The sequence below is a fragment of the Ischnura elegans genome, chromosome 5 (genome assembly GCF_921293095.1).
Source record: "Ischnura elegans chromosome 5, ioIscEleg1.1, whole genome shotgun sequence".
NCBI classification, from domain to species: Eukaryota; Metazoa; Arthropoda; class Insecta; order Odonata; family Coenagrionidae; genus Ischnura; species Ischnura elegans.
The window spans coordinates 8,270,252-8,414,430 of record NC_060250.1 but is presented as its reverse complement, the minus strand read 5'-3'; the positions used below and the strand labels follow the sequence as shown (position 1 = coordinate 8,414,430).

At 39.6% G+C, this 144,179-nt stretch overlaps 2 protein-coding genes across 2 annotated transcripts; both read right to left on the bottom strand.

The window, feature by feature from the left end:
* Positions 1-11,938: 11,938 nt before the first annotated feature.
* Positions 11,939-35,919, bottom strand: LOC124159610 (alkaline phosphatase-like). Its single transcript, XM_046535534.1, has 10 exons — positions 35,605-35,919; positions 32,664-32,738; positions 29,336-29,556; positions 27,547-27,720; positions 25,125-25,316; positions 20,848-21,049; positions 17,292-17,426; positions 16,325-16,516; positions 15,785-15,907; positions 11,939-12,292 (listed from the first exon to the last, which is right to left on the bottom strand). Exons 1-10 carry the CDS (start codon positions 35,762-35,764, stop codon positions 12,108-12,110), a joined length of 1,659 nt encoding a protein of 552 aa, XP_046391490.1. The 5' UTR covers positions 35,765-35,919; the 3' UTR covers positions 11,939-12,107.
* Positions 35,920-58,112: 22,193 nt separating this feature from the next.
* Positions 58,113-130,428, bottom strand: LOC124158481 (alkaline phosphatase-like). Its single transcript, XM_046533605.1, has 10 exons — positions 130,197-130,428; positions 107,051-107,125; positions 92,915-93,135; positions 90,280-90,453; positions 89,117-89,308; positions 78,583-78,784; positions 77,538-77,672; positions 76,486-76,677; positions 74,440-74,562; positions 58,113-60,165 (listed from the first exon to the last, which is right to left on the bottom strand). The coding sequence occupies exons 1-10, from the start codon at positions 130,312-130,314 to the stop codon at positions 59,930-59,932; spliced, it is 1,668 nt and encodes a 555-aa protein (XP_046389561.1). The 5' UTR covers positions 130,315-130,428; the 3' UTR covers positions 58,113-59,929.
* Positions 130,429-144,179: the final 13,751 nt, after the last annotated feature.

Below are 144,179 nucleotides of genomic sequence, written 5' to 3'. Positions count from 1 at the left end.
GCAAAATGCTGACTAAGAATGAGTTAAGAATACATATGTATAATGACATACAATAACTCTTGAATTTTTCAATTAGATAGTATAGTTTTTAATCAATTGTAACTTTGATAACTGCTCCTGAGTTAAGGGTGGGCCACATGAGGGAACAAGGGGGAAATGACATGAAGGACCTCTAGTGGGGAGATCCCCACTTGTACAATGGGCAAGATCTGAGAATGGCTCAATCTAATCATGTTCTCGGTTCCATAAAGAAATGAATTCGGAGCACTGTTGAATCTATTCAAAGGGACTGTTTTTTTAATGAAAATAAAGCCAATAGCTCTGGTGGTTCACCCTCCTAACACCCACTTAGAGTGTACTTGATCCCATTTCACAAGAAATACCACCATCATTAGTCAAAAATCCTATAAGATTGGTTTGACGCAGCTCTCCATTCCTCTCTCCTATCTGCTAATATTTTCATAGCGACGTATTTCTTCTCTTTTACTTCCTTTATAATCTGTCCTATGTAATTCACTCAGGGCTCTCCCTTGCCCCTCTACGATTGTTTTCATCAGGCCATCATGTCTCATTATGTGGCCAACTCACTAAGTTGTCCCATCTTTAGCTTGAAGTTTTTAGAAGACTTCTCCTTTCTCCCACTCTTCTAAGCATTTCATCATTACTTACACGGTCAATCTATTTTACCTTCATCATTCTTCAGTAGTACCACATTTTGAATGCTTCCACTCTTGACTTCTCTGCTGCTGCCAACGTCCAAGCCTCGCTTCCAGAGAGGAACATGCTCCATAAGTAGCATTTAATGAATTGGTTCCTCACTTCTATGCTTGTATTTTCAGCTGTGAGTAGGTTCTTCTTTTTATAGAAAGCTCTCTTCACCCCTGCCATTCTACCTCTCTACCACTAAGGGTATTTACTACTAAATAAAATAAAATGTAACAGCTTCAAAAAATATTTTTGTAACAATACATATATTAATATGCTCTTTTTCATATTATTCTTCTAATTTTAACCGTTAAATTTATCATTAAAGTCGTTTTCATTCACAAGTTTTTCTGCACCATAATTGTAAATTTTTGTAGTGGTCTCTAATAAGCTAATATATTTACCTATGGCACTAACAGAGTCAAGTAACTTAAATATACCCTGTAAATACTTTGGGTAAAGAGATGGCAAGTGAAATGGTCACTATAATTGGCACTTTGACTGGTCTAAGTTTTGACAGAGAATTATAGAGATTACATATTGGGGCACTTTGTATGGAAGTGTCTTTTACTCTTGAGTTTTGGCTATCAGTGCTCGAGCCATGATTCCATCACTTTCAAACGGATTTCAATTTCATGGATTCGGGTGATGCAATAGCTTATATATAAGTTACGCATTACAAAGACCCAGATTAAAACAGGGCCAGATTTCAGATGTGTTGTGCCCTTTGTAGTGGGAGGCGCACTGTTTCAAAGTGTTGCAATTGGTAAAGTAACAACAGGAAAGGCGTGCCACTGTTTATATTCAGAGCTACATTAACAACGCCAGCAGATAGTGTTTGTATCAGCAGTGTTAACCATTTACTAGCATCAATTTTGACGACTACATGTTAACCAAAAAACAACAGAGCTTCACATAAATCGAATCTCCTCCTCCAAAGTTTTTCCAATTCTGTGAGATCTATCTCCCAAAGGAGAAAATTTACATGTTCATGCTTGGTGGATGGCCCCACTTATCTGGCCCTGGATTCAAACACCAATGGATCCCTAATTGGATTCTGAGTTCAGGGAATTTCCAGTGCAACACCATATCCAATGAATAAACTCGGTACATTTTGTTCAGAGCACACTAAACAAACAAATCAAATCACACTAATTGCAACATCAGATATACCTCTACCCTACCTTCAAAAGCCATTCCAAAGAATTCCAACCTCATAAAACTTATTACGTAGCTTGAAGTTGACATTACTATACATATCACAAATTTTAGCGCACTGATTAATAAATCATTTAATTTTCTATTTAAAATAAAGTTGATACCGCAGAACTTTCTTCATTATCAGGAGATCAGTAAGAGAATATTGACTGAGTTACCATAAATGAACACTCACAGTTACAGTTTTCCAGATATTTAATTGGGTGTATAAATATCTAGATAAAAAAGTTTTAACTATGTACCTATAATTCCCTTTCTCAATGACATTTTAGGGAGATGTAAGCAAGGGTGGATCCAGGATTTCTTTCTGGAGGGGCACAAGCAAGGCCGTATCCATGATTTATTTCTGGGGGGGACAAGGATACCTCGTAATACAAAACAGACGCAATAATAATGGTAAATCTTGCTTGTTTTTAAGGGTCTGTTGGGGGGTCACGCATCCCCTAGATCTGCCTATGGATGTAAGAGTTGTAATTACCCCAGAGCCAAAACAGTTTTTCCTAAATACATATTTTAATAAACTGTGGCTCAATAAAATACATTAGATGCAATCAATGCCTTAAAAATACTTCCATGAATAAGAGTTAGAATAACAGAAATATTCAAGCAAACCTCTCAGGAGGCCAGTTTGTATTGAAGAAGAAAAGAGGCACAATGCTAAGGCTTAAGTTATTGGCAATAACTGAGCCTACGTTGGGAGCACTATTATCTGAGATGGAAGAAGCGCAGCAGAGACCAAGCATTCTACAGTAGCGGATACAGAAAAAACTCAAGGGGGCCACAAAAGATACCTTGAGTTACCTTTACTTTTATCGTAATAAAATATAGTCAAATCAAATGCAAAGTTTAACAAGTTTTTAATTAAAGCAATTACCTACGTAAAATACAAGACAATGCCATTTATGATATAAAAATCAATTTCTGCACCACATTATCAATATCTGCTATTTTGCCAATCAGCATACAGCAGGGGTGGCCTCAGTCACTTGCTCTCACAATCAGACCTTTGTCGAGTTAATATCATAAATCTGCTCATGGAGCAGTATTGCCAAACCTCACGCATTTGTATCTTAGATGCCTTTCACCAACTGTGCCTCATTCATCATGATAGCTGACACTGTCATGGGCTTCCGTGAAAGGATTATCCACAATGCTCCCAAATGAGTAGGTATCTTGTTAGTGGCCACCCATGACTCACACGTTTTCAGTGACAAACTAGGGTGGCCATGCACATTTGGCAATTTTAAGTTCACTCCTCCACTATCTATCTCTCAGTACTACCCCCACTACAACAGCAAAGCCTTCAAAGAGTGTCTGGGCTCTCACGAAAGCTCATTCGAAAACATAAAGTGAATAGATCGTAGCTCAAGTAGAGGAGAATCAGAGGGCTGAAGAATATCAGTGCAATGTGATGAATTAAAATAAACATGAGGTTTTCATCAAAAGTTACAATAAAATTAATAACTCTTAATAAACTGAAATTTGAGCAGTAGCAGTAATATTACCCACTCTAATATAATACCTGCTGAAGGAATACCTAGTTTTCAAAGGAGCAAGATACATAATTATGGAATTGTAAATATTTAAACACAGCCCTCCCTGCAATCAGCATGCATTCCAAGCCCGTTGAATTTTCCAAATTGAAATTTGCTGTTTTGCCCAGTGACAAGCCCTTCCAAGAAAATTGCCATTTAAACAAATAAGCAATATCTATTTTCAGGGTGGGCAGCTGCCTAAAATTGGATTTTACTATAGCAATACCTTCACACGGTGCATAACATTTTCTGTAAATTGACCATTATTACATACAAACTCTTGGCACAGAAATGTGTCGCGCTTTCCTCAAGATAGCCAATCTATTCATGGAGGTCTTGGATTAAAATTGAACGAAGATATTGCAACAAAAAAATGAAAATTTGTCTATAGATATATTGGATGGCACTTACTGTTTAGCAAGTTGTATTGCCCAATGGAAAAGAAGAATACTTATATAAAATAACCAGCCACACTTAAAATCCATCAAGTTTGCAATAAAAAAATAAAATTATTAGAAAAGAAAAGATCAATGATACATTAGGAAACCATAGACTTGAAGGAGTGAAGAAGGTCCACCACTCACTAGTGTTTAGCGCTACAATCAGCGATGGATGAAGCAAAAAGAAATAGTGCTGGTCTGCAAAAAAAATAGTTCAAAAAATACCGGGCTACAATTTAGGGTGTTTATGGCTAATTTTGGGTCGCTGAATCCGAAAATGACCTCCATTTTTTTCTACCACCCTCCATTTTCATGCAACCCCTAAATTGGGGTAAACAACCCCTTATCTTAACTTATCGCTTTTCAAGGAATTTTTACTCATGTTATCTGCTCCTGATTGAAAAAAAACTTACGTTTTAAGGCTATCAGGGTCAAGAGAGAGACAAACTTCACTGGGGTTGAAAAGATTTTGGGGTTCAAAATTGAAAAAAAAACATTAAAATAACCGTTTTTCTTCGTTTTTTATGACATATGATATGGAAAAGTTTTTAAGGGATGAATACACTGTTCATCCCCCTATTTTGTAAAGGATTGTTTTGCACTTGCCTTAAATAAGGATTATTAATACCCTATCAAACGAAGAAAACTTTCTGACCTGAGGCAGTTTTAATAGGTGATTAGGAGATGTTTCCCTGAGCTCTGTGCCTCATGCATGCATTGGTAATCTCAGACGATGTAAAACTCCTATCTACTCGTATAGAAACTAGGTCCCTGTGACGTCACGTGGAGTGGCATCGCATGGGCACCGATCTTGCCTTTTTAAAATAAGGTTAAAATTGACCATTGTCATTCGTTTAAATTGGCATTTCTAACATAAAACCAAATAATTTGTACATTATGAATACACTAATGGTGGGTAACGAATCGTAATAACTGCCTTTTGTTTTCTTTGATGAAGGAAACTACCCTATTGAAGCCATTGGCTAATATTCTCCTGAACCGGGAATCGAACCACGATTCTTTGGCCCTCCCGACCACTGCGCAGGTCATTGCGCTATCCAGTATCCTTAATTACCGTGGCATTTTACCAATGCTCACGGTGCAAGATGTCCGTGGTTCGATTCCCGCTCCAGGAGATGTTTTTCTCGTGGCTACGAATGCGAATTTCACCACTTGTCACGCGGCACACATGCAATACACTGTAATGACAAACGTTTTGACGAATACAAGTTAAAAATGTAAATACCTGATACCTGAATAAAATACCTGTTAGTAATGATCCTCGTCAAAATCTGTCGCCTAGTAAAAAATATATATGGAAAAACAAAGGTAATCTTATTGATTTAAAAACTAGCAAAAAAAAATTTTGAAAACAGTGATTTTTTTTAAACCCTCGTACTCTCAAGTAGAGTTTGTTTTTTGTGATTGTAGGCTCTTCTCTGACATAGTGGAATTTGGATGGCAAAGACATGAATTCTCAAAGAGATTTCGCAATAGGTGTTTTAGGCGTAATGAAAACTCAAGATCACTTTTATAAAAAAATCGTTTATTTCCTACGCCACAAGTGTACAGGGATGTTTATAAATTATTGTCAGTGTATGAAAATACATAACGCGTACTCTAATGCATAAAAAATTTCTATATGTAATCTCATCCTGTCTAGATAATGTGTTTATGATCTTGTAGCAGCGATAGGAGACTCTTAATCATGCTGGAACTCTTTTCCTCCGGGATGGCTCCGTGGCCTGGCATTCGCCCGAGACGTGAGGGAAACCGGCAAAACCCCACGCAGGCCGCCCTGTATTCACTGGAAATCACTTATTATACTGCAACTCTTTTCCTTCGGGGTGGCTTTCGTGGCATTCGCCCGAGATGTGAGCCAAAACCCCCTTTCACTCAGTCATCTGTGTATGTTATTATGGTGGTGGGTTGATGTCGTGTCATCCATTGAGGCAGTGGCGCAGCGAGGGGGGTGTTTTGAGGGTTAAACCCCCAGAGCTCAGAGAAATGCTTAAGTTTAATCCATTTTACTTAATTGGATTGATATTACTATTAGAATAGTGTAATTATTAATAAGTTATCCCTCAGAAAGCCGTAAAATTCACCATTTTGAACCATTTATCTTAAAATTCCGCAATCTATTAATCTCGCACCTACTCCTTATCCTGGTAGGTATTCCACACCCCCAAACACCCCGATATTAGTTGCACCTAACCCCCCCCCCCCCCTAAGCCTTAATTCCTGGCTGCGCCCCTGCTCTTTGAGGAGATGTCCTTTCATCCTTCTCCGTCCATTTCCTTTGGACTTCACGATGACGTCTAGTTGGGTCTTTGGCACGGAGCGATTGGATTTGTGTGTTCGTCTGTGGCCCGCTTCATTAAAACTGAATCCATTCGTAATGTCACCAAGGCAGTTGCAGCACTGTTGGCTAACGCCTTGGTCTTGATCACCCCGACGACTATTGTTGCCGCACAAGATATTTTTTGGTTGCTATGATAGCAGGTAATCTGTTGTCATGGGGCGGATAGTGGCCAGGGTGGGCGGACGGAAATCCCAGGGCCGGCCCCCACCCCTGCGAATCCTCAGGACTCGAACTTATAAAATGCATTTGTGCTGACTGTCCTCAGCATTTTTCATCCACGGAGAATCGTAGGGTTTTTCTCCTCTATAAGAAAATCTTTCTCTCCGTACAAACATCGAAGTATGGTGTCGCTAATAGTGGCCCACGCCGCCCTAACGACAGCATTGGGATTTCCCTATCCCCTCCCTTCCAACCCTATCCTCACCACGGAGGCGGGCTCCTAATATCGCGGCGACGCCTCTTTCCTTTTTCTCCTCCGGATCGGAACTTTCTCTTCTCTTTTCCCAAAGCACTCCCAGCCGTCACAACTCTTCGGCGTCTGTCTATTCACAGCGAAGCCATTTTTTATTAGACGTGGTAACCATGCCAACAGCTCGCACAGCTTCCGGTTGCACCAGCTAAAATAGCTTCTACAACTCCTTTCACATTTGTGGGTTTGGCCTGGATTTTCGGAAAATTCGCCTCCGTGCGTCTGTAGTTTTGAAAATCGACTAGTTTTCCCACTTTATGTCGCCTTCCAGCCGTTTTTCAGCTTCATTCATGATTGAGTGTGTGCATTTGAATAGAGAACGACGCCCTGAAGAAGAAGACATGTCACTTGTAGAAACGTCTTGATCGTCAATCCAGTCATAAAATCTCAAAATCATTTGTTAATTTTTCATTTGCTGAACTTTGTTTCGTTACATAAGGATATTGTCATTTCTCCAATTTCGGTTCGATGATCACTAAATTTAGGATCTACCTATCACTTGCATTACATTCTAAACAATACTAGATATGGGCGACATTGGAGCGATGACTATTAAAATATAACTAATACGGTACTTAGCTTGATTACGGGCGGCTACCGTCCTCGATTGCTTTGGCAGCCATGACAGACCAAAATGGACGATCGAATCAACAATTGTTGCGAATGGGAGACATATCAAAAAATATAGTAAATATGGACGAGATTTTTCGCAGAGGGCTTTTTGGTATCTATCCTTTTTACGAACGCATTGCCCTCAAACCATTCTATAACCCAAACCACTCCAGCATTATCAGACCCGCTGGCCGCTGCCGAAGAACGCGGATGTTGCTGGAGTAGGTTGGGTTCTGGGATGGCTTGGACCGTGGTGTTCATAAAAGGACTGGTGGTGCCTCGTGTTTCAAATAAATTAATTAACTTCACATATCCCTCGGGTATGAAAGACGCATTTTCTTCTAAAACTCAATATCTTCTCTTCGCCCGTCAAGAAGTTATGCAGGAATTATTGATATGTTATCACTAGCAGTGGCGCAGCGAGGGGGGGGGGTTTGAGGATAAAACCCCCCCAAGAGCTCAGAGAAATTTTTAAGTTTAATCCACTTTATTTGATTGGATCAGTATTACTTATAGAATAGTGTTAGGATTAATCAAATATCCCTCAGAAAGCCGTAAAACTCGCTATTTTGATCCATTATTCTTAAAAAATTTTCTGGAGGACGCCCCCCGCAACTCCTGCTTACCCTGGCGGGTATGCAATACCACCACACTCCTAAGTATTACTTGTGCCTAAGCCCCTTAATTCTCAGCTGCGCCCCTGGTCACTAGAGTTCCTTGTTCATCCCAAACTCAATATACCTATGTTGATCTGATTGTCTCCCTTGGCTTTCATGGCGACTGAGTTATTTATTCGTAAACTAGGTAAGTACCGTATATATCATGTTTGAATTGTCAACTGGGCACTTTCCCGGATCTCGTATCCTTGATTGTCCAAAGTGTAAAAGCAATTATGTACCCTGAATTTGGTGCACATTGGACAAAAACTTGAGGAGTGATACTATCCCACTTATTCTTCTTCATCCTAGCGTATGTCCCGCGCTATTGCAGGGTCCGCTCTTCTGCAAAGTCTTCTCCACTTGGCTATATCCACGGCGTCTTAACCCTCTTTCTCAAAACGCGTTTTCCAGGACCACTTCGAACACTCGCAATGTAGCGATGCAGTCTATTTTTCTAGCTTTGGGACAAAATTACCCGTTAGATTACGGTACCATTCAGGTAATTTTGATGGTAACAGGAGAGTTTTTTACACGGTCGAGGGTAGGAGAATAATACAATCATCGAAATATTTTTTAAATATTTTATTGCAAAACTTATTGTTAACTTTCTGCTATCTTTGGTAGAGTTTGTGCCAATGGATAGCATCAATATGTATGTACAATTGATTTTTACAGTGGAAATTCCCATTAAGGAAACTCATGATCAAATGATTAAAACACAAGAACCAGTTTTCTCATCACAGACCGCTTCGTGGGTCGGTTTTGGTGGTTGCTTTAGGAAATACAGTGGAATATACTCATGATTGTAACATTTTCTTTTGACACTTGGGGAAGACATGTTTTTTCACAATGTAGTCGTGTTTCATCGCCAACATTTTTACCAGCGTATATGAGTTCTATTTTTTTAACAGGGCGCGTCTACAACTTCATCCAGAAACATTCGATTGCCGAATGAGTTGAATTTTCAGTAAACCCAACGTCATAATCAAATCATTTTTGTGTGTAAATGAACTCGGAGTTTCATAATTGCCCGTAATAGATGTCCTAATTCTGCATGATTACTATCAAATCTTAAGTAAACTTATTACCTCACGTATCTATTGCTGTCTGAGTAACAATGGCAGCAAATAAACTGCTCATCATCAAAACTCATAGGAAAAGAAAATTACTTGGAAATGTTCAAGCGTATGTTTATTTAACCCGTTGTAATATTTCATCATGTCACTGGGATGGTTTGACTATTAGAATTTGCGTGTTTTAGGAGTATTTATGATATATTTATACTGTTCTTCATCTTTTGTTTTAGTTTTTATCAACATGAAACCTTTGAGGCTCAGGTCATTTTAGATTTAAAAAAACATGCATGTCAATGTTTCCTAAATTTATTTTTCCATTTTCAAAGCTTATTATAGTAAAATATGGGAGGTAAAGTAAATAAAAAAGTGGGACAAGTATTAAAAAATAATTTTGCAGTGTATATAATATCCGTTAAAGCATTTTTAAAATTTAAAAGTTAATAAATATAAAATCATGCGCATTTTCTTGATTTGTTTGTTTTGTTATTAGCTTTGAAAATGTAAAATAAATTTACGAAACGTCAGCATTGATATTTTTATGGGTACAAAAGAACCAAAACCTCAAGATTTCATATTTATAAAAAAGTATTTATGGTAGGTATAATTTGAGAAGAGCATCGGAAAATTAAATGATTAAGCTGCGCTTTCAATGACTAATTAATTCAATCTCTGAGACACGTTTTATCGTTACAATAGATTGCTAAAACCTTCAATCGCATACTTATTTTATTCAAATGTAAATTTCATCCTTTATGCAAAGGATTTCTTGTCATAATTGAAGGGTTGAAGCTTTACTACATTTTGTTAAAAAACAATAAAAAATCCCCATCAGTTCTCTGCTTCAAAGGAAGCCACCTCTACCATTACATTTAATTGTATCTTTATAAACCACAAATATAACCCAGTTTGGGCAGAACACAATAAGAAAGAGACCCACACGAATTTAAATTTTCGTTGGCACTACCAACTTCCTCAGAGTTAAAAACAAGGAGTTTAGGAACCAGAGTAACCTTAGAATTTTGGAGTAAGGACAAGGTTTTGACTCTTATTACTCACTCTGAGGAAGGTGGTACATCCACCCAAACTTTAAATTCGTGTGAGTCTCTTTTTTATTGCGTCTGATACAGTGTGTCTTACCCTGTGGTCTTACCCAACCTGGATTATATTTGTGGTAAATACCTCATCGAGGAATGTCAAGAAGTGGTTATCTTTACAAAGTTATGAAGGAAGGTCGGAGACTTTAGGAATGAATATCTTAAAGTACAAGTTTTTGTTTATTTTGCGCGTGAGGAGAGGTAAAGGTGGCCTCATGAAGTTAGGGCATTGAAATTAATTGAGCGTAATCCCGAGGGTGATTTTTGATTCCGCCCAAGAGTGGCACTTGAATTGAAGAAAGCAAAGAGGCACTTAGTGAAAGCGACAAGTGAGTGGGGCGGTGAGAGTGAGTGCTCGCTAGAAATGAAAACGATCTCGACTATTCATGGTGCTCGGGAAGAGAAATCTTTTATTCTGCGAACACCCGCGCCCTCTCCTCTTCAGTCTACATTGAGACGGCGAAGTTCGCACCGCCATGTTTGTTTTCATTGTTTCTCTTCAGCGATTCGATATGAGTAAAAACTGCTATTGATATCAGCAAAATTATCTTCGTCACCCCTTCCCTGCACACTGATTGTGAGATCATAAAAATATATTTTCTTATGATATCAGTATATATTATCCACGGAACTTTTACCATATAATCGTATGGACCTTAAGCGTGACACGTGCTGGATATCGTAGCCTCAAATCAACAGCAGCTGCACGCGAATTCATTACAATTGCTAAGCATGAAAACTATGACCTTATGGAACCTCTTTTTGTGTTTGTGGCATTTGACATCAAGGCCTCACATGGAAATTTTTTTCTGTCCCCTTGCGAGAAGTTAAAACTCCAGAAATAGTTCAAATCGTCATTTTAAAATGGCCTTTTGAAACTGTTATTATAAAGCATGGCTCTTACGATAGTATGTCTATCAGTCTATTTAACCGTCATTGTGAAGGACTCTAATACTTCCACTTAAACGTCGTTCACTATTGAAGAACCAAGTTCGCAGAACTGGGAAAATGATGGAAGAAATAAACGGTCAATATCTATGTAATGTCAGCCCGAACGGTCATTTATCATTCTTCCCAACTAGAGGCCACTGCATCTATCCATATCCCGGGAAAATGTTATAGTTATAGTGATTCCAATAAAAAACTAAGAACTAGTAAGAGTAAAAAAGGAGTAAAAGAATTGCCTTGCATAAATTAGCAAATTTTCGGGAGTATTGCTGAGTGCATAATGTTGTCCAAGTGTACGGGTAATTCGACATTTAACAATTCGCCAATATGAAATCATTTGGCTTTGCCGGGAAATCAACCGAGGTTATCTATACATCCGATACCGGACAAATGACTGTTTTCAATATGAAATACACTCTCGGTGTTAATACCTTTTTTACCCGTGCGTATGATTGCATACAATTGGTAGAAATATACAAAGCTTACGATATTCAGTTCATTATTTTTAATTTTGGCACGTTCGGCTTCGGGAGTTGAAGTCCAATTAAAATATTGGACTGGAACACTATATTTTCACCTGAAAATGACTCTATCGATCGAAACCTAGGTCGTGTTAACATCATATAATTTATAAAGTGCAATTCGAAAGTTTCGCTTATTTCCACCACAGAATAATTTCTCACAATTACCCCTAAAAACCTTTCCATATGGGCAATGTTACCTCTTTTATGCCGTTCTTTCGAGGTAATGAATATGTCTTGCATCTCGATGCATTTCCAGGATTCAACGGGCATAGCCGACACTATTTGGGGAATCGCGCTCAAAACTTTTCATCCAAGCTTGCAAGCAAGTATCAACTCTTTTTTTCCCCTGTAGGGTCTTCAGAGGACAACAGGGTTGTTAGGATCGCAATGAAGGTCTCCTCTTTGTCAGTCTTTGTTTGTTAGGAGTTGTTTGGAGGAAGGGACTAGTCCTTGTGTTGAGCGTGGCTATGACCAGTTGGAGGCGGGTCCTATTCCGCTGGCGTAGCACATGGCATGCATGACGTAGTTGAGCTCGTAGTTTCCGCTGAAGATGTGCGCCCACGGTCCCTTGGCGAACACCGCCACGTCGTCTCCACCATGCGACTCTGCGCCCATCGGCGCCACCGAAGGAAACCTGTAGCTCACGTTATCTGCAACGAAGAAAAAAGAGAGAGAATACAACGTATAAATTATCGAACGTGTTTTTCGGATACTGCCCGATCACTGCTTCAAGTGCTCAATGGGAAGCACAGCAATCCGTCCGTCGGATGGGACGCTCAGCCGTGGTCCCCTTGGCGCCAATTTTGAAGAGCAGGCCAACTCCGACGCTGTGTTTCAATTACCGATTCGGCTATCACATTTCGGACGTAGCAGCAGTGATCACTCCCCTGAATATTATTGTCGAGTATGTAGTCGTCTCTAGTAAGTATAAATGGACCAGATAAACCGGTGGACAACCCGAGAATAGTTCGCAATAAGTAAGGAAACGTTTTTATTTTATGTATACCATCATTCATTGACAAGATGTTCGAACGACTTTGATAATTACATTCGGTATTATATTTAAGTGCGCATATTTCATACCACAAAGGGCCCTTCATTATTTTTTGAAGTCTTGTATTTTACTGTTCACGTCGTTTTTTGTTTTGTCTGGTCTAATCGCAAGAAGACCAAATTAATGCGGTCAAAGCCAAGTGTTGCATCCTCATGTGTGTCGTGTTCCATCCTCAGCCCTGAGGATGTTCCGAAACGTCGGCAGAATGGAGAGAGACCACCCGGCTGGAAGCCCGAATAGCCTTTTTCGAATATATTCGCCCGGAAAGCATCGGATCAAATGTATGCGGTTTTGTAAAGCATCGCGAGCTAGGAATCTGAGTCTCAAGAAAAACGTAGGTAGGCAAAACCTTGAGCAGGTAGAGCATTTCAACTTTTTGAGAAGCTAGATTAGAGGAAAACGGATGCGACATTACGGAAATGAGGAAGAGAATTGCGTTTTTATGAACAGGAAGGACCTTATGAGAGGATTGTGATGCAAAATTTAAAAAAAAAGTTATTGAAGAGTCTTAGAGTGTAGCGCTTTACAGCGCAGAAACGTGGACACTTAGGAAGGAGGACGAGAGAAGACTGGAGGCATTCGAGATGCGGGTGTGGAGAGGAATGGTGAAGGTGAAGTGGATGAAGAGGAGGATCAGCGAAGTGGTAGACACTGTGATTGAAGAGAGGCAGCTTTTAAATGAGATACGAAGGAGACAGAAGGCATAGATGGAGCGAGTACTAAGAGGGGAGGAGATGTTGAAAACCAAGTTTGAAGGAAGAATGTTGGGTGAAGGAGGGATGGGAAGGAAGAGACTTAAAGGTAGAATGAAAGACAGTAGGTCTCAGTGTGAATTATTATCGAAGAGGGAGCGAATGCCAAGTTCCGAAGGGACACATGCCGGCGTAGTCTACAAGTCCAAGGAAATCTACCATAACTGGTTGAACAATTTAATAACAATAATTGTTTGTAATATACTGACAGGAGCATGTGTCTGAGTGGTTACAGATTTGGAATTTAATTCGAAGAGTCCTATTTTCAAATCCCCTGGGAAGGCTTTGGGCACCCCAAAAAATTCCTGGTCATGTCATACTTGGAAAGGAAATTTCCCCTTTGAATGTGTTAAATTCATGTTACCTGGCTATATAATTTACAATGCATTCTATTATGGTGAACATTCAATTGCTTGTAGAAGCGTTGGGAAATGAACAAAGGAACCAATTTCCTATTACCGCAAAATATTCTGTGGGTTTAAAATACTCACAAAAACCAAAAATATCCGTAGTAAATACATAAATTCATTTTGTTTCGAAGAGTATCGCTAGTGGTACATTTTTAATGATAGACTGTATTTGTCTTCGGTTATGATTTGCTGTGCATAATTTCGGACAATGTAAGGTCCAAGATTTCATAGTGTGACTACTTCGTGCATGGAAATAATACGCCGTCGTTCTCATTGCTAAGGGCGATTGTTCATTTATCGGCTTGATCCCTGCCGTTCGATTGGGAATCACGGATTAGTGCGCACGAAATAGCCTCCGCTTGATAACCTGCTTCAAACATCGCCGATCGTCCCTTTTATTGCGAGTGCGATTTAAAAATGTCGTAATTGAATTCTCGCGAACAGATAAGCCCCACACAACCCCTTTGGAAGGAGCAGTCGAAAGCGGAAAGAGAGGGATAAATTCGATCCGGTCCCTTAATTTCATTTGTTAATTTCTTTCTTTTTTATTGTTTATCGTCCGGAATATAATATTTCCTTAGATCACATTTATAAATTCAAGCGTGCACAAAACACAAAACTTCCCTCCCGCAATGCATTTCAAAATTAGCCAAGCATCTGACATTTTGGAAGGATGACGAGAAAAGACCGAAGGCCGTCGATGTTTGGGTTTGAAGGAGAATGGAGAAGGTGAATTGGAAAGAGGGGAGGAGAAACGACGAAGTGTTGGACATGGTGGGCGAGGATAGGCAGCTTTTAGATGAGATGCGGAGGAGACAGATGGTACGGATGAAGCGAGTTCTTAGCGGGGAGGGGATGTTGAAAACAGTTTTGGAGGGTATACTGGGTAAACGAGGGAAAGGGAGGAAGAGAATGGGATTTTATAATGGAATGAGAGGGAGTTATTATTAGGGGCCTCATTGTGAATTGAAGTAATACGCCCATGAAGGGAGGGGAGACTGGCTGGGGTGGTCAGCAAAATGCTCAATGCAAACATACGTTGGCCCATAGAATACTTAAATGATAATCATACTGACAATTCTTTACTTCTCTTATCAACTCAAGAAATGCACAAGATATTACATTTTCTTCACTTACTACGAGTAAAAATTAAACACACACTACAAAAACAAGAAATTTACTCCGCTTCAGGCTCGCTCTTAGGCTTAACACATTTTACCCTTTTAAATTTTTTGAGCAACTGAGTGGTTCGAAGCGGACATAACACAGCCACACCAACAAGATCTTTAAATTCTCTCACTGATCCAACACGCACGTATGCATAAACCTACCAGTCCTCAAGTGATGCCCCGATGACATTTCCGTGACACCCCTTTGCCAATCACGCATCACTTTCCTTCTGCACGCCACCACGCGTGTCTTTCACGCAACTCTCCGGTTCTCACTCTCTCCAACTGTTTCATTGAGTACCAACGCTTACAATCTCCTAGCGTCACCTTGACAAAGAGGAGTGTTTTTTTAATTTTGCAATTGGCGCCTAAATTGCCCATGCGGTCACTATTTCTGCTTCTCTAGCGTCCCATGCGCTTGTATCGACCCCCGATGCGATGCCCCCATTACTGTCTTCTGGTCGGCTCCTTCGTTGTTCGCCGTGCTTTTATTGAGAGGGTGAACGAATAATTCACGAGGCCTTGCCAAAGAGTCGTACCCCTTGCTTACGAGAGGACTTTTCTTTCTTCAAGAGGAATACCTGGCTCCGCCACAAGCACTTCGGGGAGAAGGAAGAATTTTCTCCCCTAGGAAAGACAGCTCACAAAAGATTAAAGAGTTCCTACGGCGACTGAAATGCGAATTTTTGGAATATTTCATAAAAATGAAGGTTTGCTCTTATTGATGCCGTAATGTTTTCCGTACGAAGATACTCACCGGTGTTATCATGAGAGATGTCGTAACGCTTTCCGTGGAAGTTGGGTTTCTTGTAGCCTGGTCCATTCGAGTACGCCAGAATAGAGTATGGGAGTTTGTCTTTGTTCGACTGGCCGGCGATGCCTGTCAAAGGAAAAAAAACGAAATTAACATTATAATGCTGAGAGTAATGTCATTGTGTATTTAGAAGGCTCTTTGCGTCATAATGATTAGTGTTTTTTATTCCATCAAATTCCAGTAAGTTGGCCAAGAATGATTCTGTAATCGCCCAAATTGACAAACTAAACTCGATGTTTTTAATGGATTTATAAATCAAGGGGTAGAGAGGAAAGTCACCGTATGGATTAATTTTAGGTCTTAGGAATATATAAAACTGATTTCTGAAAATTGATTGGTTTAAAGGATTCTGGTGTTGGTATTTTATGGCCAGGGAGTTGAACAAGTGAGGAATTCGATGGAAGAGAGAGAGTTTGAAATCGTGTGCAATGCGGTCTGTATTCTTCTTCGCTTGTATCCTTAGATCGGAGTGTGATGCCTCACCTAGTATGGGCCCTCCGCGTCGTGCATATCCGGCGAGTGACATCGTGTGGGCGTGATCGGCCGTGACCACGATGAGCGTGTCTTTCTCCGAAGTGGCGACAGAGGCCGTCCTAACAGCATCCGCGAACTCCACCGTCTCGTCCAACGCCAACTGCGCCCTGGCGCCATGATGCCCGTGGTCAATCAGTCCTCCTAAATACGGGAAGGAAGATGATAATTAGAGAAGGAGATTTTTCCATCACTATGGACACCCACTGATCCCTCAATGGGATTCCCATCTTGGGATCCTTGCCGCACCCGAAGCCAACCCGTTACTTACTCCTCTGTCCCTCTAATTTGATTAACAGCCAATTTATAATGTGTTTTTTAAATTTTTTTATCGGATTAAGAAAACAGCCAATTCTCATACAAGAAGATAAAGTATAAGAACTTAAACTTTATTGTACAAAACTATCGTACATTTTAGTGCCTTTTCGGATTTAGATGGTTTCATACCCGCCCGATTCCTATCTTTTCAGAATGGTATTTTAAAGTGAATGCAATCTCTCACTCACTCACCCAGCGAATCGACCCAAAGGTTGATTTTGTTAGGTGAGGGTAGAGCTCACCCTGGACTGGGTCACAAGCGTGTGCCTTTCGCACGCACAGATTAGGGAGGCAAGTTCCATTACCTGAGCCACCTCGAAGTTCGAGGATTTTCTTTTGTGGTAGATATCTGAGAGTGAAAGCCGTTATTTGAACCAGGGACCCCCGGATCAGCAGCCAAACACTGCAGCCACTAAGCAACCACGCTTCCCATCTTGAATACATTTCGAGTATGATGTTCGCATTCGGGAGGTCGAAATGCATGAGCAGTTCATGGGTTTTCGGGAAATAAGTTTTTGTGAACTTTCAATTTGTTGAGTATCGTTATTTTGTGATTAATGGTTGGACAGATAGTATGGGAGAGAGAGAGAGAGAGACTGACCTTCGACGAAGAGGAAGTATCCCCGGGGGTTCTTGCTAAGGATTTTGATGGCCGTTGACGTCATCTCGGCGAGGGTGGGCTCCGTGGAAGGGTTGGCTTCCAAGTGGTAGCGCATGTGACTGGACTCAAACAAACCTAGAAAAAAAGGATAGATATCGTTACGTCAGCATTAATTAGGAATGCAAATGTTCGGAGAAATCTTCATTCCAGCCAAATGGAATTCAGGAATGGGTGGTAAATAAGTAGCGGAGTGATATCACAGTGATACCTAATGGATTTCATCTACATGCTACCCCAATGCAGGCCACCTCAATGGTCGCGCGTGGCGAATGGACACCAAATAAACAGAAGTAAAATATAAGAAGTGGAGGAGAAAGTGCTCAAAACGAAGTTCCATCTCGCATCCATTAAAGTCCTTTAATGTTCAAGGGAAACGCGAATTCCCATCATACATATCCGTTCGGAAAAATTTCTCTCTTTTTATATCGTTTCTGCAGCACCTTGAAATATAGTGAGATTCTAGTATATTGTTCTCCATGTACATCTGATAGATATCTATTCATAAATATGTACTCAAGCCTTGCTCGTATCCTTCGAGTCTATAGTGACTCCTAACCACATTCGTGTGAAAGCTCTTTATTGTTTTCTTTCTGGTCGGTTTTTATTTTTTGACCAATCGCGAAGTGTTACTTTGTATTTCACTGAGTTGTCGGATTTAGTCTTTCTGTACTGATATCTTGTATGATGTTGGGCACGATATGGTGGAAGTTCTTAATATTAGTAAAATTAGACATTGCAATATTTCCACTGAGTTTTATTATTATACACTACGCGTTTCGTCGTTGCAAACAAGACTTGATAATGTTTTTTGTAACGACGAAACGCGTAGTGTCATCATAAAACTCAGTGGAAATATTGCAATGTCTAATTTCTGCACTGAGTTGACGATAACCCAGGAATGATATGTGCATACGGTCAATTCGCTTGTAAACATTAAATATACTATTACAAAAGTAAAATTAAGTGGCCACCATTTATTTATATATGCTTAAAAAATTAGATTTTCTGCCGCTTCTAGCGGTCGCAGGCGATAGGTCATTATTACTGGACTATGAATGCACTTTTAGCTCCAGACCTTGTAATTATCCTGTGGATGTAGAAATTCAAACGTAAAAAGGGCAAAAAAACAAGGAAAATGGAAAGTTTTTATCCGTCTCCAAATGAGCATTCGTTTCCAATGCACTCCGAACGTTAATTGTACAGAAAGATTCAATTATTTCTTTCTCTCCGAAATGGAGGACCACCCCCTAGATTTTTTTAGCAAATATTCTTTAATCATTGGTGAGCAAATAAAGTGTCAAAATGAAAATCATAATGTGTTATTTTTTATACTCGAAACAATAAATTGTTAAAAACATAAGTAACTACTGAAGCGATGATTTTCGGATTTTTACTAAACATTTTGCATAAACATAAGTTCTCAAACAGTTGTCCACTTGGATTCCTTCTAGAAAAATGCGATGTTCAAAATTTTGCCATTCACGTGCCCGAATCTTTGGAAATGACATTTTCACCAAGAAATACAGACTTTTTTCTACCTTGGAATTTTTAACCATTGATATAAGGTGATATGCACATTGGCCCCGTAGGGCGAAATCAAATTTTTTGTTTTGACTCGTCAAAACGAAATTTTCGTCTACATTAAATGTATCATGCACACTTTTCTGGTGTGTGGTAAATTTAATCTAAATGGCTTGACTCTAAGTGACTGAAATTAGGGACCAAAAGTGACACGTTTATCATTGGGACAGTCTGTACATTCGGTCCTCTTTATTCACGGTATAGCAAATTAAACACAATAAGTGGAGAATGCAGGCCAATGGGTTTTTAGTGATACGGACGGTATGATTAGCCATTTTTCTGTCCAAGAGATCTGCTCATGAGAGACCTGCTCATTTAATGGATCATTTCTCTTTTCCTGAAACACAGTGCAATGACTCATAAGCCCGCATGAGCACACCCACGCAAAATAATAAAGATTAGCCATCTTGCTTTCGTTGTGGTACCATTAAAATACAGCACGGGGACTGTCACACGCATTCATCAAGGTCATGTCAGGATAATGAACGAAATAGATACACAGATTAGCCGGACAACATAGAAGCAATCTCACCGTGCTTTGATGGCTAAGCGGAGGTTTTCTTTGGAAATTTATTATCATGAAAGTTTTATTTGCTATTTTCCTCAGTTTTCGATAACAAAACTTTTCGTCCGAAACTTTTCAGGTTTTAAGTAAATGATCAAACTTCGTTTTATGGAAAATAACGGACCCTGTTTTCGTGAAATAGTTTTATGAATCAGCCAGTGAAAGTTTCCGCTGGCCACCTTAATGATCTCGTGACTAGTATCCAAGGGAATCTTAGCAAAAGGCAATAAATAATCATGGATAGTAGCATACGGAAATTTGAAAAAGGTGCCTCCCTGTTAAATGGCATTAAAAGCAAGTTAATGACCTTCTACCATAGTTTTTTAAAGTAAAATATCTTACTGTTTTATTCGCTGCTTTAATTGCTCTCGAAGTATCTCTTGGCTGAGTATTCGTTACAGCGCAGGGTTTCATGGAAAGCTTTGCCGTGAGCAAGCAAGCGAGTTTAACGTACGGGTCGTCAATGCTCGATAGTCGTGCCCACGAAATAGATCATTTGGCCGTTAAAAAGTCAATTCGATTGTGGAGGTAACTTTGCATGCTTCTGCCTCTTTTGAATGACTGTTTTTACATCCAGATTGGCATCTGCTGCAGTCACCAGCTTTTGGAATGGGATTTCAATTCGCATTTATGATTATTTGGCGTAATTTTATCTTCATCTACTCGAGTTGCTCTTCGAATTAGGTGTAACGTGAATATCCCGTACTATAGGTATATTATAATGTTTTCAGTTGAATTCAGGTAAGTTTTTAGAAAACAAATTACCTCGCATTTTGTTCTGGATGATGGACATAAACATCATAATGGATTTTGGCTATAATCGGTATCACGTGCCATATTCATTTATTAATATCCAACTTCCCCGTAAACATTAAAGAGCGGCCTTCACAAAGGGGACTCCAAGGTTAACAGTGCACAACAATATTATCCATACCCTGACCACCTTCTAGGGCGGGACCAGAACTCAATGGATTCGTGTACGCAGGCGAAGATTTAACCCCAAATATACCACTTGCATTTGATGTTTGTGTGCAAATTCGTTCAGATGCAGTTTTTATCACACAGTTGGAGTTGAAAACATGAAAATTGTCATTCTTCCATTTGAAAACATTTTTTCTTTATAAAATCACGAAAAAGTAGATTATCTAGGGAGTCAAAATCTCTTTGGAGCTTCCCATTCCACCCTCCCCTGACAAAAAAGGTTCATGAACCGGCGCTTCCCATTGGCCGTAAATTTAAATGCCGATTTATTCCAATCCAATGGTCGTGGTATAAACTTTTACAAACATTTTTAGACAATTTAATGGTGATCAATGGGAATAGTGTAAGGAGTGTCATCTGGTATCTCACCGAGCAGGTAGTCCGTGGTCTTGTCGTCGACTGCTTTGAGTTGGTCCCTGTTCCAGATGTAGAGGCTCCTGAGTCCGCGGTGGGACTTCTCTTTGAGCCACTCCGCGATGAGGTTCCTGCCGTCCAACCGCTTCCCCTTCCGACCCTCCTCGTCCTTCGCGTCCTTGGGGAGGAAGTTGCGACGACCACCGCCCATGACAACCTGCGCGATTAACACCGTTTATATGTTGTTGGGAAACAATGTATTAGGACCTAGCGAAAGGTATCCAAAGTTGAAATTTAACAGTTAGAGAAAGGTAAGACATGGATTTACATTTATCAAAGCATTGTTTATCTGTTTACGGTATGTTTAGATTAAATCACATTATATAACCACGCATTTTAAGCCTACATTACATATCTATAGAATATGATCTAACACTTGACTAGCACTTACCAATGACCCGCGTCTGAGCTTTGAGTCAACGTGTGCATCGACCGGGTTGCGTATGGTAGGTCGACCTATCATTTCAATTCACCACCAACTATTCAATACATCTTTCATGATCTTCAAATCTGAATTTGTGGAAAATTGTCCGTGAATTTTAATTCACCAATATGTTTTAATTCCATTTCCGCATTATTTATCCCATCAATTCCCAGCGTTGCGTTAACGCAACATAATGGAATCCTAATTCTCAGAACAAGCTTCTAATTCAGAATAATTTTTTCTTCGATTTACTGACTTTTTTAAAGTATCTCTAGTTCATTTTTTGTCATTTTCACCAAAATTTTTATGTATATAATTATATTTTGATGACTGGTGGCGTTTGGCATAAAAATTGGTGCGCACATGCGGGACACCCTAGGAAAAATGACATACCCCAGCATGTCCGTCAAGACAGAATAGGGCAACTTATCTTAAGGAATACTGATAACCCTCGGCGAAGATGTCGAGTATGCAAATCATGATGAAAAATAAAAGATGCAGCCTAAGTTTTAATAACTTTGTTTTTATTTTTATTTACCTGAGTTTTCCTTTCGTTGCGTAAACGCAGCATTATAAAAATCATATAATATTATGAAAATAATTTTTTTATTCTGAAAAATTCTCCTTATTTAGGCCAAAATAAACCGGAAAATACGAAAAAAACGAAGTTAAAAGCCCTACATATGGTCTGGGGAATAATGTGTCAAGTGAATTGAAATTTTGAGTCGGAGTGTACAATACACTGGTAAAAGAGTTGTCGTTATTCATTCTCCTGCTTCCCACCACCTACCGTAACCCTCATCAAAAACAATGTCGGAATCGCACCGTTGCGTTGTCGGTATTCACCCCATCATCGCGTGACGACAATTATGAGTCGATGCCGGTTCCTCCAATTAAGTGCTCAACTGCAATCCGTGTTTCCGACCAGCGGCATGGGTGTAGCCTCTTCAGTATCTACTTTCACCGCTGGCTATGGATGTGCTGGTACTCACATAAGCTGGTTGGCTGAGCCATCGAGTAAAATAGGTAATCTGAGGAAATATATTATCAAAGATTTTTTATCGAACTTTCGCCTGCGTTATGTGCGATGAGTAGAGAAAGTGTCCATCCTTCATGGATTATGAGAGCCCCTTTAAAATGGGAATCCTGCCTCCCGCAGGCGTGTATTTTATTTCTAACGCCCAATTCAGATCAAATGCTACTTCTATATTTCCAGAAAAATGAACTTGATTGTTTCTGGCTTTACTTTGTGAAAATCCATTCTTAATAATAAAACGTTATTGTACTTTTCCACACGATTTAGTTAATACGACACGAAGAAAGTGTCATAGATAAATTGTTAAGGAAGAAATACTCCCTCCGGGCACAGAAAATGATATACCATTCATCCATTCATAATGAGCATAAGAAACGCTGGTGCAAACTGAGTTATTATGGAAATATTTCACAGGCAACCGCAAACCTTTTTCCCAGAGAAGACTTTAAAATAGCATATTATAACACATCTAACTTAAGGGCGTTATTATGCAATACAAAAGATAAAATTGACTTAAATGATAGAAGTGGCATTTACAGACTCAAGTGCAGTGACTGTGAGACCTGTTACATAGGCCAGACTGGACGTTCGTTCCGAGTAAGAGCAGAGGAACACGGAAGGCATTTGAGAAACGGGGAGTTAGAAAAATCGCATTGCGCGAAACATCTATGGGAGAGTGACCACAGGAGCAATTTTGTTCCGGAAATTCTCCACCTTGAGGGAAAGGGAAGAAGGATGGACTGCTTGGAGGAGTTGGAGATAAGGAAGCATATAAAAAATGGAATTTTAGCAAATGAAAATATTTTTGTAAACTATTCCCCGCTCTTGGAGATTCCCCTGAAGCTGAGTGACGCTCCAACCCCAACGCAACCCTCCCCTACCAACGTAATAGCAACCAGATAAACAAGAACAAAATAACTGTTATTATAACGGTTTCTGTACCTGATGATGTCGCCTCTGCGACGAAACCGGTCGTATTAATTAAATCGTGTGGAAAAGTACAATAACGTTTTATTATGCAGAAAAATGGTTGAAAACTATCTCTTATCATATGTGGAGCATATCACGTGAAAATTTATGAAAAAATATACGTTTTTCAATTAGATCTAATCCAATAGCGTATCGTCGTCATCAATCGGATAACGTACATGGGCTCCCTCGCGTAGAAAGCAGTGAAATGTTTCGGTATGAATTGGTTGAATTCTCAGAGAACAGTGTGTCATCTTGTTTTGGTTTTATATTTTTTGGAATTTCTATGCTCAGACTCATCTTCCATCAGTTTTTTGCCAAAAAAACACGAATCATTCTGTGCGCAGCCTCTGCATGATTGGGTTTTGCCACAGCAGCAAATAATAATTTGAGATTTTCTAGTTACATTTCCAAAAAATATTGATTGGAAAGCCTTATTATTTTATCACCAGTCAGTATATTGCGATAACAAAGTAACATTTTCAAACTCATTAGTGAACTATTATTTAAAATGTGGATAAACATAATCTTAGAGTTATTATTAAAATAAGACATTGCAATATTTCCACAGAGTTTTATTATCACACAACGCGTTTCGATTATCATCATCATAACAGTATCAAGTCTTGTTTGCAGAGGTGAAACGCGTAGTGTATAATAATAAAACTCTGTGTAAAAAAATGCAATGTCTTATTTTAATAATATTAAGAACTTCCACCATATCGTGCCCAACATGATACAATATGATCTTAGAGCTTAGTGATCGGTGCAGTGTTCCGGAAAGTCGAACGTTCCATTCACGAATATTACACCAGAGGAGTAATATTCGAGGCAATCTCCACTGGCAAATTGAGTGCTCTGTCGCCCATCACGCATTTAGAGGAGTTTACTATGGTCGCCACTCGAGACGCTGACGGAAGATCGATCCCAAATCGATGCTAAAATAAAACATAGGTTGGACTTAAAAAACAGAAATTCTATAGGCTGAAATTATCTATGGAATTCATAATTTTGTACCCTATTCCTGGCTAGTGCTAGTGGCTAATATTCTAAGTTTGAGATCCTCATCTGTAAAGGGAGATCAAACTGCTGACTAAAATTCGCCTATTATTGTTAGCTGAATGATTTTTAATGAATTTCTAAAGAAAGGCAAGTATTACATAGATATGTTAAAATTATTGTTCTGGAGATCATTTAGAGTCATGGATAAGAGAAGCACGAATTAAGGGTATCTATAAAGCCTACATTGGTGATCCTGCGTGGAGGGACTTTTCTAACAGATTGAAAGGGCCTAATTAGTTGGCGAGGTAGAATCATAATTTTAAGACGGAGCCTCCGAGGCAGCTCTAAAATACGCTTAACTTTTCCTTCCTAAATCGGGGCATAGAACACTGGAATGGTTTACCTACCCGAAATAGGAAATATTGGAGCCCTTCCCAATTAATACTCGGGTTTCTAAGACGTGGCTGAAAAAAATTAATTTGGAGGCCCTTTTTGTATTTAACATTATTTATACTGTATTTTGGAATTTCATGTATATTTTCGTGCTGTATGTTACCGCCCAACCACTTAGTTGACTTCGTTGACATTTTGTTTAATAATAATATTCTATGGCAAAAATTGGGAATATATGGATCGCGCTGCAGTCATTGATTAAAACCGTGTGAAGTGGCAGCATAGACGATCTTATAAGTAGTCCAATTGAGTCCGCGGTTCGATGCTCGCCCAGTGAAATGTTTCCTCCCGTGGAAATCAGTGCGAATCTCTCTTTGATGATCGTGACTGATGAATGAATGCACTCACGTTGAGCCTGCGCCCCGTGTCTCCGTGCACGAGCTGCTGAGCGATGTCCGGGCACGCGTGCGGGTCCTGCTTGTCGGCCGCCACGTCGGCGTCGTTCTCCCAGTCCCTGTTGGCCACGTGCGCATAGCCAGCGGCCGGCGACGCGTGCGTCACGCGTGTCGTCGTCACGACGCCCGTGCTCATCCCAGCATCCTGCGCGGAGGCATCGCCCGAGCGGGGACAGAAAGGAAGAAAGGCATTGAAGTGGTCAATTCGTAATCATTTATAGGCATATAGTGTCAGTTAATCACTTGTCATGCAGGCGATGGAATGGTCTGCGAGAATGAATGAATGAAGTATGTGTATGTTATGGGTTTACCTTTAGAGCAAATACATACTAATAGTACTTGCAAAAATTTCTGCTCAAACAATAATAATATACCTGGCACAACTCTATTGGCAATAAGAAGCGAAAATACAATACCGAAGTGAAATTATAATGAAAACATACAACAACAATAATAATAATTCGACTTTATTGGGCGAGATTTGGACTACTAAGTCCCATCTTCTATCTAACCCTCAAATCAGGAGGAACAGAAAGCTCAGGCAAATATTTCCCAAATAATTTGTAATAAAATACTATAAAAGTAAATGTGATTAATTTGCGTAATTGCCCACTGCGGTAATAATGACATAGTTTTTCTTTGAAAAAAGACGGAAGAGGAAATTTTCATGGGTGTTGGTTCCGATTCCATAAATGAAGAATGGTATAGCAATGAGGATATGTAGCGGACGATCTTAAGAGTAAATTGTGATGTTGTGTTGAGCCGTGAAATGGATTACATAATGACAGAGAAACGTTTTTGAGATCCAAAGAATTTTATTGTTACCCAACCTAAGTTTCGGCAACTTATTTCATTTTCAAATGCATGACGCGAGCTGATTCATACATTTTTTTAAAAGTGGAGGTTATTGGTTAGGAAATGAATTAGGGGGTATTAGGAACATTGGACAACACTTCCAGGGGCAAGGAGCTGACGTATTCGGTTTGAAGTTCAGGGTAGAAGACAGTAAGGAGTGGCAAGGGTACAAAATGTCATTTGTATCACATATATGTTTTTATATGCCAGAGAAAATTAAAAAACAGCTCCAAAAAGTCCATATTTTTCCCTTAGCGTTGGTTGTGGAGAGGGTTGACGTTAAAATCACGCCTTCGTTTAGATTCCAACAAATATTTGACAAAATATGAGGCGGTATCACCTCTTATCCAACCCTTGAAATGTTCCACCACCCTTCTTTTAATTGAACATCCAGTTTGACCCACATGCACAGAATAACAGTCGGATGTGTTACAGCCCAGCTTACGTACACCGCTCTCGTCCTTGTCACTGAATTTATGTCCAGTGTTCAATAAATATGCTTGTTGAAAACAATACCACTATTGTAATATGACGGTCCTTCTTTTTCAATTGTTTCGGAGGTGGAGGGGGATGGTTAGAAATTGTGTTAGGGGTGAAATTATTATTGGACAACTTTCTCGTGGATTATTGCCGACGTATTAGGCTTGAAGCCGAGGAGACACGACTGTGGAGGTGAGGAAAGGGAAGGGATCGAAAGATTATTTACTCCCCGAGACATCTTCTCAGTTTGTGGAGCTATCCATAGATGAAGACGATGTGTCCCTGTGGCACTTGGAGATAATTTGGGAGATTCGGACTTCGATTTTCCCTCTGGAAAATGACTTTTCTTCTCCAGAATTTTAGCACTCATAACAACACATTTTAGCATGTCACACATGCGGGTGACAATCAATAAGTACACCGCTGGCTAATGCATTACTTAATTCCTTGAATAATACTACCCCTCTTTACGGAGGGGAGAACTGTAGGTGACGGTCCATGAACTGAGGGGAGACTGCGAGAATTCTTCTTGAATACTCCACGCAATTCCACTTTATCGGCAGAATACCTACTTAAATAATAACATTTTTTTCTATGGTGTTCGAGACTGATAAGGAATCTATTAATCATCTAAAATTAGTATTAAACTGTACAACCAATACCGTCGTAGCAAAATAAATAAAAAAATTATTTCAAAGCTGTTTACCGAATTTCGCATTTCAAATCATATTATTTATTTGAGAAGGCAAATATGTGTACCAATCTAGCTCATCAAAATATGAAAGGGAAACGGTCAACTCTAGTCCAAGTTGGCGTGGAACAACCCGTAATTAGGCGCGAGTTTGGAAGAGCCGGGTTCTCATCCCAGTTCGAAGCAAATTATTTCTCACTCTTGAGATTTTCGCCCTTAATGGAGTGCTAGTACTTTTTGCCTGTAATTGTACACGATTTTGTTGTCCAACATGTCATAAAGTCTGTGATAATCTCTCTGATTTTTTCCAGCAGCAGCCGTATGATGTATTCATTCTACAGTTAGTTACCTGTGCCCACTTGAGGATGGAGTGGACGTGAGTGGATGTGTTTTGCGAGGCTTTGCAGTCTCCCGTGGACACGGCCGCAGTCAGACCCAGCACGCCCTGGTTCGTCTTCACGCCGCACAAGTAAGCCGTCCCGGAGGCAGCGGAGTCTGTGACCATGTCGCTCACGCTGTAAGTCTATTGAAAAATTACAGAAAAGAGCATGTCAATGTTGGCAAAAATAACTATTGTCTTCGAATATGACGTCACCACACCAAAAGCAATTTTGATTGTTCACACCTTTCAAATATTTATAATGAGGTATCAGCATGATTAAATATCACAAGATGAAATTGTGCATTGGTACTATTCGTTAAAATGTAATCCATTTCTTCACAATGATATACAGAATTTATATATAAAAATCTAGATCCAATTAATTAGGTATGTAATTTAAATTTCACGGAATATACAATAATTTACAATTCAAAACTTATTGTAAACCTATGTTTGTAGCATAATTAAACACTTATTGTAGCATTCAAAACATATTTTTCCCTCGGTAAATTTATCTAAACTCTGTTACTTAATGGAAATATTTTATTTCACTGACGTGAGGCGGTGGCAGCGGACATCTTGGATCTTGCCGACTCAATTGGAATTATGGCTCAACTTATCAACTTTGAAGTGCAGTCTAATCGAGCATCAGGACTCGATTGAGGCGTCTTAATGCCAAAGTAGCCACCGAGGATTGATTAAGGCTTTGGTAGCGTTCTGGAATATTACCTGTGTTCAGTTTTCGGAGATGATATGAGAAAAAATTAAGGTGAATCGAAAATATCTCGCGGTTGAATCTTATTGGCATTATTAACAGTAAATAGGCCTGAAGCGACTTAAAAATACCCTATTTTCTCCACTAATTTAGTGAAGGGTTCTCGGGATCGCCACCGGGTCAGGAATACCATAACTGCCGACGTTTCGATGTCCGACTCGGTCATCGTCCTCAGGACTGTGAGCCAGATGTAGATCGAATGCCCGTTTCTTGCCTTTAGATCACTTTTAGGTACTAATAAACCTAAAGCATATGCCTTTGGTAATGATTTCATCTTTCAAATTTTAATCCACCCAACATTCCTATCTATATGTTGAAATTCCATACATTTGCTTGAGGTACACATTCAAAACTTCGTCTCATCTAGGAAATTCTGATTAAAAACTTCTCGTCAATAATTATTTTTTCGTGGACTTCCTTTGATTGTCCTCGTTCACCTACTGCCAAGGCCTCTTTGTAACTATCACTTATCGTATTCCCTTCCAGCGTTTGTTTTTCCAAGTTTAATACAAGTTTTGAAGTCCAAGTTAGGAGGAGATACAAGCCGGAGTAATATGCAAAATACCTCATGTTGACCTGCCTTAATCGGTGGGTAACTGTGGTAATAATGCTATTGGCAGAGCTGCTGCCTATTTCGATGGCAGAGTCTCCCTGGTGTGCTATCAAGGGAAACTTTTAATTTTATGAGAGGAAGTAAGTGGCTATGTTTTAAATGAGACCACTCTAATGCCCTTTCACCCTTTACCAATATACTTTCACCCTTTTTTTCGTTCTCTCTACATATGAAAGAAACACATTTTTGGCGTTTTTTTCCTCTCCATCAAGTGATAAAATGCTTGCACTGCAACCAAAGCATGAAGACAGAGAATCCACATTAAATGCACCAAACCTCATTTCTAATGATCAAAACTTGAGATGGAATAAACAGAATGAAATGACTGATACACTGCAAGATTACGGAATATAATGTATTGTGCTTGCCTTGGATAGTCCGATGTAAGGGAATTTCTCGAAGAAGAGCGAGTGTCCCTCTCCGCTGAGTCCTTTCCTCTGTCCCTCGAAGATCCTGGCGGCCGTGATTGTTGGAATGGACATCCCGTCGCCTAGGAACAAGATCGTGCTCTTGGCCGGAGTCACGATCAACTCACGCTTCAGCGTGTTCTTCAACTGCGTCTTCGCCACGTTGTGCCAGTAATTTGGGTCTGGAAAAAAGAATTCGGAAACTACTCAGAAAATAATGTTTAATCAAAATGTTATCACCGCGGGGATAAAATTTGCATCACACGACAGTAGCAATCAATTTTCAATTGAGCTATCGTTTTAGAAGTTATAAAGCAGTTACTATTGCACTTATTATTGCACCTGGCTTATTTTCATCAAAGCTTCAAGTTGTGTGGACCAAAACTACTGCAAAATTTTATGCGCTCAACTGTTAGAATCAGTGATGTCATGGAAAATTAGCAGTGCCGGAACGCACTCACCTTAAACTTCTTTAGAAGTGAAATATTACTCTGTTTGATTTTTTATTACAAGTTATTATTTAAATTTTATTTCATTTTTTGTTTTAGTTGTGAATACACATATTAGAAATTTTGAGGCAGCAAAATTGATAGAAGTGTTATTTGACAATTAAGTCTTTTCTTAGCCAGTGCCGGAACGGCGTTCCGGCACCATGACACCCCTAGTGATAATCCTCATTTCACCATATTAAAGAAGTTTTCTATGAAATGTGGAAACGAGCCGTCTCCATTTTGCTTTTTACTGCATTGAAATTGGTTTTTTGATTCCGAATTTATCGCTTTTTTACATATGGTAACAGTGGCGCAGCGGGTTTGGGGGATAAAACCCCCCCTCAGAGCTCAGAGAAATATTTTATTTAATTTTAATCCATTTTACTTAATTGGATTAGGATTATTTATGGAATAGTGTTAGGATTAATCAAATATCCCTCAGAAAGCCGTAAAACTCGCCGTTTTGAACCATTATTCTTAAAAATTTTCTGGAGGAGGGTCCCCGCAAATACCGATTACCCTGGCGGGTATGCAATACCCCACAACCCTTAGAATTAGTTGCGCCTAAACCCCCCCCCCCCAGCCTTAATTCGTAGCTCAGCTCCTGCATGGTAATTATATTGATCTCTTGATGGTTCGATGAGGTCCCCGCGTCAATGAGAAACTTTTGCTGTCCAAATTCTTGCCTCGAATATACTTGTATATCTATGCTTAACCACAGCGCGGTTTACCTTGAATTTTGCTCAATGAAAATTAATCTTTCATTGCGTCAATAGTTTCTATGAATTGGTTGAAAACTTTCTAGCTTATATTTTATTCCATTCCAGAATATGCAGATAAAAATGTTTGAAACTCCGAGCGTGAGTGTCTGACTTTGATTTGATCAAAACTCAATAGGAGTTATACTGAGGTTGATAAAAGCGGTCTGGAGGAGACTAATCTTGTCGTTGAGTGGATTAATTTTTTCCGTCCAAGCCAAGAAATGTTATTGCAAGTGTTGGCTCAGGGGCATTCACAATTTACCTATCATGAAACCGTGGTTCATTCAATCTTAGAGAATGCCGCGATTGTATGGGACTCGATTGAGAAAAGGCATATACGTTAATCAGAGAAAGTGCGTATAAAATCGGATAAGCGCATTTGCGCTGAAGAAACGTAAAAAGACAGATAGTTACTGAAATGTTTCGCGCAGTAGGGTGGGAGACCATTCAACTGCAGAGGAAAAGGAGCAGGTTTCGTGGGATGTGATCCGTGTGAGATATCGTAAGAGGGGAAGGAGCGTGGGCAGAATAGGGTGGTTTCCTATTATTTTTTCTATTGCCTAAATCGAAAGAGTATTACTCCTGGAGTACGTATTTCAAGCTTTTAGATTTTTAAATGAAGATACCTATTTTTCACGATTAAATGAAAAGTGAAAATTTTCAAGCGCGCGAAAACGCGACGGGTAAGTATGAATGCCGGGAAAACTCCCTTGTGACGTCGTTCTGGTTCCCGCTGCCGCAAGTGAGGTGACCTTGGGGCGAGGCTCTGAGCGCTGATACGACGCAGGATGCTAGCAGGTAGCAGAGTACCATGCTAGCAGGTAACGCTTGGCTTAAATAAGGATTATTAATACCTTATAAAACGAGGAAAACTTTCCGACCTTAGCCAGTTTTAATAGGTGATTATTAAGGCATGTTTCCCTGAGCTCTGTGCCTCATGCATGCATTGGTAACCTCATATGATGTAAAACTCCTATCTCACGTGGTGTGGCATCGCATGGGCGCCAATCTGGCCTTTTTCAAATGCGGTTAAAATTGATCCTTGCCATTCGCCTAAACCGGTATTTCTAAAACCAAATAATTTGTATATTATAAATACACTAATGGTGAGTAACGAATCGCAATCAATGCCTTTCGTTTTCTTTGATGAAGGAATGAACCCTGTTTGGGAAGGAAATAGCGGCGGCAACTTGCGGGAAAAATGATCACCTCTTCAAGATAACGTGCCAATCAGAAATGACCAATGTAAAAAAGTTTTCTGATTAAATAGGACCATAGTTGATTTGAATGATATTCACCATCAAAACTTCCCTAGCCGTTTCCATAAAATTTATTTATTTTTTGGACCAGTTCATGGTAGGTAAAATGTTATTAAAAGATAGAAAACAGTTTTTAGTTGGCTTTTTCATGTTTCGATTGCATTTTTTCCGTGTACTTCCGGGCGATTTTCCCATTGTAACCATCTTCCTAATAATACTAATTTGGAACTGGAATTCAACGTTTAATTAATAGAAAAATTTGAACCATGCTTCTGCTTTACTCCAGCTAAAGTATTAGAAAATGAAAACTTCAAAATATGCTGGGATACCACTAAAAAAACGGTAGAACGGTACTGCATGATAGGCCTGATAGACATAAAACATATTGCTGAAAAAGGGAAACATACCATGATAGTAGATAGTACAAATAGCAATACCATCTTGGTACACTGTACAATGTACAGCTTCAACAAAACTATCAAACTTAAAAATCCATTAAACATTAACCTTAACTACATTTGTAAAATACAAGCGGCCATCAAGTTAGACTCTGGTGTGTCTATTAGACCGTCTGTGTATGAACAGTTAATAGAGACAATGCTTGTTGACCGACATGTCGCGACATCGGTGTTTTTCCAAGAAAACTTGTGAAAGAGTAAATAGTAATATTTACTAAATTTTGGCTATGTAACTGAAAAACAGAGTATATTTTGGGATGCTGCAACATGCGTGAAGCAGAACTGGAATTAAAGATTTTCGTTTCTGTTGTTCGTCTCACCTGTTTCGTCCAGGGATTGTTTTGATCCTGCTTTCAACTGGTGCCTCGAACTCCGTGGGTGCATTATTACGTCACCTGGAAAATAAAAAAAATGTTTCAGCTACGTTCAGGCAGCAAGCTGTGATAAAGGATAATAACGATTTCTGTTCCTTTTTCCTTCTTTGCAGCATAACAACTATTTCGGGACTGCTATAAGTGCCCGCACAAAGAATACGAGTTTTTTCAAATGAATTATGTATTATTTAACATAACGTGAATACTCAGCTGTTATAAATATATCGTGTTTTGTGTTGAGTACTTCTGAAAGCATAGTTCCTTTTAATTAATTTTTATCTCCATTTCACCCGAAATTATCCAAACTAAGTTCCTTGATTCATTTGCTTCAGTGAAATGTTATATGACATTGATGTCATTCATTAACTCGTATAACTTCTGAAGCTTCGCAGGCCTTTGATTTAAACATACAGGGTGTTTATAACTGTATATCGTGGTTTTAAAGCTTTATAATATTTATTACATTACACTTACAGTTATAAATTATATGTCAAATGAAAGAGCAACTCAAACAGTCTTGTTTTTTTAGCAACAATGCACATGTGCGTGAAATGTTTCCGCCGCGATCCGCTAGATATCGGTAGTAACAAAGATGGCGACTGGTGAACAGATAGTGTTTTGTGTTTTACAGTTTTCAAAGACTGAATCTGTAGTTATTGTGCAACGTGCGTTGCACAGTAACTCCAGATCCGCACATTATGAGTGTTTACATGTCTACTAAGGTGAAAGGTCGACTCATTACCGAAGACAGCATGATCCAGAAAATCATCATCGTCATGAAACAACATTTCCATTGTGAAGTAGGCAAGTAATCCGTCGTCTGTAGGCTTTAGAGCCTGTAATAACTGTAAACGGTAAGGACGTAGTTGTAAGCGTTTCCTTAAAACTTTCCAAGCAGTCGACACAGGAATGTTTAATTCACAACTAGGGGACTTTGGGCTACGAGTGAACGACTCTCTCGCTCGCTCAACAGTCTCTTCGTTAACTCTTGGTCGTCCCGTGCTCTTCCCTTTACAAAGGCAACCTGTATCTTCAAACTGATGGTACCATCTACGGATGTTATTGTCACTTGGAGGATAACAACCGAATTTTATGCGGAACGCACGTTGTACAGATTTAGTCTTTGCAAACTGTAAAACACAAAACGCTTTCTGTTCACGAGTCGCCATCTTTGCTACTACCGCTTTCTAGCGGATCGCGGCGGAAACATTTCACACACATATGCATTGTTGCTAAAAAATAAAACTGTCTGAGTTGCTCTTTCATTTGACTTATAATTTATAACTGTAAGTGTAATGTAATGAATATTATAAAGCTTTAAAACCACGATATACATTTATAAACACCCTGTAATCATAATATCGTTAATTTTCGGATCCGCACTCTCAAAACTATCTGGGTCTAAAATTGCTCACCGAACCGATTGCCGAAAGATAATTATGAGAATATGTTCAGACTTTCCCATTTTTTTATGGATCTCCCTTTTTTATCGGAATGGCTTCAACTTCGGATGGTCGTCGTTCCAATTTCGAAGCAATGTTCTCTCTCTCTCCCTTGAGTGGAGCGATTAAGCATTCCTATTGTCTTCGCTCCGCTATGCTTTCGCTCCGAAATCCAAGAGCCACTCGAATACATGCTACGACTCCTGTCCAATACTTTAACAGACATTAAGGAAAAGGGATTCAAACGTTTTTCCCCTGCAATAGTAGGATCGTGACTCTTTTATCTACGCAGCCATGGTGACGCTAACTTTTTCATTTTTTATCGGTAAAAATATTGATTTTAAAAATTTTCAGGTAAATTTGCAATGCATGATTATCCCGTTTCATAATAATTCTCAGATGAACAAGAAAAATACACAACCGCCCCTTGCAGTAACCGTAACTTGCAGCTAGCACTGCTTCATATATCCCCCTAACAATCGCATTTGCGGATGAAATTTTACAACTTCTGGAAAATAATCTTGATGGTAATCTTGGTATAAAATTAGTCAGAGGGTCTTTGATTGCTACATGTTCATGCAAGCTTTTCAAATGTGTCCTCAATTCAGCGGTCACTCCTTAAGCGGACACAAACTATTCGGTGGCCGCTCAACACAGGTTTAACTTATTTGCTCTTAACAGTTCACTTATTATTTGTGGTGCATGAGAAAGCTGCCATGATCAAACGTGGTTCGAAGTCTTCACCTTCAGTGATGGAGAATTGTTCTCGGAAGTAATATTAATATTTTATATTTCTTGGACACCCTGCATTACAGAGATCAGGACACCAAGGTGTGTCCTCTGAGTGTTACAACGCACCGGGGCCGGGACCACCGAGATACCCAGTATCTAGGGGGTCATGACCGGGGCCGGGACCCAGCAATCGTGCTGATTCGCCCGATCACCCGGGGAGGGGGTTGGAAGGGAAGGAAAAAAGGAAAGAGGCGCCGCCGCGATAGGAACCCGACGACGCCTCTGGGATAGGGAAAGGGTTGGAAGGGAGGGACGGGGTAAGAAGCGGAAAGGGCCCACTAAATCCTACATTACATATGATTATGGGATAGGGATAGGGTTGGAAGGGAGGGACGGGGTAAGAAGCGGAAAGGGCCCATTAAATCCTACATTACATATGATTATGGGATAGGGATAGGGTTGGAAGGGAGGGACGGGGTAAGAAGCGGAAAGGGCCCACTAAATCCTACATTACATATGATTATGGGATAGGGATAGGGTTGGAAGGGAGGGACGGGGTAAGAAGCGGAAAGGGCCCATTAAATCCTACATTACATATGATTATGGGATAGGGATAGGGTTGGAAGGGAGGGACGGGGTAAGAAGCGGAAAGGGCCCACTAAATCCTACATTACATATGATTATGATGGGTACCTATTAATATCAATGATTACCTTCTTCCTCGGCTTGCGTCCGGTTGGCTGTTGGTGGGGGCGAGGCGCCACTTGCCGGTGGCGCCCTCTTGGCCGGCACCGCAGCTGTCAGCTCCGTCAGGAGGGTCAGAAGCACCAAGGTCAGCGCTACTACGGCCACCGAACTGTCCGCTTTCCTCATCGTCCCTGAACGGAAGTACCACTGCCGAATGAAACCAGTAGCTCTACTCTTTTCTCGTTGTCTGTCAGCCGCCTGTCTTTTTTTGCTCTCTCCGATTAGTTCCACGGCCAGCCGGGCGAATGTTTAGTCGCAGGAATCGAAAATTCCGACCCGCACCGTATGAATGCCTGGTGGCGACTGTCTCCTGCCCCGCTCCGCGATCGCTCTTCTCAGGCCACCGCTGCTGGAGAGAGAAAGAGAGAGAGAATAGGTAATGAAACGCGGATCGTGGATTTACGGGATGATAAAAAAATATATACTTATATATATAAATCTGTCTGTCGTGAACACTTTCCTCGGAAATCGGCGAAAGAAAAAAGGAAATTTTTCCCAGTGAGCGAGAAACGGAAAGGTACAATCGGAGCGCGCGTGTGTGTGTGAGTTTGTATGAGTCCGCTGCGAAGTAGATAATGTGCTTTAGAAAAAAAGCGAGGATTTGCTTGAACTCGGTGGAAATCGGGGTATTGAGCTTTGTTGGGAGGAAAGAGTGGAAAGGAAAGACGGTGGAGCGAGGGAAATCAGTGCAGTTTTCCCAAACCGTTAAAAATTGTTCGAAGCACTATCGAAAGATATTTTGAGACCCCGAAGAGTATGAAATGGTGAAATTTCGGCGTCCCGAAGAGCGTAAAATATGATAATACTAAATAAAATGAGATTGTTCCACCAAGAAACATAGTTGGCAGGTGTATGCCATTTTCGTGAAAGTTTCTGTATCTGCATTTTTCATCTTTCACATTTTAAACAAAAAACTTGGCTTTGCCGGCTGTATTTTTTTAATTATATTTAATTACACGAAAATTTCGGTAAACATCTATGCCAATTTTTGTCTATGAAAGTTGGGTGTTTAGATTAGAATGAGAATACTAATGCAATATCTAAATTGTTAGAAGAAACTGGCGTAACACCTAAACTTAGGCCGTGACGCATAATACGCAACTCATGTTAAATAATACAAAGATTTACAGAGTGTCATTTATCTAGCTAAGCATTTTAATTATTTAGTAAATCGAACTCTAAACTGATTAAATTCTAAATGCGTAAATGACGGTAGCTCTACACAAGGTAACAAAATGATAAAACCTCATAGTTAAAAGAGAATATTCATAGCTTAAGAGCGTAATCAATGTATATGATACTAAGACTTACGATTGCCTTTAAAGTGCATAATGAAAACTTCCTCTATTTTTCTTTTTATAATAGAGGCAGGTTTAATTATGAACGCAATTTTGTATGTGTGTAAGAGGTAGTGTACATCCGCTGCGAAGTAGATTATATGCTTCATAAGAAGAGACTGATTTGAGCGTGATGAAAAATGAGGAATGTTTAAGATGAGATTTGCTTGAAGGCGAACGTGAAAAGCAGCTGAATTGTGCTGCAGACCGAGGGAAATTAGTGAAGTTTTCTGACTCAAAAAACTTGTTTTTCAGCTTTGTTGTGAGCACTATTGCGGGATTAAGAAGGGACATGTTTGGGAAGAAGGCATCAAATGGTCAAATTTCGTCGTATCGAAGGACACTCTATTTCCTCCGGTGAATTATTGTTAGATCAAATTTCAAAATCAGTTTGTTCTGCCAGTAAACGCACGCTAATTCGGTGATAATTTCGATATTTGACTTTCATTTTGTACGTATTTTAAAAAATTAGATTTTTCGGTCATATTTTTTGCTTTAAAATAAACAAATAACGATCAACGTCTATTCTTACGATATCTATGCATGACGTGAAGGTTTCAGAAAAAAATAATGCTCTAGTAGTTGGTTAAAAGAAACGGATGATGTACTGATCCTTATACCTCTATCTATGACGCTCAATTTATGATAAATCTATTGCATTATGATTAAAAAACTTTTGGGCTATGTCGCCGCGTCAAATCTTGGGTGGTCCCAACGTTTCCCGACCGATTCTGGTCGCTTTTTCAACTCGACTGGGGCAATCAACAAAGTCCGCGGTAGCCGAACACGCAGCGCTTGGCCACATCATCGACCTCAAGGAAGTCAAAATCCTCGCCAAAGTTAAAGGTTTTAAACAGAGACTCGTCAGAGAAGCCATTGAAATATCCAAAGAAGATAAGAATAATTTCAACAGAGACACCGGCATTAAAATTAGCCGTACTTGGCAACCCGTAATAAGAAAAAAACAAGCAGCAACCCACTCCCCCAACCTCCGGCACCCCTCCCCCCACCACCTGACGCAGATAACCATATAAAAGATCCTTAATTCCCATCTCTCCATAATCCCTTCGAGCATCCCGTTCAATCATAATGACGAGCACCCGCGAAAGTTTTAACGAAGAAATTTATTGCGGTTAATAAGCCATGTTATTTTATTATTTAGTTCATGTGTGTTATAACGAAACTATATAGGCCTTAAATGAGGGTACGGGAGTTAAAAAAATGTCAAATAATATATTTGACAATTGTGTATTCAATATGTATAGACAATATGTATGATGCTTGGGCTTTTGATTGGCTTTGAAGTTCATTAATCATAGATAAATATTTCTTATTAATATACAAGAATTTCATCAATGAAAACGATGTTTTTTACGCATTCATAAAGTGGGCCTGGAGTATTTTTAAAATACTATTTAATGTGCATTCTCGGCGGAAACTTATTTTGACCCATGTTTTATCATTTGATCCAATGTTATTGATCATTGTTATTGTCATTGATGACTGTTATTTGATTGATGTTAATGATATATTATATCCAATGTTTTAAGGATATGTAGGCGGTTAATTGAAACTAATGCATCTAATTGGATGTGACTTGCGTGTGTTTTCATCTTCTGGAGATGCTGCGCAAAGCTTTTAGAATGACTTAACAACTATTCCAGTGGTCAGTTATAATTCCACCACATGAGCAAACTTTGACCCAAAAATGCTTTTGTAACGGAAAATAGACTCCTCACTTAATGAGGGCCCTGAGGAAGTCTCCTGCATCGGGGACGGGACGTTTGCATTTTAATAACACTTAACGCGGGAACTAACCCAAAAAAGGAATATCTATGGGTCGCCAAATAAATCTATGCTAATGATTTTTAGATTTACGGGGGTTCTTGGAGTAGATCATTAGGCTGTATCTCAAATTTGGCAATTTTCCTCAGTTTTTTATGCTTAAGGTGCACGTATGTATCGGCTGAGTAATTTTGCATGTACCTACTTTGGGGGTCAAAAAAAAGTTTCCCCACAATGTTAGAGTGGCGCCACATATGCTTGAGGAAGATTTTTGACTTCCTCTCTTGTTATGTGTTATTCCAAGGCCCGAAGGCCCATCAAGATCTGAATTCTAACACCGCAATGTCATATGCTCTTAACCGAGATCCCTGACGTCCATCGATGAAGGGAAAGCAAGTCAAATATAATATTTATTTAAATGCAAAATGGGAAAGTGAACTCTCAGTGCTCTATGCTTTGAGCTAGAAGTAAAGAAATGCACTTGTTGCTGTCATACCCTGCTATGCAAACAAACTTATCGAAAACACGTCATGGAATGGTCATCAGAGATAGTGCTTTGGAGGAGGAAGGAATGCTTCTTCCTTATACACGTGTTTTGGTTAGTTGATTAACTTGATTTCATGATCCTTCCGTAGTAATTTTCGCGCGACACTTATTCAATGTTCAATTTTGTGGTTACTGCGAGACCTAGGAATAATTTATTACGATTGATGAGGACGAACTTTCAACGATAGCGATTGTGGCGCCAATCTATCGGTAGGGAAACTTTTTTGATTCATATTGCCATTAAAATTCCAAGATGATAACGCGAGCTGTAAGCGATTAATGCGCCACTGAAAAACACTTAGTTCGGCCGGGCGAGGGGATCATGTATGTATTTCCTTATAATCGCTTCATATAAAATCGACCCTCTCTAAAATTGTCTGAATCCCAAGGAGTAAGAGTTGAAACACTATATTTTTTTATTTCTTAGACAATGTTGTGAACTGCCTCTATGCATATATTTACATTTTGCGGGAATTTGTGGTGAACGAGATGAGATATGACAAAAATTCATAGAATCGACCCCCTATAAAATTGTTTAATACCCTAGGAAAAATTGTCGAAACACTGAAATTTTCTCTCTGTCGGAGCATTTTTAATTTTGGAAAATTTTTCAACCAGTTCGTGAATTTTTTATTTTTTTTATTTCCTCTATAATGGAGGTAGAGACGGTGTTGCTTCATATAAGGTGACCAAAAAGGCTGCAGGCTCCAGGCTCCAGGAGTGATTCTGGAGGTGGGGGCGACAGCGAGTACTTAAATAGGAACTCTTTTAGGTCATTTATAAAAAACATATTCGCTGACGTTTCGGAATTTATATTCCGTTTTAAGGCTGATTTTATAAATAAATGAGAATTAATATAAATTGATAAATTTGTTATCAGTTGATTAGATTATTGGATATTTTTTTCACCGTGAAATTAATGTCTAATAACACTTGGCCATTTTTTGTCTTTGTTGTACCTCCCATCTTTTCATTCAATAAGCCTTGAAAGTAGATAAAGAACTTCCGAAAAATCGGAAGTATGATTTTTATAAACGACGTAAGCCTCAAGGGTTCATATTTATTTAACCCTTTACCGGTGACGTGCGGTCTCAGAGACCGCTGCGTTTCTAAAATTATGAATATTTTCAAAATTAAGTTTTCAAAATATCTATTATTCTCGTTAGCTTCATTTTTTTGCATAAAAATGACATCCCACTCTTAAAATTTAACGTTCCTTTTATTAATTTCTGTAAATTTGCAATTAAACTCGATTAGCGGTCTGTGAGACCGCACGTCACTTACTAAGAATGCATCAAGAAAAGGAATAAGCGGGATAAATTTCATGCCTACTTACTACTTAGCCATCCAACTTTAACATTTCAGGCCTTTTTTGAATCTGGCGAAATATTGATACATAAATATAATAATTATAACTCAAGTGTTTTTGGCATCAGTTTTTTTATCCTGCTTCAAATCACAATTTTTTAATGACAAATTGGTTCGTATTTGGAGTGTAAAAATTTTAATATAAGTGTTAAAATAGTTAAGCATTCAAAGAAAAATTAAACAAAACAATAAAAATGGCGTAGCAATATTTTATGAATTTTTGATTTATTGCGGTCTCCCAGACCGCACGTCACTGGTAGTGTAACAAGAATTGCACGTCACTGGTTAAGGGTTAATCAGAAATTAAGTGCGCGTCCGTCTGGACTAGATTTGGCGATAGCGGTTGCAGCTTTCCTCTTGAGGTGTAGGAAATGAAACTTGTGGGGGATTGCTTGATTGGGGTGCTTTGGGGTGGTGGCTTCCCACTCAGTGGATCCGAGCTCAAATCCCGACGGTGGCAGAGATAATCCGATCTCTACTTGAGAGCTTCGTGGAGGGTTCTTGTACGAGTGCGTCGAGGGAAATCTGCGAATAGCAGTATTATTATCAGATAATACTAGGGATGGTCGGATCGGATTCCTCGGATCCAAATATCCGCGGATATTGCCCATCATCGGATACATGGGATCCAAAGTCGCGGAAGACATCGGATCTGGATCCGAAATTTTAAATAATAGTTTCAGTGAATGCAACAATCCCCAATAAGGGTGAAAAGAGTGCCGATTCGATCTCCGAATGCGCCGTCGCATGCGATTCTTGTCCTACTCATGATCCGTTTTGTTTGAAAGCTCTCGCAGAAGTTACGTAGCAGAATTTACGACGTGGAAAATAAAAAAAGGCAAAATTCGACTGGCATATCGTGCGACTCTTCCCAAGGGATTGAACAATCATCGGGGGAATCTCAGCGTCAGGAATTTGAAAATGCATTTGGATCCGAAAATATCCGATCCGAAAGATCCGGCTCCGAAAATCAAGGATCCGATCCGAATCCGGATCCGAAAAAAATCCTGGATCCGTCCATACTTAGATAATACTGATGAAATTATGAAATTTTAGCGGTAGTGGCTGTATGATTGAAATAATAAGTTAAAAATGGATTATGTTTGAAATTGTGGCTGTCATGGTGACGCTGGGTGGGGGCCAGTGAATGCAAATCGACGTCACCATAACGGTCACTCGTCCTCCAACTTCACGACTACATATCGTGAATGTTCAATGTCTAGCTTGTTCTATGTATCTCTCAAAAAAGTTTCCCAATAAATTTGTGTGGCGACTCTTATTCTCTTAGTTGTACTCTCTCAATATTTGGATATTATTTAAGGCCGAGGGCTTGAAGATCGAAATTATTTGCGGAACTTATCTTCTAGGATGTTGTTTCCCTTATTGAAGTTCTATTTATAGAATGCATGAGTAAGCTAGGAGGACGGTGAAATTTAAATAGCTGTAATTTCTTTACTATAGGGCGATGAATCACTGTACATATATGTAATGGTCTATTCTCCGCTATACTCTTTTCTGATTGTAAAGTAAATAAATTAATTTGATACCATGCTACCCTACTTTACGTTTGTGACCTTAGAACGGCACGCAACAATAGAGAAAGTAAAATTTTGTCCAAGAACATAAATGGCGCCGCTCTATTTGTTGGAGAAACTTTTTTGATCTGTGCTTCATGCTTAGTTGTTAGATATTACAGTCTCCATACCCGACGACTTCTTCGCCTAATGGAAACGGTTTAACTTGATGAACCTCGTCAAGTAAAAAATACGCTTTCTATTTTAATGCCTAAAACAAATGGTAACAATAAAGATCCCTATCCAGCTCCATACTCGACAGCAGTTTGCTGACATCAAAATGCGGGAGAGATTCGGATTTTTCTTCTAAATACCACAAGGTTTGAAAATTAGAAGTGGAAAAATTGACGATATATATCATGCTATATATTCCTCACGAAGGGGCTCAGTTGGAGGGAAGCGATGCATGGATGGGCTGTCTCACTGTTGGGGGCCATTGGTTCCGATGTCACGTGACTGAGTGAGTGAGATAGAAAACAAAGGAATCGAGGGCGGAAGGAAGAGAAAGTGAATAGGAGAGTGTTCCAGATACAGCGCGGGCTACGTGAGTCGTTTGTCATTCATTTCTCCTCTCCCTCTTTAAAACCGCCAATCGCTGTATATAGTTATAGTATGAGAGTGCTTTTGAGCGATGCGGGCGGACTGCAAGGCACATGCGTAGACAGATCGGGATATATGAGGGCGGAAGATTGGAAACACGCAAGCGGAAGAGACGAGATATCGATGCGGACGCGACGCGCGCTCGCTTGATTTTGTTTTCACTTTTATTTCCGATCATGCAAACAGTAAATGCGTTGCTAGGAGAAAACGTTTGTTCCAGCATTAAAACTTTTTCATTTAGAGCTCGCTCTGTATCACTTGCGTCACACACCTTATGATTCGCAGTGCGAATACGAAACTCGAAACGATTTGCTCAAAACCACGTTAATGAAGGATTCCTCAGTTGCTAACAGATGTCCTTGAACCCCCCTAATCACCCAAAACCCCCTCAAATACCAGCAGTTTTTTAAATCTCCGATTGTTAAGTATCAATACACTGCTGCTGCGCGAAAAAAGTTGGCTCAGGTTTAAACGCTTCCTGACTTCAGTTTAACGAGTTTAGAAATTAATTTTTTTGCTTCTCCTGCCGTCTTTACTACTGCCTGTAGTAGTTAAGTAAGTACTGTCACCGTGCGACAAAATCGTGCCGCTAGGCGACGTTCGTGTCGCCTACTCCATATGTCATTTTGTGCACTGGCTGCAAATGTAAAGCAGGATGACGACAGAGGCCCGAATTCATGTTGGGGCCAAGTTTCTCAACGATAAACTGTGCGTAAAGGGTAATATGCATTTACATCACTGGAGTCTTTACAATGGATTTCTAACTCCTCCTCACCAAGTGAAGTCAAGAGATTGCGCATCTGGCCATCTTGAGAAGGACTTCCATCGAAATGCGTGGTATATCTAGCACATATTGATTTTTTCCTAATTCCGGTCAGATAGCAACTTGCAACCACTTCAATCACTTGCGATAGTTGCTTCGCCTCAGAATACAGTATTCTTTCGATTGAATCCCGAGAAATTTTCCGTTTCAGAAATAAATGGGATCGTCCATGTTTTTAGGGCGAGGATGAGCTTCAACTCCTCCCACGGTGCATTTCGTTGCATGGCAATCAACATTACATTGTTTCATTTCAGTGGTTTACATTTATCTTGAAAGTCTTTATTTCGCGCGGATTCGAATGGTACGTGTTGGCTATTGAACATACTTAGGGAGTGGAGTAATCATGAAGGTTATTGCTTCAGAAAAGGAGGTGTCCATGAATAGGAGAGAGCTGATGAGGAGATCGTTGTGTAAGGGTTTAAAGAAAATGAGAGTGGAGAGTATGATCTTGTGCGCAGCGCTTTACGGCGCGTAAACGTGGACACTTAGGAAGGAGGACGAAAGAAGACTGGGGGCATTCGAGATGTGGGTATGGATAAGAATGGAGAAAGTGAGGTACACCTGGAGTAAGAGGAACGAAGAAGTGGTGGGTGAGGAGAGGCAGTTTCCTTATTAGATACGGAGGAAAAAGAAGGAATGGATGGGGTTAGTACCGAGCGGGGAGGAGATGTTGAAAACAGTGTGAGAGGGTAGAATGCTTGGTTAGCGGGATGGGGGAGGAATAGAATAGGATTTATAGATTGAATGAAAGCGAGTAAGCCCAAATGTGAATTGAAGAGGGAAGTCAAAGTTAGGATGCGAGACTGCCGGATTGATTCACATTAGGGTAGTTTCCTTCATCAAAGAAAACGAAAGGCAGTTATGGCGATTCGTTACTCACCATTAGTGTATTCATAATGTACAAATTATTTGGTTTTAGAAATCCCAATTTAGACGAATGGCAATGGTCAATTTTAACCGCATTTGAAAAAAGGCTAGATTGGTGCCCATGCGAGGCCACTCCGCGTGACGTCACAGGGACCTAGTTTCTATACGAGTTGATAGGAGTTTTACATCGTCTGAGATTACCAATGCATGCATGAGGCACAGAGCTCAGGGAAACATGTCTTAATAATCACCTATTAAAACAGCCTAAGGTCGGAAAGTTTTCTTTGTTTGATAGGGTATTAATAATCCTTATTTAAGCCAAGCGCTACCTGCTAGCAGGGTACTCTACGCTACCTGCTAGCAGCCTGCATCGAAGAGGCGCACATTTTCTCGTCCCAAGGTCACCTCACACGGCGACAGCGGGAACCAGAATGACGTCACACGGGCTTTTCCCAGCATTCATACTTAGCCGTCGCGTTTTCGCGCGCTTGAAAATTTTCACTTTTCATTTAATCGGGAAAAATAGACATCGTCATTAAAAAATCTATAAGCGTGAAATACGTACTCCAGGAGTAATAATCTTTCGATTTAGGCAATAAAAAAATAATAGGAAACCACCCTATTGCTACATTCAATTCAACATGCATTAAACTGTGGGATACTTTCATAAATAATATTTTACTCTTTCCATTACATCTTCCGAATTCTATCAATGATTTGCGTCAGAGAGACCATTGTTGAATGTTTAATTTCACTTCTGTATGTTAAGGGCCCAATTTTAATGAACTTCTGTACTTTTTCCTATAAAATATGAACTCATTGGTCTATTGCCTCGATGATCCGAATTTTGGCACTTATTCTGATGGCGTGGTAAATTAAGCCATGTACTGATATTGGTTGTTCAACGAATGACCACCTTCTGCGCGCGAGTAACGGCTCACTTTTCGTGCTTACTCACACGCGAACGTTTCATTTTCTCCAAGTTATCGGAGTTTTGCCCAACTATGAAATGCTAATTTAACGAATCATTTGAAAATCCAGCATTTCTCAGAATGTGGCCATTTTCACTCGGAATTGCGGGGTAACATCCCACGTCTGATCAGCAGAGGATGTTGTCCCCACTAAGGTAATGACCTGGCGGTCATCTACAAAAGAAATGCACAGCCGATAGACATGTTGTTGTGGTCAATAAATCACCATGAGTACGCGCTTCGCGTCGCAGCGGAACATTAATTATAGAATATGGTTGATAAGGTTCGAGGACACTTTTTCTCCTCACAATTTTGTTTCGCCGGAAGCACGTAATGATGCGTGAAAATGCAGAAACATTGATAGTGCTCCCTTTGGCTTCGTGCATGGAATTATTTCAAGACTTAAGGTTGGAAAACAGCGTTTGAAGTTAATTGCAATCTGCAAGGCAACTCCTCTGAGAGATTTTGATCGTGAATATGAAGAAATATTGTAAAATTTTAGGTTTTCCCGGCGTATAGATTGATGAAAAATTTCTCGGGATTCCCACCGGGTGTGGCATTGGGAAATTTTTCATCATGAAGAAATATTAATTGCCTTTTTTGTGCGATGTACATACGTCTCCACTTGTGAATTTGAAACTCCATGTAAATTTTATAAAATTGAGTCTATTGATGTGTCATTGGGCGGATGACTCAGATCACGAATAATACGTTAGAGGGCTCTCCTGGCGGCCTCTAAATCTTTTGTCATTCTTCGCGCATTTTAAATTGGTTTCCTTAAGTCACCACTCGCGTCGCTGACGCCTAGCAAATTCCTTGGGGAATCACCTTTGAACATGTATCGATGGCTAAGTTCTAACAACACGAATCTCAAAAATAGCAACTTTTCAACAGGGCAAAATAACGATTAATTTCTTTCACTTGAACACTGAAATTAAAAACCAAAAGTTCATAAAACGGAAAAAGAAGCAATAATTTGCAAATAAAGAATTTGACCATTGCCTGTATTTTATTTTTTAATGAACATTCGTTACAAATTCGTTGAATTACACTTCGTTTAAGATGCCTGTCTCAAACCGGCCGAATTTGAGATACGTGTTGTAAGAACTTAGCCATCGATATCCGTTAACCTAAATTTATATTTATCAGTATAGAATCATGAAAAATTCCATAGAGAGAGAAAAATCATTAGCCTTAACCGAGATTCGAACAGGGATCCCCCGATATCCGGTCGTGTGCTTTAGCCAGTTAATTTACCGAAGCATAATTCCCCTCGGTGCAAATGTGTGGATTATACCGGACATAATACTAAACCGTATATAATTTCCGTAAACGGGAATGACGCTTCGGTAGCTTAACTGACTAAATCAATCGACCGGAAATCGGGGTATTCGGGTTCGAATCCCGGTCAAGGCGTGTGTAATGTAATTGTTTGTGAGTGTAATTTTTGTACAATTGGTGAATTGCTTTATTTCGTATAGTTATCACTGTCTCTAGTCCCGGTAAATTAATCTTGAATCTACCAAATTCACAACTTCTCTGTGAAATTTCTCAGGAGTGCAAAAACTCTACCTATTGGAATCATTAAGAATAAATGTTTCGCATCGTCGCACTGCGGACACATTCGGAAACAAATTAAAATGCGCCCAAATCGCCGATAGCATAAATCCTATCTTCTAAGGGACAGACTCCGCACTGATGACCGTAAATATATTTCAAAAGAGTTTTGAAAGTATCCATTTAGATATCGATGCGTTTATGTGAGTATGAATGAGAACAAATATCAACATTAAATCGGTTCCGAAGATTTGCAAGAGACTTGCTTGAGGTTTCCCATTCCGCTTTCTCAAAAGGCGTTGGCCAGGATTTAGAAGTTCTAGGAAGATATTTTCAGCGGAATTTGCAATATTTTTGCAGCATTCGATTAAGGATTTAAATCTGGGTGTCTGAAGCCTCTTAAGTAATTTCTTTCGTCAATCCCCAAAGTTTTCAATGCAAGCACAGCAAATTTTTTCAACTGAAACACATTACAAATCTTGCATTAAACCTTTAAAGTTGCCATACATTAAAATTTCTTCAGGATTTTGGTTAAATGTTCTGCAATTCTCTTTGAATGCTAACGAAATTCTCTTATTGACTCATGATTTTCGTTAGAATATGCTGTCCCCTTACTCGGATTAGTTTGTTCGCCGACGACGCTTTTTTCTTCCGAAAAAGTGAACAATCTTGTTAGCATGTAAAGTTGATTGATGATACCAATCAGTGTAGGACTGCAAGTATGTATGAATAATAACGTAAACTAAGCTATGTTGACACCTTTAGGTAAATTGCGACTAAAAGTTTCAGGCGCGTTTCTTCAGAGACCAATATTTTGCGATCTTTGGTTCGTTTACTAGTTAAATTGCGCAAACAAATTACCCACTCATGCACGTTTAAAAAAAGCTTGGCCTCTCAAGCCACCGAGTGCGTCCACCGGGTTGCAGAAGATGAATAGATCTCTGGATATAGAGTTTAGCTGCGATGTAAGCGATTTTACCCGTCGAATTAGCAATCGTGGACAAAAAGCGACGGCGATCTTAGTGGTATTGGCCTATCCATGGGTAATTTAAGCCATCTGAATTTTAATTGAAGCATGTGAAGATGCCGTGACTTGGCGACGGGAGGCAACCAAAAATTATGCCTCGCATCACCCTGGAGAGGGAGCAGCAGCCCTTCATCATGTGAGTGAAAGTGGAGACCGCAATGGTCATTACAACGACATCCATTTCTCCACAGAAGTAGTAGCATTTACTTTAATGGCTGTAGTACTAAGATGTGGAAGGCAAGGGGAACCCATCACATTATTATGCCGAGAAGTCGTAGCTACTCTACTCATTATTTTAAAGACATGACGGCGTAATCTCGAGTAAAATATTCCGGAGGTAAACTATTCGCCTATTCGGATCTCTAAGCAGCGACTACTCGAGGGGCACATTGTTCGAAGGTGGGAAAATACTGAGGATAGGATGTGAGGTCGCTTGGGGCCTGAGGAGGGCTCGATGGTCAACCCCTTGCGTTGTAATGACGAGTCTAGCTCGTCATGAACTTTCGTCATCGGATTTACACCATTTTAGCACTATTTAGAGGAACAATATAATTATTTTGGAAAGCTTAACAATGTTAAAACATTCATAGTATACATGAATAATTCATATTTCATGGAACATGATGCATTGGAGGGATTAAAACGATTTTATGCGAGTAGCGATAGCTGTGTTCTCCATGTTATATAATCACATTTTATTTCACGGTCCTACGTCGATTAGAAAATACCATTTCATTGCCTATCATTTAAGTGAGAATCACAGAAAAAATAAACAGAGAATAGGAGCACGATATTCAGAAAAATAATCGAAGAGGAAGGGGTTAAAATGACAAAGATTGAACCTTCCAATGCAATGAATCAGCGGAGTGAATCGTCTAGAAGAGGGAAACTTCTAGATAGGAAGCTATAGGACTATGCCCATGGGATTTGTAAATGGTAATGTGGGAGTCAAAGAAGAGAAGAAGTCAAGACTAACATTAAAATAGGGAAGCAAAAACTGATAGAGGTGGATGAATTCTGTTATTTGGGAAGCAAGATAACTAGTGACGGGAGAAGCAAGAAAGAAATTATCAGCAGAATAGCCCAGGCGAAGAGAGCATTCCACCAAAAGAGAGACCTGCTTACAGCGGGAAACTTAAATATGGAAGTAAAGAAACAATTAATAAGAACCTACATCTGGAGTATGCTCCCATACGGAAGTGAGGCATGGACAATGACCGCAGCGGAGAAAGCAAGGATAGAGGCCTTTGAAATGTGGTGCTACAGAAGAATGATGAAAATCAAATGGATCGGCCGAGTTAGTAACGAGGAAGTCCTAAGAAGGGTAGGAGAGAAGAGAAGCCTCATGAAAACCTTAATAAGAAGACGGAACAACCTTATAGGCCACATCTTGAGACATGATGGCCTGATGAGGACAATCGTCGAGGGACAAGTGGATGACAAGAACAGGAAAGGAAGAACTCAAACAAAATATATGGAACAGGTAAAGAAGGATGTGAAAGAGAAGAAATATGTAGGTGCGAAAAGATTAGCTGATAGGAGACTGAGTGGAGAGCTGCGTCAAACCAATCCTAGGATTGTTGACCAGTGATGATGACTTAACGCGATCAGTCCCAGTGGACGGCGCGACATCAAAACAAAGGCCATCTCCAGTCTTATGTTCTTCATCTGGCCTCACACTTCCATCAAATCATATTCCTGGGCTTCCATTTTTTGCACATCGTCTATTAATATGTTTTCATCTACATTTTCTTCGGTCTTCCTATTGGTCTTTTTCCCTCCGCGACCATATCATTTGACAATTTAAGATATATATTTCATTGTTCATCCGTTCCAAATGTCCAAACCAATACATTCCCCTGCCTTTTAAAAATCCCACTCATTGTCCTCGTAGTGTTCCTGATAGCGTTGTTTACTCCATTCTCCTGATAATTCGTCTGTTGTGGACCATATTTTTTCCTAAGCACCCATGTCTCCAAAACTAATAGTTTGTTGATGATGATGAATGTGGGAGTAAGGATAATACTGAGAAAGAGCGCACGCATGCATTTGAAAATCTTCCAGTAAGTAGTAAAATTAATTGATGGATATGGTATTAGATACTAAATCGTTAGATAGAAATATATTTAACGTTATGCATTAATTTAGCATTTGCAGAATTTTTCGAAACGACTCAACTGGGCTGGAATCGAAAAAAGCTAGCCAAAATGGCATGGCAAAATGCCTTTAAATAGGCATGTATATAAGGACTGTGTAAATAGGTATGGGAGGCTAGGAAGTTTAGGCCATGGAGCATGAACTGCTCTTGCTTGGAAAGAGAGTATATTTGTCAACAAAAGAGTACGTTTCCCTACGGAAAGTGCACGATGCAAGTCTATTCTCGCAGTAGTGTATGGAATGCACTCAAAGAAAGAAGTCGTTCGTTATACATCTTGCAGTGCCCGGTGATCGCATAATAAGTGTAATTCATAGTGATATTTATTAATTTTAATATCTGGTTACTATTTTCTATCACTCTCTCATCGATTATCTAGATAGAACAATCATGGTTACCATATCGCATCCACACGCTTGTCTCGTCGCCGTAATCTCCGCCGGCCAGAACCGGAGTCGACGGCACGCTCGAAAAAACTATATAAATTCGGGATTGCATGTTGGAGCAGGATTTTACTTTAGATTCACAATGTAAAAGCTTCATAAATTGACGTGGTATTATTCACTTGGCGATACTCGGCGGTAGTATCTACTTTTTCTCTTCTTTATGTAAAACATTGGCTGAAAACAGATTCCAACGTTTTTAATATCTAAAGTTAATAATTACATAAAGTCTTTGAAAACTCTCCAAATGGAAGAAAAAGAAGTATTTATTAACGCGGTATAATAATTTTGTCATTAAATCAATCTGTTAAACCACCGCACGAGGATAAAGTTGGCAATTTTCAGAAAATATTGAGGGTGGTCGTTTTTCCCTAAATTTGTTCAACTTTGACCTCATATATATTATTAACGTCGTGGCCCAGGAAATAAATAATTGGAAAAGTTATGCAAGATTTATTTGAGAGTGTTTATGCGAAGTTTCAATTTCCAAGATCAAAAAAATCGTTTTTGAGGTTTTGGCCAGTTTTTTTCGATTCCAGCCCACTGTGCGACGTCAAAAAACTGCACCCACACACAAAGTCCATAAATTTAAATAATACCATGATATGAATTTCCATTGTACTTAAATTAATTGTAAAAGCTTTGCCTTCGCACTTAAAAAGGTTGACCGCCGTGTTACGGAGAACGGACGTCATATAATAGTAGCACCGCATCACCCGTTATTTCAGCATCGACTGCGTCCATGCTGTGCTCGTGTTTGCGAGTCAGTGTGTTTCAATTGAGTCATTCTTGAATAGGAATTCATAATAGACTCTTTAAAAATAATTTTATTTACTTGGAGGCGTATTGGTCAATTATTTTGCAATATGTGAAATGAATTTGGGGGGCGCCGATTCCATGCTGAATGCGCTGTGAATTTGACGCTGATTTTGAAGAGGATTTTCTGCGCGAATGTGAAAAGCATAAACAAATCGATAATGCGAAAAGTTAGCGCAGATCATAGACGGTTGTTTAATGCCATGGGAAATAATTACCCTGAATCGAAAATTGAACCAATGACCATTTCGGCTTTGAAAGCATATTTTTCCTCCTTTAATTTGGTTTTCGCGATAAATTTGCCAAAAACATTTTTAAAATCCAATGAATCCTCAGTTGAATTTTGAGTGGAATTTGCCCAAATTGGAATAACAAGATGCAATTATCCAAAGAAAATAATAATTTTTATCTTGTAGTTAGAATAATTCATGCCTGCCGCGTGAACGGCTTCGGTGGAAATCGCGTCAATTGCCGTGGGGACAAAATCCCAGGCGAGAGGAGTAATACGGTTGATTTGTGATTGATTGATGTTTGGGTATCCGTTGATTCTGGTTCGCACGTCGATGTAGACTGTTATAGCGATACATCCGAGGATGTATTCCACAACTTATTTCAACGCAGTGGGGTCCCAAGAGCGCCAATGCACTTCGTGATGACGGAGGTTAAAAAACAAAAGAAGTGACGTTGGTGATGGAGAAAGAAATTCATCTCCTCTTATTTCTTAGCAAATAAAAATACATTTTGGCTTACCATCGATCCTTAATTAGTGATAAATTGAAAAAAAATTGCAATCTGTAATTATATTCCTGCGTCCAGTTGAATCAAAATTGTCCATTGCTATTTATCGACTCGTACTGCTTTCGTAGTTAAACTTTTAAAACTTCGCAAATAGATCGAATCAAGACCTCAATCGATTCGTGTTCTCTTCGCTGTCGTGCGAGTCGTGTTTAACAGTTCACTAATATGGCACGAATCAGGACCCAAGGGAGGGTACTCTGAGGGTTACAACGCACCGGGGCCGGGAATCAAGTCAGAGACTTATACGCCCGCGCTCCCGGGGAGGGGTTTGGATGGGAAGGAACAAGGAAAGAGGCGCCGCCGCGGCGATGCCTCTCGGATGGGGATAGGGTTGGAAGGGATGGGATGGGGTAAACACCTCACCGCTGTAGAAGCGGAAAGGGCTAAATGGCGAAACCTGGCATCAGGCATTAATGTGCCAACGATTTTGGTAGATATTCCTATAAATAAGAAAAATCCATCGATCAAATCCTTGGATTCCACTAATATGGCAGTCGAATTCGGCGTGTGAACACAGATTTAGTGATGACACACTTCTGCGAGTATTAATTACCTGTAACTCCCGAAATCTACTGTTACCGATGCCTGTATGTAATGCTGCTTATCCAGGCCCTCTGCAATTCTGCTCCCAAATCCTTTGGAGGTTGTAGAATACTGTCAGGTAAACCGGAGGAACTCCATGCCGCAAGTAGTCAACTGGGCGACGGGTTGGACTGCATCCTACGGCTATACTGAACGGCAGCGACAGAAACAGACGGATGCTGTCGCAGATGACGATGCACTGCAATTCAGACTCCTCTCGGTCCCACTGTTATTCACAATCTACGGGGGTAAACACACAATTTAAGAACCCACCCTCTTCCCTTCATTTTCCCTCGCATTGCGTTCGTCCCCGTTGCGACAGCCAATGAGCGGGCCTGCCGATTTTTCACCCCCTTTCCCCCCGTTAACCACCCCTATTCAAATAAGGTAGGAGGGGGAAGTTTACCCCCGTAAGATAACTGAGGAATGGCGAGGACATGGGTTCGGACGACGAGAATAACATTCGTTTTGATGATTGCTCTGCTGTGCTGACCGATGCCCTCAGAGCGGTCTGACCATATGTGACGTGGTCCCAACAGTACAACGGTTAGCAAAGATTTAACGGTCAGGGAGTTTCGTCAGCCCAAAACTAAACGAAACTGTTTTACAATACCGAAGAACCGACCTCTGGCTTTCTTTGGTAAATCGTCGGTGGAAGTGTTAAAATATAAAATATATTTTCCTTCGCCTAAGTTTAGTTGTTCATTTTTCATGAAGCTACTATTTAAGCGGAACTTATCTATACTCTTCACTGTTCGAGAAGAAGATAAAAATAATATACTGCAGAACAGAGAGCTTTAAGATGTTTCTCTTTCCTTCGACTGTCGAGGATACCTACTGTTGTGTGAGTTGGCGCCCGGGCCCGCGAAGTACCTGAGCCGCGAGCAAAGGAGGGGAGGAAAGGACCGACGAAAACACTGTATGGGACCGACAGACACAGGTAGCTGGCGGGTCCGTTCGCCCGTCCCTTTCCTCCCCCCAAAACGAAGGCAACTAGCACAGCTCTAATATAGAGTTATTAAACTTTTTTTACATTCTCATAATATCTCAATATAAAATAAAGCATATTCGTAAAGTACTAAAAAAGCTAAGAAGGATGATGTAAAACACGAAGTGATCCGATCATAAATAACGAAATGGTCGAAAGTTAAAACAAAAAATACAGTATAACGGCAAAAAAATGAGATATGAGTATTAAAAAAATAAGATTTGAGTGATGACAGATGTGCCATCAACGTAATTGATTTCTGCACGCGCTGGGTCGGCCAAATGGATCGTTTGAATTGAAATGGATGGAATTTGTTTCTTTATTTTTCCTCTTCTGGCTTGAGTTTGTGGGCCCTCGTTTTCCTTTTCGGTATCTAACTAGATCCTGCAGTTTCAGGGATAGATATCCACTTAATATTTTTGTATTTTTGCGAGCTTGGTGTCGACTTACAATGAGGAATGAGGATCGGTGAGAGCCTTCACCACCTCCTGGAACGTGCATCAGTGATGGTCTTTCTGGTTCGATGACTGCAAATCAAAAAATTACTACTAGCTTATTGCATGCTACATTTTTCGTGTATACCTACCCCCTGCCAAACACCCTTGAGGTGGCTTGTATTGTATTCTGCAGATGCGGAAACTTTTTTTTTATCCTTTCCATTCCTTACGACTAAAGATGACGTAGCAGTCAAGCTCAGCCAATCATTGCCTTCCGATGGGTTTCCAAATTGAAACTAATCCTATTCCTTACAAATCAGTTCTGATATTTTGCGCATCCGCAGAACTCATAAAAGGATTGCATTAGGTTGAAACGTTCTAATTGTGAATAATCGACGGGTTTGTTGATCGATATTGCAATTATCATTTTCTAACTATCAAAAAATAAGTATGGTTGCGTGCATGAAGTACGTTCAAAGTTACATTCAAACTCGCCGTCAGATTCGTTTTTGTCGAAAGGGTTTTTATATTACAATTTTAATCGGCATATATTTCACGTAAAAGCGTTTGCCAAACATTGCTGTTGAGGTGGTAATTGACATTATTGAGATTACCATTGAAAACATACTCTGCGTTATTCATTTGTTGTAAAGTGAAAACTCATTGGATGAATTTTGAAAAATTACCGCACGTTTAAGACGAATAACGTGATATTTGAAGCGTCATTTTTTGCCATTTATTAGATTATCCTCACACCGGAATAGTGACATCGATCTTTCTTAAAAATGTTTTCGTAATTACTAGTGATTCATCTGAAAAGCTAATATGGTGTCACTCAAGGTTTAAAGTAAGTATTACAAATTTGATGAATGCGTCACCGGGCACAAAGAGGGCAAAGGAAAACAACAAATTTTCGAACTTCCGTTTCGAAGTCATCATCACAGAACAGTTTTGACGCAGGGGTGCAGTGGTGTCAATGTTGGGTCGAGAGAGCAACGCATCGACGTGTGACGTCAGAGAAGGTCTCTTTCATGGCAAAATAACAAGCAATTCGAAACGCAAAAATGCAACAAAATGCATTCTTATCACGGATGATGTCACATCGGGCAGCTCGCTGAAATGACTGCACCAGTGCATTGGCGGGATGACCCATGTGTCTTCTGCATTAAGATGCGCTGAGGTTGGCAATCGGGTGTGTGCATGGATTTCGCTCGCTATTTTTATTACACTGTGAATTCAATTTTGACGGCTACGAACAAGGTGTGGATGACCGAAACTTAATTCAAATCTATTGACTGTGTAACAAACAAAGACGAAGGCACCAACTATCCATCTGATTCTTTGAAGTCCTGATATGAGCGTTGCTTACCACGGCACAATTTACAGCTGAATGCTGTGTCGGTGCTCACGGTGCTTCGAAACCTAAACCAACCAAAACTATGCAATGGAACGCGTTCGGTGATTAAAAAAACTGTTATGTAATTAACGCGACTAAACTCAATGGAAAAATCAAAGATGAGGAAGTTCTCACTCCGGGGATTTCCATGATCCTTTGCCGTTTGAGTGAAAACGAATTCATTTTTCAAGTCATATTGCATTCACGATGACGATTATCAAATTGCAAGGTGAGTTTGTGCTCTTAATCTATAAACGCCATATTTTTCTCAAGGTCAAATATATGTTGCATGTTCACGTGTTGGTAAACCATCCTCTTTATTTTTTCTTCTACCAGACAACAAATCAAAAACTGTTTTATATCAGAAGGTACTTGACTCAAGTGAATAAAGCCGAATGTGTTGGGTAGACTGGGACATGTTTATACATCGGGCACTGGGGGAGGTTTACACAGTGCAATTTTCCGAACCGAATTATATTTAGCGCGCTACAAGTCATGGCACATTTTTGCTGCTTGTAGAGGCTATTTTCATGAGATGTTGAGCAGCAATCAAGAATCGAGCTAGATTTGCGTAAACTTGCCTCAAAACGTGGCAAGACTTGGACCTAAAGACATTTTTTCTGTTAAAAACTCAACTAGGCCAGCAACTGAATGCATGAAATTTTGACTTTAATTAACTGCTTCATAAAACCACAATGTCTAAAATTTCCGAAGACGAGACACTAAAATTAGAAAATTCATTGAAAAAAATCCGCTGATGCGTGACCCGGTCTACCCTATGAAGATTAAATAAATAAAATATGTTTCTAACAAGTAATTAAGATCTTATTTTTATAGTTTCATTGATATTTTCCTAATTAATTATAAAAAGTACAAAATTATTCAAATCAGTACAGACTCCCTTGATTTATAAATAGTGTGACAATACTGTTCATTGATAACACAGCCCAACAATGAAAAAACTTTTTTACTGGAAATACCTTATTCTTATATGAAGTTGCTTAATCCAAATATGATGGTTTTAAAGTTGTATCGCCCACCATTTATTCACATTTTACAGTTAAATTTATGAAATCAAGCATTTTTTTAGAATTTAACAGCTTTTTTATAGTTATAATAAATTGAAAAAGTAGGTCTAATCAACGAAGATAATGGGGATTACTGTTGGTACTTCACCGAGAAGTCCATCAGGCGATTCATCGCAGAAAAAGGAACACAAGAAGCTTCAAGGAAAAAGGGAAAGAAAATGTAGACTAATTCCAGTTGACATGTGAACCCTGTATTACCACGCTGTAGTAAATACAAACAATTTTATCACGATGTAGTGAACAGTAAATACAAACAATTTCATGATGTAACACAGTGTTTCATTGATTTCCCTGTATACCGTATGGGGATATTAGACTAAATATTAAATACATATTGCTTGAAAACTATGGGTGATACAAGAAAACAAAGGCCAGGTTTGGATTCGGCACATCAAAATCTATAAATAACAGCTATTAAAATAAAAAAGTTTTCAAAATCAAAATTTTTTTGTTGGCCTATGTAATTAGGCGGTACGACGTTCGCCGGGTCAGCAAGTAATATGAAGGAAAGCTGCGCGAGGTCCACGTCTCCAGCTCCACGACGATCCGTATTTCCGTTTCTCGGTACGCGCATCTCCGTTTCATTTTTATTCTTTCTTCGCCAGCGGCTGTTGTCCTCACACCCACCGCCACACATTCTTATTGTAGCGGCTTACAGGGTAGTGTGTAGATGTTGATCGATATCTTTTCTCGTATAATTAGGCCTTTGGCTATTCCAATGAAATAATTCCTGAATAAATTCTTATCAACTACATGTCACAGAGAGGGGTAGATGGTGAAGGAAATGTCTGCATCATGGAGAAAAAGAACACTTGGAGGTGATGGGAGTTATGTATCGAGGGAGAAAGTAAAATGAAATTACTGGGGTTGCATTGTGCAGGGGTAGCCAAGGCCCTCTCGTTAATAATTCTAATGGCTCTCATGTGTAATTTGGCGTTTAAAGGTGCGAACACGTGAACGTTTAGAAATGAGGACGAGAGAAGACTGGAGGCATTCGAGACGCGGGTGTGGAGATGAATGGAGAAGGTGAAGTGGACGGAGAGGAGGAGGAACGACGAAGTACTGCACATGGTGGGTGAGGAGATGCACCTTCTTGGTGAGATCAGTGATATCATGGTGCCGGAAGGCCGTAGAAGGAAGGGAAGACGTGGACTTTTAGACAGAATGAAAGGGAATAGGCCTAATCACGAATATTGAAGAGGGTGGTCCATGGTGGGAGGGGAGACGGATATGGGTGATGCTCTGTGCAAGCCGAACTCAACCAAAAGAATACTTTTGTAATGATACACAAGATGAAATCAATGGAATCAGTCTCGTAATTGTATCACTTCTTTATTGTCATCTCATAAATTAATACAGGCATTGTAGTAAAAATATATTTGTCTCTTAAAATAAGTTGTCATAAAGTACTTAGAGCTTCAATTTATTCACGAATACCAACTCATGTAATTAGGTTAATTATCAGCTTTTCAAGCGATAATTATCCAAAACCATTCAGCGTTATTACATTTGAATCATATAAATCAAGTATCAAACAAATACTGCTAGGACGATGATTTTTCCAGGCCAATTAATGTCGAAAATGCCATCCGCATTTGTGAAATTGTTAGGCCGGATAATGGCATGACAGAATATCTGTCAATGTTATTGCCATATTGACTGCGGATATTTAATATCATTAGGTCAGGCTTTGAATTTTAGGTCCTCCTTTGCAGTTTCATGTTTCCCTTAATATAATGAATATAATTCAAAATTTAATGCTCCCACGTTTATGGAGTTATTGTTTGAATAATTCTACTGTCAGAAAACATTTTTAACCCAAATGCCTAGCAGTGTCTTTGTCATTAATTGAATAAGGTACTCCGCGGTTAATTTATCTATTAGGTAAAAAATGATCACAGAAACGCCGCGGATAACGAGTAGCCCATAGGAAAACGTTTTTTAGTCATTGAAATGCGTTATCGGTCATGGACTGCGATGAAATCCCTCGCGTACATGACCCGATCTTTGACTTGTCAGCTGGATTCACTTAGAAGGACACCACTTTACTCTATCCGTTGTTTCCTGTCTTTTTGCCGACTTATAGAGGCTCCCGATTTTCGCGAATTCCTGTAATGCTATGGTCAGTTTAAAGAATATTATCAACGAAATAAAAAGTTCTAATTCATGAAAATATTGTACTGACATTTTAGACGCCCTTAGTTGCAGTCTGTTTAGCAATTATATTTATGAAAGTTGTCGAACTGAACGAATAATCGCTAATTCGCGAAAATGCGGGCCTCTGCGTATTCCTCGTTTAATACTTGCGCCATCAACTTGAAATTTTCATAGTAGTATATCGAGTAGGCTTGCGTCGAAATTTCTTCGCCTTAGGGTACACTTTTCTTTCAACCAAATCTGGAGCATTTTTCCATAAATATAAAAATATTGCATTTGAGAGAATGATGTGTGTGTAAGTTATTAAATTCGCAGGAAAATTTTGGACAGTGTCTCCTTTAAATACCCTTTTAATTGCAAGACGATGGCACAAATGTGAAGCGAGTAATCCGTGACTAAAAATTACCGATCGAACGGCAGATATGCGTCCTGTCTAGATGGAAATTCTTTTGCCCAAGTTACCTCCTGCCAGTGGCGCATCCAGGATAGGGACAAGGGGGGTACTTAGTGGGGGGGGCTTAGTTGGCGGGGGGTTTAATGGGGGGGCTGAGAGGGGATTAAAATTCCAGCAGTGCCAACTGGTGCTATTTAACAGCAGCAAAATGCTTCCAAATTTTATGGAACATTGCCGTCAACTTATTTCGTTTTTCCAAGTAGGTACTTGCGAAAGTAACTGGCAATAAAAACTTCTTGATTAAATTACCTTCTGCAAGCTAATTCCAGACTTGTAATGCAGAATTATTTTTTTAGCTACAAGAAGCGTATTTTTGTTCGTAAACTAGAAAGAGTTACTTAGGCAATATCTGTCGTCTTTTTTTCTTCTAAAGATCTTACAATAAAGGGAACTTGGTCATAGAAATAGTCAGTGTCAATCCAGCTTGGTTTAATGTACACAAAAAATATAATAAATATGAAAATGCGGTGGAATAATGATTTTTGGTTTGTTCTCCAGTCTTAAGTTCTCTTGCGTGTCGTATTAGTTGAGTCCTTTGGGGCAGTCTGATTTGAGGGCCCTTGTGCGTGGCGTGGGGCCCCAGGAGGCAGCGGGGCCTATCTGGGCCGCGTAGCACATGGCGTGCATGATGAAGTTCTGCTCGAAGCTGCCGGTGAAGAGCTCGGACCAGGGCCCTCGGGCGTACACGGCCACGTCGTCACCTCCGTGCGTCTCGCTTCCCAAGGGCACAGTCCCAGGGTAGTGGTACGACACGTCATCTTCAAAGATAGAAGAAAAAAAACACCATCAGAAACGATTAAAAATTAGCCGGCATTATTATTTAAAGCACCCTATCGATTAGAGTAGGTTTCCATGGAGTATTTAAGAAGCAAATCCGGTGATCCAAGCGTGATGGAATGGAATTTTTCCACATTGTAATAATGACTTGCAATTTTCCGCGATTACAAAATTTTGTTCCGACCTAGGTTTCGATGTTACTTCATCTTCTTCAAGGGGCAAAATTTTTCGGAGCTTGAAGATGATGTAATAACATCGAAACCTATGTCATAATATAATTTTATAATCGAGGAAAGTTGCGAGCGTTTATTTAAATATTTATGAAGAATTTACCCGAATATTTTGCATCTGTATTACACCCTGCGAACAACCTCTAAGTAAGTTGTTAGGCTGTGGTGACCAATTACCAGGATGCAGCATGTAATGGGATCCTCACATGCGCACTTTTTTATTTAAGTATTCTTATGATTAAGTCAGGTTTGCATGGAGGATTTGAGAAGTATTTTGGCTGTCTTCCCACCTATTCGGATAACTAGGTAACTCGCCGATGTCCTGTTGAAATAGGCGGCAGAACGTTCTGGAGAAGTCATTTTCTCAAGTTCGGAGGATAATTGTAATTAAAGTCAATTTCTTGAAAATTGTATGAGATGCCAATATTATTGTGGGTGCACTTGTAGTAACACCGAAAAATTTTGGCATTTTCGCATTATGGTTTACTCCTAATTTGTTTAACTTGTGACATCTTTCGGTTCTGAAGACCTGGACTCGAAAATGCAAATATTATAGTTTTTACTATAATCTGCATATTGTAGCAAGCATATAATGCGCAGATTGTGGCAAGAACATGCATTTAGTTTTGTCAACAAAATGTTATTGATACAAGGTTAATCATAGCAAGAGACTTATGATAAAAGTTAAACGCAAATTTCCTTCCCATAATCTTAACCCATCAACGCCAAAGGGTGCCAAATGGCACCCAGTGCAGTGCTGCGCCAATATTCCTGCAATGCATTCAATATGTGAATTTTAGCGTACATTTCAGTGCGCATACTTAGTAAAAAGTTTTCTCCATTATTGAGTCAGTTTGAATCGTGTTTATTGTGTTGAGCTGATATGTATCATAATTTATAAAAGTGAAAGATGTGTGATTAAAAAAAAAACTTAGGGCGCTGACGGGTTAATGGTAATTACATCAAAGCGTTACGTTCCTACGTTAAAAAGGTATTGCGAACATAAACAAAGTTAAATTTTGGTGAAACCGTGGAAGAGTATTGTTTGAAAAATAAATCTTTTAGCAAATGCACCAGCCAAATTTATTATAATTACCTGCATTCTCCTGAAAACTACTCTCATTGAAGCTGGAAATCAGCTGCAGCTTGCGCATTCTTTGTAATTGACCGATTGATGCAAACATTGTAAACAGTAAAAAAATAAAGATACAAACGACCACAAAGAATTTAATTTACATTTCCATCGTGTCATTGTTGGCTCATTGTGGTCGTTTTAAATTATAAATATCATTTAAATATTATAAATATTTAAATTCATTTTTTAATCGACCTCGGAGTATAGGGTGGAAGTTTTTTTTTAACACATTTTTGAGTCCGTCACGATAGAAAACTAAAACTAAAAACCACTTTTGCACATGGATTTTTCACGAATGACTGAAAAACTTCGCATATTATCAGGAAAAGCATGATAAACAAAAATGTAGTACGTGAAAGGGTTGATTTTACGGCTACAATAACGTGAGGTAGACTTTTTAACACATTCTTTAGCTTGTATAAAGTCACAAGAAATTGGTTTACTTTCAAAGAATTCGTAGTAGAAAATCTCAAATGAGTCGACTGTTATGTTCGCGTGTATAGTAAATAATAAGCTTACTCACATATTTTAAAACGTTGTCGATTGTAATGGAGAAGGTAAAATTAAAGGATTTTTTTTTTAATTTTTCCGTTCTTCGATCTAACGACTGCTTCTCCAATTATTCGCTATGAATGATCGACGACCTTATAACCCATTCGGTTATGAGTTGATAACGTCACCGACTCCTTCAAAGAGGGTCACCGCGGTTACTCCGTGGCCTCGCTTACTTTTTATGCTCTGATATGTGATTTCTTCCTTAAGCGAGCGGTTTTCCTTGAACCAGTTAATGAGTGCGTACTGTGAGAGCGTAACCAACTCATGAAAAGTGGGCGTCAACTTTTTTTTATTTCAATATTACGGGACAATGGCTGGATGAGGAGGCTCTTAAATTATCTTTTTCTTCCATCCAACGAATTCATTTAACGAACTGCGATGAGAAGACTGGGTGGTTGTTCCGAATTTCCGAATTTGGTGTTAAATCTTAAGACGTCACTGATTCCTCCAAATATTCTAGCAACATTGTTCGGAACTTCAATCAGTGCTTCCCGCAGCGAGCGAGTAACGGCTCGATTCCACAGGAACAGTTTTCAGTTACATCGCGTCATTGTTGGCTCGTTGAACTATTCATTTGAAGATCCAGCTACGCTCCAATCGGGGTCGTTTTCAATCGGAAATGCAGTGTAACACCCTGAGTGATCGACCCCATTTTTAGCTCATTTGGAGGGACTCAGTAGATTTTTTGTTTTGGATCACGTAGTCTCGGTGCTCCCTCCTAGATTCGGAATTCGAAACTTTGTGGAAATTTCGGGCGCTTAGGTTGTCTTAGCGGTTTGTACCGGTCACGCCTTGACCCACAGCGCCCTTCTAAGGACACGAGATAGGCGCCAAGCGGCATTTCTAAATTTTTTCACGCTGAGGGTCAGCTGGACTGGAGACTCCTTGGTGGAGGGGGGGGGGGGGATACTACCTGAGGCGTGCCGCGAAAATTCCTTCGCGATGGTCGTAATTGAGTCAAGGTCAGCGCGATTGAAGAACACGCACGCACGCGCGCACGCACGCATGCACGCCCTCTTCTAACCACTAAGGAGAACGTGCTGTTTGCTAAAGAAGCGGTTTCGGAATCCCATTTCGTAACTCAGAATATATTTCAAATGCACATCAATTTTCTCCTCGCATAGAGTGAATACGTTAATGTTTCAGCTCTGATGTAGTTAGATTGACGTCGGGTGTCCCACAAGGAAGCGTAATCGGTTCTCTTAATTTATCATTTTTTAAATGAACTCGCATTGAGAAATATCGCATTAAATTTTTATTTATAATTCGACTTATATATATGACCAGGTATAAATGAAAGTAGAATTACTAGAGTCTACACTAAAGGATTTGTAGACATTTGAATCGAGTTTATTCAAAGTTTATCTCATTCTAGTAAAGATTTCACAATATTTTCTTATTATTTTTTTTTAATATGTGCTTACCTCGCTTTGAATATAAGCGGTATTTTTATGTACGAAAACTACTATACTATCTCGTGAATAACTTTTTGGGGAGCGTTATCATCATATTTTCTAAAACTTTTGTAAATTTCAGTGGTAATTAATTTCAACCGATTCAGGTTTTAATAACTGATGGTTGGAAATTGTATCTTATGTAAAAGTTGGCGGGCAGCGTCGAAGTATATCCTGTCCTAATTTCTGCGTTATAATATCCGAATGTATTGGAAACTAACGATCAATGGCTGCGTTTATTTTCCGGTGGGTCCATTGCTGATTCCGATGAGTCCCAGCCAAACAGTGTACAAAAAGGCATGCATTTATTTGGCGCATATGTTTGCGGTGTCAGAGTGACGTGCTGTTTTTGTGAAGAAAAAATTCAAGACTAACAGTTTAATATGAAACGAGAAAGAATTGAACATAATAAAATAATGATGATTTTATGCAATGAATTTTAAATTTTGATTTGATTTTTAATATTTTCCTGCCTACAAGCATTATTTTTTATTAGTTATGAATTTGCTTCAGCGAATTTCAAATAACTTTGTGCATTTTTTTTCTTCAATGGCTTGAAAGCTTAAAAAAAATACTAATCGCTAAATCTCAAGGACATGTTTTAATGTATTAAGCGATTTTTTTTCGTGAAAATAAAATTTACTTCACTTTGATTTATCTTTTTCTGGTCTCTTTTTTATTCATATTATGGCCGGTTTGGAGAGAGAATTAGTTATATTTACATAGCACGGATGATTAATTGCTATACTTTTCTGTTGAGCATCCCTCGTACTTTATTGATACCCCACCCTGTTCCTAATCCTCCACTGCCTTTGCAGCCCTAACCCCATTCCTCATACTCTGCCAGCATTTACCGTTCATTCATCGCGAACGGGTAGGTTGGTATCATCCGCGGTGACTAATCGTGAGGCGATATCTGTCTGGTAAGCAAGCATTCGGGTGCAACCCAGGCCACTACGTATTTCCGAACGACCTTGTCGCTTCGAGACCAGCCTAATGACGAGAGTTGTTTGACTTGTTCAACTCCACATTCATCGATAACCTTGGCAGTACTGGCGCCAATCAAAGAATCGCTCTTGAAATCTGGACGGGCGGACACTGCTTTTCCTCCTCCGTTTCATTTGTTTTTTTCTGAGCGAGAGTGGTTAGTCAGCTTTCCTACCCATGATTACATCTACGTAATACCCTGCGAGCCATCCCCAGGGTGTTTGGCAGGGGGTAATGCGCTTGTGCCGGACCTCGTGTTATCTCCTCCCCTGTAATATGTTTCCGGCCCCAAAATTAGCCGCACCCAACATTACCTGACAGCCATAAATAATACAGATGTTTTCTCAGACGACGTGAATCATATCCTTCGTTTACCACCGTAGTATGGTAGACGTGATCATGAGAAGAAAATAAAAGAAATAGACTCCAAAACAGAGATATTTAAAATGTCATTCTTCCCTCGTACTATTAAGGATAGCAACGTTGTCTCAATTTATAGGATTAATGGCGTCACTCGCTAGGATGACTCATTTCATGTTTTTTCCATAGTTATAACCTTGCATGTATTTGCTCTAGGAATTACTAACCATTAGCAAATTTTTTGCATGAATATACATTTATATTTTGCTAGTATACGTAATATTTTTATGACCGTGCGGTGTGCACGTGGCGGTCCTCTTGCATGTTGGTGATTGGTCACCCCCTGCCAAACATCCAAGTGGTGGCTCGCAGGGTATCATGTAGATGGAGATGTGGATGTAGATACAGCAGAGAATTATTTATTCATCCGCTAAATTTGTTTTCATCCACAGCGCACTTTAGTGAGCTTTTACGTAGCCGTCACTTGGGTCGATGACGGCAGAGCTATCCGAAATCAACAGTAAAATGAGCTCTAATCCGTGCTGTTAACCGTGGTTTTGTATTCTTAATCATATGATCTATCACGCTAGTTATCACGCTATTACTTTTATGTGTTACACCACGTGACTGAAAATTCTCCCCTGAAATCTATGAATTAGAATTAATGCATCGCTCTGCGCTTAACGCCGTTTTACAGAAATAAGGCGCGCTATGTGGCAGTGGAAACAAGCTGTTTGCGACGTGACATACCGGGGCCTAATCTATGTCGTTTCAATATGGAGATATTTCACTTCTACATAGCACCCTGAGAGCATTTATTGGGGGGTCTGGCAGGGGGAGACAAAATACGAATACATCATGTAAAATTCATGAAATCTGTTAATTTTCTGTGAAATTTTCTCATGCATTATCAAATAATATTTCTTTAGTTATATTTTAATTTACGACAGATATTTAAATTTTTTGTTTTTCTACTTCCTTAAAGCATTTTTTCCTATATTAGGGTAAACATTTTGTTAAACATTCCAGTGACCCCGTAATAAAAATCATTGCAGTAAAAACTTGAAGTATTAAAATGAAAGTTGCTAAAATTAAATTTGAGTGTTATTATAGTGAGCAATGACTTCGTTATTTTTAATAATGTGTTTTTTTTTTCAGCCCTGATGAATCTCGGGCGAAAGAGCGAAATATCGCTGAAGAGTTGACGAATAATAATTATAATCCGAAGACCAAACTCCAATGGCCTTCACCCCTTTTAGTCCCCGCTATGCGTTGTCGACCCCAAACTCGGGCGCATATAACATTAGTCGACAACCTGCGACAATGGGCGAGTTCAGGAATTCGGTGTGTGTCTGTCGCCTCTCATTCCGAAGCGTGCCGTAATCGAATGGCTATGCAAAGCGGTAAACAATGACGTCATTCTGTTGATAAACTTCAAGGCCAAGGAAACCAGTAACGATAGCAGCGCTAATATGATAATATGCTAATGACGGGAAGGAAATACCTCCGCAAATCGGTCCAGAAACCATTTTTAATTGTTTTGAATCAGCATTTTCGCCCGATGACCCAATGACTTCGGAACAACATATCCAGGTCGATTTGATTGTGTCAGGTGGAAACTTTGAGGAATATACTTAGCAGTTCATAAAATGGAATCGAAAGCTTCGTAATTCCACATCATATTTATTTGCGACCGGTATGGATAGCCATGAGGATGACTGATCGCAAACAAATTTTGTTTGCCATGAAAAAGTTTTTGATTTGGTTTATTAAAAATAAAAATGGGGCCTCATGAATGTTGTTGATTCGTATTCTATACTTTTTTCTGCAAACATTTGGCGTCTCACTCTAACGGCGATGAAATTCACGAGATTGGCTTTGGAAAAAGGTCCCCTGGATGGGGAACTGAACCACGGTCTTTCGGCTTCTCGTGGCCAATTTACCGAGATGATGGAGGGCCTCTTTAGCGCTGGAATGGGGTTCACCTTTGGGTAGCGGGTTCTTCGAAGCCCAATGCCTTACGCTGCCATCTTGGATGGACCTTAAAGGCCTAACACCTAGCATCGTTGAACCTCGCTAAAACAGCGAAGGGAATAGAGGGAAGAAGATAATTAACATCTACACGCAACCCCATACGCCGCTTAACCCCTCAACGCCGTCATGCGTACCCAGTACGCGCCCTTTAAATTTCGTATGCCGCCGTCATGCGTACCCAGTACGCTTCCTGACCTACTGTTTATAATATTTTTTCTCCGCCAGATATTGTATGGTAAATTAAAACTAATTACTCTAACTTTTGAAGAAATATTTTTCCTTTCCAATAAAATATTCATAGCGGTTTTATGCCTTCAAGATTTTTTAAAAAAGCTTCGATAAAATTCCGTTTTAAACCAGCGCCTTGACGACTTCAGTCCAAAAACTCAACGCCTTCTTTCAGCTGTTCTATCATGAAAACTTCCGGCCATTCTGATTGAGAGACGTCTAGAAGGGTCAGCTACTTTAGCTTGAGATACGGTATCTTCTAAGCTCAATGCCATCTCTCCGTCTTCTCCTTGTTTGTCGTCACCTCGAGCCCCAAGTGTGTTTGGTCCGCCTCGTTAGTCCTAAGCGTCCTAAGCGAAGGGGCCATGTGCTTCGCTCTGCATTTATTTTTTTATTTTTTTTTTCTGGACAGTAAACAACGAAGATAAGATTCCATCTAAACAGTCAGCGTATACCAGGGCCCCTTCGAGATATTTTCTCGTCTCTTGAGGGAGCTTCTAAACCACAAGCTTCAGTCCACCCAGTCCACCAGAGTCATTCATGCTGTGTGGTGTTCGTTCAGGCAGTGTGCTGAAATTCTCATTGGGTGTACTTCCTGTGTGTGGTATTTTTTTATAATTGGGGATCCTACGAAATGGGAATAGTATTGAAAGGCAAAAAAGAGACTCGGAAGTCTGTTTGTGTGTCAGGCTATAGTGAAATCATTGGTGGGGTGAATTTCAAGAACCTGTTATTGCATTTGTACGTAATGGAAAGAAAACGCCATTACAAGTGATGTATGAAGTTATTTAGGAGACTATTGAATGAGGCAGTCCTAAATTCATGTCGTTCACAGGAAAAACACGTATAAAAATTTGACTTATCATTTCGCGTGCCATTGGGCGATATAATAATTTTGAAATATCCAACGTCATACGAACTGTTTGGACTTGGCCGTCACTCATTACACAATTTAGTACCAAGACTCACAAAAATTGATTTCCTAAAGACAATTCCTGCAGCTGGGAAGAAATCAAAGTCTCAAAGGAGGTGTGCAGTTTGTGCGTAACATGGGAAATGAAGAGTTTGCGTGTACTGTTGTGAAAAATGTGCTGTGGGATTATGTTTGCATTGCTTCAAATCATGTCAGAGCAGATTTTCTAAGGTAAATCATTTGAATATTTGCATATTGACGTTTGAAACATTAGCATGTGATTACCTATATGAAATGATACGGTAATAATGGAACAAAGTCAGAGAAGTGGGCGGAGTGGTAAATTTTCAAGTAGGCGAAACGGGTAATCCTATCGAAAGTATCCAATCTGTTATGAAATTTTCAACCCCAAATAACTAAATTACATCATGTAATTATACTTTTTAAATGCATGGAATGTCAGAGATCTCGTAGCTTCTTCGAAACCAAATAAAAATCTTTCAAAATTGAAAATTTATTCATTAGTTCATAAAAAGAGATACATAAAACAATAAATATTTTTTCAAATCGCTCGAAAAATTATTATATAGTAGCGCATTATATTACGCAAGTTTACAAACATTTTCAACGATACTGATCGTATATTATGAAAGATATAAATTATTGAATGATAGTATACCAAAAAGGCGAAGATTTTTAAATCTCATCCGGCCGCTGAGATGGGATTTAATTAAATGCCTGCCGCGCTTGAGGGGTTAAATAAGCGTCGAGTAAGCGTTTAACAAACGAAAAGGAAATGTTGTAACGAAGTTTCGCCTATTAATTATTATTAAAGTCCTTCATTGTTCGGATGAAAAAACGAATTCCCAATACCTATTAGTTCGGCAAAATAGCTCTCTTTGTTTACCGTTTCTTTCGGATGCTCGGGTTTTAATATGATATTCTCCGTGTCGCTCAGAAAGAAATCTATTCTCACTTGCCTAACCAATCTCCGTAACCTCAGAGTCTTTATCGGCTCCCATCCTTAATCATTCAACATCTATGTAACGCTGTCTGTGGTCTTTCTGATTCGTGATCTGCGTAATGGCACGAGTAGCCAATGTCCATGGTTCGATCCCAGTCCAGGGGAATTTTTTCCCACTCTTGTGAAGGAATACATATTATGTCTAGTCACTATTCATCTTTCCCCTCCATCTTCCGTGTGTGGCCGATTTTAAAAGGCGACGTTTTCGGTGAATCGGGAAACGGATCCAACATTGATTTCGCTTTCGTCTGCTTCCCTTCCTTATCGCACTCTCTCTGCCTTCGTGAGCGGCGCCCTGAATAAATGCATGAATGAATGAATGAATGAACGAAAGAAGGATAGGGCCAGCCCATCTACGCACGCGTACCTCTCCCCTTGCGAAACCACCACCGATCGTCCTTTGACCCCGACAGTCACCCGAATCCCCGTGAGCACGGCCGAGGCACGTCGTCGGTACACGCACGTGCCCCACCAAGTGCCCGCAGTGCGAAGCGTGGTGGTGGCCATCGCGGAGGTCAAAGGGTGACCCTCCCTCCCCGTGCATGACCCTCGCGTGCCGCTCTTACAAAATGTCACTCCGAAATCCTGAAATGAGGGCGAACAAGTAGTATCGCCGTCTGTCCTCCAGCCTTGCTTGCTTGGTGTCACTGGCCGTTGCGTTCCTGCGCGGAACTTCTTCGAATTACGATACGAATCACGGCTGCGTTTATTCCTCTAATTCCCATGGGTTTTGGGTCAGAAATACTTAATCGGTGTAATTAATAAAATACAAAGGAAAGCTGCATCAGTCGTTAAAAGCGTACATAATGCGTTGCACTGATGTTAAACGAATTATTCAGAGAGCCGCTGGAGACTCGGATGTTGCACGCTAGGCTTAGAGTGCCTGAGCATTGAAATGAGCATCTTGGAGAGCGACACGGAGGACATAATAGTAGAACCCCACTATAATTCCAGGTTCGTCAGAAAAGATAGGTGAAGAATTATATTTTTCGTAACGGATTGGTATGGGATTTCGTTTTCCCCCGAATAATAATGGACTTAAATATATGCTAAGCAGAACTTCGTTAAAGAATTTCCTTTTTATTTGTTAACTGTCCTAACATCCCCCTCCACACGCCTATTGCCGTCTGAGGGGCAGTATGTGCATGTAGATGAAAGGTTGCTCATTGCTTAAATTAGTTAAAGAGTCCTTGTTAGTACAAATGAGCATTATTTATATGACCACCTTATCAGATATTAGAAACGCTCACAAACTCCCAGCCACAAATGAATTCATATCCCATCTGGTTATTATTTTCAAGACGAGTTTGGAGGACACTTATAACGCACTTCTTACAGACATCCAGCATTACGATGCAAGTATCCCGATTAGTGCAAAGAGAAAAACTGTTCGATTTTCTGGAATTTGAATTATTGAATTCTAGTTTAGTAATTAAAAAATCTAGTATTATAAAAAAGCAATCTCGAGAAATTGTAAAATTAAAGAAAAACAACAATAAATAACATAAAATGTAAATAAGAAATATAATACAATTTATAATGTTTTTATTTCTGTTTAAAACCATGTAGCTTTATGTGTCAAAACCATTAGTTTTTGGAATTAGTTTTAAGTTTCGCACAAACCACTCTTAAACTGGCTGGTGAGTCACTGTGGTCATTGGAATGGAATAAAAATACATAAAATTTCGAGGTACGCGAATGAGTTTGAACGAGATATTTAGCGTATCTGAGAGAGAAAACGGAGAAAAGGAGCAATTTGGCCCTGCTCGCCCGAATACTATCGAAGTAATTTTAGGTTCTCGGATAAGGATAATCCCTCTGTTTCCAATGTGTTTTGGCGTTTGCGTCTGAGGATGATGACTCATTAACGAACGAAATAGGATTCCCCGCTTTAGCCGATGGAGACGATAACCCCAGATGCGGTTGTTCGCTAATAGGGCGACGAATTTAGATAAAATCCTCCTCAGTATCTTATCACGCATTAAATTCTTGCGTCTCTCGTGCCTTCGAAAGGGCTGCTTGTTCCTTCAATGGAATCTCCATCATCTTGGGGGCTTTCTGCGTCCTTTCTCCCCTTTCCCAACATTTGCCCTCTTATCGTACTACGTCGATACTACTATGTCTGGCATCCGCTTACTCAACTGTTGTTGGACGCGAGCGTGCGCTGACATTTTACCCTTCCGTCCATCGTCTACTCTCCGATCTTCATTCCTCCTATTTTCACTCTTTATTCTCTTCAGTAGACACCATTCTCTTAACCAGATACCAAACTCAATTCCATGTCGATGTCCAAGAAGAAAAAGGACTTGATTATGTAAAATACATCAACGTACTACCCCGAAAGCCACCTCAATGCGTTTGTTTTGATCTTGTCACTGAGTATTCGTGTTATTTTTGCGTTTTAATTTATTTGTTTATTTATTCATATATGTATATAAAATGAAAGTGTATTATAGGTTGCACTAGAGTCTTACAGATCCTGATTTTAGTTTTCTAAGTAATTTTCCACTTGAAGCTTTTTCAGGGCCCATTAGCATCTATCTGCTGTTTTCATTCTATTGAGAATCTCATTTTCTTAATCGTAAGACGTATCTCCAAAGTATAATACTCTACAGCTGCGAAGTTTGATGACTAGCAAAGTCTCCAGAAAAAAAGCTTATAATATTTGAAAGCGAAGTACTAAGGAAAATATTTGGGCCTATTTATGAAGAAGGAGTTTGGAGAATCGGAAAAAATAGAGATTTCAAAAGAAGGCGTAAAACATGGCTGGGCTACGTATTGATAAGGATGATAAAACAGGTTTTTACGGGTATAGCCAATGGTAGAAGACATCCAAGAAGGCCAATAATACGGTACGGAGAATTTATTTAAGTAATGAAGGTTGGGGTATTTAGGTGAGGGGGGAAAGTCGTAATTCCACACCCCACCCCTTCACCTCACCTGAATACTCCTACATCCATCCATCTACCATCATGATATTCTTACGCACAAGGTCCAAATCTTTGGAACTGATTATGACACTGGTGTGTAAAGAAAAAAATCGCGAAGAGAAAATAAATCTATGGAAGGAATACAGAGGGTTGATTATGGTTTAATCTGGTGGAATTCAATCACATTGTATATTTAAACAATGCGCCAATTTTCCCCAAGCAATTTTATTTACACGACCTCTTTCAATACATTTCTAATTATCGTGACTCATGGCGGCAATAAGAAATGTATTGAAAACGGTCGCGTGAATAAAATTGTTTAAGGTAAATAGCTCGGAAGTTTTAATTAACAACTGCAAAAGGTAACCAAGTTTCAGATTCATTCGTAATAATTCAGCGATTTGTATTTGCAAAAACTTCTATAATTTAGAAAATGTTATAATTTTACAAAAAAGATGGACAAGGAATACAAAGGTATACGTACTCCCATATTATCGCACCAAACAGCATGGTCGAATATAAAAGATGTACTGATTTTATCGTTGGTAGCTCGGTGTTTGCCACTTGTTGTAGGGTATGGAATTTTTTTGAATTTTTTTTATTTTTTTGTTCCTTTGTTAAAATATATCAACTCAAGAAGCGGCGAAATCGTCACCTGATTTAGTTAACAAAATATTATTGAGCTAAGCATCTCTTTTGTATGTATTAATTTCAAATGATACCGTTGACATCGATGTCGTTATTTTTATTTTTATTTCACTAAGGAAACTTCAAGAGGAAGATTGTCCGAGAACTTAATTAAATGAATCAATCTATCTAAATTCTGATATTTATATGCAAGGCTATTCATCGACAAAATATTTAATGGACAATTATTTCAATAAACATTCGTATTTTTTTGCTTGTAAATACTGCAACACATTCGCCAATGTGCCAAGGACTTGAATAACTATTTTCCTTGCTCGTCCACTTGTTTCTTTTTATTTTTTTTTCCTTCTGCCGATTATTATCGAATATCGTGCGAGTGCGACCTGGAAAGAGGCTGCGACTTTTCCTCGTCTCGCTAGGAGCTATTTTAGCGACCGCAAAAGAATGCTGAATCACGAGTCAGACTGCTCTAGTTCGGTCCATGTGAAAGTTTCTTCGCAAATAGAATCGATGTAGGATTCGCGAGAAAGTGAATCGGTGAGAAATCTTTCTTTCGTCAGAGACACACACGAAGGACTTATTCGCAACGGACCAAAACTGATTGTCCTGCGGCTGAGACATTGGAGTCGTTGGTTCAGAGCCAAAATCATCGCAATTCAGCGAAATAATCTGGTGAATTTTGGAACGGAACGTTGAGTTATGATGAAAATAAATGTTTTCCTCATTAATCAGCCACACTCTCACTCTCGTTAATAGAAAATAAAAGAAACTCGTAAGTTGCCACTGGCCTCTTTTCACGAGCTGCTGACGTCAGTACATTCAGGCGTAGTCCGAGTAGTTTTCGCGTAAGATTAAAAATCTCTGTTTTTTATAATCAAATTAATCGTGGCATTTAAGGTTATGAGTTAAATTGGAGTTTGAAAAATGGCCAGGGTTAAGGGTCCATTTAGGGTATCGTTGTTAGGGATTTAGAGGAGATCCGTGAAGCCAGAAGAGTCCAATGGGAAATGTGCGTTCCAACTGTGTCGGTTTCTTCCTGCCAACACTGCCACTCGAATAAATTGTTTTTAAAATAGATTTTACGTGAAATTTTCCGTGGTAGAGTGGTGTTTGTGTGAAAGGAAACTTGAAATTATTTTAACTGGATGCTTAAATCTATGTGACCAACTCTTAAAACGAAAACTCCAGAGCGAAATCAGTAATATCAACATTTGTTTGCCATTATATCCTTCTATATGCTGTTCAATTTTAATGATGAAAGAAAATTAAACTACTTTTTTCCACATAAACTATTTATTAGATCACGACCATGGTTTCAACGCACTGCGTCATCCTCAGGCAGCCTGATAGTGGTCTTATAAATACTTTCTATTGATAAACAAAGTTTAATTTTCATTCATTATGAATAAATTCAATCAAATAACGACTCAAACCATCAACTTCATGCTGTTTACATTTTCTTGTATTTCTGGAAGTCATTTTGACTTTTTGCCTTTTTTATTATTTTGTAACAATTCTTGCACCGTTTTTAAAAGGCTTACATTTTTCGAAAATATTGTCAAACGTCAGACGAAGGGCAGATGTGGGAAAGACGCATATGCGATGGGTGTGTTGAGGCAGTTGATGTGCAGTAGGAATGTGAGCATCATAATTCCATACATATATTAAAGACGACTTTTGTGTTTCTTCCTAGGATATTTTTGCCTGTAATAGACTCTAAATACGGAGAAAATTATAATGGAATTGTGGGTACTCACTCATGTCATCTTTGGAGATGTCGTATCTATCTCCGTTGGACATTGGGTGCTTGTATCCTGGTCCATTGGCGTATGACAGGGTGGAGTAGGGAAGATCGTCTACGTCAGATGTTCCTCCAATATCTGAAAAGGAAAAAAAACAATTCAGAGTTGGATTCAGGATTAGTCTTCCTTTGGCTTTTAGATTTCTTTAACAATTTAGAGACCATGTCTTTCAGAGAGGGGCACAAAGGATAACTTAGAAATTTATAATATTTCCTGGTGAGTAAGAGAGTACTTTCGCCAAGAGGGTAGGCATAGGAATTAGTTTTTCCCCCAATTAAAAATAGACCAATAAATACAATGATGGAACGGGTTGGTATGGTGGCTGGAGTGCTGGCTTCCCGCCCTGTGGATCCGGGTTCAAATCCTGACGGCAATGAAGACTTTACGATGGCTGCCCGACCTCTACTCGAGTGCTGTGCGAAGGTCACCTCAAGTACAGCACTCCGTCCGTCAGACGGCACGGTAAGCCGAACTCCTCCGGCGCCCTTAGATAGGAGCTGACGTCGGTGTTCTCTCCACCACATCCCGCTGTCATGGTGAAAATGACCTCGGCAACTATGTTTTCAGATCCGACAGAAGCGATAAATTGAGAGAGATGTTTTGCCGAACGGACAGATATGGGAATTCGTTTTTCCTCCGAACCATAAATGATTTAAATAAATGCCAGTCGTAATTTCCTTAGAACACTTCCTTATTATTTGTAAACGGCTGGTATCCTAACATCCCCTGCCACATGCCTTTTAGGCGGCTTGCGGAGTATTATGTAGATGGTCTCCCTCAAATACGATATGATATCAGAAAATGCTAGCTGGGATTCATTATTCAAAGCACATCGACCTGTAATTTTTATTTAATATTTTTCTTAATGATGTAATTGTGAATGAGCGCATCATTTCCAACGAATTTCTTTCGAAGTTCCTCGTCCGTTTTTTCGTCATCACGGAAGATATCACGGAAGATATCACGGAACTGTTCTCTCTTTCATTTTCCTCGCCACCGTTTGACCCCAATGACCCAGAATGACCTCACCCGATGGCGGCTACCTCCCACCCACAGTTCCCGCCAAACCCTCAATCCCTCTCCCTCTCGAAATCCCCCTCGCCCTCTTATCCAGGAATGGCAGCAGCGGACCTGGCCATCATGTCAGTAGATACCAATAGGCAAGGTATCTGAATTTGTTTTATCATTATTAATATCTACTGATAAAGGTAAGTGGACATGGAGCATTTTCTCTCCTCCCAGCATTAAACTTCCATCTTCAATTTCGGTTGGGGCGGGGTAAATCCCTCCCCTGCCAAACAAGAGGCCGCGGATTCGAGGACCGCCCGGGTAGGTTGCCCCTATGTGCAGGGCATCGTTGTTCGTGCACATTTCATTGTCAACTCGTTGAAAAACCCCGACGTAAAATGCGTGCTGTTTACGGTGGTATGGGAATAAATAAATAAAAATTCACAATAAGGCCTATTCCCTTACAAGCCTATTTAAAAATTATATTCTCTTCTTCCTCCTCCTCTAACAATGTTTTCCTACCTATCTTCTAACATTGTTTTCATTATCCCCTTCCCGCTCAGTACTCGCTCCATCCATACCTTCTGTCTTCTCCGTATCTCATCTAGAAGCTGCCTCTCTTCACCCACTATGTCCAGCACTTCTCCATTCCTCTTTCTTCTCATCCACTCCTCCTTCTCCATTTTTCTCCACACTCATATCTCTTGCCTGTAGTAGCCACTAGTGTAGTATTTTCTCGTCAACCTTTCTTAGTATCCATTTTCCGACCCATAGAGCTCTACATTCTAGATCGGATGATATGGTTTTTATTTGAAATTTTATTTTACTTTTTAACTTTTTTTTTAATCCAAAGTAAACGGTCGTCTTGGCTGTTGTTTTTTTGGGGAATTGATGTCATAATAATTGAACAGCTGATGTCCTGCTTCTGCACTCGTCTATTTTAGCGGCTTGGGGGGTTTGCTTATGATGATGATCTCCCAGTTGAGTACGTACGCAGGATGGGGTGTCCTCTTTGAGGGTATCCTGCGTATGACATGGTGTGCGCGTGGTCAGCCGTCACCACGATGAGCGTGTCTGCTTCGTTCGTCTTGTCGACGGCCGCCTGCACCGCCTTCGCCATCTCAACCGTCTCGTCCACCGCCAGGTGCGCCATCGTATCGTGGTGGGCGTGGTCCACGCGACCACCTGCGAAAAAAACGACAAGAGAATAATGATGATAACAATGATTAATAACATTAACTTCCTTGGAAATGTTCATCCATTTCCAACATAAAATATATATGTAGCAATAGGGATGAATTTTCAATTGTATTATTTTTATCTTGTATTATATGTGGCACGATATGGTGGAAGTTATTAACATTAGTTAAATACTCATAAAGTCCAACATTTCCACATCGCGACAACCATTGCCAATTTTCCTCGAATCCCTTTCCTTTAGCAGTAGGACGTATTAAACGTAAGAACTTGGCTGCGCATGATGAACTTTAAAATATTGGTAAATACAAAACGCGTCGTGCGCAAATTAATTCAGTGGACGTATTGGAATATCGTATTTAAATAAAATTATATTATATTGATAAAAATTGATAAGCGAAAAATAAACTGTAAAGAAAAAAGATAAATCTGTGGTAATATGTGGAACTAGTAGGTTTTTTTTCTGCGGCTTTTTTAACCCACGCATCTCATAGATAAACAATGTTTTTCCATATTTTTACATTTTTTTTATGAGCGATATGTATGCATTGAGCCGAAGTAAATAACAGAGCACAACGTAGTTTCAAACGCAACGCGCCATTTTGGAAAAACAGGGACGGAACGACATAAATGCCGTTAGATTCCGTTCCCGCGTTTGCTTCGCGCTCTCATTTTTCATGAATTTTTTAATGACAGAGAGTCTGAAATATTTTGGAGTACATTGTTCCATTTGTTATGTAACTGTCATTGGTTTTTATATGAAAAGTATGGCATCTAAGGGCTGTATTGAGGCATTCTGGATCGATCCTGGATAATACTTTACTTTATCCTCGTATATGTAATCTTACCCTCGACGAAGAGTACGAATCCATTTTCGTTCTTCTGGAGAATTTCGATGGCTTTCTCCGTCATTTCTCGCAGCGATGGGTCCTTATCGTGGTCCGCCTTCAGATTGTAGTCCATGTGGTCCCCAGCGAACAGGCCTAGAGGGGAAAAATTGCAACAGAACATTATTAACAATCGTGGAAGTTGCAGTACAGGAATCGGGTTATGCAAAACAAGGGTTAACATTGCTTTGCTCCGTAATAGTTCTCTATTACTAACTTTAGCCAGTATTGGTCGTGATTCACATATTTCTGACTTAAATCTAGGAAATAATTCATCTCATTCGGACCATTTTCTATTTATTCATAGCTTTTCGTGAGTTTGAAAATATACAATTAAGTATTTCATCGTCTTTTTCTACGCTTTTGGGCTCGTTCATGTTTCTCCAAAGAATCAGCCACACAAAAATGAAAAAAAGGCACAGCACAAAAAATATTTATGTTGATTTCGAATGTGACATACTCGTTGAATCGCTTTGACGAGTGATATCTTTCATGGGATCCTCAGTGAATTGAATGTCTAATAGACAAAAATGCGAAAAATCCACAGGGAAAATATCGTTCGCCCTGACCAGGATCCCTCGATTTCCGGTCGACTGCTTTAGCCATTTAAGCTGCCTAGGCGTCATTCTCCCCTATGGAAATGTCCTGGTCAAGGCGAATGTTTTTCCCTGTGGTTTTTTCGCACAATTTGTGCATTGCGGGTGACTCCCGTAAAAGTTATCACCTTGGCTAATCCCGGAATACTTGAATCGTCTTCAAGTCAACTCGAGATCGAGAAAACTCGGTTATTGGCGCTTTTGATAACGCCCCAAATGAATCTCGATATTAATTTATGAATTGCGCAGCTGTGGCCATCCGTTATAGCACGAAAAAAAGAACGACATATTAAATATCTCATTTTTGCATTTAATTTCTTATATTTTCTTCCCATAATCCGTTGCACCATAGCACGTCTGTGTGTTATTTAAATTAGCTTCTGTCGAGTTGGATTTAGGGGTGACCGTACCGAGGAGATAGTCCGTGGTCTCCGATTGCACGCCGGCGAGGTCCTCCTTGTTCCAGACGTACTTGAAGGCGCTCCCGTCGGCCGCCTTCTTCTTGGTCCACTCCTCGATCAGATCCACGCCGTCCAATCGCACGGCCTCGAAGTTTTCCTCGTCCAGGACGCCTTTGGGCCGGAAGTTCTTGCGACCACCGCCCATAATCACCTGCCCCGCCACCGGGAAGCAAAAGAATCAATTTAAAACACCTGTACGCAAATTGAAAGGCACAGAGAAAGGAGATTGCAGAGAGCAGAGGAGGATTGATTCATGTTGCCCCCTTAGCTTGCTTTTTGGTCTGTTTTCACAAGCGTCCGCTTCGAAAGATAATTGCGGTTGATTGAGCATCGCGCGGAATGTGAAGATCGAGATAGAAGTAGGCGGGCTCAAAATTAAGCAGGTAGAGTAATTCAACTCTTTGGGCAGTACGCTAGAGGAAAAGGTATTCTCCAGTATGAACATGAGGAAGAGAATTGCATTGGCAAAATAGACGATGATGAAGAGGAAACAGTTGATGAGAGGATCGTTACTTACCAATTTAAAGAATAGGCTAGAGTAAAGTCTTATCGGGAGTAAAGGGATTTTCGGTGCTGAAGAATAGACACTTAGGAAAAAGGATGAGAGAATACTGGAGGCGTTCGAGATAAGGGTGAGGAGAAGAGTGGAGAGGAGGATGAGCGACGAAGTGCTGGAGATGTTGGGTGAGGATAGGCAGCTTCTAGATGAAGTACCGAGGAGACAGAATGTATGAATGGAACGAGTACTTAGCGGGGAGGGGATGTTGAAAACGGTGTTAAGAGGGTTGAATGTTGGGTAAACGAAGGAGATGAAGGAAGAGAATTGGATTGATAACGTAGAATGATGGTGAGAAGACCTTATTGTGAAGTGATGATGGAACTCCAAACCGGAGGCGAGGCTGGCTGAGCTAACTGCCAAAAAACTTCATTTAAACCATTCTTAACCATTAGAATATTTTAATAGTTAGCGATGCGTATATCCTCTTCCTGAGGACACGTGGATTCAACGTGTAGAATTGTGTGCATAGTATTCTTTGAAGAGCCTCTTCTCCCAAAGATCTTGGATAGCGACCCGAATGCTTCGCGAAGCCCTGTTTTGCATGAGTGGAGTGCACATACTATTAAAGAGGAAGGGTCGCGATCGTTCAAGCGTGAGAGAAACCAGTATCCTGTGTTATTGTTTGATGGGCTGAGGTCACTGCGCTTTCTACAGAACGAGGAAGTGAGCGTAAGATTCACGACATGATGATGTAAGGAAGCAAGTGTCAACACGAAAGCACTGAGCACTCATTCACGCTGAGTGAGCACCGTGCTCGGCACTTTGTGCCCTTTTTTATGCTTTTCCATGAAATGTCACTGTGAAGTGCTTCACTTGAGCTTAGCCCTGACGTTTACGTAGCCAAGTTACGTAACTAATTTCTTCGGTCTACAATGAACCAGTATTTCCGTCATCACATATTAGTTATAAAATTCAGTGTTAATGATAATTTTATTGGAAACAAGTATTATTTTCTTTCATAGAACGAGGTAGGTGCCTCAAAACTAAATTCGGTGACCTGAAATATCTAGAAACCTCGGAGTCTAAAACATGATGTGATATTCAGTACATCTGTACTCTCCTGAGAGCATTTGCATCTGGTCAGACATTGCTGTGTGATACTATGACTTAGTTAAGCCTGAATCGTTTTCGATCCTACCTCATTCGATCATTTTTCCGTTCCTTCCGAGTGATAGCTCCAATGATAGCGAAAAATTACCGTTTCAGGCATTAAATTTTCAGCGATGGATCCAGGTATGGAAACCCCATCCCTTTTACCTCCTTTGGTACGGCCCTTTTCAATGTCGCTTAAACCATCGCTGTCACCGAATTTCAGCCAATCGGAATGCACGGCCGCTGAAAGCGAATGTAACACCACGCTTAGTTTTATAATTGAATTACAGTTGTAAATACAGTAAGGGACGGAAAAAGCGAAGGAAAAAGTGACGTCTACATCGACATAATACCCTGCGAGCCACCTCTATGGTGTTTGGCAGGGGGTGGTCAATCACCCCCTGCCGGTGACGATGGGAATGGCATTGTGTGATTCAGAAAACGATGGGTGTAGCGATCACTCATTTATCAAACCCTATCGCACGAGCTAGTTCTCTGAAAAAAAATTCTGGGAAAAAATTATTTGGGCTTAAGAAAATTTTAAATGCTATCAATTTAATGCTAGTTTAGAGAAAAAATAGGAATACATTCAAATTAAAAATTGAAAAATTATGGTGTCACTCGAGCTTTACTGAAGTTGCATCGAAACAAAAAATTGTTATAGACAAAATATATACGCAAACACAGTGAATGCATGTAAATACTGAAAAAAACTAATTGTGATATTAATTGGTGCGCTCATTGCTATAATTTTCTTCTCGATTCCGTTTTAACCCATGGAAATAATCACTTGGATCAATTAAACTCAATGCGACGAGGAAGAGAGCTCACAGGCCCCCCGGTTACTTTCGACAGACTCATAGGAAATGGTTGACATTTATACTATCATATGAGAAATTGTTCCATATAATGCTAATTTTGAGGAAAAATAAGATTTATAGAATATCATTTCATCGGTTATCGACTTTCAACGACTGAGCGTCATAGTTATGGTTCTTCATGAATGTATGGAAATGAACAGCGGAAACACGTGTCTTTATATGAAAAATACCATATGGAAGATAGTGAGTGAATTGTCCTTGGGTAGGAATTGAATGATTCTCTTTCATTTCGATTGGTGCATTCTCACTGATTTCCTTCGCCTTCCTTTGGTATTTTTATTAACAGCCACATTTTCTTCTTTCATTACTTCAGATCTTTAAGTTTGTGAACCATGACAGTTACGTTTATTTGTTGTTCCGGAGAAGTTTTTATTTAAATAACATGCTTTTACTTCAGTTGCTGATTTTTTTTTTCTAAAAACTCATAAAATATTGTGGTGGTGCCTGTTTCAATTTAATTTTTCTTTTTATAGTTATTCATGACGCTTTTTATGCGAAAAATTGGTGTAAGAGACATTTATATTCGTTATATTTTACTTTTTTCTGTACTTGTGACTGTTCTATGAGAAGGAGTTACGAGGTGGTCCTAGGGCTATATATTCTCTTGTTTCCGCATGTGCCTCGCGTTTTGGTGTAATTATGAACGAAGGGAGGCCTTTTTTCTGAAATATATAGCATATTTTAAATGACATAAGGTTTTTCCTTGCCTTGAATTCCTCGAAATCACCAAAATATATTTTTTTGCGTATTGTATTCGACTCATTGTCAGTTATAGCTTCCAAGGACCACCACCAGAGTACATTGTGACCAGATTGAATTAGGTACTGTATTCGTAAATTCGGAACTGCGTGACGTTTCTTTCCAAACATTTGCTTCCTTCCTTTGTCTTCTTCTCGCAATGAACTCTTCATTTTTTGTTGGAAGACAGTTATTTTAAGTTGCGCGAGTGGTTTCAAAGTGAGTTGCCTGCCACGGCCGCAACGCGCGATTTTTCAAGCCCGAGATAATCTATTGTTGCGATTTTTTCGCGCTTACGTGAGATCTGCACAAATACGTAGGGAAAATTTGGGACCGTGAATTGGGAACAATGCAAAGAATTAATGGCCAGGACGCATTAGCGTCGTGTGGAAGTGGCGTTGCGCAAGTTTGTGAGACTGCATTCTTTTGTCATTCTCGTCGGGCACGTGGCAACGGAGGCCAAACAATGGTGAGCCATTAAAGCATGTCTAAACTACGTCTTTGTTCTAAACCGCAGCTTCCGGAATACTTTTCTATCTCTTTCACCCTCGTTATACATATTCTTAAATACTGAGCGTCCATGAAAATAAATAGGTACTATGTAAGCTGCGTATTACTAGTTTAAAACGTGAGGCTTAGAATGAGAATAGAGCCAGAGCGCCACGGTGAACAGCATATTAGAACCCGAGTATACTCCCACATCCGAAAGAAACGATAAATTAAGAGACATGTTTTACCGAACGGATATGTGTGGGAATTCGCTTTTCCATCCGAACAATGAAGGACTTTAATAATTATTGATAGGCGGAAATTCGTTACAGCATTTCCTTTTCACTTGTTTAAGACTGTTTTCGCCGCCATACGCTTATTTAGGCCGCTTGCATTGGGGTAGCATGTAGATTTAGATGGAAACTGATGACTATCATCATGAAACTTTCATGGTATTCTCAGTAATCTTTTATCATCATTTTCTCGTTCCGCAAATATAACCTCGGTATTTTTTATCATATGTAAAATTCCGAATTGCCACATTTCCAGGGCGCATATCTCTTTCACTTGTTTAACTCCTTCTTCGTCCTTCAGCACTCACTCAGAACGGTCGTATTTTTAATTATGCCGATTGATACGTTTAAAAATCATATCCACATCTTGAGATGAATAAAAAGAAAGACTTTCTCTCCCTTAACCATTTAAAGACCAAGCTAACTTACCAACTATTTTATTTTTATTTTTTACAAATCCTATTTATTTTATAACTTATTAAGAGGATTAATTAATGAATATTATGAAAGAAATCCCGAGCAAAATTTTTAACTGCGTTTTCAAGCATCTTCCCGAATGGGAACACGCCGCAAATTTTTACTATTGCTTGAAAAACAAATATGCCAAAAAACTAAGTTTAACAGTTTAATATATATATTGATCTTTTGAGTGAATCGGCATTTGTTACTATAGAGCGATTTTAGGGAAAAATATCGAATTAACGGCATAGTCACTACAGTGGTGATGAAAATAACCAATTGTGAAAAGGCATATAATTAACGACCTATGTATACGCAAGTCATGCGATTCAAATTAAAAATACGTCCATACTTTATTTACGTAACAAAAGCTATAAAATTAATCACATATACGAAATATAATTTTAATGAATTTTTATAAATCCGTTCCCAAACGGGAACATTGGAGTTTAAACGGTTGAAGAACGCAAATCACGATTCATCAAAAGAATTCGGCGCATTGAAGGAAAAGTAAAGCCGCGGCGAAATATATAATCTTCCCCATTCTCACTGCCAAGCGAAAGTTTCCGCCCATTTTTTCATGAGTTTCTGACGTCATGATACTTCTCGTTCATTTACTTGTTCAGGTAGGACTGCTCATTGAGGTAATGAATCACTTAAAAGTGTGTATTTACTACGATGATTTCCCGAGGTAATGGCTGAGAAGTGGTCATGTGCTGGGCGTGAGTTCGTGACGCCATCTACTTAACTGCCACATAAACGTGAGGGTCAAAGGTCACAGTTCTACAATCGGTGATAGTAAAATAGTGAACAAACCCTTTTTAAGAATGTAATGAAGTAATATTTATTTTAAATGCATGTCGATGTTGACAAGTTGTTGACTTATATGTCCCCATTGTGAACACTGACACACATACATGTTATCATTCCTTCTTTCAATAGAAATTAAACTCTTCACTCCCCCCTAATAAAATTTTGCGTAACATTAACTTTTAATGCAAAAGTTGACCTATTTCATATAAATCCAGAAAATTTAAAATGCGAAAGTTCTTTGCTTGTGCATTGACTTTGATAATTTGTTCATCAGTATAATCATGCTTTCTATTTAAATTGTTTAATATATGGCTGTGAAATCTCATTCCATCAATTTTATTTGTAAATATGTTATGTCTATTATTTTTACACATGTCTAGTTGGTTGTTTTTCGTATATGTTGTAAGCACTGGCATTTATTTTTGGCAAGCAATTCTAGCACTTGATCTATATATTTTTCTCTTTTCCAAAAACTAACTGTATATTTTTAAATGGGTAATTTCATCCGTCAATCAACCTTATTATTAATATAAAGTTCGATATGATAGATTTAAGAAGTTTAGAAATAGTGACACGTCTCAAAGAAAGGCCAGTCTAGAGTGAATGGTGTCTCCTCTTAAGGAAACATGTTTTACGCTGCGATATTTGCTTCTGAGTATGAGTTGAAAGGCCGACTGGGGTGATGTAATAAGCAAAGGAGGAAAAGTCGAATGACCTGGAATGAATTACATAGGCTCCTGCCGTTTTAATGTCTTCTGGCAACATTCGTACATGAAAGCAGTCAAAAGCAGAATTGGAAAGCTCAGAATTCAGAATCAGATCCCATGGGCATACCCAGCAAGGGGCAGGGGGGAGCAACTGCCCCGCCCTCCCCTAGAAGCAAAAATCGCAAAAGTCATTAAGCAAAATCAGCACTGAATTGAAACGAAAGAATTCAACAAATTTTCTTCAAACCCACGAAAAATGATACGTATATATCGTATAAAATAAGATATGTAACTAAAGTAAAACTATTTTTTCAAGGAAATAATATCATAAACTAGTCACTGCAGTGCTTTGAAATTCGTTGTCGGTGACCAGCGAAAAAATAAGGGTTTTTCACCCCGACAGTGGCTTAGTAAGCACGACCCTCGCCACATGTGCCACAGTGTGGACTTGTGACGTCAATATCTTGTTCGGTAAAACCCATCCCGAAGTTTGCTCTGAAAAAATGGCTTGGAGGTGGAACCGGTTAACACACCTGACCGGCAATCGGGAGATCCGGGTTCGAATTCCGGCTAAGTCAAATATTTTTAATGGCGAGCTTCATCCTTTGGTGTATTTAATAAAGCGCTCTTATAATTTTCTTGAAGTGTTGGTTTCATTCACCTTTTCCATGCTAAAATGTCACTACTTGCCATGACCCTCCCCAGACCATGGCTTGCCCCCCCCCCCCCCCCCCCCCCCCCCGCCCCAGTTATGATCCCGGGTACGCCCCCCTCAGATCCAATGTTGACTCGTGTTGAAAAGAGAGTGCAGCGCGATAGCGATTGAATGAATTAAAGGATCACGGTGCCTCGCTATTGGTGATGTATCCCTAATGTATCCCTATATTTTGTGATCGAACTTGTTGTAGCATAAATTATGTTTCGTAAACTACGTATTCGTCAAATACTGCTGCGGTCGTAACGAAAGCGTTACCCAAATCTTGAGCAACTTATGCTGGGAACCGCTTAACATTGGGAGGCTGCGCGCTAGGCTGAGATTACTTAGAGCGACTCGGAGAACATAATATTGGAGCCACACTATATTTCCAGGTCCGACAGAAGCGATAAATTAATAGAGATTTTTTGCCGAACGGATAGTTATGCGAAACCGTTTTTCCCCCGAACCATAAAGGAATTTCATAAATGCATGTCATATTTCGTTGCAGCACTTCATTTTCATCTGTGAACGGCTGGTGTCCTAACATCCCCTGCCACTTGCCTTTTTAGGCAGCTTGCGGGGTAGTATGTTGATGCACATGATGGGGAGCGCGCGCCTCCCATCCGACATTTGCTACACGCCAAAAGCAGTATTCGGTGGCTTGCGGGGTAATACTTAGATTTATGTCATCGTTGTTGATGATTCATTCGCTGCGATTCGCTCCATCCCACCCCACCTCGTCGTTTTTCACACAAACTGAATGGTTTCACGGGAAATTGTGCGAAAATTTTCCATGTTTCCATATGTATAAAATTATGCAAAATTCACGGTGTAAAATGACTTTGGTTTCGACCAATTGTGGGATCTCCAGGGGTCCTCCGCCACGTCAAAAAATCCATTGGCCGCCGTTTCCACGGTTAACTCGGACGACGCGTCGTGTCGAAACGATGGGCATCGAAACGTCGATCAAGGATTTTTCACCCGGCGGAGAGCAAAAGAGAGTTCCTTCAACTTCTAGTTCGTAAAAAAATACTACGAAATTATTTCGTAAAATTCCCCTGACTGACCTGTTCCCTTGATCTAAATTGTTACATTGTAACTGTAGTTACAACGTTACAAGTCTGAGTGAGGTCATTTACGTGGAGTTGTTCCCGGCTAAGATTCTTAAGGTAAATAGTCCACGCCGCGGCGGGTTAAATCCTCTTCTTCTCCCTCTTGATGATCGCCAAAGACAATCGAAAAATCGCTTGCGGAGAAATGTTTTCCCTGCGAATTTTGATTGGTATCTGGATATGCTGACCTCGGGCTTAGGGCGGTCCATAGAAAAAGTTATCAATAAAGCATTAGCTTCGTGAGCACTTAGAGTGCAGAGATTTCAGTAGCCATGCGTTAATTTGCGGTGTTTGTAGAAAACTTTAGCACGGAAAAGGGTGAAATTAAGGTGTCTTAGATGGATAACTATTACTTATATCACTTCTTTTTAAATTAAAGCGACCCGGGTGTCGATGAATATTCATATCCATCAGGCCATTAAATTACATCTACATCTACATAATAACCTGCGAGCCACCTCTAGGGTGTTTGGCAGGGGGTGACAAATCATCAACATGCAGCATGCAAGAGGACCGCCACATGCACACCGCACGGTCATAGAAATATTATGCATACTAGCGAAATATACATGCTTATTCATAAAAAATACTTGCTAATGGTTAGTAATTCATAGAGAAAATACATGCAAGGTTAGAAATATGAATAAAAATGCAGTGTGTGATCCTAGCGAGCGACGCCATTAATCCTATCAATTGAGACAACGTTGCTATCCTTAATAGTGAGAGGGAAGAATGACATTTTAAATCTCTCTGTTTTGCAGTCTTTTATTTCATTCTCATGATCGCGTCTACTATAGTACGATGATAAACGAAGGATGTGATTCACGTTGTCTGAGAAAATATCTTCTTCGAATTTCCTAGGTAAGTTAAGCCTATACTTCGATCTACGCTCCTGTAAAGATTCCCATCCTAACTCGTTTAACATACTGGAAACGCTGCACTTTTTGTCGTAACAGCTCATCACAAAACTTGCTATCCATTTATCTCATTGCTGCTGTGATAACTCTTTGTTAACAAATTACTAAGGCACTTTTAATGTAGTAATACTGTATCAGTTATTTGTTTTAGTGTAGTGTTTCATGAGCATTTAAACCATTTTTTTGTTCACTCAAACTGAGAATCACGGGAGAAGGCAGTTTGGGTGGAAAAATTAAAGTGAATATCAAATGGAAAAATTTAAAGGTTTCGATCACGTCTCGCAATGATTTATAGTGCAAAAAATAATTAAATACATGGCATTCAAAATAATAAAACAAAAATTTACAGCATATCAGTAAATGCCGGTTTATGGCTAAATTTAGCAATACTTGATTCATTAGCGTGAGATTCCAGCAGCCATTCGTATGCATCACTTTGCGGCGTCCATAGAATGAATTGGATGGAAACTTAGCTTGTCGTTTGGCTGATTTGGAATCAACGGGAAAACTAGCATAAATTATATTGGAACGCGTAGTGTGGTATTCATTTGTTACATGCGCTTTTAAACTGTGTTTTGTTATTTCAATCAGGAATGGTGGAAGAAGGCATAGCTCAATGAAAAATAAGTTTTCCCAAATAAGAAATTGAAGAATAACCTCCTGAAAAGACATCGATGCCGTAATTAGAAACTATTCAACTCGTTTTCAAATTTCTGCGTTCGGCAGTTTGCTGTTAATTCTACAAAAGAACGATAGGTGGCATCCCGTCTACTCTTATTTAGGAAGGAGGACGAGAGAAGACTCGAGGCATTCGAGATGTGGGTGTGGCGAAGAATGGAGAAGGTGAAGTGGACGGAGAGGAGGAGGAACGATGAAGTGCTGGACATGGTGGGTGAGGAGAGGCAGCTTTTGGATGAGATACGGGAGAGTCAGAAGGTGTGGATGGAGCGAGTTCTTAGCGAGGAGGGGATGTTGAAAGCAGTGTTGGAGGGAAGAATGTTAGGTAAACGAGGGAGAGGAAGAAAATAATAGAATTTTTAGATGGAATGAAAGCGAGTAGGCCTTATTGTGAATTAAAGGGGGAAGTGGTTGATGGGGAGGGAGATTCCCAGATTTCTTCTCAAGAACTCCATGGAAACCTACCTTAATCGGTAGGATACTTTAATAATAAACGGCCCAAAGCAGTTTTTTTTGTTAAATGATGTATTCAAATGTATTCCTATTTTTTCTCTATAGAGGCCTTAATTCATAAATTCATGAGCTTTAATATTTTCCTCATCCTGCATCATTTCTTCCGTCCCTCTGAATGATAGCTCCAGCGATAGTTTCTAAAGGACCAAAAGCGCGATCGCTCGACCCATCATTTTCTGAATAACCCGATCATTCTCACCGTCTCTTATTCCATCTGTTATTTCGTATTTACAAATGCCTTTCAATTGAAAGCCAAGCGTGAAGTTTCGATCACTTTTAGTGACCGAGCGTTATGATTGGCTGAAAGTCGGTACCAGCGATGGTTTCAGCGATAGAAAAAGGGACGTGATTCCCATCCATGGAGCCATCGCGGAGAATGATCGTTTGAAAAGGTCATTTTTCCGCCACCATCGGAGGGATCCCTTTAGTTATTACTCGGGAGGGACGGAGAAGATTCATGCTTTAGAATCGCGGGTGGCGTCCTTTATAATTAATGTTTTCTCTTGTTCTTTTCTAATATTAGTTTGGTACTCACGTTGAGTTTGTATCCCGTGTGTCCCCGCACCAGTTGCTCCGCTATGTCCGAGCAAGCGTCCGGGTCTTCTCCGCTGGCGACCACGTCGGCGTCGCTCTCCCAATTCCTCTCGGCCACGTGGCCGTAGGCGCCAGTCGGGGACGCGTGCGTGATGCGCGTCGTGGTCACCACGCCCGTGCTCTTCCCAGCATCCTACGCGATCGGTGGAGAGTGGTGAAGATCAGATTGATTAGGTAAATGCATTTGTGTGTGTGGGGTTGCAAAAATATACAACTTTCAACGATCGTCGCCAACAACGTCCAAACGAGTTATTCCGCATTTCCGAGTTTGGGCTCCAATTCGGATGTCGTCACTCATTTAGCCAAACACAGGATTGGTTTCAAAGTTCAATTATTCACCGCCTATGGGGCGTTAGTAACGGCTCACTTCCACGGGAACGGATCGTTGCTATAGAGTGTTTATTGTAGCCTCGAGCAATGAATAACACATTGAACGATCATTTGAAGATCCAACACCTCTCCTAATTTGGCCATTTTTGCTTGGAAATAGAGAATAACCCCTATATAATCACACTAGTCTTGACATGTCTTCCATTATTCAAATATCCTAAGTACTCATATTTCCATATCGACTTCAGAAGAAGATGAAATTCTGGTATTGATGTATGGAAACAAAATATGTATTCACAGTTAACATGCCTTGTTTCTTTAAAAAGTTATATCATTTTCAGGGCTCTACATTAAAAACAAATATGTGAATCTGTACACGCTATCTTTTTTACCATCTTTTAAACAAATATCGCGAGAAATATGATTTAAAGAGCATGAATCTTTTTAACGGTGCTCAGAATTTTTTTTTAGTGTGTTGGTATGGGAGGGTTGGGCGTTTCCAAAAAGTTCACTAGTACTGAATGCTATTTATACGTAACTTTAGTTGATAAAAATTCATATCAATCAAAATTAATTTACGAAGCCATATATCTCGGAGGTCCTCTCATTAAATAACGATAACAACGTCATTATCAAAAGGTCACGAGTGTCACCTATTCTCAAACAGCTTTATTCATGCGATTATTTTCCCGAATTGCACTTTGTTTGGATTCGCGGACAATAGAAGTTGAAAGCAGAGTGGCATGAAGTACATGCTATGATCGGTGCGATTACCTGTGCCCACTTCATGATTGAGTGGACGTGAGTGGACATGTCCAGTGACTCAGTGCAGTTTCCCCTCTTCACGGCTCCCGTGACGCCGATCACGCCCAGGTTCGTCTTCACGCCTCCCAAGTACGAAGTGGCCGTGCACGCCGAGTCTGCCACCTGGTGGTCCACGCAGTAAGTCTAAGGAAGGAAAAAGAGGAGTTCGTCACATTCATAGGTAGAGAGTAGTGTTATCTTTAGAGTACCTAGAAATTAATGAACACTGCAGCCCTACTATTCTCCCCACCCAACCCCCAATTGTCCTCGTGTTTTTGTCCAGAGAGGGCGCGTAGCCAACGGGGCCCTTCATTCTTCCTCTTCCCCGACCCCTCATCCCCCGAAATTATTTCCCTTGTGGCTATATAATATTTGCGTGATATATATACACTTGAATTATGGAAATTTATCGGTTTCCGAGGCGTGCGATTTGACGACAAAATGTCGGTGTACCACATACCAAACTGGCACCCCTTAAGCAAATTTATGACTACGAGCCCGGTCAAAATTACTTGTTTACTCATCTTAACCACCCCAAAAACACCACGATTAGACCTTTTACAAATAGGTTATAAACAAATAACAATCGACGGTCACACACACCCATGTTCTGGACTGGGTGCCTACATACCCAGGCGGACGGAATATGCGCGACCGTCGCGACGGTGTCTTTATTTTACTTGGAAATTTCCAATCTATGTTTATTAAAATGAATTGCTTTCGGTTTATCGCATGAAATTGATTTTTCTACCACCATATCTAGGCAACCGATAACTTTTTTCAAAAATTGCTTAGCGAAGTAAATGAGATGGAATTGAAGTAAGATTTCAAAAATGCATGCGTATTCTTGAATTACTAAACTAACGAAGTATTAATATATTATTTTACAAGTTGCAAGTTGGCTATTTTCCGGGAGGTAACAGTTGACATATAATGAAAATGGAATAAATGAAAATACATAACAAAAATAAAACTAGATGAGTGAAATCGAAAATTTAAAATTAGCAATGAAATTAGTTTTCCAAGATAAATGTTTTGCTCCTCTTCTTGAATTTTTTTGCTAGGATACGGCTAAAACTGTTCTGCAGGGAGTCTATTCCAATCACTGATCGTCCTGTTGAGAAGTTTTTTACGTCAGTCCTTTGTGGCCGGCATTTCATCTTGTTTTGTAATCGCATGAAGTGAGAGGCCGCAGGCGAGTAAAAACTGTCCCGATAAACCAAGTTCAAATTGTATTCCTCCATCATCCGACCTTCCCTCCTGTACGGCTGCGAAATATTTGCAAACTCAATATCGATGGGAAAACTGGAAATTTTCCAAAATAAATCCATTCGCTTAATCTTAAACTTACCCCGCCTTGTCTGAATGTCTGACGTCCTTTCTGCCCACAAGCTTCCCACATTTAACGAGTTCATCAATAAGCTAGTCAGAAACTTCAAGTCCAGGCTAGGGGCAACCCGGAACGCACTCCTCAAAAACATCCGGAATTATGGCGCAACAACATAGAAGCTGCCTCAACAAATTACTCGTCTGTGAGTCTTTTCTATGCCTTTCCTTCTTGTAGATTTAGTCAGTAAATTGTAATACTCTATTAGTTTACATGTCTCATCTTGTATCGGTGATCTTTCCTGCCTTTACAGCTGGGGTTTTCAATGTTATCTCGTAGTTCTCCCTTCGCGTTTTCTCCCCCAAGTTTGCGGAGGGGTGCGCAAAACCTATTTATTTTCTTCTCCGTCCTAGTGATTCCCATCCCAGTGCTTGCGGCGTTTTAGTGACCCCCGTGGTTTTTCTTTTTTTTTTTGCTTTCCCATTTCATGGGTTGCGGCCTTTCTTTGGGCCTTCTCATAGGGGTTGTGTTTGCCCCTTTTCATACGGGTCCCACACTAGGGACGCGTATTCCAAAATCGGTCGGATTAGGGTCTTTTCCTTTGAAGCACAGCTGCTTTCCTTTATATTTCTCATCACCCAATGTAACTTTTTAAACGCCTTTTTTGTTAACTGATCCATATTTGCCTCGCACCCTTAATCTTTCGATAAATACACCCCTTAGTATTTACGCCGGTCATTTTTTGGAATTACCATCCCTGAAAATGAGTAATCTCTCCCAGCTGCACTTAGTTTCCTGCTAAAAGTAGTAGATTTTGCACTAGTGCCAAAAAAATTTCTTATGCCAGAGAATCAGGAGAACTATTGTAAAATTCGTGAAAAATAGTATTTTTTATAAAAATAATGGCCGACAAACACTGGAATGGTGAATAAAGATAAAACAAAGTGACTCTGATTGGAGTGAAAATTCCTTTAAGCACGCTTGATGAAGAATTATTGAAAATACATTTTGATATGGCGGAGATAATGCGTCAAAAATTGTTGTTTTTTGAGAAGGGAAAAAACCAAGATAATACTTCGTTTGGAGTGCCTGATTGAATGCTCAATATATATTTTGGATTTTCATTCAAGACCTATGATCGCCATATTAATTCACTATACCTTCCGGTCAAAATCCACGTGGATGAGGCAATATCGAGGTTGGTTGCACATGGAGTGAGTGACCCATGAGAGATGCAATGGATGTCATTGATATCTTAAGTGAGAAGATCTGAGATACCTTTGAGAATCCTGCGAACGGGAATTTCTCGAACGACAGCGTGTTCTCTTCGCCTGGCTTTCCGTTCAACTGTCCCTCGTAGACCCTGGCCGCTGACACAGTGGGCACGGACATCCCGTCTCCAAGGAACATGATCACGTTCTTGGCCACCCCTCGGATGTACTGCCGATGCAAGTGGTCGCTCAATATCCCCTTGGCAACGTCCTCCCAGTACGAAGCATCTGCAACACATAACGCGGGTTAGAAATAAAGTTATAATAACTTTTATTGATTCCTTTTATAAATATCAGAGAGAAATGTTTGGTTCTTCAAATTCCTCCTGTGTACGAAGCAGGAATTTGGGCAACCAGAAAAAATAGAGAGCTGAGAGAGACATTTACTCAGCCGGATATAATTGCTACAATAAAAAGCAAACACTTGAGATGGTTGTGCCACATATTGAGAATGGACAACACCAACATGATAAAACGAGTCTTTGATGCATGATTGAATATTAGAAGACCTCTACGAAGACCAAAAACGGCATTGAAGAGAGCAAGTATCGAAGGATATAATAAGACGCGTAGATTTGGAGATGAGGAACTACAGAGAAGAGTGGAGGCGGGTCGTTGGCGAGGCCAAAAACAAGTTTGGTTTACAAGACCACAGGATTTTAAGTAAGTAAGTAATATTTCAAACAACTAAATAGATGGCCAGGTTCTCCACCGATTATCTTTTAAGGGGGATTATCTTTATCTTTCGCAATATGTCACTATGCGACATATTGCGAAGTAACTAAAAGTTTTTCGAAAATATAGTCATTCTTCATGTATTTCTATCTCATAATTATGAAAGTGACATCCAAACCAGTGGCGCCTGCACTCCATGGGGCCGGAGGGGGCCCGAGCCCCCACAAAAATTCGTTATGGGTGTAAGAATAAAAATTGTCAGGCTAGTCGATTTTCCCCGGAGTGTCCAGATATCGAGATTCGAGTGATCAGGATTCTAATGTTGATGATATGACTCTTCTAAAATGCTTAAAAACTTAAAATTCACTACTTATAGAATTTACCGGGGCAAGGTCCCCGGTTTGGGCCCCCCCCAATATTTTTTGTAAGTCGGCACCCTTGATCCGAACATCACATTATCCTCAGTTTTATCACAAATCATACACATTTTCACGTCAATGAAATGCGATGTGTTAATACTACAATGTTACTTTTAAACTGTAAGTTTGAAATTGGGTAAATGGTTCCATCAGAATATCACGGAAATGGAAAAGCTCACTCACTCACAGTGATTCAATCCGAAGTTTGGTTTGGATAGGTGATGGTAGACCTTGACTTGGTAGCTTGACCCCCCAAATTTTATCAAATATTTTTAATTTTTATTATGTTAACAGATTTTGTATCTTCAAATATCTAACATTGTTACATTCGATCTGTTGTTAAGAATAATAATTATAAAAAATAGAAAAAAATAATATTTATAAAATAATTTCAAACAGGAGAATCTCGTCACGATCCATTCTCCCCAGACCGTGGTCATGACCCCCGCCTCCCCCGAAATTCTATGCCGGTTCCGCCCCTGGATCAAGCCTTTACGGGACGGACTGGGGTCTATGAAGTGTGCCTCAACAGTGCAGCGGTGCTTAAGCCGCAAGGACAGGTGCTCTATCACAATTGCGGTCTCAGTCAGTCGGATGTTTTGAACTAGTGAGACTCGCGCCGATATCATTGCTGTAATTATTCTTCCCTCGGTCGATTGTTTGCGTGCTGTCGTTTTGTGGTGACATGCAGTTTGTCAGGGGTAATAACTGACATAGACAATGAAACTCGGAGTTAAAATGACGGAAATAAGGAAAGATTATATGCGCACTCCAATGTGATAATCGCCGCCCCTCAATCGTAGCTACACGTGTACACTCGTACACAGCAATTCGTGTACACTCAGACTGCAATTGCCATTGCCATTCTCACTCGCCTTCTTCCAAAGGACATTTTAAGTCAATGAGTCAGTATAAACTGAACTTTATGTGGCGTGCATGTAGGATTAAACCTCTCCAACCCAATTGAGGGAAAGCCAATTTTGAATTTTAACCCTTTGAGTCCCAACCGATTTTCTAGGCACTATAATGACAAAAGTGCCGAGGAATTTTTGTTGATTGTGCAGTAGGTTAGGGGAAAAAATTAGGTCTCAAAAACAAGTAAAGGTGTATGTTTAAAAACTTTAGGAAATCTTTATTATATGTGGTTTCACCTTTTTATTGTATTATTTGACGAATTTTTTGTAATATGAGTTAATTTTTATAATTTGAAGAAAAAAGTTAACGTTAAAATAAAATGAATATTGACAATTGTATGATTAGTTAATTATCAGCATCTAAGAGTGACATTGCATGAGCAGCACGATAGCGCTCCTGGCACTATAAGGGTTAAAATCCGTGTGCAAATTATTTTATTGCACCATTTTAAGTCATCTGATTCCTCGCAAAAACTTGTGTTGAACCTCATAACGGCGCTAAAGCGACGCTTAGCCGTGGATGCATGGAACGCTGAGGGTCTGACGTTAGATTCCCGATCCAGATTAAAGTCATTTAACGGATTCGAATTTTCCTTCATGGCAGTTTTGTTATCTATGTATGTAAAGTAGGATGTCTATTTGTCTGTCCGCTATGCGTTTCCATTCGGCTGCACGGACTTCCACCAAAGTTAGTACGCCGGAGCATCTCATGCAATCGAACCCCGTAGTGCTACTTTCGATTACGTTCGATGCGTCCTTTGCGTCATTTTATGATTACCGTTTGTTAAGGCCTTTTTACACGATATTCGGAATTGCGCAATCTGACGTACGTGCTAAGGCGCAATCAAAATTGCGTCGTGTAAAGCGGTGAATTGCTAGAACACATGCGAGAATGCGTGGATGCGAGACGGCAAAATAGCCCCTATTCTAATTTCGTTCATGCATTCGCGCAATTCCACGCCATTTTATAAATAAACGCAGCTCTAACCTGCGCAATTCCGTCATCATCATCATTAGTCAACAATTTTGAGATTGGTTTGACACAGCTCTCCATTTCTCTCTCCTATCCGCTAATCTTTTCATAGCTACACATTTCTTCTCTTTTACATCCTTTATAACCTGTCCTATATAACTCAATAATGTTTTTAGGAGGCTTCTCTTTTCTCCCACTCTCCTTAGCATTTCCTCGTTACTCACACGGTCAATCCATTTTATCTTCATCATTCTTCGGTAGCACCACATTTCGAATTCTTCCACTCTTGACTTCTCTGCTGCTGTCAACGTCCAAGCCTCGCTTCCATAGAGAAACATACTCCATATGTAGCATCTGATGAATTGTTTCCTTACTTCTATGCTGGTATTTTCAGATGTAAGAAGATTCTTCTTTTTGTAGAAAGCCCTCTTCGCCTGCGCTATTCTACTGTGTATTTCTTTCTTGCTCCGTCCATCGCTGGTAATTCGGCTTCCCAGGTAAGAGAACTCGTTCACCTCTTCAAGCTTATGCTTTCCTAGGTTGATGTTTGTTTTAGCCTCCTCTCTTTTGCTGCAAACTAATATCTTAGTCTTTTTGTTGATTTTCAGCTGATATCTGGACATTGTCCTTTCCATCTTTGTCAACGTCTTCCTTAAATCCTTCTCTGTCTCGGCTATGACTGCTATGTCGTTAGCAAATCGCAGCATACTAATTTTTTCTCCGTGGATATTGACACCCGAAGCTTTTTCCTTGATTTCATTGATGGCTTTCTCTACGTAAACATTAAAAATTATGGGGGAAAGCGCACAACCTTGTCTCACCCCTTTTCTAATTCTTGCTTCTGCACCGTTTGGTCCCCATTTGATCACAGCTTCTTGGTTTTTCGTGCCCCGTGTAAGCCCTTAGTCATGTTATGCAACTTCTTTGGTTGGACATCCTGCTGGGTAGGCACACCTCTTGACACAATCAAAGGGAAAACTTAACTCTTTTTGCTGGGATATGAGTTCACAAGAGGTTTTGGTCTACACACATTCAGAAAAACATGGCAATCGATGATGTTGAGCGGGGTCTGATAATCTGATCCCATTCGCGGCATACGGCCATTGTTATTTTTTATTGCTTGCTGTTTATCGCGCCTAAAAATCCTGCACTGTGACATTGCATTCCAAGCCCCAAGTTTCCCTCATCTCTGGGTACTATCTTCCCCGGCTGGTAAATTATAATCCCCTCAATCTTTGAATCAGAAAATTGACTCCAGATTGGTAGAAATGTCATAATTGAGACATAATCTTATCACTCTGCACTCCATGAGGAATTATATATTTCGTGAAAACGTTGCGGGAAAAAAATCTAGTCTTACATTACAGATGCATTATGAAAGACAACAGACAGCCACGATATGGAGTGTAAACATGGGAAATGTGCTATCCGGAAGCGAGCTTCTTGACGGATAAGTGGAAAAGGTTGGTGAACTTCGATTAGCGGAGAAGTGTTTGCATTTTGTTCTCGGACGTATGTTTTCCATTATCTAGGTTGGTTGGCAAATAATTACCTCAGCAGAGGATAACATTTAAGAACAGGCGAAGAAATTCATATTGAAAAGCGTGCACAGGGGCGATATGATATTACGTCCGAATGGTCTGGCTTCGTACATAATGATCGGCTCGAAGTATTTCCCGACGATTTAACGGAAGGAAGAATTTTCTAGTATCCTACCGGGTCCAAGGATTGATTTCTTTCGACGTTTTGGGGGCCTGCCATCGACTTAAGAGTGATCACAATATTAACCCTGAGATGCAGCTTTACACTCAATATTCGTGTCCGATAATGTTTTCACACTTCTATTGTCCATCTCTTTGACATCATTGATTAACTTTTCCATGTATTTCTTGAGAAACCTTCCTAAGCCGATCTCCCATCTACCTGTCCTTTAACCGTTCTCTTTGCCAAAATAAATAAAAAAGGCAAGCGATTCGTCCAACAATAGTACATTCGAACAGAAGCGAATCGCGAACCTTTGGCTTGGCTATTCGGACCACTGCGCAGATCACCGCCCATCGCCTGTGGTTCGATTCCCGGTTCAGAGGACCTTTTTTTCATATCAGTCCATATGAGTTGAAGCAAATGTTGGTTTGAGGGACGTCGACAATTGAGATAGTTAGGATCGCACCCTCTACGGATTGATTTTTATTTAAAAATGAAGAATTACACAAAAAGAAAAAAACTGTTCCGATCTATTTCCTGCCGATGTCATTTCATATACCGTAAGTTGAAATTGGCATTCCTCGATGCATATCAAAATATTCAATGGAAATATTTTGATGATTATAATATGATTATGTAAATACCGACATTATATCCTATGATAGCAAATAATTGAAAAAAATGCATTAGGGGTCAATTATAAATACAACGTCAATTTTTTTATTAAAAAGTAATCAGTGGGATCATGATTCCAATTACTTTTAATTTTTCCCTGTACATGATACAATCGCTGCCAATATTTTCTCAAATAGGTAGTACCATACTCTATGGTAGCATGTACTAACATGCGAACGAGAATTTTAACTATTATTTAATGCCATTGCATAAATTTTTAAATAAAGCGTTTCATTTAGGAAATTTAGGCATTTATAAATACATCCTACACAAATTTGCACTTGTGGATGAGAATAATGTGGAGTCATGAACTGAAATTGCCTTTTGATCGGCGCGCGTGGATTCCGTATTTTCAATTCTGATTAGAGTAATGACCCGCTCAGAAATGTTTTTGGTTATAAGGTTTCATGTTGGTACGAGGGGATGCTATTTCATATATGCACTCAAATAAGCAGCATTAAACATTACCTGGCACTGAGAGAATACATTGTTGCTGCAATATCTACTTTTTTGCATTGACTACGGTGTTTTGAGTGATGGGGCGCAAACGATGGCCACTTGGGCGGTAATAGGTTGTTCTTGGAGTTTAGGTCGAATATGCAAAAGTGATTTGCCTACGTTTCGGTTTTTTTTAAGCCACCCTCGGGAATTATTTTTACAGGATCGAAATAAACAATAAGATCATTATATAAAAGAGGTAAAGACAAGAAGAAAAAAATTGGTTACTAAACATAGCGATTGCAAGTAAAACTTACTAAAAAATGCGATTACTTCGTTACATCCCAGTGGCGTGATATAATCGTGAATAGGGGAGTGGTGTGGCCGAACGTCATCCGTGTTCAGCCGACTAAACGATTTCCAGCGCTTTCGAGGAGGCGATTAAACACTGGAGTATTAACCTTGCGACACTTATTTATGTCCACACCTTTTATTGCGATAGATTTCCATTCTCGGTCCAACGCGCCCCTCTGCACAGTTCATCGACCGTTTGCGCGCGATTCGAAGTGGCCTTGTGACGTCATCCACCTCATAACCGTTTAATTTTTTTTTTTTTTATATGGCGCATTCAACGAGCGTCGTCCATGAAACCCGCAAAACCTTTCTCTAGCTCTCTCTCTATTATTATTCCGACCAAGAAGATGCCGTCCTTCGCGTCGCTGTTTTAAGTGTGACGAGGAAACAGAACGTACCTTATTCGAGGGAATCCCCTGATTTTCTTTTGTTTTTTTTTGCTTCCGCCACTCGACGCTGGCACCGCGCCACTATTATTTGCACTGACGGCGCAAAGCGTGTATTCTGTAACATGACATTACTTACGATTCATTCCTATCAGTGGCGATTTACGGAGTGGAGGGAGGCTGGGGATGACGGTTGACCTTAAGGTGATTCGCACTGCTTAATTGTATTCCCGCCCCTAATTGTGGACTTAGATTACAAAACTCACCACGTAGAAGATAACCAAACGTTTTGACGCAAGTAAGTTTAAAACTATACATAATATAATTTCCACCAACGGAGAGAAAAATGTCTGAATTGAAGGCAAAAAAAATAGTATTTTGTAAATTATTTCATTCGCTAACTTCTCAATTTACCATGAGAATATCGGAGCCCTGTCCTCCCGTAAGTTATGGAAAAATTGAAAATATGGTGATTTTTAAGGTGAATCACGAAGGCGAATGAAAGATTTTTGTACAGTCATTATCATCATCATTAGTCGACAATCCTAAGATTGGTTTGACGCAGCTCTCCATTCTTCTCTCCTTTCGGCTAGCCTTTTCATAGCGACGTATTTCTTCTCTTAACATCCTTTACAATCTGTCCTATGTAACTCATTCGGGGCCGTCCCTTGCACCTCTTCCCTTCCACCTGTCCTTTTATGACTGTTTTCATCAGTTTTGCACTCTAGCTCACTTAGTAAACAATCTTTTAAAAAATGCTGAATTTTCTAAAAGTCGGCGAATATCACATCGAGGACGCATTATCTCTGAGAGGTATTGAATACCACCAAAGGGCCGCGGAAAATCGAGATTCTTAAAGAAGTTTTCCAATGATGGCCTGAGATTTCGGTTACACTGCACAATCCCATTGAGCACGCATTTATATTCTCTGTATGATCACGTACTCTCGGCCATACGTCTCACTCTCTCTTAAGTCAACAATTTTCTTCGTATACGTATGGTGGATAGTGTAACGGCAGACGATTTTTTTCAAAAACCTCTTCATTTACTTCAAATTACAGGTTTTTTTTATCGTCTCACTCCTTCAAGCAATTTTCTCCACTGTAGGCATGGGCAAAAAATACCGGTATTCGGTAGTACCGAGTACTATTTTTTTTCTACTTCGGTAGTACCGGCCAGTATTTTTTTGGCGGTACTACCGGAGTATCGGTACTAGAAATACCGGTACTTCGACGGCTCTGCCATCTTATGTGTTATCAATCAACTGCCTACCCAGCCACTTAAACAATTGAGTTTTGATAATATATCAAACGAAATAGACCATTTCCAAGAAATAAAACTTCATCGCTATCACCCTTCTCACTATTAGAGAATCTAGCCTTCATGTATTTTTCCGATAAATTTTCGTAAAAAAATCCAGTTAATAATTTTTTCAGTGTATTCTTTCCGTATGTTACGCTAATTTGCCGAAATACCGGATAATTAGGGTAAGACAAGCGTTAAATCTCAAATTATTAACATATTTTATCAATTAAGAAAGTACCGGTGTACCGGTATTTTTTCGCCGGTACTACCGGGAGAGTACTATTATTGCTTTTTAATACTCATCACAAAAATACCGGTACATTTTTAAGGACCGCCCATGCCTACTCCACTGATTCTCTTCTCAACAATGCCCCATCCTTTTTCATCAACAACTGCCTGACTACAATAAATAACAATTTTAAATTTCAAACGTTACAATGAGAAATCCCCTGTCTCCATTTCCCTTTCGTCCAATGCAACTCTGGCGCCACAATTACTGGCTGAGTACTCACGCACGCTCCCTTGGCACATATCCATCCTCGTTAATCCCAACACTCTACGTAAGATAAGCATTGCCTGACACGCCTTGCATCATAATTAGATGCATTAAAATTTTTTACCATCTACGGAACGCATTTGGGCAGTAATGGGCGTTTTACGCAAATTGTTGGCGCTGTAGACTACTGTTAATGAAAATATATTAGTAAGTCGCCATCAAAATCAATCCCACGAGTACTTAATTATGTTGTTCAAATAGAACGCAATAAAATGCGTTGAGGCGACAATATGACGCAGTTTTAAATCAAAAATATATTGTCGTCGACTAATCGATTATCGTGCACTGCCAATGAACTCAAGAATTGTAATGGTGGTCGTCATGCACGGTGTAAGCAAAATTCGACTGAAGTAGGTAATAGTGCATTTTGAGGTCAAGCAACTGTCCCATGGGATCTAGTTAATTTATGTAATTGCAACCCCACCCGAAATATTTGTGATGAGAATAAATATTTTCAAAATTTGCGCCATTTTCCATCCAGTATTCAAATGTATCGCAATTCAAGAAGTCCTTTTCAATTTGCTGGAATGTGCAGTTTCTTGGCTACGGTTGGGGAGGGGATATAAGAAATCAATTGTGAACAGCTCAGTGTGCATTACCTGGATAGTTGTTCACTTATTAACTTTTGATGTAGGCAAAATACTAAAATTTTGAATGAAATAATTGGCATTTTTCTAAAACAAGCTATTTATGTGGATGCATAAGCAAGATCATATATAATGCTCAATTTATTATTTTTCATGCTTTCACGTATTTAATGGGCATCGCCATGATTTCAGTGCTATTTAACATCATCTTGAAGTCTTCTACTAATTTCCTAAACTGTGGTTGTGTTTTGCCACAGGTCATTTGAAAAGCGTAGCGATCGAAGGCCTTTATTATGCGCCTACATCGCCGATTCTAAAATGGATAATATCTGCATTTTCATGTCGATTATTTTGAATTTTATATACCTTTTTCTCATTGTATACAGATTTTTTGAATTTTCTGTAGGTTATTAATGCATTTGCTGTTACAATGTTTTGCAATGGATAAATTTAATTGATAATTACGTCGTTCATTTGGATAAGGAACAAGTTTTGTATTTTTAGAGATCCTGCTAGGAAATGTGGAGTGGGTGTTACAAATATTCAATCGATTGCGTCAAAATTCTCATTTATTATTTTATTCGACATTCTCTCTCATTCCATAATGTATTGCTTCATTTTATCTTATCCTGACACGTTTAATTCCCTCTTCATGTCTATGCTGACTACCTTTCCCCAGTTTCTAAAATAATTTGAGTTTTTCATAACCGCTCCGCCAAACACTCAAGACGAACGCTTCTTAATATCTTGCGAAGGTAATTTTATGCTTTCACACATTTCATGAATTGATTAGGTAAGATAAATTGCCGCCCGTTTTCCGTAAGTTGGTGACGTCATTGGCGCGTCCAAATTTCGACAAACTGTGAATCATTTTACAAGTGAGAACCACTCTTCACAGTGAGGGTGGTTAGAAATTGTTTTAAAAAATCGGAAAGACATAGAAACGCTTTTATATCATTACGTTAGGACAACTTTCTCATGGATTAAGAGCGGACGTGTTCTGTTTGAAGTCGAGAAGACACGGCAGTAGAGGTGTGAAGTGTACAAAAGATCATTTATTAATGCTCATTTTACCCCTCCCCCAATTTCTAGTTATCCCCCTGTCACCCCGCGACCACCTGCAAAAATTGTGTAAAATGCATCGCATAATGTTTGGTTCTGCCTTGAAGATGGCATAAGTTGTCGGAACCTTGGTTGGTTAATGATAAAATGGCAAACGTTTTTCTGTCACTATGGTTCCAAAAGGCCTGGACTCACGGTAATACATCAACGCATAAAAGTCAATGTCTGTTTGCGTAAATGACTTTTGTGGTCCGGAACGGAGCAGGTACGAATGCATGAACCAAGTTAAAACAGGTTCCATTTTCTGTTCATTAATTCGCTTAAGTTGGGTGGTTAAACGTTGCATTACGGTTTTCATTCTTGCGATCATACATTAAGACGTTACTGATTAATGCATTTTGTAACTAGGCCTTAATACACGGTTCCACAAAAAATCGCCATTTTCTCTCAAATTACTATCTTATCTCTTTCATTCTCATCTCAGCTTTATCAATGCACTTTTCAAAAATAATCTCTTGGATAATGGAAGCCAGTTAATCAAATCTAATCAAACCAGTTAATCAAATCCACTAGGAATACGAAGACGTTTCAAAGCCCATGCAAATAGAAAATCTAAGTGATGGGCAAATGGAGTTTACTTAGTATAATCGCCGCAATACCATCTCAGGAATTTGATAGATAACAGCTGATGTTATTCGAAGGATTTATTCAAATAAGTTACCTACAGCCACAATTTTTCCTCCTGCTACGATAACTCAACCTTCTTAATCCACGGAATATCTGGGATTTTATCGATTGTATTTAAAAACGCTTGGAATGTCGGGCGAGTGAAAAATGGCTGTAAATGCTACTCGTGAAACATTCAATATTGTGATTGAGGAATGTATTATAAAGCTTTGTAATTTACAGGCAATTGACAATTATTAAAATGATATTGGCGTGATAGATGCCAATGCCATATGTGTCGCTGAAAGGGGTCGTTTACAGAGACACCGAAATCGAATTTTATTAAAATAAAATTACAGATAAATACAACCTACGGAAAAACCCTTTTTTTCTTCAGTCACATTATATTAATAAATATTGGGATTATAAAACACTAAAATTTCCGCCCAATTTTCATGAGTGGATGACGTAATTAGTTTTGGCCCACTAATTCGTTCAGAGTAAACATTTCGTTGATGGAAGAATACGCTCACAAGAGTGCAAAGTGCAACAAAAATGCGCAGCCGATCCAAGGAAGGGTTTCCGAACCGGTGGAAAACCCGAGAAACTTTTCTGCAACTGATACGCCGGGAAAACCTAAGATCATACATAACTCACCTCTACGGGGAGGAGACACATCGCAGCGTCCGTAAACTTTCGGACCTACGCAAGGAGAAGGCAAAACTACTATGCAGTCTTGCTTTTCTTCTGAAATGCCGTGACGAAGAGGCTATTCCAACGTTTGCCAAGGTGAAATCCTCACTTAAATCGGTTTTTGAAGAACGGCATTCGGAAGATCCCCTGAGGATGATCGGCAAGTCGCGGATCGAAACGTCGGAAGACATGGACGAAATCAACCGATGGAAAACCAGAGAAACTTTTCTGTAACTGATACGCCGGGAAAACCTAATATCATACATAACTCACCTCTACGGGGAGGAGACACATCGCAGCGTGCGTAAACTTTCGGACCTACGCAAGGAGAAGGCAAAACTATTATGCAGTCTTGCTTTTCTTCTGAAATGCCGCGACGAAGAGGCTATTCCAACTTTTGCCAAGGTGAATTATATATATATACTGAAAATTTTTGAAGAACGGCATTCGGAAGATCCCCTGAGGATGATCGGCAAGTCGCGGATCGAAACGTCGGGAGACATGGACGACATCAACCGGTGGAAAACCCGAGAAACTTTTCTGCAATTGGACCATATATTTACAAAATATACTCCCGCACGACGCATTTCGTAGCACGGCTTGGTGTTTGGAAGAATCGAATGACACCTGAGTTCATTTGCGCCGTGAGGGAAGAGGAAAGGAAGGACGGGTGGAGAGAAACCCGGCGTCGGCATAAACGAACTGACTGCCTCGCAGAAGAGAGAGAGAGTCACATTCGAGAAAGGGTTATTTTTCAGGGTCTTCGTAGGGAATGGGGAAAAGGTGTTTTAATAAATGTTGAAGTGACAGCGACGAAACGCGTCATGCGGATGTACTTAAACATTGTGGGAGTATTGTGCAGCTTCTAATTTAATCAGCTCCATTCCTTCGGAATAAGGAATTCCGAGTGAGCCGTCATAGCCTTGTGTAAGTTCGAATTAGGCAGCATAGCTTCAAGATGCAACGTTATAGGTATGTGACTTCCAATGTCACACCGAACGAAGAAGCACACTGTGGACAGAGGCCAAATGTCTTTCGATGTGTCATCCTCCATCCATCAATTAGAGGCGTGCGCTTTTAATGTCCGATAGTGCTTTACTAATATAAATGAGTGCCTGTGTTTCAATTACGGATACCTTCTAAGCTACTTGAAGCCTGAATCTATTCTTCTCTCGTCCTCTTTCCTCAAATTCCATGATTCCGCGATGTAGAGCTCCATCCTCCGGATGAAACTCTTCACTAGCCTTTTCTTTACACTTTCACGTATAGATCCTCTCATTGTATCTTTTGCATTCATGAACGCCTCTTCATGTGGTACATTTCTACCTGCCGCGTGAACTGGGATGAAATTCACATTAATGTCTTTGGGAAAAAATTCCCCTGAGCCGGGAACCGAACCACGGTCTTTCCGGGAAAATGCGCAAACCGCTACGCTATCCAGCACCGCGCACCTAGGCAAAATTGCCGTGGGAATAAAGGAATTGGAATAGCGTGTTGATCAGCGCTGTCGCCTGGAAAGGGGTCGAGGGGAAATTTTTCCCACGGCAATTATTGTGACTCCTCTTCGGTTACTTATCTTCTTATTCTCCTCAACCGTAAGGTTGTTGGGCGTCCGATTTCCTTCATTCCATAACCAGTCTCCTCATATCATTGTATCTTCTTCCTGCAAAGATCTCCACCAGGTATGCTCAGCTATTCTTCACTAATTTTAGTATACCTGGACTAGCCACGGTGATAACTTTACGGAGTCAGCCGAACTACACAAATAGGGTGGTTTCCTGTTATATTTTTTTATTGCCTAAATCGAAAGATTATTGCTCCTGGAGTACGTATTTCACGCTTTTAGATTTTTAAATGACGATGTTTATTTTTCGCGATTAAATGAAAAGTGAAAATTTTCAAGCGCGCGAAAACGCGACGGGTAGGTATGAATGCCGGGAAAACTCCCGTGTGATGTCGTTCTGGTTCCCGCTGCCGCAAGTGAGGAGATCTTGGGGCGAGGCTCTGAGCGCTGATACGACGCAGGATGATAGCAGGTAGCAGAGTACCATGCTAGCTGGTAGCGTTTGGCTTAAGTAAGGATTATTAATACCTTATCAAACGAAGAAAACTTTCCGACCTTAGCCAGTTTGAATAGGTGATTATTAAGACATGTTTCCCTGAGCTCTGTGGCTCATGCATGCATTGGTAACCTCAGACGATGTATTACTTTTATCTACTCGTATAGAAACTAGGTCCCTGTGATGTCACGTGGAGTGGCATCGCATGGGCGCCAATCTGGCCTTTTTCAAATGACCATTGCCATTCGCCTAAACCGGTATTTCTAAAACCAAATAATTTGTATATTATGAATACACTAATGGTGGGTAACGAATCGCAGTTCGCCTTTCGTTTTCTTTGATGAAGGAAACGACCCTTTTGCGCGAAAAATTCCATGTAGAAAAAAATCATTCGCCTTAACCCGGATTCGAAAGAGAATATTTTTTTTTCTCTGTGGCATTTTAGCACAATGAGCTATTCTTGGAATGCATTTTCCAGCACGGCTCTCTGCCACTCCTCTCGTTAAGGTCGTCGTTCACTTGGAGTGACGTAAGAGGCGACCAATCACTGCGTTTCTTCTTTTAATAATTGAATTTGGCAGTTTTTGTTCCCTCCCCACTCTATAATTTAGCGAATGCAAATTCGCATGTAACGCACGTCTCGAATGTATGAAGAGGATTGAGATCGTTTACTTACCATCTTCATCCCTTCCATTGGTCGGGATGCTTCTCTTCCTCGGTTGAGAGATCTTGGGGTGCATTCTGTAGTCGTCTGCCGGGGAAAAATGATACGAAAAGTTAGATTGTTGCTATTGCTGAACCATTTTATATTTACATAGTAAGAGATGCTTATGTATTACAAACAAAAACAGCACAGAACGATGGAACGAAAAAATTTTAAAGGTCAAAGAATATTTTACATATCCTATACAGTGGGGTACTAAAAATTTGAATAATTCAATAATGTTTTTAATTAAACTTTTTTGGATAAATGAGCGGACCGGAGCGTCGTTTTAATGCAAAACTTAACTTAAAATATGTTCTTCAATTACAGCATTCATGTGCTAATAACTCTAAATTAATCGTGAAGTGTCTGAATTTTATTATTTTCATGATTCTTATGGTATAAAACATTATTTCAGACCATTCTCACAATTGAACACGAATGCCGTTTTCTATTTTAAAATTCCTCTCATCTAATATCGTAAAAAAATATTTAATTATTAGCTCTGTTAGCAAATTAAATGAAATTTATTTTTATGGTACTTTCAAGTTACATATTACCTGGATAATTTTTATTTCTGAGTTATGTCTTCCTCTTGATGATAACTGTAAGCCCTCATCACGTGCTTTATGTAATTCTACTTCGGTGTAATTTTTTTGCTTCCCTTCACCAAAATAATTGTGCCTGGTATATTTATATTTTTATTGTTTGAGCAAAAATTGCTATTTGTATCTGTATTTGCTCTTATTGAGACACTGAGAGCTTATATAAATTTAATTCATTCATACACATCAACATTTTTCCTGTGCTTTTTCTGTCCCTGCCGTTAGAGCCAGGTACCTACTATGCGCACATTCGAATTTTATTTTTTCCGGGAATTTTAGCATCGCAAGCCCATATTTGATGGTAAAAAAAATCCATCAAGCATAAGTAAATGAGGTGTTTTTTTTTATTTTCATTAATATAACAACTGTAAATCGTGTCTCGTCCTGACCTCCGTAATCCAAGTCACCCGTTTCGTAATCTACTGCGAAGTCATGCAGTTAATTTAACTCTGATGACTTTGTATATATCTGTGATGCTGAGGCCATTTGTGTTTTGTAAATGCAAGTTCTCTGTGAGGAAATCGTATAATAACAGCATCATAACAACATGTCGAGACGAAAAATAAATATAAGAAATCTAGAAGTACTTAGAGTAGATGACTAAGCTTACTAACATATTCCATGTAACCAACATAAAAACGTAATTTAGAGAAAAAAGTAATGCAAATCTATTAAGGAATATGTCTCATCTACCGAGAAAATAATTTTTTCGAAAACTCTGCCAATTGATATGGCCTCAAGTTAATAAGTAGTCATGTTCTGTGTACGGCTTTGTTGGGACCTAAGTGCATTTAGACAGTGTAGCCTTTGGATAGATTTAGGTGGATTTGGATAGATAGGTGGCGTGGCGCAACATAAATAAAAGAACTATTCATGGCAACAGTCACATATTTTACAAGGAAGAGTTGATTTTAAGGAAAAATATCCATAAATAGCCATGAATAATAATAAGGAGCTATGGTGTCGGCAAATCACTCCGTATTCAGTTTGACTTTGTTTGCGTAAATCAAAGTTTTCGCTACATTTCATAATTCTTCCTTCATGGCGTAATATGAAACTCACCCCGTGCCAATCCCCATTTAGGGGCAAATGATTACACTCAAAGTGATTTGAGCATGTCCCCATTTCTCCCCCGCGAATTTTTAGAAATGTCACACATCAACTGGGCTCGGCGCAAAAAATTTAATCCGTAATTCGTTCATTAACGAAGTTAACATATTGCTAATCGATTTAACTTTTAAGTTAGATCCAAATAAGTGTTAACTTATCTATTATCTTACTGACTTCCTCGACATTATCTTCTGTTATTTAAATCCTTTACTTTTGTTCCGAGCTATATGGAATGCCATATGATAACTTGTTAGTAAATAACTGTGAAACTCCATGTCTAAGGCGTACAATTATACATTCTCTAAGTTATGCAGATTAATGAATGGGTACATTTGACCACGAAACCCGCTGATAATATAAATTTTAAGTAGCATAAAGTGATAAGAATGACCTAGTATCTTTTTTTTTCATTTTTAACTTCAACGGATAACTTTCAAATGCATAAAATTGTTGCGAGGGCTTTGTTTTCATTTTTACCTCGGCTGGTTACCCCGGAGTGTTGTGTGTAACGAAGGTTTCATGGGTTTACGTCTTGGTAGTGGTGTTTCTGGGCAGTAGATGTCCTGAAGGCCTGGACATCTACCCGGTTGGAAACCCGTGAAACTTTCACGAAGCGAGACTAATCTTCCCCACGGAAGCTCTCAGCTCACGGAAGACCCAGCTCTCAGTGGCAGCTGTATTGATTTTTAACACACCGATTTGAAAAAGCGCTAAAAATTTTATAGTCGTAATGGAAGCCAACTATTTTATTTCGGACAATTTTCATCGATCGGCCTAGATGAACGAATTCTTCATCGGAAAGATGGCGTGATAATATATTCCGCGAAAGTGGAGGCCCGCTAGAGTGCTGGTAGGAATTCAAGAGGCGAGCTGAATAATCAATTGCGCTTCCGAGAATAGCGCGTGTTAGTGGGTCGCCCTCAATGAAATAGAACGCAGTTCTCAAAATAATACTCTCCATGTTTGAATTGCTTCCGTCCGCCCCCGAAGAAAAAGGGAGAAAGTCATTCGGTAGAAGAAAGAGATTTGCGTAAATCGATCAGCGCACATGCGGCCTCCTCCTTTCTTTCTTTCTTTTGCATTTCGATCCGAATAGAGCTCGGAAAAGAATTCATACAATCCCAACGGAAAGGTCTGACATCGAGCGGCCGAAAATCGAATCTTTGTGAAAGTGATCGCGTGAAGTTAAGCTGTTTGAGCTGAGTGGTATTCATGCTTTTTTTGTCAGGGTCCGGGAATATTGTGATTAACGTTATCAATGCTTTATGTGATGGCTTCGAATAAATATTCCCTCATAAATTAATTTTGACTGGAATAAATTTTTATCGACGAAAGCTACGTCTAGAAAACATTCGGTACCTACTCGTGCACTTTCGGCGACCGTCCGTTAACTACCTAGCAATGTTTAAATCTTCCCGAACCAGATTTTCACGTAATACTGAACTAGATATTACATTGGTGTTGAATAAAAATCGATGAAAATGTCAAAAATTTAACATCACGAGTTTTCCTATTGAATTCACCTGCCTTGGCCCGTATCCTTTCACAGATACTCCTGGTGACGATTTATCGATTACTGCGCACGTAATAATTAATTACTTGATCTGACTTGAGCGATTTCCTGCGTTCAGTCAAAGTCTTCTGTCCATATAAGTGCACACTGAAACAAATCCTTTAGATTTACACTTTATTTCGCCGACAAATTCGCAGCCTTTCCGTCTCCTCTTCATTCTGGGTTCGTGTCTCTTTCGTCAAAAGGCTTTTTAATTCTCAGCGCAGTCGCATCCTTACTGTTAATTAAGATGCTAAGGATGTTCGCATACTTGAAGGGCATGGAACTAATTATTCCAGGAGTTTTAACGAATCCGCTTTGTCTCCAATCGTATCATCACATAATGACCGCAATTCCAGGGAGGCATCATTCACGTCTACTGAAGGGCGGGTTCGGATAGGTGTGGTGGCAAGTGGCCTGAAATTTGCTTCGTAGGATGCTAGGGTGATGCTTCTATTCTCTTAATTTGTTGTCAATTCCCTCGCATCCGAAAACATTACAAATTTTATTGAATAAAACCTACTAGTTTCGCTTGCATGATGATGAAATGAACTATCATCTTTGGTTTTCTACAATGGGGCAGCCATCCACCTAATGGTTCTGGGTTCGAATTCCGACTGTAGCATCACATTCGCAGATAATGGCCGATCGCTTTTCGCTTGCTTCGTGGAGGGCAATCGAAGTTCAGCGCTCAGTCCGTTGGATGGGACATAAGCCATGGTCCCCTTAGGGCATTTCGTTTAGAGTAGGCTAATGCGGACACCAGAGCTCTTACATACGTGAACATTTTCCATCCTTCATCGAAGGATAGAGGACTGGAATGATTTACCCGAGGAAATATTAGAGCACCTTCCCAATTACTCGGATTTCTATGATTTGACAGAAAAAATTGTATAGTGATGGCCTTTTTGTATAGGTACTTCTTTTAGCATTTTCACTTTTTTAATGTTGTAATTCATGTATATTTCTGTGTTGTAAGTTACCACCCGACCTCATAGTCGAATTTTAAGAATTTTTTAAATAATAATAATAATAATTTGTAAAATAATAAAGATATTCCGGGCTTGAGTCCGCGTTATTCCATTTCTTTGGATACACAGTGTGTCCTCTATTGCACTTGTTCAGGTTTCCGAGTTGAGCAGCAGGCAAATTAGTTTCCTAAACATCCGACTGCAACCCTGTCGTCTGAAGAAATGGATCAACATTATAAGTCAATCCCGGAGGGCCTTTATCTTCTCATACAGCCACCCGCGGAAGCCGATGTAACCATTATTATTCTCGGCGGCATTAAAAATTTTTCTCCCACCTCCTTCAGTTACTCAGGGTTCTTCAATCGATACCTAGATGGGTTTATAGATAAGTAGACGCCCTCTTCGGGTCATCCATTAATTACGTGAGGCTTTCAGGGGGAGGGGGGCCGATTCTCAATGAATGAAAATTGAACTTTGTTTTTCCACATGAATATTTATTCAATCACATATTGATTTATGATTTATTGGTGATTGAATAAATATTTATGTGGAAACACAAAGTTCAATTTTCATTCATTATGAATAAATTCCACAAAGTGACGCCTCGAACCATCAAAGCCGATTCTCGCACAATCTCACGTGGGAAGAGGGGAGGGGGTCCTGACAAGTATCACGTCATTTTTTTCCGCAAGGAACAGTGTAAAATGTGATTCTACACCTAGGATCTTAGCAATGGCAAGTACTAATATTAACTAATCTCAAATAAAAATTATTAAACAAATTGTTTTTTTTTATAAATCCATCGCAATGAAGCGTAAATTAGCACATTTACCTACACTGAAAAGATGCATTTTGAAAAATTCACGTGAGATACTAATAGTGAGATCAATATCTCACCGAGGGGGGACGAGGGGTCCAAACATCGCAAAAATCTCCTCATATAAGGAATGAACGCTCTCTTCTCTGCTCGAACCAAATCCATATCCTTTTAATTTTGTGTTTCCACTGTTAGCATCATTCTCTCCCCTTCGCCTTCATGTTTATCCCGGCTGACTGTCTGCGGCCGTGACCTTGACTCACTCCACTATGCGTGAGTCGACTATTAGTATCTGACGGCGACGGCGGGCGATTATATGGACAATGGTGACTGCTAGATATGTATGCGACAGAGAGAGAGAGTGAAGCTAGAATCAGTGAACTTGACCCACTCGGTTGAAAATTAAAAAAATAATAATAAATAACTGTGAGAGAATCTAAGGTTAGGCGACCATAAGAGCCTCATTCTTTTCATTGCCTGTAATCCGCTACCGGCTGCGTTGCGCAGATGATAAACGAATTAGGCTGGGAGCCACTGGAGACTCGGAGGCTTCGCGCTATGCTTCGAGCAATTAAGAATATATATATTTGAGAGCGACATGTTAGAACCCCACTATATTTCCAGGTCCAACAGAATCGATAAAAATCAATTATGTGAATAATCGAGAATCTTATATAATAAGCGCCGAAGATGTTCTGACTTACTGATTAATTCACTTATCAATGCAAAGCCGAAATTACTCAAGGTACAGCCATCAAATTTTCATGATATATTCCTAGTGTCAATTTACTGGTGCAATAAGTAAGGATTTTGTGATAAATTATTTGAGGGAAAGTTGTTACCTCATTAATATTAACTTTTTCATTAGAAATAAAGGAGTAAAACTTTGTGAGGTTCACTATTATATTAATGTGGGCACGACACGGGTTTCGAAACGTACTTACATCTTGATGTAATGGTGAATCTGACAAAGTTTTACTCCTTTATTTCCAATATGGAGAGGTTTCACTAAGTCAAGCCTGAAGTTATCAGTAAGATTTTGTCATCAGAATTTATTTTATTGAAATTATATTAATTTATTGAAATTATATTATTTTATTGAAATTATATTAATTTATTGAAATTATATTATTTTATTGAAATTATTTTATTTTATTATTATTTATTTTATATTAATTGTATTGGCCCATTGAGAAAACTGTTTCTTTTCCTCTTTTAATTTACTTCTGCCTAATAGTAGAATCGATGGAAGAAATATCTATACAACGTGATGGGATAACTAAACAACTACAATCGATTAAGAATAGTAAATCTCCGGGTGCGGAGGGAATCCCCGCGCGTGTCCTCAAGGAGTTAGCTCCACAGATCGCACCTTACTTAGAGATCATATTCAAGAAGTCACTCTCCGAAGGGAAGTTACCGCCAGACTGGAAAATTGCAAGCGTTACACCCATATTCAAAAAGGGAAACATACATGACCCAGGGAACTACCGTCCGATTTCATTAACATCGATTATAGGCAAGATACTCGAGCATATCATCGTTAGCAATATCATGTCTTTCTTGGACAGACGTAACTTCCTCCATGACTGTCAGCACGGATTCCGAAAAGGTAGATCATGCGAAACTCAGCTCGCGCTCTTTCTTCACGACGTTTTAAAATCTGGTGAATCAAAAAGACAAGTTGACGCACTATTTCTAGATTTTAAGAAAGCTTTCGACACTGTACCACACAACAAACTTTTATACAAATTACAGCCATGCGGATTAAACGAGACAGTTTTAAACTGGATACGCGACTTTCTCAGAGATCGTAAACAAAAAGTTGTTCTTGACGGAATTAGCTCCGATGTTGTAAAAGTTACATCAGGTGTTCCACAAGGAAGCGTAATCGGGCTCCTGTTGTTCATTATATACATTAATGATCTCTGCCCCCGCATTAGCAGTAAAATACGCTTATTTGCTGACGACGCTGTCATCTATCGCGAAATTAGTGATCACTCCGACTATGAAATTCTATCATCTGACCTAAACAACGTTCATTTGTGGAGCCAAGAGTGGGGACTCGAACTTAATCTGAGCAAATGCATGGCGTTACATTTCTTGCGGAATTCGTCCAATTCTAACCATGTTTATGCAGTGGATGGTATTAACATAAAGGCAACAGACGAAGTGAAATACCTGGGAGTTACGATAACCTCGAACCTCACGTGGGGAACACATATAAAGAATATTTGCGGCATAGCCCTGAAGAAATTAGGATTCGTCAAGCGTATTGTGGGAAGATTTTCGGATGAGAAAGTGAAAGAAAGGTGCTATTTCGCTCTCGTCCGACCGCACCTTGAATATGCAGCGAGCGTATGGGATCCGGTGCAGAAAGACTTAATCCGCGAACTGAATAAAATACAAAGGAAGGCTGCGCGTTTCGTCAAAAACTGCTACGGGCGTACAGACAGCGTTACCCAGATGTTAAGCGAATTAGGCTGGGAGCCATTGGAGACTCGGAGGCTGCGCGCTAGGCTTAGATTGCTTGAACAATCGAGAATGGATATCTTTAAGAGCGACACAGAGAACATAATATTAGAGCCACACTATATCTCTAGGTCCGATAGAAGCGATAAATTAAGAGAGGTGTTTTGCCGAACGGATAGATATGGGAATTCGTTTTTCCCCCGAACCATAAAGGACTTTAATAAACGCTAGTACCAACCTCGTTAGAGTACTTCTTTTTTTTCTTTTTTTTTGCTGTAAACGGCTGGTGTCCTAACACCCCCTGCCACACACCTTTTAGAGGGCTTGCGGAGTATAATATAGATGTAGATGTAGTAGGTACAGCGTGTACATTCGCCTCATTGTGAGGAAAAAGAAATTCTGTATTTAATTATTTTATTAAAACTTTCAACGCTTTTCGGTTTCTTATGATTTTTGTATTTTTTACTCCAAATGTATTCTTCTTTCTTCCATTTCATCGGTATAAATTTACCGTAGCAACCAATCGTAAATATTCATTCAAAACACGGATCAAAGCAATACTACTTTTTTCCTAAGCCTACTGAAAACATTAAGAAACTTCTTTTATTATTGCAAACCCATAATCCAGTCTTTGGCGAAATTCTAAAAAAAGCTAAAATTCTACGAGTACATTTTAATAATGCTACAGTTTTCGAAAAAGACTCTGATAAGGTGTCGGAAAAGTGTCAATGGCATTTCCGGACTTCTTTTGTCTCCGGATCACGGCCGTGAGGCATCCATGGGAACGGACCACTAGCGCACTCACTTCACCGCTGAATCGCAATGAAGCGCGAAAACCACGAGTGGGCTGACCCAGAAGGCAACTCAGGTGCGTAGCCAAACATTGAAGGGTCACTGGGCCAACCGCAACTGAGATTTGCGAAAGAAAATCCACTGAAGGATATAAAAGTGAGTAGTCTCAGAGTCTCTTGCCGTTTGAGTTCGACTCCGCATCATTTCGCTTCAGGTTTTGTAACCGAGTGTTGTTTGATGATGGCAATAGGTGGCGGAATAGTACAATTTCTATTTCAGGTATGATCTTATGGAGACCTTGACTCTTTCCCAGCATTGTGGTCATAAAAACCTTCTGGTTATCTCAGAATACCGAATTTAACTTAATAGTGCCACTGAGATTCGAAATCTCAATTTAATCAGTGAGTTTACTTGATGAAGGGAAAGATTAGTTTCAGCGAAAAAACATTTCCCCCTCTGAACGTTCCACCGAATATTGATTACCACCGACCATGGCTTTTATTCTGTGGTCTCATAATCGAGGTCGGTGCATCGGTTAAACTATGACACTGTCGAAATCACTTTCGGTGTTGATAATTATTCATTGTGTAGCGTACAATCACAAAAATTCTGAGTGAGGACTTTATGGCAGTCTCCTCTGTTGATTCTGCGTGTTCGATGAAATCCTTTTAGTTTTCGGCCAGGAGCCCTTACGAAGCGTCCTCCATATTCTTTTGTCTCTCCACCATCATTCTATTTGGAGGACTATACTCTTCACCAAGGGCTGAAAGGGGAGGTTTTATGTATTTCAATATTACTATCGGAAGAAGCAGTTAATTAAGTAGAAACAAAAACAAGAATGTAAGCTTCCAATAAGGCATTCTATGCTCTGAACGATATTCTGAAGTCCAGGAACGTGTCGAGAGAACGTAAAATGAGACTAGACCACAAGTCACTAATTCCGCCTGTAGTTCTTCATGGTTGCCACAGCTGGTCGGTTGCACAAGGAAAACAAGAATTGAAAAAACTATTAGTTTTTGAGACATGGGTGCTTAGGAAAATATATGGTCCACAACAGACGAATTATCAGGAGAATGTAGAAAACAGCGCTATCAAGAACACTACGAGGACAATTAGTGGGATTTTTAAAAAGCAGGGGAATGTATTGGTTTGTACATTTGGAATGGATGAACAATGAAATATATATCTTAAATTATCAAATGGTATGGTCGCGGAGGGAAAAAGACCAATAGGAAGACCGAAGAAAATGTGGATGAAAACATATTAATAATAATAATAATAATAATTTGTCTTTATTATACAAGCGAATTTAGGACAGCATTATCCTCTCTTACAATTAACTTGTTGGACATTCACAAACATCCATGCCCTGGATGGTAGTCAAGCCACCCAGGCGGGATTCGAACCCGCGACCTCTAGGTTGGCAGTCGGGGACTTTACCCCGGCGCTACCGAGGCCGGCAATTAATATACGATGTGCAAAAAATGGAAGCCCAGGAATATGATTTGATGGAAGTGTGAGGCCAGATGAAGAATATAAGACTGGAGATGGCCTTTGTTTTGACATTGCGCGGTCCACTGGGACTGATCGCGTTAAGTAAGAAAGTAATAATTAGAGATGCATTTTCCTACAATGATATGAACTCAATTCTTTCGGCATCTTCCCCTTCGAATATTTACGCTTAGTCGCTCATCAGTTAGACCTAGGAGGAGAATCCATTGCCAAATCAGGACTAAAAGAATCGGTGTTCAGCTGAAAAAGTAAAAGTGACGTATCTGAGAAACTCCTGAGTATCAATTATCCGTCCACAACTGGTACATCGCGTGGCGCATCGCGAGGGAAATACCTGAGTTTTTGAAGCCATGACATCTTCTCCCTTGGCACAGCATTGTGCGAAAATGCTGATAACATAAGTGTCTTAAAATAACCTCGATTATATCTATTTTATCGCTGATAATTTAGAGTTGACGCGGAAGGCATTACCTTATCCACTGCTTTTAAAAAAAAGTTACTCGTGTCGGAGAAGTCTTTCAAATGGCAAAACTCACTCGATCGTAAAGTGACCCTCGTAACAAAATGGTTGTGACTCAAAAATGTTCATTCCATAGTTACGAATCCACTCCAGAATGTCTGTATTTTTCCTGTTTAGTGTTCTTTGGTGGAAGTAAATTACCCTCCGTAAAGGTAATCAATGGCTGTAAATTTCAGCGTATTGGCTTAGGATTTAATGTTAATTTTCTAATATTTGACTGAAGATATGAATAAATACATGAGATAAATTAAAACAATTGAACAGTTTAGTAATACGTAGCATACGCCATATTACGGGAAAATGGGATATCGTTCATGGAGGCTCTTGAAACTGTCTCACATCATCGTCTGAGACGTCTATGCATGCGAAAATCTCTTCATGTGGTATTTTTAAAACTAGTATAAACAGAAGTGCAGGTGGTCCTTAAATAAAATAACAATTTAACAGTAAATGCATTAATATTCTCATACGAGCTCCTGCGAATTGGCCTTAAGCAACGTTGACGAAGACATTTATACACGCTGGCAGTATGAAGCATCGTTGAAATCCGCCATCTAAGAGTAACTAAGCAGCCACATCAGTATCAATAGACCGTGCATACTGATGTCCAGAATAAGCCTGTGTTCGAGAACAATGCTTCTGACAGGCGCAATTCTCACTTTCGATCATAATTTAAACTATTTTGATAAGTGCTTGCTATCTATTTTGATTACCTCTTGTTGATAAGGATTTGAGGAGTTGAGTTTTCTTACATGAGGTCATTTAAGTAGAGAAGTAAGGAAAGAATTCGTCAGAACTTACTGCTAAAGAATACTTGTCCAATGCAGTGACGCAAGGGTGATGACAGTGGCGGATAAATGAAGGTAGGAGGCATTCCAAATGTGGTGCTGCAGAAGAATGGTGAAAATTAAATGTATAGACCGATTGAGCGATGAGGCAGTCCTTAGAAGAGTAGGAGTGAAGAGAGACCCTCTGAAAACTCTAAGGAGAAGGGACAAATCCTTAATAGGTCATATCGTGAGACATGATAGCCTGGTGAGGACGACCGTTGGGGGGACATGTGAATGGCAAGAATGGAAAAGGAAGGCTTCGTATAAAATATATGGAACTGGCATAGAGGAATGTGGAAGGGAATGAATGCGAAAGTGAGAGAAGATCTGGAGACTTGAGTGGATATCTGAGTAAAACCAATTCAAGGATTCCTTGAGTTGTCTTTCGCGGTATGTGTGTGAAGATTCATCTCTCTGCTCTTCATCGACCTGAAGAAGTCAGCTGCAAAGCCGGCGAAACTGTTTAAGCCTACAGAGATAGACACACACGCGACGGTGCATGAGTATATTCCTTAAATCCCTCTGCACATTCTCAGGATTGTTGACCATTACAGCCATCATAAGCTGGTTTTCTACCTTTCACTCGCAACTGTCCCAAACACCAAAGTTGTCCCCTTCTGTCCAAAGCCTCCTCCATACACCTTTCCTTATACCTTCTTCCTAATCTCACTTCGTCTCCCTAATCTCATAATCGAGGTCGGTGCAATGGTTAACTTATGACAGTATCGAAATCACTTTCGTTGTTGATAATTACTCATTTTGTAGCGTGCATTCAATAAAATGCTGAGTGAGGCCTTTATGGCAGTCTTCTCTGTTGGTTCTGCGTGTTCGATGAAATCCTTTTAGTTTTCGGCCAATCCTCCTTCATCGGCAGGAGCCCTTGCGAAGCGCCCTCCATATTCTTTTGTCTCTCCACTATCATCCTATTTGGAGGACTATAGGTTTTATATATTGCAATATTACTAACGGAAGAAGCAGTAAATTAAGTAGAAACAAAAGCAATAATCTAAGCTTCCAATAAGGCATTCTATGCTCCGGACGATATTCTGAAGTCCCGGAACGTGCCTTCTTCAGCCTTCTTCTTCCTCTTCTCTTTTCTCATTTCACTGTTCCCTCGACTTCTGTATTCAAAATCCCCCTACCTCTCAAAATATGCTCTTTCCAATTCCCCTTTCTCTTCGTTACAGTTCTGAGTAGTATTCTTTCCTCCCCAACCCTTTATCCATCACAGCTCCTCATCCCTCACTTTTTGCACCCATTTCACTTTCTCCGGCATCCTCCACACCCGCATCTCAAAGGCGTTCATCCTATCCCTATCTTTTCTTCCCCAGATCCACGTTTCGCATCCATACAACACAAAACTCCACACATAGCATTTCGTCAGTCTCTTCCTCAGCTCTAGATCCAAACTGATTGATAACGCTTTTCTCTTCATGTTAAAATCTTCCATTTCTGTTCCATTATTGCGCCCTGATTTTTCAACGCGCTTTGGTTTGAGCGTAACACATTGTAGTGGAACAGGTACCCAAAAATAATCAAAAATTTGGTTGTTGCTAAGGTAATTCCTCTTTTAGCGCCGATCAAAGATACCGTCACCTTGAAAATAGTTTTTTCAGCTCGTCGCTTGAGGCATGATCTGCTGTGTAGCACGTCTTAAGACCATATACATGATAACATTGAATCACAGCTATTGTCTTCACCATCAATCCTGCTTTGGATTATATTTGTACAGGCCCATGTATACGTTATTTGATCCGTTGTATCTGCTTTTCAACAAAATAAACACTATGCATTTATTCCCAAGTGATGACTCCTGCCGACAAACCTTCAAATAATCATTCCCCAAATCTTACTTTTAATCTCTGTCAGTCCTTTTAATCGCTCGTGTTGATTTTTTCGAAGTATTTTTTATTTCAAATCGTGCATTATTCGCGACTAATCCCCGTGAATAACCTCTTCCTCGGGTGTGAATTCTTTTGTGACGCTTCAAATTCATCGTCACTTATCCAGTTTCCTCATTCCTTGTCGACATTATCAAACAGTTTTTTTTCCTGTTCAAGGTCCGTTATCTTAAAGAATAGGTTCACTGGACGATTTCATTCGATAAAAAGCCTTGAGATGGGAGAGTTTTCGATTTATAAATGAGGATAAATTTCGCCACTTGCATAACGAAATGTAAGTCTGAAGGGGATTATTTTTTTGCGGATTATCGATGCATGAAGATTGTGCTGATATCAAAGTTTATTGTGTACGTCTCACGAGAAGTAAAAATAATCTTTGATTCGGCGATAGTTTGAGGAAAAAGAATTCCATTGATAAAAAATAATTGATATCGATTGTGAATCGAACCAGTATCTCCCGCATTCGCACCGATGCGATGGCTTCGACCGATTCAACCTCCAAACCTTCATTCAATCACCTGTCAATTTGTGGTGTCCTGATTCGATCATCCTCATTTCCAATTTGAAATGAGGGCATTTTCTAATTATGACGCTTTTTCGCGAACACTAAATACCCGAAATTACATTTTTCGATAAAAAAGTGTTTTTGACGAATGTGATTATACGTCGCGACTCGACCTGAAGACGTCTCCAAGGCAGGGAGCGAAGCTGTTGTCGCTAAAAGTCAACCGACGCGACGTGAGTATACCCGGAAGATGGACGCGGATACTAGACGTCGCGGAACACTGCAGTGTAATTCTGTCGGTTAATCTTTTCACACCTGCATTTTTCTTCTATTTCACACCTGTTTCTTCTATTTCACCACCATCTTGTCATTATTAGGTGTAAAAGAATAATTAAATTTATTGCTGGTATAATAGCAATCAGTCGAGTTAAAGGCTCTTGGCAGTGATGTTGAATTAATATCGATGTTATGTGTTGAGCGAGACGCTGGCGGTATATACCGCTCTGAAAGTTCATGGTTGACAACTCCGTCCACTCTCCCAAGGTCAGCTATGACATGTCAGTTATAAAATTGCTGGTTTGTGGCGGACGTAACAGACAAAAGCATTGCGAAAACATTTAACAAAAAAAGAAACAAGTTTCAATTGTGTGTCACAGGATCATCTGCAGAGTTAGACGCGGATGTTTGAATTCTAGAGAAAAGGCTTTTCTCGTCCGGCACCATATAACCCCTCATTCACTCAGTAATTTGACCCGAGGGTAGGTTTGGATAGGTGAGGTTAGAGCTCACCCCAGACTTAGGCACAAGCGTGTGCAATGCACAATACAGTGCTCGCGCCTGTTGCTGGCGTGAGCTGTGGCTAAGGCGTGTGCATATCACACATTCAGGGAAGGAGCGGGGGGAGTGATTCCTTTGCATATACCACCCACGGGGATTTTTTATTTGTGTGCTAACGGTGCACATGGGATTTAAACTCAGGCCTGCGATCAGCAGCCAAACGCTACCGACTAGGCTCACAGTTCCTCGTGGAAATAATTTCAGGGATATTTAGATTCGTTAAAAACTGTCATTTTGAGCATATTTCTCTTAACACGACTGTAAATATTATGTTTTTCTCAAGGGTAAGTGTTGTGAGGAGATATTGCTTTTTTGATGAATGTAACAGAAATATGCTTCAAATGATTATTTATACTGCATTTAAAACATGATGATAATTGCGACACTTTACATCCGTTATAAATAACCAATCCGAGCATATTTCTGTTGCCTCTCTCATCAATATGCATTTATCTCCTTAGCTCTTCCACTTTCAGAGACAAAATAATATTTACAGTAGCGTTAAGTTTATCCAGCTGTTTTCTTCTCGCGACGGAATTTCCGTTTTCACTTGCGCAGTTTTAGGAGTATACCTTCCTTTCGTTGCGTTAGCAGTTTGCAAAACAATTCTTACTTTAAGCATAAGCTTCTCATACAGCGATTAAAATAATCAACTTCTATTGCTCCAAACGTAAACGGTTTAATGTTGTCTGCTTTTATCGGAGCTTGGTCGTTTAATTATGAACGATAATTTCATCTGCCTACGTTATAGTTTTGATCGAAGCCACCCACCTTCAGGGAAATAAAGCGACCATCGGATTCACAATCAGTGCACGAAAAAAACTGTCGTTTCAATCAATTTTATTATTACTCAATATGCGTTGAACTCAATTGGCATTTTCAATGACATTTTATACATTTAAAAAGATAATTGTGACAGTTTTATGAATCCAATGGTAGGAGAAATAAATATTGGTTGATATTATTTATTCAATATGACCAAACCTTCTAGAAAACCGGAAGACATCATAAAGAGAGAGATCGCGATATAAACCAGCGCCTAAAAACAATAATATTATAGCTATACCACCATCGTAATTACGGAAAAACCATCGAACGGGTGACTGAAAAAAATAGCATAAAAGCAATAAGTATGCTTAAAATAAGTATTAATAGGCCCTAGGTGAAGATATAGATGCATTCCGGTCTTAGCAGAAAAACGTTAATCGTTCATTTACTTAGTTACTATTTTGCTAAACAATTTAACTTTTAAGCACAACAGATCTAAGTTACTTTTAAATTAAACTCATCCATGAATTTTAAACATGCAAAGAAGTTTGGATTTAATTTGTATTATTCGTTAATTGATATGCATTAATAAGAGTAATACTGAATGACGTACGCAAAATAGAAAACTGTCATATCTTCGTTCAAAATCTTTCATTGTGTAATACATCCTATAGACTATTATAATTTATAATGGAACTTCAATCTTATTTGATTTTTCAGTTTATCAAAGAAACGAACTGAAGTATGTGGCTCTTAGTTATTTTATTGATTTATCTTCGCCTATTCCCCGCAAACAGCACTTCCAAGGAATTTATAGCGGGAGAATCTAACGTGGAGCGATAGCAAACACCCATTTCCTAGAAAAGGCTCTCCGCCACCGAGGCTGACTTGGTGTAGAATTCTTGGTGAATAGGAACGATAATTAATGGTATTAAGTTCAAGTTATGAATAATGATTTATAATTAGACACATGACGTTTTATGAAAAGATGTAAAATTGGGTCCTGTCTATTACGAGATCTTTTTCTTAGACGAGGAATCGTAGTTCATTGAATGACATCGGTAGGAGGAACGGGGAAATATAAGTTATCATGTGAAAAATACTCATTAAACGTTTCTTAGAGATACATTGAGCAGGTGATGGGGAATGTATAGCAGAAGAATTGTGTAGTTGTTAAAAGACTAGCCGGTGGGCGAGCTGCGTCAGAATAATTCCAGTATTATTGATGACGTGTGATATCGTAAGGTTAAAGCAAGAAAACGCGATAGCTGCTACCCACTGTTCATGAGTTGATGACGTAATTTGAGCTCTTGTTTACTTTCTCACTCAGGGAGGAACTTTTATGGGGGTAAAGAATCCGTCTGAAGAGCGTAAACAGTGATGAATGACGCGAGGCCGATGCAGTAGGAGGCCGAGGACTTGCAGAGAAGAGAGTGAACCACTCGGCATGAGTTCGTGACGTCACGATCCTTGTCTGCCTGCCTGAAATGCTGAAGGCCTTCGATATTCCGCCGCGGATTGGTCGATAAGCAGACGACAAATCGAAAAGCGAAAAAATACGTGTCCCTTTATTTTTAAACTCTCTTATAATCGAATTGAATTGGTGATGGGCCCATTGTCACTCGTATTGCGACTTCGTTTCGGATTCTCATGGCGTCTTCCCGTACTGTGACCATTGCTTTGTTGAGGTCAGAGCTTATTCGTGACCTTCTCGATTGTCCACTCTCGACCCCGTTTGGCATGCATTCGAAGAAACAGGAATCGTGTCAAGGCCACAAAGGTGTGCGCTTCCGCTATTCGACTTTTTCGATTCATTTGCCCCCACGAATTACCCCTTTTACCAAACCCTTCGATGGCGATTTCGACTTATTGTTTTCCGATGGCTTATGATAAAATATTTTAACATCTATAGCGGCAATTTCTTGAGATGCTCTACATATTATCCGCTTTTGCGTAATTCAGCCCACATTGCTTTCGCGAATACGGCCAAAACTTGTGAAAGAATAGAATTGCTGTCCATGGTTTATAATTATTTATGGTAAATATAATTGATGTTTTTTATAGTTTCTTCCAATGAATTCCATTGTTTCCGAGCATTTTTCTTTATTTCTCACCATTTTGTTTATTGCTGAGAAAAGTTTTTCGATTATACTTCGTATTTGCTTTACATTAAAGTTGAATAAATTGTATTCGGTACCGTGTCCAAAGTTATTTTGAAAAACATCAGCTTGGTAAACCTGAGATAGTAAAAGTTTCTAAGTACTCGAGGATTTTACAAAAAATATTTCTCTGTAATTGGCGTACAGTGAAGGAAAAACACTTATTATACAGCCCAATATGCTACGGCTTAAATTTTAAAATCGTATACCAAGAGATCTGTTTTTTTTGCTCTTGGTTGCTCGTCTTTTATAAACTACTGCCGCAGATTTGTACTTATGTTAGAAATCTGTGAATAGTAAAGAGATTAGTGGTGTCACAGCAGTTTCCTAAATTTTCTGAATGAAAAACCCGCATTTTCTCAATTCTGCTTGATGTGCTATTGGAAAATGATCGCAGGTCATATTGGAGGTGGCTTCAATGTGAGGAATAATATAAAGAAAAAGCTTACATGAATACCATCTGCCATTACTGACTCCATTAATGATGTCACTTGTTCATATGTAGCCAATTGAGCTTATTTTTAATTGCCAAGACAATAAAGTTAAAAGCAAAATTGCAGTAATATTTATGATAATGGCAGGAGAAATTAGCGTTGATTATATTTGTTTATCCCCAACGATAAGCGATGAAACCAGAAGACATCAGGGAAAGAGTGATCGCGATATAAATCAGCATCTAAAAACAATAGCTTTGTTATGATACCACCATCGTATTCATGGAAAAATGATTAAACGGGCGACTGAAGAAATAACGGAAAAGCTAATACTAACAGTAAGTATTACAAGACCTTGGTTGAAGGAATATAAGCATGTGGGGCTAGGCAGAAAAACGTTAATCGTTCATTAACATTTTGCTCAACAGCTTAACTTCTCAGTAAAGCAGATCTAATTTAATCCTAAATTAAACTTATCCATTAAAGTTAAATATGTAAAGAAGTTTGTAGGTAATTTATTATTATTCTTTAATTTAAATTTATTTATCGTCATACGGATTTCATGGTCGAAAATTCTTATGTAATAAGAAATTTAATTATAAATACTAAAGAAAACGAAAGATAAAAGTTTGATCCAAAACCTGAGGTGCGAGCGGAGAATGATTTGCTGTGCCTCTTCATTTATTCACATGTTATCCTCGGGTGTATTCTAGTATTGCATTGCTGTTTAGAATTTTTTTATTACGTGTTGAAGTCATGCTAATCGGAAACTTGTTATGTATTTTACTACTTTGTGAACTTTTCTAAGGTTTAGATATCAGCAGTAGTTTTTACATGTTTTTATTCACTGTAATGTAGGATGGCATATCTTAGATATCGATACGAAAACTCACAATAAGTAGCTACCGTGTGTTAACTTTTATCTGCCAACATTGGGAAACACATGGGATGGAACGCAAAGACTACGATAGTATTCATGTGTCGAAAGTAACGGACTTCAATTAGCGGAAGTAATTTTAACGGAAATTAATGAGACCGTTAACATTACTTATTGCCATTCTATTCTAAATCGTCATGGTTCTGATTATTGTTTGATTATATTCAAAAGAGAAAGAGCACAATTTTTCACTCGATTAATTGGCAAAAGACACATTTCGTTGTAGACTAAAAGGTTATCAAGAGCAGCCCATCACAATCAAACCAATATTACGATTGCAATACTATGGTGGGCTAAAATAGCCTATTTTTCACCGTTAAAAGAGTTAGACAGATGTGCCGCTAGAGTGTGTTGAAGGTCAACCCTTATGTGAAAAATACGCCGCGTCCACCTTACATCATTCCTTTCCGACGACTCTTAAACTTTCCCGTTGGATGTTGCGAAAACCGTTTGGCCAGCGACACACTCGACAGCGTCGCAGAAACAGTTGGTTGGAAAAACACAACTAAATTTAGCGGCGAATCGAATGCTCGGAGAAAATAAATCCATGAGGTCGTTTTTCCCTCCTAAGTAAGAAAGGCGACCAGCTCCGATGCGGCCTTTTAAAAAATTGGGGCTCACTCAGCGATACTCATCGCAATTGACAAATGATTTCGGTCCTCAGTGATCGATCCACGAGTTTTACTGCGTAGGATTCTTCAGTCGGCCTCTTAGAAACGTTTCCACACACCGACCACCTAAATAGGTTCACAGAAGTCGCACCTCGCCTCGCGGGCGGGTACAGCGATCCGAATTCAGCGAAAACTTGAGCCATAATTAGTGCTGCTTTTGCCGAAATTCATATTCTTATTGGTATAATCTTTTTAAATCATTACTTTTAAATGCTATTCCTCGCGATTTTATACAATAATAATAAATGGATCGCTTCCGCCTCATCACTACGCTGTGGACTTTTTTGAAAACTGATGAAAATGCGTCCATAGTTTCAACAAAATTCAAGCTTCAACGGGAGTGACCTTTATCAGACCTCTCAGGTATGTACTCTCAGTAATTAGATCAATTATACAGGGCAAAGATGGGTTAAAACGATTCATGGTCTCTGATCAGTAAGCAATCCTTATGTCACGCAATGCCAACTGGTTTCCAGGGCACCGAAAGTTATTTACATTTTTATCATCCTATAATTTTGCCACTGTATACATTTATGCATTAATAACCGTATGTAGTTAGGCGTCGGCAGGAACGCGTTAAGGATTTCTATAATAATTTTAGTGGGTTGAAACGTATTTTTGCTTTGTGTTTTAACATAGGCTGCTTAATTTTTATGCATATTTTACGGACAACACCAATGTATTTAATCCATATTAAAATTTCATGTTTGTTTTATAGTTAAGATTTTGAAAAATTCCTTGCCTTTTCCTTGTACTCAGGTCTTCATCAATCTTTAACCTTCGAATAAAATCCGAAAATTAAAGTGTTCTGGAGTAGAATTTTTCCATATTGGCATAAAAACTTTAAGCGTTTATTTCAGTGTTTTACCATAGATATAAAATACAGTGTACAACGATCCCTGCTGCGTATTTGTGGAGCAATAGTGTTGCCTAATGCAAGGGTGTTTTTAATGCTTGGGAATGTTTGCTTCATCGAGAGTCTTCTAATAATTCGCCCGCGAATTAAAAGCTCAAACACAAGCCTTGAGTCCGTTCATCCTCATTCGATTCAGATGACGATGACCTTAATTTATTCATACGTATGTTATTTAAATGTAATTATTCAAATACAGAAATATGTTTTAAATCATGATGAAAACAATAAAAAAATACTTATATAATTTCAGTGGAATACATTGATAAAATATCTTACTATATGGGATATTGTATCGATATCGCCTATCGATGTATCTCGGAAAAGTTTTTCACGGTTATGTGTCGATGTTTTTAACCCATTGATATTACTTGTAGAAATATAATACTTAATTATTACTATGTCACATTCAGCACTTTTAATATTTAAGGAAGGGTATTTTACTGTTTCCGCCATTTTGTTTTAGAGAAGCTCCTGATTGGTGTACAGCAAATTTAACATTAGATTCGGATTTAGGAGGTAATAATCGTAAAATATTGAGATACTCGTGGATCTACGTTAAATAATAACGGAGATAAAGTTTTGTGAAGCTTTTTTTTATTTTCGCTCTCTGTGCGTGGGTTTTGGCTGTATCCCTGAAGTTGGAAGAAGCATGGGTCTTTCAAAATTTCTGGAACATAATTATATCGAGTGATATATCAAGATGGTGATATTTTTAGTCACGTCAGGACAATTGCCGCTATCTTTCCATCAAAACATTATGTCCAAATGTTGTAAGGCAGAGAGAATCTTAAGTCGAAATCCAGTTTATCGACGAAATAAAATGACTTCTTCGATGTGGAGACTTGGCCCTGGTTTACTTTCCCGGTTTTAATACATTTTATCTTCAGATATAATAAAGGTTTTTCTGCTACTTAAAATGATGCAAAACATATTGAATCCGGGAGCTTGAAAAAATATAATTGAGGGAAATTGGCAGTAACTTTCATTTTGTTAATGTGTGAAGTTAGAGTTCATTCTCGAACTGAACACGGGAGTATGTGTGGACGTCATGCATACATTTCAGGGAATTTCCTTGGTTCGACTCGCATTTTCAGGGCTTCGTTTCGGAACGCTCGAAGGCCTCACTCGGGATGTGAACCAAAGACCTCTCGGGCAGCCGCCACTTCTGTTCAATTCTCAACGTAGTCGACCACGCTCGCTTATCGAATCTCGTAATGATATCCAAATCTATCTTGATTCAAATATGTGATTAGAGGGTTTGTGAATATCAGCCGGCAAAAAACGTGTATCCATGCGGTCAAACACCCAAGGCCCGAAATCTCTTTTTTTCCAATTCACAGAAGATGGCTCAGTTCGTCCGTTCCGTTGAAGCTTTGATTCCTGCTGTCACTTAGGGAAGGCGCATTAGAAAATTTACACTCGCTTGGAACATGAATGAAAAGTTAATAATTTTACATGCTATATCACTACTTAGCTACTATAATATGTTCCTTCCCCAAGAAATAGCCCCTGCCAAACACCCTAGAGGTGGCTTGCAGGGTATTATATAGATGTAGAATAAATCGCTCAGCTGTCAGAGACGACAAATGCGACTTTTGCAAATCCCTTTAAATGCGCGGTGGGTGACATCACATTTAGTTACCGACTGAAGTAACCACATTGCCTATTGCAATAATTATTCGTGCCATAAACTATGTACGCTCCTCGTGCCGTTGGAAAGCACTTCTTACGTGATTTTTCTTTTTATCTTTCGTCGAACGCAGTGTGGACTAAGCGCTCTTCTGCCATGCTTGGGGAGGGTAAACCGTGATTCTCGAACATCTTAGCGCCACCCATGCGTAGGCTTTCGCGGTATGTGTGATGAAGATTCAACGGAGAGGCTAGGTACCACGTGTGTTCAACAGTTTCGCCGGCATTGCTGCTGGCTTCTTTAGATCGATGAAGAGCACGGAGAAATTGATTTTTATTTTAATTGAAATTGAATTTTACACCCGTTCACTACATCGATGCTGCAATGCCGGAAAAAAACTGTTACTCTACAAAGATGAATACAAGCGGTACCTAACCTCTTCTCTGAATCTTAGCGTTACTTTTTTCTTTTGCAATCGTACGAACAGCGTTTAAAAAGCTTTTTACGGAGCGTCGCTGATTAATTCCGCTAATAACGCACCGATCGCTATTTTTTGCCTCACTGCGGAAGGTTCGAACTCACAGTCCGATGGTTCCACGATAGTCCTTTCTCCATTTTCCCCATGGCCATAATAACCAAAGATACTTCGTAAAGGTGGCCCTCATCCGCCCCTTTATATACATTGCCACTTCGGTCGCATTTTCATTTTTTTTTCATAAATGAGCGCAGAGAAATTCATCGTATTCCATATTTGCAAATGTTACTTGGAATCGTGTCCAATAACATTGAACAGTTACGAACTTTAAAGATCGCACCATCAATTGTATAAATTTCGGTAAACAGTCATGATTATATGCCGAAAATTTTCTCGGGATACCCACCGGGTGAACAATCAATTTTTCATCAATCTATACGCCGGGAAAACCTAAAATTTTACAGTCATGATGATAGTTTGTTTGTCTGCGCAATTCGGATCACTCTGATCGTCATGGACGCGAGTGGCGACTTTCGTCGACCCATTTAAATGCGCGCACATTCGCCGGCCCCTCTGGAGACTTCCCTATCGCAATATTCACGCGCAAAACTTAGAATGGCGAAGGGAGGCCGTAAAATGGGTGAGATAGTTAAATGTAACAATCCAACTCCCGAGGGAGTGTTAGCGCGTGTCTCCCCTACGTACCGTTGATTAGGAGTGGGTCCATGGGGTCGTTGGGTCTGGCGTCCGTGGCCAGCAGCAGCGCGAGCAGGAGCAGGGCGACCGCGAAGCAGGGACGGAGCGATGTGGATGGGATGCCCATGGCTGGCGGTGAATCGGATTGTGGCTCTACACGTTTCTCACTGCTCACTCGCGTCTTGGATGTCGTCGTCCGCCGCTCTCGAAGGTTGGATGCGAACTGACTCTCTCTCTCTCTCTTCTCCACTCTCCTCTTGGACACACTCACAAACCACCACCTTGGGACACCCCCTCCACCTCTCCCCCACCTCCAAACTCACCCCCCCCCCCAACCTCCCAGCTGATCCTCGCTCAATCCACTTCCCACCTCACTTGGAGACGAGAACGTTATTATCTGAATAACAAAGACTTGTTCGAAAGAGATTTGTGATGAGCTTCAATTACGAAATCGCATCAGCCTAAATAATTCGTGATGGTTCGTCGTATCCGTCTGACATCATTAGCGACTGACAGCGCTTGAATTTTGTTAAAATTAATAAATGATCGCAAGTATAATTTGCATACGAAACTAAGCGTTGCGGCACAATTTAATTAATATTCAATTAATAAAATCACTATGAAAAATGTTTTTTTATCCTGCATTAACAAGCTCTCTTTTAATAATTTTGCAAAGTACTAATATTATTATAATTGCAAAGCTTGCTTAAAAATCTCTGCAATTTCTCTTCTCGCAGCCCGTGGAGATCTCTGAGGTCTACACCACATGCATGCACGCCCCTTAAGGGGGGGCACTTATCCCTCCTCCTCACTCCACATTCCCCCTCCCACCTGATCCACCGCTCACCTTCCTTGAAACGTGAACGTCATCAACTCCCTCAATAAATCCACGAGACGCTCATAAAAGAGTTATGAGATGATTCTGGTACGAGAGGCTGAAATTACTCCAACCGAATATTGACTAAGTATGCCCGAAAAAATCAGCCTAACATGTGGATAAAAAAGATGATCGCATCCTTATGAGCAATTCAACCCCAACGCAAAACTTAGCGCCGTGACGCAACTTCATAATCACGAAAAATATTTTTTTCCCATCGGCCTAAACGATTATAAATAATCCTAAAATGATAACTGCGAAGAATAAGTACGCAAAAAGCACGTTCTCGCAGAACTAAAAATGCTCTTCCAATACATATATCCAACTTTTGGGAACATTCCTGCCTCCACTTTCCTGCTGTTCCTCAGTCCATCTCCCAGTTCACTTTGAATCATGAACATGGTTATCTACCACAAGTAAGACGTTTCTAAAAGAGGCTTGTGATGAGCTCCGCTCAAAAGTAACGTTGGCCTAAAAGACATGATTGGTTTTTCGTATTTAATTTACGTCAATAGGCCTTGTGAACCAGGGTACGTAACCTAATCAAATTAAAATCCAACAGCTTTCAGAACCATTTTATTGTTTCATAGCACTATTTTAGTCGAGGGTGTTTCCTATGACGGCTCAATTGGATGAATATATGTACTAATGGCAGATACTTTCACTGCACCACCAGCTCACGTCTCAACTCACTAACTTCACCTGCTCAACATTGCTATGGCAATTAAAGGTCTGACCTTGAATGAAGCTCCTTACGGTGCGGAAGTATGGACGAGAAAAGACTATATATGTGCGTTCGAGATGTGGGTGTGGAGAAGAATGGAGAAGGTGAAGTGGACGGAGAAAAGGAGGAACGACGAAGCGCTGGACATGGTGGGTGAGGAGAGGCAACCTTTAGATGAGATACGGAGGAGACAGAAGGTGTGGATGGAGCGAGTACTTAGCTGGGAGAGGATATTGAAAACAGTTTTGGGGGGTACAGTAAACGAGGGCGATGAAGGAAGATAATAGGATTTTTAGATAGATTGAAAGGGAGTAAGTAGGCCTTATTTTGAGTTGAAGGGGGAAGTCCAAGAGTGGAGGAGAGGTGATTTGCAAAATGTTCGAGTCAAATCTACCCTGTAACCCGTGGAATACTTTAATTAAAAAAAACAATAGCAAAATATGCACTCCCTCTCTGTGTCTGTCATAGGTCTGCTTCTTAGCGCACTTACATTGAGGGGCAATCGCATCACGTAACATCCTCCCCCACCCACTCCTCTCCTCCCCCTCTACCTCATCCCCTCCCTCAATGAAGCGTACGTGATTATCTGACTCGCAAAAGCCAAGCGAAACTCTGGCAGGCAGAACTCACTGACAAACAAAAAAAATAGGATAATAAATAAAAACATCGTATTTGCGTACGATGCCAGTTTTTGTTGCCATCACTCACTCATGGATTCTACCCCGAGGTCTGTTTTGATTGGTGAAATTAGAGGTCACGCAAAAATAAGCCCCAGACTTGCGGGGAAAAATGTTTTAGTATAGTGGCTAGAGCTATATAGGTACATTCTAATATGTGGGTCCCTAGGTTGAAATCCCTAGTGAAGCCGTCGGACAAAATAAATACGAATCTTCGAAGTGTCAGACGACGCGACGCAAGAAATAGATCTTCCCCCTCTCCTGAATGTCTAGCACACACTAACCCTTTGCCTTAGTCTGAAGTGAGTTCTGGGCATTTCCATGAAAATGTCAACTTTTTCTCTCAAATTAGCATTTATGCTGGAAATATTTTATCTTGATAAATGAACAGCTTAATGATTGAATTTTATGGAATCGGTATTCGAAACATTATTCAGAGCCTTATTAAAAGTTTTCAAGTTAAACCATAGATTAGGTATATTCTTAGAGTAAGTCTACACTCAACTCTATACTTACTCTATGGTTACACTTAGATTCACAGAGGTTTGAATATGTTTGAAGTCATTACACGTAGGAGGTTGACGTGACAGTAATTTCGTCACATGTTAATTTTGGCCATATTTAGAAGGTATTTCGATAATTAATTTTATTTCCGTATATGAATATAACCTTCATAAATGTTTTTTGATCATGCAGAGTTAGAAGTTTTGTCATTTTTTGTATTTTACAAGTTTATCGAAATATCCCATTGCATAGTTCCATCACAAATGGAACTGCCCCTCTATTTTCACCTTAGTATCCACGCCAAAATTCGGGTCGAATCACTGACATTGTGAGTGTTTGAGGGGCATTTTTTTAACCCTCATAAATATTCAAATTGCGTAAAAATTCACGCACAACAGTATTAGTCTTGAATATTTTCGATGACAATTGATAAAAAATAATGCGTCGCATTGTAATTTTTTCACGTGAGTAACATTTCAATGCGTAGGCAATCCTGATTCGGCCAATATTTGTTATAAATGCGAGGAATTTAAATGATACGATGGAAATGAATCGTTCCCGTGGAAGTGAGTTATTTAAGTGAGCCGTTAGTCGCTCAACAAAGGCAGACACTTATTGAACTTCCTAGCAATGCCCCTATTTGGGTAAGTGTGTGACATCATCAGAATTTGGACCCAAACTCGGAAATGCAGGATAACCCCAATGGCTTCAAGTAGTATACCTACGCATCGAGTATAACGGCTTCTTCTATTGCATTTGAAGAGGTATTAATGGAATGGAACGGAGATAGGGACCGTTTCTCTCCCGAAATCTCTTGCGAGTTGTCACTCAAGGGATGAGAAATAGACAGCCGTCATCACCTGGTATAGTGCCAATTGGCAGTCGTCTCCTCCCAAAGTGTCTCCTCAACATGCCCCCTTTTAGGCTTCCTTCATCCTCTTCATCTCTTGTCCTCCCCTCCATCCATCATTTCCAGCTTTTCTCTCTCCCTCTCTCTCTCTTCTACACCATGGGCTTATCCAGGAGGGATTTTTGGGGTTGCCATGACCCTCCCCTCATAACTAAGAAAGCGTGAAAATGAGAAAATATGAGTCAGGGCCTGCAATTGGGAGTTTCATTGCTCAAAAATTATAATTATTTGATTACACCATTATAGTCTTGGTACTTTTTTTAGTGTAGAGTGTTTCTTATGACGACTCAATTGGCTAAATATGTACTTTGATGATGACAAATTGTTTGACTGCTCACCTGCTCAAGTCACAACTCACTCACTTCTCCTGCTCAACAGCACTATGGTAGTTGCTGCTAACGCTTATCATTCATCCTATGATAGTGGAAGGATAAAAATGACCTCACTGAAACATCTAAATTACATGTTGTAATATTACAAAACTTGAATCGCCCAACCACACAGGCCAATACCAAGGGTCTCCTAATCAGTTATCTCATCTACATCTACATAATACCCTGCGAGCCACCTCTAGGGTGTTTGGCAGGGGGTGATCAATCACCAGCATGCAGCATGCATTTGGACTCCCACATGCACACCACACCGTCCAAAAAACGTCCCGTATACTAACAAACTATACTACTATATGCTGTGAGAAATATTAATTGAATTAAGAAACATGCATTAATTTTTACATAGGTTAGTAGGCTACACTACAAGTCATGCAATCTATTTACGAGTTGAAAGAAAATTAATTCCCCAAGGCCGTACGTGAGCACGGCCATGGGGAATTAATTTTCTTTCAACTGTTTAACGGCCGTAGTTCGTTCAATCCCCTATATTTACGAGTTCTATTGCTGCCGCTATAATCTCTTATTGATCGTGGAAAAAATGACATAAGGAATCTGTCTGTTCTACAATCTATCTCTCTTATTTTATTTATATGATCTGATCTTCCGTAGTGTGTTGGCGTCCGTAAGATATGGATAACTTCGTCAGAAAAGACACTGCTCTTGAATTTATCTAAAAGGTTTAGTCTATTTTTCAATCTACGGTCCGACAGAGATTCCCATCCGATTTTATCTAAGAGGTCAGTTACACTAACAAGACTATCGTAACGACCTTTCACATACCTGGCAGCTCTTCTTTGCACGCGTTCTAACTCTGTTACTAAGCCTTTTATCCTGTTTTAAGCCTGTTATTAAGCCTTATCCTCGAATGTTAAGCCGTAAAAGTATCGCTGAGGGTGTATGTCAAAAATGATGCTTAACCTTCGAAATGGTGTGTGTGAATGTGCTGAATCCAGTGGAGAGAATATTACATATTTGAAATTTAATGGAACGATAGCAAATATTGGCCGAATCAGGATTGCCCACACATTGAAATGTAGCTAACGTGAAAAATATACGCAATGAAGTAGTAAAATGTACCGTCAAAAGTTCATTTTCACGTTTATGTTTTTCAAAATTACGCGACCCCCGTCGAACATAGGTGTGTTCTATTACTCTCATCACGAATATTATATACTATAATGGAGGTCTCTCGTGTCGCCATCATGCACCGCCCCTTTGAGTAGGATTGCAAAATAGTCTTTTCTCTCTTTGCTAGCGGGAAAACGATCCGAATTTCTCGGCGTTACTATGGCTTTATAAATTTCTTCTTCATTTTGTTGTTAAATCTTCAAAAGAATTGATTTCAGTGTCCGGCATGCGTCAACTTTTTTAGTGAACGCCCGAGAGCCATTGAGTTAAGTTATTATTAATTGCTTAATTTAATTTTTCGCTAATTCATTACGTAAGCCGGCCTGTACTCCCTCTGTCGAGTGAGAAATGAAACTTGGGGCTTCCAATAAGCTGATGCGCTTCCTCTCCAGATTTCTCTTCCGTTCAACTTCCGCTCGTATCCAACTGCCATCAGTCGCGTAAAAAACGCAGCGTCTTTGAGCGAAAGTGACAGAGGTGCTCCCGTATATTACCTTATTCAAGTCGTGGGTTGTTTTCGCCATTTTTAAGGCTTCAGGACGTAGAAACCACCCAATGGTACGATGGACTACTTCTATCGAAATGTTGTTACGTAATACGAAGGATGTGTCTTTCGCAATGATTAGTTTCCCACCTGCTGGGTCACCCTGAAGACGATGGGCAGATTACGCTGTGCCTTCGAAACGTCGGAAGAAATCAAGCCTTGTACCCGGAGGGATGCCCGAAAACTCCTCCTGTTGCTACGTGATGATTAATATCTACAAATAATTGCATAATAATGGTGAATTTTGCTAAGCCAAATGATTTTTCATGCGAATTATTATCATTACACATTGCTGTAAGTAGACCATTGCTTTGTGGCAGCATTAGATGTATACAAACATGAATAACAAATGCACCTATCCAATACAAAGTTTAGAAACAGAAAAGACACCCATGTTAAAAAACAATACATTGATTCTAATCTCATACTACTAATAATTTAACATTATCCCAATGAACCAATTTCAAACGATCCATTAAATACATTAATTCTAAAATAATACCACTAACAAATGAACACTAACCCAATTTCACACCCTCCCCTTTAAACCACTATGTAATTAACCTTGGTGTTTATAACTTGGCACCCGTGCGCGTGAGCACGTACGAAATTCGCTGATGTTCTTTGGAATACGTCCGTCGCTAGGTAGCAATTAACAATTAAGAGGGGATTTCTCTTCGGCAGCGGCTTAGCAAGTGCGATCTCCGTCTCCTATGCAACAGACGACCTCAACACTTTGTTCGGTGGACCCACTCTGAGATTCGCCGAGGAAAAAAATCACTCCATGATAGTGGTGGTGGAGCAACTTTACCGGAAAATGTGAGATGCGGGTTCGAATCCCGGCTGAGCTAAATATTTTTTTCACGGCGAATTTCATCCTCGGTTGAATTTTGACTTTTTTATGGAAAGGAGACTTATTCTTATTTCTCCTAGATGTCGTTCACGCATCAGATCCAGAGATAGAGTTCTCCATAAGTATGGTAGTATTTTTTTTCTTTTTAAATTTAACTGGTGATTGGTCAAAGCTTTCACTGTACCGAGACTCATATTTTTTTATTCTTCACACTGAGTACGGTAATGACACATTTAATACTGAAATTTGTGCAAATATGTTCATAGATTCCTAAATCTAGGAGGTCCATTTGTGTAAATCCCTGTCATCAAAGGACTTCCCTAAAATATTTCGGCAAATAATCAAAGCCGTGAGTGATCAGACTTCTTAGCAGTACAATAAATAAGAAAATCATTGCTTTCAGAAGCTACCTTTAAATTTAATACCAGATTTCCGTATTATTTATAACCCGATACTCGATTTTATGTTCGTTATAACGTTAGATAAACGAGCTTTTGGAGTCGAAGAAAAAATATACCCGATTCGTCACTCATCATCATCGTCATGGCAACCATTCACAGCCCTGCATCGCGATGTGAGTCTGGGCTTCCTCTGCATCATGTGCCTCTGTTCAGTTCTTTTTCTTGCTCTCTCTCTCTCTCTCTCTCTCCCTCCATTAAATGACCCCTTCGCCTTCAAGTCTCCTTCTGTAATTTCCTCCGCGATCTACCTCGCCTCCAATTCATCTGCTTAGCTCCAAAGGAGCATGGTCAAAAACGAAAGCACTAGGACGGACTAGGAAATGACTAACACGCGAATTTCGACTACAAATTGTCCCTCCACAGCGTTTCGAAGGAAATATTCTCGTCAATATAAACTTATTTTCATCTTGACCCCACCATTTGGCCAGCCATGGTGCCTTGGTGAATAATTCTATGTCCATCTCCTCGCACCATTTATTTCCATGCTGATTTTAATGCTCCATGTCCATTTCTTTGAATTCTTCATTCACTTCGCTTCCTCATCCCCTTAAGTTACTGCTGCTCTTCATTGGTGTGAACGATGGCTCCAATGCTACAAACCTAATTTTTCGCGATGTATTTGATTCAATTTTTTGCTAATGTTCTCTGTAAAGCGACCTTATCTCACACTTGTAGTACGGAGTTCGACAGCTACGGGCATGGGTGTGGAAAGACTTAAAAATGGACTGAATTTCAGTCAGTGGCAAGGTTTATACCGGTAAATATAATCTATGGAATCAAGAGAACTATTATGGATAGCAATTTTGGCAAAAATAATTTCTATTACCATTTTTTCCGCCAAAGTATAGTGTTAGTGGCATTATGGGAGAGTTTTGTGATACTTTGATGCTAATTCCAGTTTTGTTGTAGTTAGGTGTAAACTTATTTTTCAGACCTAAAATCGATCTTGAGATGTTGTTCTTAATTCGTAAACCATGAATAATTTTAGTATGCGACGGCACACAGCAGCTTGTCCGTGTCACTGAACTCAAACTGTAAGTTTGGAACTTGTAATTTTCCATCGCTTTGTCAATGACTTTCGAGGGGAAAATTTATTGTGAATTACCATTGAGTATTCACTGGAGACAATTAAATACCCCTCGGCATGTAAGTAGCTATTGTTTATACCTTTGGTTGACAACATGCATCAAATCATTTTTTAATCAGCGGCCGGAAAGCATTTTGAAGTGATGAATTTCCTATTGAATGGTGAGGCATCCATATCCTTGCTATTCAAATGTATGCAAGGCCGAATTTGTAGCATCGCTTTTCCTCGAATGGACATCAGTACAATGAGAAGGATTTGCCGTGCGAATAATCTCAAACTTTGACAATGCATTACGCACCAAGGATGTTCCTCAACTGCTTTCGGCCATATGAAACATTCATACATCTTTCTTCCTTGGCATGAGGGCCTTCAGGAATTTGAAATTGGGGCGGCCCGACCACATTCATGTCTGCAATACGAAAGGAATGGAATCATTCGCCATTTTACTTGAATTGTGAAATGTGATCGACTGTGATTGCGATTAAAAATAAAGAGACTCATTTTTTCCTTTCTTCGATCGGTCTCGACTTATTTGCGACATTGTTCGACCGCATAAACGCTTCATTGATAAGGTGATGACATCACGTACTCCTACGGAGCGGGTCACCTCTACTCTGGTATTACATGGTACCTGAAGGAGGCAGCGACCGACACCTTATGTCATTCGCGCCGTAGGGAAGGAAGGGTGGAGGAAAACGCGGCTTCGACATTGGAATTAACACCTGTGCTAAAGGCACCAAGAGGAAACCTGTCCATGCAACACGCCGATTGAGACTAGCTTTCGGGGCAGTGTGAGGATGTGGGGAAAAGTTTGGAGGAGTTGAGCTGTGGCCTAGTCAGATCGACTTTGCTGATGCTGCTCTAGAGGCGAGACATTTTTTTATTCTTCATTCAGTGAGATGAAAATCTGGGTCTATGGGTTCGGTGGTTCTCGTGGAAAATTTCTCTTTGGCATAAGATCTGCTTTTTTGCGGTGAAGTTTTCTAGGGTTTCACACCGGGTCAGGTCCTCCATTTCTCCTTCCAACGTTTCGATGGACAACTCGCCCATCGTCTTCAGGGATTCAGGAATCCAATACCAATTCCTCAAAGTCTCGGGGTATATATACATAATTCTGGGGTTGAGGGCGGTTCAGCGTCCACTGATTGGCTGCCAGTCCCCTCGTATTTTTAGGAGGTGGTCCCATATGTGGCTTAAATTATAGCCGCAGTCTCTGATGATGTTATTTCTGTTTTTCCGAATCTGAATAGATTCTTTTCCTACGCGGTCCCAGTATCCATGAGATCGACAGAGCAGCTTCGCTTCTTCCCAATGAATCATGTGATTCTCCAGGATGCTGTGCTCAGCCACTGCCGATTTTTCCAGCTGTCCTAATCTTAGGTGTCTGCGATGCTCTTTCAATCTCGTCTCAATAGTGCGGCCCGTTGAGACGAGAGACGAGATTTTAGTTTCTTAGCGAACATATGGTTGATCTTTTACCTTGAACTTCCCTAACGTAAAACCAAAATGCTTTTGGGTTATCCTGTAACTGCTCAAGAAGTGTTTTCCTTGTAAAATTCGTGAATGCATTCCTGAACGCTTCCTTCGTGGCGGCTTTAGGCAACCTATATTTTTCATTATTAACTCGCGTTCATAAGCGGATAAATCCATGCTGAAATTTTTCATTTTAGCATGTCACGCTCTCTGTCGCCTCAAGGATATTCGCCCTTCCGCGTCGTACCATCTCGTTTCGCTACTTTCTTTTTTACTAGAGATGTAGCTATTTATTCCCGAAGTTACGAGCGAAAGAAAAGCTTTCAAAGAACCCTCTACATTTAACTTTATTATTGATTCTTGAAACGCGGGGAAAGCATTTTTCAGATGGCTCTTAAACCCTTCAAAATCAGCTCCTTTGAAAATGAAAACTTAACGTTCTTTTTAAAAAATGTCAGCGGATATAGAGAAAACCTTGCTGTTACTAACGTTTCCTGAACATTTTCTTCTTGGTTGCTTTAGACTTCATAAGATAATACGCGCCGGTAATCCGGATGAAGTGTACTTGTATAAGTGGGCTTCATTTTAATACATCTGAGTCCGATTAGGCTCATATTAATCATAAAAATAAACCATACGTATAAGTATAACCAGTGTAAAATTCACATTTTCTAGGTTAGTATTACGATTCTGATTAATTACTTGTAAATCCGATCAATTTCCAAATGAAATGAATGGAACTTGGTCTCCTAATAGAATGATTTTGATAGCCAATGCAACCGTTTCGAGACAATTTTGCCATTTTCAGAGAGGTTACTTTCCGCGACCCGTCTTAAAAAGAAGTGAATCGCAGAAAAACGTTAACTACGTTACTTAAACAGCAACGTTCCATTATTTTTAACTTTTGAACAGCGGATGATTGATTTTTTATGGAACCCAACTTAAAAAACTCATTTAATAGGGATTTTTCTAGGGGTATGAATATTTCGCACGATAAAACGCCGAAACACGAATTTTCGCGAAATTTCCATGAAAGCGAGAAAATTTCACTCCAAAGTCGCATTTTTTCGGTTCGCAAAAACTCGGGGACTATATTTATCACGCATTAGCTATTTCATTAAAATGAAATTATAAATGTGCACCAAATTTTAACGCCTGAACACTAATTAAGCAATGTAAATGGTTTTTGGGTAGCGTTGAGATTTCTCTTTTCACAATTTTATTCCGCCTTTAAAAATATAATCATCATCATTGGTCAATCTCCTATCTCCTAGACAAATTTTGAATGCGGTTATCATAGCGGATCTAAGGGGGGCGCGACCCCCCCCCCCCCCCCCCCACCCCCCCCCAGACCTTCAAAAAATATGCAAGATATTTAATACGGTCCCGTTATCATTGCGTTCGTTTTGTATTGCGCTGAGTTTGTATTGTATCTATTCTCCTATCAGCTAATCTTTTCACACCTACGTATTTCTTCTCTTTCACATCTCTCTTTACTTGTTCCATATATTTTGTTCGAGGTCTTCCTTTTCCATTCTTGCCTTCCACCTGTCCTTCGACGATTGTCTTCATCAGGCCATCATGTCTCAAGATGTGGCCTATAAGGTTGTTCCGTCTTCTTGTTAAGGTTTTCATGAGGCTTCTCTTCCCTCCTACTCTTCTTAGGACTTCCTCGTTACTAACTCGGTCGATCCATTTGATTTTCATCATTCTTCTGTAGCACCACATTTCGAAGGCCTCTATCCTTGCTTTCTCCGCTGCGGTCATTGTCCATGCCTCACTTCCTTATGAGAGCATACTTCAAACGTAGGTTCTTATAATTATAGCAAAAGAAAACAATTACAGGCGATGAAAAAATTTGTGATATTCAGCACATAAGTTTGCATAATAATAAAAATCACTTAAAAAACTAATTTGCACTAAAGAAATACTGCGTCGACCAGTGAAACTCAGTCGCCCTTCTGCTCATTTGCAATAGTTGAGATAAAAACATACTATTTGGGAATGGAAATATTTAAATTCCATATCAATATAACAGTCTTACATTTTAAGACTGGTGAAACCTCATGATTACTCAATACTCAACTGAGCAACAATAGCTTAAGCAATTCAGGCGGTCCTGACGACCGTTACCAGGGTAACTCCAGTTGTATGAACGCTGCACTCTTTACTCTACGAAGCGTTCAAGCTAAGCTAATTACGGCGTGCTGAATTAATTGCTGAGAAAATGTGTAAAGAGCTAAAAAAAAAAGGTATCCGTTGCCTATGCAGTAAAAAATATATAGCGTGTTTGTTTATCTATGTCGCTCCCACAATTGTCAAACGCTGCGCTGCAATCACACCATACGGTCATGCGTTCTGATTGGCTGATATGGAGTTTTAGGGACGGTTTTAGCGACGGAAAAAGCGACCGGACAAGTGATGAAAAATAGCGATGGGAATCCTCATCGCGATCGCGAAAAACAATTGCCGGCGACGATCATTTTACGAGTGATCGAGATAGTGATCATTTTCGCGACGAAAAAAAATGATCGTGTGATTCAGGCTTTACAAAAGCTAAAATTCCAGTCAGTGCAATCAGCTATCGGGAGGAGCCCGAGGGTCGAGGGGAAAGGCCAGAGAGGGTGAGAGAGTCGAAGAAAGGGTTGCTTATGAGCGACCCTTCGGAGGGTCCACCACGCCCAACTACCCTATACATGGCCCCAGAAAACGCATCTGAACCCTTACATCCTTCAGTACTTGGTATCTCCAATGCCTTGAGGTCTAATTCCAATGGGTCTACCATCAAAAACCTGTGTTATCACGCTGGTGTTGTCCCTTCTCAATATGTAGCCCAGCCATCTTAAATGTTTGCTTTTTTCAGTTGCAATTATATTCGGCTTACTATACATCTCTCTTAGTTTTCTATTTTTTCTGTTTTTTCAAACTCCTGCTCCATAAATAGGCACAAATATTGTCCTTAGTACTTTGTTGTCAAAGCCTTTTTTTCTCAAGACTTTGCCAGTGTTCACACTTTGCAGCCGTATAGTATTATAGGTTATAGATGTAGGTATAATAGATCCTGGTTTTAGTTTAGTTTTTTTAGTTACAAAAGTTAAAATTCCAGCCAGAGCGTTCAGTTTTCGGAAGGAAGCTCCCGCTCGGAGGGTTGAGGAGAGAGATCAGTGAGGGTGATCGAGTCGAAGAAAGGATGGCGGATTAATTGAAGAAATACAAATGGCGGAAGGAAGGGAAGAGTGGAGGCGGGTCGTTGGAGAGGCCAAAAACCATCTTGGGTTTAAAAAGCTACAGGATTAAAAGCAAGTAAGTTATACCTGGTACTTCGTACTAGAAGATTTGCTCTATTGAATAAGTTTTCAGGAAGCATTAAGATGTGATGGTAAGAGTAATTACATTGCCTATTCTTGAAAATTCAGGTGCCTTTCTCCAGTGGTGGAAATAATCGAATGGTCAGCCCAAAATAAATACACGAAGGAACGGTTCGAAAAGAAACACACTCGCCAACAAGTAGCCTACGTTTGCTAATGTTCCTCAAAGATAATCTTATCCCAGAATCCTACCTGAGTTATGTCTTGTGGTTATTTGGCCGCTTTAATCCAAGCTATCACAGTGTGTCACAAAAAATTTCGTTGCGGTTGGGAAATTTATCCTAAGAAAAAGCGATCCAAAAGATATAGAGACAATATAAATAGATGCAAACGATTGATGTATTACATGATTGGTCTTAAGCAGAAGAGTATGTAAATACATTGGGCAGATCTTATTGGAGACTTATTTTAAGGAAAGGTGAGACGGAAATACCGGTTGAGAAAACCAATCACGAGATAAAAATGGAATCCAGATTAAACTGAACGTGAAATATGAGTGTCCCTTTGTAAGATTAGTTATGGACGAGGAAGTATCAGCATCGACAGTGATCGATACGAAGATTGGTTTGATTCCGCTCTCAATTCTAAATCCAGCTTATCTTTTAACGCCTACATAATCATTCTGCAATACAAACTGCGGCTCGGATAACAATGTGGCGTTTTCCTTTTTCTTTCTACATCCTTTCACGATAGTGATGGCATCTCATAGGCTGTACCGGTTAGTACAAAACTCACCTCAACTAGCCAGTTCATAAAAATATGTTAACAAAATGACACGTGTCTTTCGTTGGCAGTATAATGTGGTGTTTTTGTGAAAAAGGAAACGTAAAAACTAGCACATTTTGGACAAATTAGAAGCAATACAACAATTAAATCAATAATGCATTGATATTATATTTTTTTAATTCTTTTTCCAATTTGCATATATTTTGAAACAATATTATTGCAAATAACTTGCCTTCATTGAAGAAAACAAAATAACAAAATATTGAAG

Bases quoted from the DNA above. Each gene is read 5' to 3' on its own strand.
- LOC124159610 (XM_046535534.1), bottom strand. From the start codon at position 35,764: ATGAGGAAAGCGGACAGTTCGGTGGCCGTAGTAGCGCTGACCTTGGTG. The intron at 25,317-27,546 runs GTAACTAACTGT...GCCTCCGCGCAG, and splicing joins CCATCCTCAAGTGGGCACAG to GATGCTGGGATGAGCACGGG. The intron at 21,050-25,124 runs GTGAGTGCATTC...TTAATCGCGCAG, and splicing joins ACACGGGGCGCAGGCTCAAC to GTTGTCATGGGCGGTGGTCG.
- LOC124158481 (XM_046533605.1), bottom strand. From the start codon at position 130,314: ATGGGCATCCCATCCACATCGCTCCGTCCCTGCTTCGCGGTCGCCCTG. The intron at 93,136-107,050 runs GTAAGTAAACGA...TATGTGTTGCAG, and splicing joins CAATGGAAGGGATGAAGATG to ATGCTTCGTACTGGGAGGAC. The intron at 90,454-92,914 runs GTATCTCAGATC...TTCCTTCCTTAG, and splicing joins CGTTCGCAGGATTCTCAAAG to ACTTACTGCGTGGACCACCA.